This window comes from Podarcis erhardii (genome assembly GCF_964252035.2).
Source record: "Podarcis erhardii genome assembly, chromosome: 7".
NCBI classification, from domain to species: Eukaryota; Metazoa; Chordata; class Lepidosauria; order Squamata; family Lacertidae; genus Podarcis; species Podarcis erhardii.
In genome coordinates this window covers 18,838,700-18,950,551 of record NC_138511.1, presented here as the reverse complement: position 1 = coordinate 18,950,551, position 111,852 = coordinate 18,838,700, and the positions used below count along the sequence as shown (strand labels likewise).

The window sequence follows — 111,852 nt, the reverse complement described above, 5'->3', positions numbered from 1 at the left end:
TTATCTACTTGCACTGGCGTGCTTTCGAACTGCTAGGTTGGCAGGAGCTGGGACAGAGCAACACTCTGTTGCAGGGATTCAAACTGCCAACCTTCTGATCGGCAAGCCCACTGACAACCCACCGGAACCTTCCCCAGAATCCGGCTCTTGACCCTTTTGATTCCTGATCACTTCCGCAAGCTCCCAACATTCCCTGACGCCTCAGTTCCGCCTCCCTCACCTCACACAGGCCTTCTTCTGGGCCATCTAGCTCCACCTCCATCTTTGCTGCCCCCACCCCCATCTCTTTGGAATCCACCTGTCGCCTCCATGGCATCTCCTCCACAGGCCTCATGACTGAATTTAAGAAACCTTTGGGACACTTTTACCTCAGGCTTTTGAGGCAAAGGCATCAATTGTGGCTTCTCGCAGCAAAGAGTATCCGGGAGCTCATTGGGATGGCCTTGGGACCATCTCCCAGCCTAACCTACTTCACAGGGTTGTCGTGAGGGCAAAATGGAGGAGAAAACCATGGATGCTGCTTTCAGCTCCTTGGAGAAACAGGCAGGATTGTAATTTTGTGGTTGTTAGAGCCTGGATAGCTCACTTGATTAGAGTGTGGTGCTGATAACACCAAGGTTGCGAGTTTGATCCCTGTCTGTGACAGCTGCATATTCCTGCATTTCAGGGGGTTGGACTAGATGATCCTCAGGGTCCCTTCCAACTCTATGATTCTATGAAAATAAACACACAGACTTCCTGGAAACAGGGATATACATCACACATGGATTTATTATTATTATACTTCAGTTTATACAACGTGTTATTATCAACAAAAATGTAATAATGATAATGAAGGCTGAGCAATAAGCACCAATAGAAAAATAGCCTGAGGTTAGACAGTTTTTTCCTTTAAAAAAAAATATTGAGGAAGCCAAGTTCATTAGTTTCAATGAGCCTACTCTGAGTAAGATGGCCATTGGGCATAACTCTATATCTGTTAGAGGAGGGATGGGGAACTCGTGATGTTGTGGGAGGGATGGGGGACTCCTGATGTGGGAGTCCAACTCCCATCAACCCCAGCCAGCATGGGGTGATGGGAGTCACAGTTCAGCAACATCTGGAGACATCTGGTCCCCCATACGTGGATTACAGGTGCTTGAGAGCTGGACGCATCATCCAGAAATGAAGTTCCCTGCTGTGTCTCTGCATGAGTGGCTGATCCAGCTTTTATTAAGACTGATTAAAACACGGATGAGTAGCCTATGACCCGTCAGGTAGGTGTATAAGCCAATAGTGAGAGGTGGTGGCAGTCGGAGTCCAGTGTAGGAAAAAGAAGGAATAAAGTCCAGGCTGTTCAGTCAGACCAGAAGGGAAACTGCTGCGATCACCAATGGGCCAACCGAACAGACTATCTCTAAATCGCTGCATGGACTGTCTCCCAAGTCCCTAGTCCTCTGAGATTTGCATGAGCAGGAGGGTCCTGGTCATTCGGATTGCCTCGGTCCTCCTGATATCCAGGAAGTTCTGGCCGCTGGTTTCCGGGATCTGCTTGAAGGCATAAATTAAGATGGCTACGCAGAGAGGCCAAAAGAGGAGAAAGCTGTAAGGCTCAATGTGTATCTGGAGAGAAAAAAAGAGAGAAAAAGATAGAGAGATATAGGACTTGGGCATGATATGGAATGTGTGTAAGAGAAAAAGATAGTAGCAGCCACACCAACTCAAGTAAAATGGCAGGCAGGCAAGCAAGCAGCATGGGTGGCAGGCAGCCCATGCAAGCTGTCTAACGGGGCAGAGATTGGAGGCACTTCTCAGAGCAGTTTGGCAAACTGCTCTCTGAAGCACCCTTTGTTATGTACTGAAGTTCTCACCCTGGGCCAGCAAGGGGATACTGTAGATAGTTTTCACTCAGGTCCACATATGCAAATAAGGGATTGAAAGTGACGTTCAGTGATTGGATAGTTACAGAAAATGGTTACTGTTGAATTCTAGTGGAGCTCTATATAAGCAGGCTGGCTGAACCCTTCAGTTCTGTTCTGTTCTGTTCTGGCCTGTGAATAAACAAGAGCTGTTTGAAGAATCGCTGTGTCGTCTGATATGTTCACAGACAACTTAACACCCTTGTTCAACACAGCTAAAGCAAGGTTTAATGGAGGGGGCAGGTGCTTCAGAAAACCAGTCTCTGAAGGAGGAATGGCTTCTGAAAGTAACAGACTATGCAGAAATGACAAAGCTGACAGCAAAACCAAGAGATCGAAATGATGAACTTTTTAATAGATGAGTGGAGGCCTTTTTGGGACTATTTGAAAAAGCATTATAGCCAAATGAAATCGCAGGCAGGATTTGAGATACGAGCAGTGGACAAAAAACGATAAAATAATTGTACTAGAGGGATTTTTATTTATTTTTTGTAATAGAGAAGAATTTATTATATAAAGCAGCAGAAAAGGGTTTGAATAAAAACACTGGGTGGGTGGGAAGCCCTTCTATGAAACATAGTCGTTATGTAATTATCTAATTTGAGAAATTTTGGAAATCTTTATCTTAACTGCAAAGGAGGCCAGCTACAGAATGCACATTTAAAGCAGCAAAGTCAACACACAAAAAAACATTATCTTAAACATTTCAAAAGAAAACATTGCTAAAGGAAGTCAAGTATCAAATACACATTCAAAACAGCACAATTATCCGGAGAATAAAATGTTATCATAAGCATAGAACATTGCCACTGCTACTCCCAATGGTCCCTTATGGCAGGTGGAGTCTGTGGAAGTTCAGGTTCAGTGACCTGGGACTCCTCTAAGAGAACCTTGGATGTATTAGCCAAAGCCGCTTACCTCCATCTGAAGGAACACGACTCCGATAACGAATTTGCAGAACCAGTGAACACAGCCCCCAGCCATGAAGGCAGTGGACCGGGATGACTGAAGGAACAGTTCTGCTACAATCACCACTGGAACTGGATCTGGGCCGGGAGAGAGAGAATGCCCCATTTTCATTTTCACTAATAATATTATAATATTTTTTTATTTATACCCTGCCCATCTGGCTGGGCCTCCCCAGCCACTCTGGTAGGCTTCTAACAAAATCTTAAAAGTACATTAAAACATCAGCCATTAAAAACTTCCCTAAACAGGGAAGTTTATCTATGCTACTCAACTCTTGTGCTTCCTCAAGGAGTCCTGAACATCCTGGCCATATATTTAAAACACTACGATGCCACTTTGAACGGTTGTGGTTTCCTCCAGAGAATTATGGGAGCTGCCATTTGTTAGAGGTGCAGAGAGTGGCTAGGAGGCCCCTATTCCGCCCCCCCGAACTGAAATTCTTAGACCGGTTTAACAACCAACTCTTCTTCTCAAAGAACTCTGTGAGGGGAGTAGAGCAGGCATAGGCAAACTGGGCCCTCCAGATGTTTTGGGACTACAATTCCCATCATCCCTGACCACTGGTCCTGTTAGCTAGGGATCATGGGAGTTGTAGTCCCAAAACATCTGGAGGGCCCAGTTTGCCTATGCCTGGAGTAGAGGATTCTCCCAATAACTCTCGGCACCCATAACAAACTACAGCTCCCAGAATTCCTTGGGGGAAGCCATGACTGCTTGATGTGCTATGATTCTGCTTTAAATGTATGGTTGGGAATGTGGCCCAGGTAAAGGCTTAGGGTTGTAGCCAGTGAAATTATACACAGAAAAGACCTACTGAAATTAGCGAACTGATGTTAGCCACGTTCTCTAGCTTCAATGGATCTACTCTGAGCAGCACGAATGTTGGATATTACCCTTAGCTTCCCCTTCAGACTTATGATGATGTTTGGCAGCACACTTACACAGCTGTTTGGGGTGTTTCTGTGTGGCATTGCATATATTTTTACGGACTGAGTGTGTCTTTGTCCAACTATGTCAGCACAGTGGTACCTTGGTTTAAGAACAGCTTAGTTTATGAACAACTTGGATTAAGAACGCCGCAAACCCGGAAGTAGGTGTTTTGGTTTGTGAACTTTGCCTTGGAAGCAGAACATGTTCCGCTTCCTGTTGAGTGTAAATTGAGTCCCCCGCTGCTATGGGAAAGAACGCCTTATTTTAAGAACGCTTTGATTTAAGAACGGACTTCCGCAACGGATTAAGTTCGTAAACCAAGGTACCACTGTAGTGGAGAGCTCAGTGTAACAAGAGATGGACAAGTCTCATAAATCATCTTCATCAGAGAGCTTACCTGGCCCAATGGACTGTCCAATGAGGAAGAGAGTAACGAAAGATGAGCTGACATATGACATCCACCAGATGGTCTTCTGTTGGAGAAAAGGACTCACAGTTCAGGCAGAGACAGTGCTGTGGTTGCAAATGACATAGATACTCCACTACTGCAATCATTATCATCAGAAACCCCTATTTAATAGGACCGTGACTGTGTTCCTATGCCTGGGCATAAGCTCCATTGAACTCAGTGGTGCTTTCTTCTCCCCAGTATCAACCATCTCAGATCCTACGATCAGCAGGTGGTGCCACTAGGGATTGCCCAGCTGGCATTGACACATAACAGGGCCTTTTCAGTGGTGGCTCCTTGCCTGTGGAATGTCCTCCCTGGTGTGGTGTGTGTCTCACCCTTTCCCTTCATTACTTACTTTCAGGAATTTAATAACACTCTTGTTTAACCTAGGCATTTGATAGCTGAAAGACACTGCTCCTGACAACCCTATGATCACCAGCTAAGAGTGTTTTTAACTGTTCTTTTAATACATAAAAAGGTTTTTAACTGGTTTTAGGGTGTTTTAAAACTGCTTTGAGTTGCGTTGGGTTTTTTTGTAAAAAAACCCCATTGTTGCATCTTTTATCCTGGGCTCCTTTGAGAGGAAGGGAGGAAGAAAAATCAAAACAACAACATGGTTTAATTAACAGCCTATCTGCTCTACCCTGCAAAATTCCTCAGTTTTATACTGGTTCAATTGTCATCACCTCCTGCAAGCAATTCTTGGAACTGCAGTTTGGTGCCAGAAATTCCTGAGCTACCCCCATAGAGCTACGATTTTGTCAATGTGTAAATGTTCATGTTCCATAACTGTAGAAATAAATGAACAAATAAATAAAATTATAGGGTTTTATCCAATGCCAGTCCAACTCAGAGCAGACTCACTGAAGTTAATGGACTTTAGCTCATCTTGGCTGGTATGAAGCTTTCTATCCCACCTTTTCCTATGAGGAAGTCCAGGTGGCACACACATGATTCTCCCTCTCCCACAATAACCCTGTGAGGTAGGTTAGGCGGAGAGGCAGGGGCTGGCCTCAAGGTCACACCCAGTGAGTTTTGTGACCCAAGTGGGGATTCGAACCCTGTTCTCCCCAACACCCCAATCCGACAATCTAATCCATGGGTAGGCAAACTAAGGCCCAGGGGCCAGATCCAGCCCAATCACCTTCTAAATCCAGCCCGCGGACGGTCCGGGAATCGGCGTGTTTTTACATGAGTAGAATGTGTGCTTTTATTTAAAATGCATCTCTGGGTTATTTGTGGGGTGTTTTTACATGAGTAGAATGTGTGCTTTTACAATGGTACCTCAGGTTAAGAACTTAATTTGTTCTGGAAGTCCGTTCTTAACCTGAAACTGTTCTTAACCTGAGGTACCACTTTAGCTAATGGGGCCTCCCGCTGCCTCCACGCCTCCACCGCCAAGCGATTTCTGTTCTGATCCTGAAGCAAAGTTCTTAACCTGAGGTACTATTTCTGGGTTAGCGGAGTCTGTAACCTGAAGCGTCTGTAAGCTGAGGTACCACTGTATTTAAAATGCATCTCTGGGTTATTTGTGGGGCATAGGAATTCATTCACCCCCCCCCCAAAAAAAAATAGTCCAGCCCCCCACAAGGTCTGAGGGGCAGTGGACCGGCTCCCTGCTGAAAAAGCTTGCTGACCCCTGATCTAATCACTGCACCACACCAGCTCCCCCACCACACCACATAATTATAATGGGTTCCCTCTGAGTAGGATTCAGTTGACTGCAACCCATAATTTCCATTAAAGCAGCATCCACTACACAAAATCGGCATCATTCATCATTTGATGCTCTCCTCCATGTGCTATCTCCATACAGTGGCAACAGGAGAATGGTCTTTTCAGTGGTGGCACCTGCTTATGAAATGCTCTCTTCCCAGAGAGGTTCACCATCACTAACTACTTGGGGGCACCAGGCAAAAATGTTTCTTTTCAGCCACGGTCAGGCAGTTTGGGATATTGTGGCCTCCTTTGTTTCATGCATAAGAATGCTTTTAGCTTTTATTTTATTTCAGTTTTGGTTTTCATTCTTGTCTTGCATTGCAAGTCCCATTGGGACTTTACTTTCTGCAAACAAAAAACACTAACAAATGCAACAGGTAAATTATTATTTATCATTATCCCAAGAACGGAGGGCGCTGCATTGGTGGGTGCTTAGCGTCAGACATCAAGAGTTGGTGGACTTGCAATACAGACCTGTAATTCAATCGCCATGGCTAAGAGGACGCAGGTGATGCTACAGATCCCCAAGCCACTGAGTAGCAGATTTCTGTGCCCCGAAGAGTCAGCAAAACGGATCTAACAGATACAAAAATAAAAAAGGAAGTTAGAAAGAGAGAGGAATGTCTATTGAGCATACATTCTGTTTGTTTTTTGGTTTTGATTTTTTTGAGTTTGGATTTGATATCCTGCTTTATCACTACCCTAAGGAGTCTCGAAGTGGCTAACAATCTCCTTTTCCCTTCCTCCCCCACAACAAACACTCTGTGAGGTGAGTGAGGATGAGAGACTTCAGAGAGAAGTGTGACTAGCCCAAGGTCACCCAGCAGCTGCATGTGGAGGAGCGGGGAAGCAAACCCGGTTCACCAGATTACAAGTCCACTGCTCATAATGGCATTGTAGAGATGTTGGGAATTGAACCTAGGACCTTTTGCCTGCAAAGCAAATGCTCTACCATTGAACTTTAGCCCTACAGACATAGGAATATAAGAAACTATCTTATATTGAGTGAAGCCCATTAGCCAATTGAACTCACTACAGTGGTGCCCCGCAAGACGAATGCCTCGCAAGACGAAAAACTCGCTAGACGAAAGAGTTTTCTGTCTTTTGAGGTGCTTCGCAAGACGAATTTCCCTATGGGCTTGCTTTGCAAGACGAAACGTCTTGCGAGTTCTTGCGTGTTTTTTCCCTCCCCCCCCCCTTTTTCTAAGCCGCTAAGCCGCTAATAGCCGCTAAGCCGCTAAGCCGCTAATAACCGCTAAGCCACTAAGCCGCTAATAGCGCTAAGCAGCTAAGCCGCTAATAGCCGTGCTTTGCAAGACGAAAAAACCGCAAGACGAAGAGACTCGCGGAACGGATTAATTTCGTCTTGCGCGGCACCACTGTATTGTCTACACTGGCTAGCAGCAGCTCTCCAGAGTTTCTGGCAGAGTACATTCCCATTATTTGCAGGGAGATGTCAGCTACTTAATGGGTGACCATATTCATTAGCTTACAGGGAGATTAGATAATTCCAGTGCATTTCCTTGTTGCTTCCAGCATTTTTGGGAAGAGGGTTTGTTGCGCTAAACCTCCCAATCAGCTCTCGCCGCTCGGTGTGAATTGGCTATATTGTGATTAGGAACCTAAGAAGCTCCCTTGTGCTAAGTCAGACCATTGCATCCCTCTAGCTCAGCAATGTCTGCACTGACTGGCAGTAGTTTTGCAGGGTTTCAGCCAGGGTGTCTTCCCCAGCCTTGAGATACTGGGGATTGAACCTAGGACCTTCTGCCTGCAAAGCAGATGCTCTAACATTGAACTATAGCCCCACAGACATAGGAATATAAGAAACTATCTTATATTGAGTGAAGCCTATTAGCCAATCGAACTCAGTATTGTCTACACTGGCTGGCAGCAGCTCTCCAGAGTTTCTGGCAGAGTACATTCCCATCCCAACCTGGAGATGCAACTGGGGATCGAGCCCATCTGAAACCCACCCGAAATTAGCAACAGCCTGGATGGGCCCAGAGATGGAAGCTCTGTTTTCACTTAACCCTAAGCCAAACCAGGCACTCAGCTATACAGCTGCAAATAAAACGTTTAAACTGTGTTGTAAAGTGCATTATACAAATGTGACACTAGATGGCGATGGTGAGCTATGGCAAATCCAATATATTTTTCAAAACTTTTTTACAAAAGCATTTCCACAGCGTTTTTTATATTCCACCCAGATCTCTGGAGAGGCGATGGCAGCCGTTTTGCCCCTTCTCTGATCCTCCTGCTGTGAGCTAAGCCATGGTTTGTCTTTGCATGCCATCCGAACCTGGACTTGTGGTTTGTCTGTAGGAAACTGGAACAACTCAGCCAGCTTAACACAGGCGCACACTATAAAAGTGCTGGCCTTTGGAGTAGGCCAAGGGTAGAAGCATTACAAGGAGGAGCTAAACATTCATATCAGGGGAGACCAACATGGTGCCTTCTAGACATTTTGGACTACAATTCCCATCAGCCCCAGCCTGTGTGACCAATGCTTAGGGATTATGGAGTTGTAGTCCACAAGATCTGGAGCTCACCATGTTGGCGTTGATGTAGAAATGGGAGAGAATCTTACCACCAGGAGAGTTATGAACATAAGCATAATGTATATCGTTATGCTGATATACCCGACAATTTTCTTTTCTAACCCCATAGACATGTAGAGTATCTCCATATAATAGCTGGCCTGAAAAGAGAAACAGACATTCTTAGCTGAATGATGACCCCCTATGAGGATACAGACAAATCTGTCCATTTCAGTTTCTGTCGTTTTTTCAGTCTTAATTTCGGTTCTCCACAGAGAGCCAGTGAGGAGGGGGATTTTTCACTGCTCAATATCCCACCCACCTCAAAGCAGCCAGCAATGGCGCCAGGCAGGCTTCCCTGGGGAAAGCATCCCACACGCAGGAGCCATCACCAAAAAGGCCCGTTCTCCTTGGGGAGATTGCCCTACCGCGTTAATGCCAGTGAGCTGCTGCCCGCCCATCAAGACGACAGCAGAGACGAGGTGGTTCCATATGTCATCGAAGTGATACATCGTAAAGATGCCCATATCCTTTTCCAATTCCTCGGAGAGGTCCTCCTCGTGGAGCTCTTCGATTTCATCCTCCACGTTGTCGCAGCCCCTTAGCTTCACCAAGGCTGTGTGGAAGGAGACGACTGGCTTACTAGTGCCACAGACCACCCATGTCAGCTCAGCAGCATTTGGAGGGTTCTTAGGGCCCCCCATCCCCAGTCTCTACACACCGCCTCTTCCAGCACTGGGGGCTGGTGCCTGCTGGAACTGATTTGGCAGAGGTCAGGGAGGCCAACAGTAGGGGGCGCCAGAGCGAACGGCTGGGGGCGCTAGAGCCAATGGTAGGTAAAGCCAATGATTTCTAGCTTTGTCCCCATCTTCTTCCTCCCCCCCCTGCTGAGTTCAACACTGAGCCTAAGGAGAACATAGCCAGTTTATGCAGAGATTAGACTACAGCATACAATCAGTCTATATTTAACATTCTTTCAGATATCTTTACGGGGTGGTTATATGATAAGGGGGACGCGGGTGGTGCTGTGGGTTAAACCACAGAGCCTAGGACTTGCCAATCAGAAGGCTGGCGGTTTGAATCCCCTCAACGGGGTGAGCTCCTGCCAACCTAGCAGTTCCAAAGCACGTCAAAGTGCAAGTAGATAAATAGGTACCGCTCTGGCGGGAAGGGAAACGGCGTTTCCGTGTGCTGCTCTGGTTCACCAGAAGCGGCTTAGTCATGCTGGCCACACGAGCCGGAAGCTGTACGCCGGCTCCCTCGGCCAATAAAGCGAGATGAGCGCTGCAACCCCAGAGTCGGTCACGACTGGACCTAAGGGTCAGAGGTCCCTTTACCTTTACTATATGACAAGGAGCATTCTCTGGTTTGCTTTTGGGTTGTTTTTACATTTTCCCTTTAACCGTTCATTCATTCCATACTTTCCTCCATCACTTTCCAAACGACCAAAAGTCAATTTAAAAAAAAGAAGAAGAAGAAGAAGAAGAAGTAGATTTGTTGTCCTCGGGCAAAATAGCATTTTAAAATCACTTTCAATGTGCAAAACTTTTCGAGGATGCACAGGAATCCCTCTTGCAAAGTAGCAGGAGTTTGGAAGGCACCCTGCAAATTTTCTTGTGCTACAACTACGTGTGGCATGGAGAAAGTGGATGGAGGGAAGCTTCTCCCCCCCCCCCTCTAGAATTCACCAACATCCTAGGAAGCTGAATGTTGAAAGATTCAGGACAGACAAAAGAAATGACTTCAGTGCACTACCAAACTCTCTCCTGCAGGAGGCAGCGACGGCCAGCGAACTTGAATGGCTTTAAAAGAGGATTGGGCAAAATCATGGAGAGGAAGGCTATAGTATCAACCACTGCTAGTTTTGATGGTTGTGTTCCTTTAAACACCTTCCAGTCCCTGTCTATCTTCTCTTTTGAGACCATATTGAAAAATCAGAACTCCTATTAGAATAAACAAGTTCTGTTTTAAATACTGAAATACTAAATAAGATGGATTAAAAAAGGTACCCCTGCTCGTACGGGCCAGTCGTGACCGACTCTAGGGTTGCGCGCTCATCTCGCTCAAGAGGCTGGGAGCCGGCGCCGTCTGAAGACACTTCCGGGTCACGTGGCCAGGGTGGCGAAGCTGCAGCTGGCGAGCCAGCACCAGTGCCGCACATGGAAACGCCGTTTACCTTCCCGCTATAAAGCGGTACCTATTTATCTACTTGCACTTAGGGGTGCTTTCGAACTGCTAGGTGGGCAGGAGCTGGGACCGAACGACGGGACCTCACCCCGCCGCGGGGATTCGAACCGCTGACCTTACGATCAGCAAGTCCTAGGCCCTGAGGTTTTACCCACAGTGCCACCTGCGTCCCCCAAAAAGATGGATAACAATGTACAATAGAAAAATTAAAAAATAATACAATACAATAAATACAATAAAAAATACAATAAAAAATAAGATGGATAACAATGTACAATAGAAAAAGGAGCATGAAATTAGGCTAAAGGTGTGTGAAAGAAAGTAATAGAAGTGGAAAGAAATTGCAATTGAGTAGATTGGAAGTCTAACACAAAGGTGGGATGAGGGGTGGTGGATGGTGATGGGAAAAGGAATTATCTATGGGATTGAGTGTAGGTACGTTTGAACATTTTTAACGATTGTATGAAATGTATGTTTGTATGCTTGTATATTCGCAATATGTGTGTATTAATGTTGAATTATTTTTATAAAAAAATAAATAAAATGAAATTGAAATACTTTATTGTCACTTGTACAACTTGTATACAGTGAGATTACATGAGCACCCCCCCACACACCCACACCCACACTCAGCTCTCTTGGTCTTAATACCCCTCGTTTACTGACACACACACACAAAACCCAAAAGTCAGTTGCCCTGTTGTTATCTTTTCATTGAGTGGCCTAACAGCCCACGGATAGAAGCTGTTCTTTACCCTGTTGGTGCGAATCATCATGCTTCTATATCTTCTGCTTGTTCCTTCTCACTGGCCACTGTGAGAACAGGATGGTGAACTAGATGGGTCATTGGCCTGATCCAGCAGGCTCTTATTCGGCTGCCTTGCACAGAAAGTGTAAACAGCAGCGCTTTTGGTGCTCACTCACTTTGGTGGGTCTACTCTAACTAGCGGCGTACAACCCTGGGCTTAAAGATTTGGGGAACAAAGACTGATGATAATAACCACATCCACATGTTTTTTCCATTCAGTTTCTACCTTCTCTGGCTGCTTCTTCGTCATGCCTCTGAATCAGGAGGTACCGAGGACTTTCGGGGAAGAAGGGCAGGAAGATGAGCTGAAATAATGCCGGAACCCCAGTGAGGCTCAGCAGGAACGGCCAACCTGCACACAGATGGTAAGAGACATGAAATGTGATAGCACAACTAGGTGGCTAATCCATAGACCAGAGACAGTATCTGGCCCCCGCCAAGGTATGTGTTGTCCCCCCGCCCTGCTCTGCCACCTCAGTGTGAATTTCTTTTTTAAAAAAATCATTTTTATGGTGTTTTCGTTATAAACAATAACAAAGAAAAAGCAAAGAATGACTGGATAGGAATAACCAGACAGTATAAACCAAGCATTATAGGAGCAAGGCATAAACCTGAAGACCATTGTTATAAGAATTTTAAGGTCTCAAATATAGAATAAATATTCATAAATGCACACATATCTAAATATATGAACCATGTGTCTGAAATAGTACAAGAGAGCAATCCTGAAGCCATTTTGACTCCCCCAATGACCTTAAATATTCCTCTGCAGTCAGGGAGGCAAATGGGGAAAGCCTTCCCATTGTCTTTTGCTTACAAATCCTGTCTTAAGGGCGTATTTGTGTATGAATAGGGTGAGCGTGTGACCTGGATTCAGGAACTTAAGTATTAACCACCACAAAAGAATGCCCAGGCTGCCCAGGTGTCAAGAGGTCAAAAGGGGCATCTCTCAGACTTACCTTCTTGGGTCCCTAGGAGTTTGTCAAGCCCAAATATGCGAGCCATCAGGCTACCAAATATGATAAAGAAATGGCCAGTGATGGCTATGGCTCCTCGCAGGTTTTCGGGGGCAATCTCTGTGAGGTACATGGGAACCACGCTAAAGGAGATCCCTGTTGACAAGGTAAAAAAAAAAAGACAATTGAATGTGCATAGGCTACGCGCAGAAGCATCTGAACATATTCCTGGGTTGGCAGGCAAAGCAAAGTCCTACTCAGAGCAGACTGTTACAAAAGCTGGGTGCCTGCCCCTCCCTCTGCCAAGCGGTGGCAAGAGTCCATCAGGTGCCAGGCACACATCCAGGGTCTGTGTCCCTTTGGAGAACAGAAGACGTGGCAAAGACGGTCGTACTTCAAGAAATATGGTTCATTCACCTATTTACACCTTCCGTCTGCATGGAGGAAGTCCGGATCTTACAACATGGCCCACAGGGAACTTTTCGCCTACCTCTCCAAGACAGGTAAAGGTAATGGGACCCCTGACCATTAGGTCCAGTCGTGGCTGACTCTGGGGTTGCGGCGCTCATCTCGCTTTATTGGCCGAGGAGCCGGCGTACAGCTTCCAGGTCATGTGGCCAGAATGACTAAGCCGCTTCTGGCGAACCAGAGCTGCGCACGGAAATGTCGTTTACCTTCCCGCTGGAGTGGTACCTATTTATCTACTTGCACTTTGACATGCTTTTGAACTGCTAGGTGGGCAGGAGCTGGGACCAAGCAACGGGAGCTCACCCCATTGCGGGGATTCAAACCGCCAACCTTCTGATCGGCAGGTCCTAGGCTCTGTAGATCTCAGCGTTTTTTTGTCCCTTCTTCCTCCCAGAAAACCCCTTGCCCTTCCCCAGAGCAGTTACCCTGGCAACCTTCCAAATCCCCAGTCTCTGTTCACACCTGGGGGCGACAGGGGAGTTCCATTGTCTTGTTAATGGTCTCTGTTGTACTCTTGATAGCTGTAGCTATCAAGATTGGTTTACATAAGCCAGCCCAGGATTTCCTTGTCTGGCCCAGCTCTGCAGTTGGTGTCTTAGTCCATATCCCAATTAATCAAAATCCGAACATTTCCTTCATTCCTAGGGCTTAGGAGGATTCCCTCCCCCACCCCTGTGCCCCCAGATCTATAACAAGACTCATTGGACTGTTGCCAAGCAGGTGTTGATTTCTTTTTTCCATTTCTGAAAATATTTAGGGCATTTATAACAAAAATACAGAGTGCTTTTTTTCTTTAAAAATATTTAGGGGTACTCTCATTTTCCTACTCATATTGAAATACTGCCCCTCAATGAGGCCAAACTTAGATTCACAAAATGTTTAGGAGTAAGCATAACCCTTCGTCCACCCAGAAGAAAAGCACTGAAAATACATAAAAACATACAATACAAACTGTGTACAAAAAAGTTAAAAGACACTTAGTGTAGCTCAAAGTAGACCTGTTGGAAATTATTCAATTATTTCACAAAAAGTATATAATACTTTAAAAAAAACAACCAACCTTAAAGCAGCCTTATAGCAGCAGTTTACAAAAAGAATAGAACAATGAAATTATTTATAACCTTCAAAAAAAGGAAAACGATTTAAATCATCGATAAGCTAAAAGTCACATTGAAACACACATGCCAAAAAGTGTCTGCTTGACATCAATAGGCAGTGAGTTCCAAAGTGTAGGTAAAAAAACAATTTCTTGGCAAACGCAGAATCAAACCTGCAACTGTGCCAGTTCTGCAGATCAAAGTGATCAAGTGGGCATATATGGGGTAATATGATCTGATAGGTACTAATAAACCTACAGTAAGTGAGCCATGCCCATTATCTTCAATGGGTCTACTCTGAGTAGGACTAGTCTTGGACCAACAACCCGTTGAAGTGAATGGACACGGCTCACTGAAATTTATTAATTTCAGTGGGTCTCCTATAAGTATAACTTAGCTGGGAAAACCTTGGGAAGTTGTGGGCTCTCCTTGGAGATTTTGAAAGCAGAGGTTGAATGCTCATCTGTTACGGATGCTTTAGCTGAGATTCCTGCCTTGCAGGGGTTGGGCTAGATGACCCCCTGGGGGCCCTTTCCAACTCTATGATTCTTTTCCCGCCCCTATGACCAAGGACCACTATACAGCTGTCTGTAGGAAGCAAAGCAGCCACCCCCAAAACATTTGCAGGCGCGAAACAGTAAACAAGCCAATACCACCCCAATACAATCACAATCACAATAATTGTGAATGCACAATATACAGGATGTCTGGAGGGGCCCAGGTCAAAGGACATGCATGCCCAGCATATATATTTAAACAACACCTCCTGTCTCCGACTCACCTGCACATATTCCAATAACCAAACGTGAAAAGATGATGAACTCAAAGGAGTGCACTGCTCTGGAGCAGCCCATGAGGACAGCAGAGATTATGGCCAAAATATTATTCACCTGCAAAGTACGTTTTCTGAAAAGGCAAAGGGGAAAAGGGCAGGGTGGATACTGATGGATGTATAAAAGCAGATGGAAAAGTATCAGGCAGAGGAAATTGCAACTGCTATGCTACTGTTACTGCTGCTACAATTTAATTACTGGTACGTTGTCCTGGTTTCGTTAATTGTTGGAAAGGCCAAGCAGCTTATCTCCCTAGCATCTCCACATAGGACTAAGAACACCCCTGTTCTGATTCCCTCGGAGAGCTGCTGCCAGTCAGTGTAGGTCAGTATTCTTTGACTTTAGGTGTTGCTGAACTGCTGCACCCACCATCGCTGACCATTGATTAAACTGGTTTGGGAATGATGGGAATTGTAGTGCAATGACTTTGGGGGACTGAAGGTCAAAGAACACTGGCGTAAACCACGCTGAGCTGGGGAGCTGCTGCCAGTCAGTGTAGACAATACTGAGCTAGGCGGACCATTTGTCTTAAAGGAGGGATAATAGCTCAGCAGTATGAGCGCCTGCTTTGCAAGCAGAAATCCCAGGTCCAGTCCCTGGCATCTCCAGGTAGGGCGAGGGATCTCCCCTGTTTGAAAGCCTGCAGAGCTGCTGCCAGTCAGTGTTGGCAATACTAGGTAGGCCAATGGCCTCATTGAGCATAAGACAGCTTCCTATGCTTTGATGTAGATTCTTTTCCTGTAAAAGAATGGATCAGGAGAAGCCACACAACCTTTCCCCTCCAATGCCCTCCCCATAGTGCTTCCATAGGTCCTGGGATAAGAAAGTCATTCACTAGGATTGCCAGATCTCCAGGTTCGTCCGTCCCCCTCCAGGCAGTAGAGGGAAAGTTTGAATCTCCAGGTGGCAAGAAAGCAAGCAAAATAGAGAGACTAAGAAGACTATGTGTGCTGCTTGTACACTTCAGTTTTTGCAAGACTGCACTGATTCTCATGGTGGGGTATCTGCCTTACTTCGTGCCTTCCTTTTCTCTCCCAATTTACCTCCATCTCCAGGGTTGAGTTATCACAGTACCTGCCACAATTATCTGCCAGAGGAGCCACCAGAAGAGACCCAACCATGCCTCCGACTGGGAAGAATGAAACCGTCAGACCCCACTGGAATAGAAGCAAGCTGTGGTCTATGCTGATGTGATTCCTCCATCGGTAGGTCTCGTTGTAAAAGCTTTTAATGAACTAGGAGAGAAGAGCGTGCAACAGTCAGCATCAGGGTCTTCTTCCTGCACATTAAGCCACAGTAAACCATGGTTTGGGGGCCATGCAGATCTGACCAGGAGGGGCAAGGCAGCCTTGACTACCGTGTTTGTGGTTCTCGTTCAACATCCTTGTTTGCAAACGCACACTCTCTCAACCCCCGTTTGAAGCACACGGCTTTCCCCAAAGCATCCTTGGAACTGTACAGTGGTACCCACCTAGCAGTTTGAAAGCACGTCAAAGTACAAGTAGATAAATAGGTACCACTCCGGTGGGAAGGTAAACGGCGTTTCCATGCGCTGCTCTGGTTCGCTAGAAGCGGCTTAGTCATGCTGGCCACATGACCTGGAAGCTGTATGCCGGCTCCCTTGGCCAATAAAGCAAGATGAGCGCCGCAACCCCAGAGTCGTCCGTGACTGGACCTAATAGTCAGAGGTCCCTTTACCTTTACCTTGGGTTACATACGCTTCAGGTTACAGACTCCGCTAACCCAGAAATAGTACCCCGGGTTAAGAAATTTGCTTCAGGATGAGAACAGAAATCGTGCTCCGTTGGCACGGCAGCAGCAGGAGGTCCCATTAGCTAAAGTGGTGCTTCAGGTTAAGAACAGTTTTAGGTTAAGAACGGACCTCTGGAACAAATTACCGGTAAGTACTTAACGGAGGTACCACTGTAGTTGGTTAAGAGTTCTGGAAACTGTAGCTCTGCAAAAGGGGAGAACAACAGTTCCCAGGATTCTTGGGGGGAATTCATGTCCTTTAAATGTGCAGTAAATATATAGTTTAGGACTTGCCGATCAGAAGGTCGGCGGTTCGAATCCCCACGACGGGGTGAGCTCCTGTTGCTCAGTCCCTGCTCCTGCCCACCTAGCAGTTCGAAAGCACGTCAAACTGCAAGTAGATAAATAGGTACCGCTCCAGCGGGAAGGTAAACAGTGTTTCCATGCGCTGCTCTGGTTCGCTAGAAGCGGCTTAGTCATGCTGGCCACATGACCTGGAAGGTGTACGCCGGCTCCCTCGGCCAATAAAGTGAGATGAGCGCCGCAACCCCAGAGTCGGTCACGACTGGACCTAATGGACAGGGGTCCCTTTACCTTTACCTTTAAATATATAGCGCAGATCTTTCCGCCATGAAGGGAGAAAACATGTCCAGGTGTGGATTAGCGTATCGATGGACCGTGTTACTCACCTGAACCTTCAGTCTCTTTGCTTCTTATTAAACTTATTGTGTGCAAGTGGTCCAAGGTCCCATTTCCCCCCTCCCCCATCTTCTGCAAATGACAGAACAAATACCAGAAATGTCTGTGCTAAATATAAAAAGGTAGAACATTTGCACTGACCCCCTGCAAGGAGTTGCCCACACTACAAGGCTGTTGTGCCTCCTCTCCCTCAGCCATTCCACCAGTGGGAGAGATGGGAAGCTGAGCTCGCTCCATCAGCTTTGCCCCAAAGCTCAGCTCCATCCTCCTGCCCCTGAACTGTGCCACAGCGTAGTGGGGCACAGGGGTGGTTGCCCTGGGTGCAAAATTGTTAGGGTCACAAAATTTTAACACCTGGTGCTGCCTCAATACAGCTGTGTGCTTCTGTCGCTTCTCCATGCGAACCAGGAAGTGACCTCCCCAGAGAAACGATTCTTCTTTTCTTATCTCAGTGACTGCAGTCTCCTGGTTGATGCAGACATTAGGCATAGTTGTCAACTTACAGATTTGAAAATAAGGGTCCGGCAGCCTCGAAAATAAGGGATCAGCAGCCCAAATAAGGGATTTTCCAAGCACAGGTATGTTCAACTTCTGAGCCCCTCCAAGCCAAAGGCAGAAAGCCCAGCCAGCAGCCAAACGAAGCCTCAAGCGGTGGTTCCCACAGCACAGCAACCCGCCAAAGGGGATGCAGCAAGGAAAACCACCGTCACCTCTCCGCTGGGAAGCGCTGAGCAAAAGCAAGTCCCCAGGCAACACGGCCGATTTGATTGGCACAAGGCATGCAAGCTCCACCCCCCCAGTCGTTCTTAGATTCCTTATTGGGTGAGCAACGCAGCCAAGCAACACAGTTGGAGCCTCCCTCCTCCCTGGCCGACAGGGAGGGAGAGAGAGGAGCTGCTTCCTTTGAAACCCGGGAAATTTAAGGGCATCATCAATAAGGGACAGCAGCGGGACACAGCACTGGGATAAGGGACTTTCCTGCCAAATAAGGGACGGTTGACAGCCATGCCGTTAGGCAGTTGAATGTGCATGCCATTTCCCTCCCTCCCTTTCCCATATGGCCCCGGACACTGGCAGTCCATGCTACACCACTGCTGTTCCCGCTGGTCATTAGATGAACTCCCATTGAAGAATTGGTGCCTGAATTTTATTTCCCTGTGCCCTTCCCTCCCTGTCCTTTTCCCTTGCATGTTGTGAATTTATATTGTAAGCCTGCAGGCAGGGATTGTTTTGTTCTAATCAACTGCACGTAAGCCTCTCTGGGAGTCCTGTTGGCTAAAGAATAGAAACATCATAACTAGACACTGGAGACCTGTCAGGAGTAAGCATGGACCAATGGTACCAAATACAGTGGTACCTCAGGTTAAGTACTTAATTCGTTCCAGAGGTCCGTTCTTAACCTGAAACTGTTCTTAACCTGAAGCACCACTTTAGCTAATGGGGCCTCCTGCTGTCGCCACGCTGCCAGAGCACGATTTCTGTTCTCATCCTGAAGCAAAGTTCTTAAGTCAAGGTACTATTTCTGGGTTAGCGGAGTCTGTAACCTGAAGCGTCTGTAACCTGAAGCGTATGTAACCTGAGGTACCACTGTAGTATGGGAAACAGCCTTATTAGAAAAACTAACCAATAAACTGAATCTGACACTGGCACAAATAGAAGAAGACGCCTTCACCCCAGTATGGCTCCCCTTTATCACACACACAGCCCAACAAGACAATGACAAAAATCCACCAACAGCATACAAATCAATATGGCTAACCTGATCCAAAACACCCATCCACCCCACTCACACATGAAAACAAAGACCACCACAGTCAACCACAAATGAACAACCGCACCCTAGGCAAACCCCAACCTCTCTCACCACCAAAGGAACACAAGTGAACAGCAAAGAACCTGCACAAGCAACGCTGACACCAAACCCTACATATATTAAGAATAGCGTGCGAATGCTCTGAATAAATAATAACAGACCATACCTCTGCTGCGTAGTTGATCACAAAGACGTTGTAGCCATATTGGAAAGACGATCCAAAACCAGCAGTCATTGCAGCTAGCACCAGGATGCTTGTCAGTTTCTATTGGAAAAGAGCGGAAGAAACCATGAATTTTAGCGTATGGGATCCAACTGCCATAAATATTTGTTAGCTCCTGATGCATGACACGTTTGCTTGAAAACACGCCTTGCAGGTCTTGATAATGAAAATTCGATCTTGCTAGAATTTAGGGTTGCCATACGTCCAGAATTTCCCAGACATAGCTGGGATATGGCCATCTGTAACAGTGGCCAGGCGGAAAAATGCAGAAAAGACTGGGGAAATCCGGACATATGGCAACCCATGTTGGAAGTGTAATTTTTGGTGAATTTCCTTAAAAATAGCTCAAAAACGTCGTTTTTTGTTTTGAGATTGTGTAAAGCAAGCTCCACAACTTTGCAAAAAAAAATTTTTTTCACTTTTTGAAATACACCCCACCCCCCGGCAGTAGGTAAGCAAAACAAAGGAAATGAGTCTTCTTACCAGTTAGAAACTTTAATGATGACAGCGAAAGAACAAAGAATCCTTGTCCTAGGCATGGTGGTGCTCCCAATTAAGGCTTCCACCCACTTCATCCCTAGTCACCCACATCACTACTGTGTCTTGTAACCTGATCTCATAACCACTGTGGTTTCTGCGCTGCCACCTTACCAGCTCTTCTTTACCTTGGGCTGAGCAGATGAATGTTTCCAGAGACAGTGAATCTGTTAACCCTCTCTCTTCCAGTGTTTCTTCTCCTAGCTGTTCCCCATTTCCCAGCTTCTGCCTTCTGAACTATGTCCATCTGCAAACCACTGTTCCAAATCTATACTGTCCTCCTGCTCCTGGGAATATTCAGGATCCGGATCAGGGGGAGGGGGAGACTCCCACCATTCCTCCTCCATGCAGCCCTACTCAGCACGGTCCCTGACATATGGCAACTCAAATTCTAAGCCTCACTAGATACATAGAATCACAGGCCTACAAGGGACCCCATGGAAATTATCCAGACTGAACCCCTCAAGCCTTATTATAGGCTTACATGTCATTGCCATCCTGGAAAACAGTTGTACCTCATATTCATCAGGGCTGGGTGCCGTGTGGCCTTTTAGATATTGCTGAACTCCAGCTCCCATAATCTCTTGCCACACCAATTGGGGCTGATGGAGTCCAACAACATCTAAAGGCAGCCTTGTATCAGGAGGTTTTTAACGTTTGATGTTGTGTTATGCTTTTTTATATGTGTTGGAAGCCACCCAGAGTGGCTGGGAGAACCAAATCATGTCAACAGGGTATAAATAATAAAATTATTATTATTATTATTATTATTATTATTATTATTATTATTATTATTATGAGTCTGGCAGATGTCCCCATTCTCTGCTTTAGATAGGGTTGCCATATTTCAAGAAATACAAATCCCGACACAAAAAGTTGTTGAGCTTTGGGAAAGTTTCAAAAACCCAGACATTTTGCTGATTACCCAACACACACACCCTGGACGCTGATGCCATCATTGGAATCCCGGATGTACGGCAACCCTACTTTAGATGGCCAATGATTTATAAATGCAACTGGATAGAGCACTCTCCCAACTCACCCTTTCAGTGGGTTTGTCTTCCTCTTCGCTTTTCATTCTCTCTGAAGCAGGGCTCAGTAACCAGGGCTCAGCTGTGGGAGAGGAATTAACAGTCGATGAGCAATATTCAGAAAAGAAACTGTGCAAATGTATAAAACAATGCCAAACCAAGCAGAAGGGCACAGCAACAAAATTACTAAAAACGGTTTCATGATTTAGAATGCCAGGCATAGAAAACAAAACTATAAGTTTGCTTTAAAAAAAAAAAAATCAGTCCCAGGCATGTTTTATATGCTGCAGTAAATACAATATTTAGCCACTCTGGAAGAACTGGATGCATTCTGATCTGAAATGAGTGAAGAAACATAAAACACATCTACCCTGGCAATTTCCATAACAAGAGTTTGATTTAAAAAAAAATATTGAATACATCACAATAAAAAGTGTAATACACAAAAGCAGGGGTAGGCAACCTAAGGCCCATGGGCCAAAAGTGGCCCACGAGGGCCGTTTAACCGGCCTGCGAGCCACCCCTGAACTGAGCCGCCTGCTTGGCGAGTCCCCACGTGCTGCACAAAACTGGCGCAGTGTGGCGCGGAGACTCGCTTCTGCGGTGCCGAAAATCACATCTGTTCAGACGCTGAAAATCGCGGCTGCACGTGTGTGATCCGGCCCACGGAGGGATCTCCACTGGAGCGAACCCAGTCGAGGTAAACCTTGCCGACCCATGCACAAGAGCATGCCATGCAGGGGACTGGGCTAGATGATCTTTGGGGATCCCTTCCTAGTCTATAGAATTGCTCTATGTGTTATTGATACTCACTCTCCCGATTCACAGGGTCATTTTGGTGGATCTGTTCCATATCTGCTATTGGGCCCCTGGAGCACAGATTCACACAAAGTGGCAATCAACCTTGCAGGATTCAAAAGGAATTATTTGAAATGCATATGCAGGACAAAGGTACAGAGCAATAAGCTCGCAATCTGCACACCCCAGTCAGGGTGCGCCCACTTTTTATAGACTATACAAAAAAACAGAGAGTGAGACTTTACATTCTTATCCAATCAGGCTCTAACATTCCATGTTTCTCCTTTTGAAGGTTAACACTTCTTAATTTACTCATTTTTCGTTTGCCTGCCTGCTTATGGCCTTGCCCGTCTTGTAACAGTGGCTTTGATAACAGCATGCTGGAATTTCTATTTCTGAGGCCCTTCAATTTGTGTCGACAATAAGGTTTGCTTGTTTAACCTCCCCTTCAGTGCTCCAGAGTGAAGGCTCTGCAATGCTTTTGAACAGAGAATGGTTTATAGCAGGGGAAGGCAACCTAAGGCCCGGGGGCCGGATGCAGCCCAATCGCCTTCTCAATCCGGCCCGTGGATGGTCCGGGAATCAGTGTGTTTTTCCATGAGTAGAATGTGTGCTTTTATTTAAAACGCATCTCTGGGTTATTTGTGAGGCATAGGAATTTGTTCATATATATTTTTCAAAATATAGTCTGGCCCACCACAAGGTCTGAGGGACAGTGGACCAGCCCATGGCTGAAAAAGGTTGCTGACCCCTGGTTTATAGGATGGAGAGGCAGGGGGATATTATTAGGAGGCTGTTGAGTAAAAGAATAAAAGTGTGAAAACAAAGGTCCATCTGGACCACTAGCAAGCCACCTCCAGGAAGCTCATAAGGAGGGTATGGATATTAACTTGGTCCTCTTCTTTGACCACCAGCATCTTAGTCCAGTGGTCATCACACATATGTGATGACAAATCTCAAATTCACACTTGGAATATTTAAGCAAAGCCAGAAGCTTTGCCAAGTAGTCAAAGAGGGGTTGCTGGAGCCCATTTGGACAGGTAGGGCTGAAGGCAGGGAGCCCAGTACATGAATTAATGGATTGTATGGATAGTTGCAAAACCTGCCTACAGGGCTGTAGCTCTGTAGTATAGCATCTGCCTCCTATCCAGAAGGTCCCAGGTTCAATCCCCAACATCTGCAGGCTTGGCTGGGAGGGACCCCTGCCTGAAGCTCTTGAGAGGTGCTGCCAGACAGTGTAGACAACACAGATCTAGATGGCCCAGTGGTGTGATTCAGTAGAAAGCAGCTTCCTATGTTCCTGTCCAGAGCACTTCCCAGCTAAGGAATGCACACGGCCGAGAGTTAACTCTTTATTGTCACTCAGAGTTGCTTCTACAGCTCTGCAAAACTATGCACACTAGTCTAGGCAGCCATTCCCAGGTCTATGATCTATGGAGCAGTTGCAGCAACTGGGGACCACTCCCCCTCCACCAGTTTATGTACCTTCCCCCAACGAGCTGCGTGCACGTAGTCAGAGACTATGCCTGCGTAGAAGCTGCCTCTGCTCTTCTCACTTCAGTCCGCTCCTGGTTCTGGGAGACAGTGATGCAGAAGAGGGTGGGGAAGCACCCAGCCCTTTGCTTACCTCTTCCTCCCACTCCGAAGCTTCCCCAGCCTTTGATTCTTGCTTCCTGGCTAGTACATTTCCCCACGAATTACTGCCCCGCTCTCCTGAGCCAGATTCCAGCCCCTCTTCCCCCAGTGCACCCTTGTCAGCATCCTGCCAGTCCCTGCCATTTCCTATATCTGGGGGGGGGGGGAATTCAACACAATAGTCACCTTCCCTTCTGGGTAACTGCTTGGGCTGCCCAGTGGTGGTGGGCAGGGCCAGAGGCAAAAGTGGGTAGAGCAATTAATGTGAACTTTACCTTTGCCAAGTAGGCTAGTTTCTACACCCCTCTCTCTCCTCTATCCAGGTGAGCAAGAGTTCAAGGATACATTCCAAGCAGGCAAAATTACTAAGGGTGTGAAGGAAGGCCAGGGTGGGTGGTAGCTTGAGGAGAATTCTGAGGGCCAGATACAGAGGCTTGGAGGGCCAGATTTGGCCCAGGGGGGTGAGCTATTTCATCCCTATTTTAAGGGATTATTTTACAGATGGTCCCAGATTGAATCGCAGGGAATATCCTTGTAGGGCTGGGAATGTCACCTGCCTGAAACCTGGAGCTAAATGGACCATTGGTCTGATTCTGTGTAAGGCATCTTCTTATGTTCCTATGAAACCGATGGAGAGTAAAGCAGTACCTCGGGTTAAGTACTTAATTCGTTCCGGAGGTCCGTTCTTAACCTAAAACTGTTCTTAACCTGAGGTACCACTTTAGCTAATCGGGCCTCCTGCTGCTGCTGCACCACCGGAGCACGATTTCTGTTCTCATCCTGAAGCAAAGTTCTTAACCCGAGGTACTATTTCTGGGTTAGCGGAGTCTGTAACCTGAAGCGTATGTAACCCGAGGTACCACTATAATTCCCACAGGGGCGTTCGGGGATAAATAGGCAGAGAGGACGCAGACTGACCACAGCTTTTCTGTACAGGTGAGTAGAGAATGACGTCAGCCAGTCCCTATTTTCCCTTGAAAACAGGCGCCAGGAAACCAAACACCATTGCGAGATCCAATCAGGAGAACGGCGCCAGGAAGTTCCATGGGAAGCTGTTGGCAGTTGGCAGTGGAGGTGAGAACCAATCACGGCAGGAAGGAGGCAGGGATAGAACAGTGCTGTTCCGAGTCATGGCCCCCAGTGGTACAAAAGGAAGGTTGAAGGCTTCAGTGGCACCCTGGACAGAGAGCTCTGTGCACAACAGATTCCAACCACATCTGACAGCCTTACCATGTGGTCAGACAGTGTTGGAAGGTGGAGTGGAAGGCAGGGAGCCCAAATGGTAACTGGAGTCAGAGCCAATGAAAGGTAATGTAAAGGTAAAGGGACCCCTAACTGTAAGGTCCAGTTGTGGCCGACTCTGGGGTTGCGGCGCTCATCTCGCTTTATTGGCCGAGGGAGCCGGCATACAGCTTCCGGGTCATGTGGCCAGCATGACTAAGCCGCTTCTGGCGAAGCAGAGCAGTGCACGGAAATGCCGTTTACCTTCCCGCAGGAGTGGTACCTATTTATCTACTTGCACTTTGACGTGCTTTCAAACTGCTAGGTTGGCAGGAGCAGGGACCGAGCAATGGAAGCTCACCCCGTCGCGGGGATTCGAACCGCCGACCTTCTGATTGGCAAGTCCTCGGCTCTGTGGTTTAACTCACAGCGCCACCTGCATCCCAAAGAAAGGTAGAGCCAACCAATTCTGGAGTTGTCCCCACTTTCCTCCTCCTCCTCCCTGCTGAACTCTACAAGGAGCTGACAGGCAGGGCCACCCACAAATGTAGTAGTCTGGGACTGTGGAGGGTCAAAGACCCTTTACTATTTCTGCAGCACGGGCCTTCCCTCCAGAGTCCTACAGCTGTCCAATCAGCATGACACAGAAGCCTGCTACCCATTGAAAAGAAGTCTTCTCTCCCTTTGCGATCTTTGGAGCCAATCTGAGTGAAGAGAGTTGAGCTGGCCACTGAGGATTGGCTCCTAGGGTCACTCTGGAGTTCTGCATGCACCAAAGCTGAGCATTTAGGAGCACTCAGAACACAAGGCGTTTGGTTCCAAGAGAACAATGCATTGCAAGTGCTGTTATGCACAACTGTTTTGGGACTACACTTCCCATCATCCCTGACCACTGGTCCTGCTAGCTAAGGATGATGGGAGTTGTAGTCCCCAAAACAGCTAGAGACCCAAGTTTGGGAAGCCCTGATCTAGTCCAACCAATACGCAGGTGTCCCATATGGGGATTGATCTTGAAACCTTGGCATTAACAGCACTATGCTCTAACCAACTGAGCTATCCAGGCTGATGTCCATGGAGAAGTGCAAAGGAATTTGTAGGCGCCGATAGAGGAACCTGCAGCCTTCTTCTTCCTCAAGTGCCTGCCTGTGATGTCACTCTTGCTCTCCTGATAAGGCCCTTGCCTGGTTATCTAACTGCAATCTCTGCTTGTGAATGTGACTTGATTTCTCTCTGTGTGTGCAAATGCCTCTGTGTGATTTATAGGCCTGGGGACTCCACTTTTTTGGGTTCCCCAGACCATAGCTGTCAACTTACAGATTTGAAAATAAGGGACCAGCAGCCTCGAAAATAAGGGAACAGCAGCCCAAATAAGGGATTTTCCAAACACAGGTATGTTCACCTTCTGAGCCCACAGCGCAGCAACCCGGCAAAGGGGATGCAGCAAGGAAAACCACCATCACCTCTCCGCTGGGAAGCGCTGAGCAAAGGCGAGTCCCCAGACAACGCGGCCGATTTGATCGGCACAAGGCATGCAAGCTCCACCCCCCCAGTCGTTCTTAGACTCCTTATTGGGTGAGCAATGCAGCCAAGCAACACAGTTGGAGCCTCCCTCCTCCCTGGCCGGCAGGGAGGGAGGGAGAGGAGCTGCTTCCTTTGAAACCTGGGAAATTTAAGGGACATCATCAATAAGGGACAGCAGCGGGACACGGCGCTGGGATAAGGGAGTTTCCCGCCAAATAAGGGACGGTTGACAGCTATGCCCCAGAGGCCGCGGCTGTTCTGACCAAGCAAAGCTGTCTCAAACAGCACAACGGGTGCGGTGAATTGAAGAAAACCGACCACAATACAGGCCCCATTGCCAGCGGCCATGATTTTGTGGGCTCGAGAGTCATTTCACACATTTGGCTCTGGACTGATTGTGCTTGCCCTTCGTAATTTAATAAAGAAACAACATTTGTGGTAGAACAATAGAAAAGTGCACACAGGGAAGGGGAAAACAGCTTGGGTTGCTCTTCCGGACTGAAAGGAAAAAGGCCGTACGTGTTAACCGAGCTGAGGCGACTGAAGGACAGCATGAAGGGGATCTCTTTGGACCGTTGTATCTTTAAAAATAACAATTAAGCACAGCATCGACGCCTTCTGAGTTTCTAACTATCTGCGTTTTTATCTATCCTTTCCTTATCCTCCTTGGCTTGGAGATCCATGGACTTGCGGATTTCAAGAAAGGTCATGCCTCTGGTTTCTGGAACCATCGCAGAAATATAAATAAAGGTCACCATGCAGAGAGGCCAAAGTATCAGGAGGCTGTAAGGCCCAGTGAGCGGCTGGAGTTGGAAAGACAAAAGGGGGAGGGAACAGGGGGAGGTAAGCAGGGATTGACCAATGTGTCCCGGCGGGCTCCTCGTTTTCCCAGTCTCCATTTCAGCTCTGGGCATTTCCGCCACAGTTTGGGAGTTGTAACCAAGCGTGCAGAGAAGAAATCTGCATGTGTTGCTGTGATGGCCTGGGATTCGGACTCGGAGGCTGAACCTGAGGAATCCCAGCCTGCACAGGAGTCCCTGCCTCCAGAACCAGCTGAGCTGGGGCTGGGGCTTGAGCCTCAAGGGTCCTCACTTGTGCTGGATCCTCAGGTGCAGGCACCAGCTGAGTCTGCTCTGGAGGTGATGGAGGACCCATTGCCTGCAGGTGCTCCACTCTTAGCCCCGTCAGGGGAAGCTGAGGTTGCCTCTGGGTCCGGTAATCCTCCAGCCTCCTGAGCTGCAGAGGCTCAGGGCAGAGAGGTGGAGGGAATTAAGTTCTCGCAGGAGGAGTTCTCGCAGGAGGAGTGCTCGCCTCCACGCCAGGAGAGGCGAGTCACCTGTGGACCGGGGCCGCCCTATGCCTCGGGGCAGATAAAAGCCAGCCAGTCCAGTCCCAGGTTGCGGGAGCAACATTGTTGGTAGCCTGTTCCTGCCTGAACCCTGTCCTGCTCTTCTGCCAGAGTTCCTGACCTCACCCGACTCCCTGCCTTGGACCCCGCTTCAGCTTTGACGGACAGCCTCCATACTGCACCCTCGACCTCGGACTGGACTCGGACCTCGCCGCACGGTTAGCCCTCGGGACCAGCACAGTTGCTCAACACACCCTCCTTGTGCCGCTGGCCCTGCCCATCTCATGTGGCCCCCAGAAGGAAATGCAGCCCTAGGGATGGGAAAGGCTGCTGACCTCCGCTTTCACGGGGGTGCCACCCCACCCAGAACAGACACGTGGACCTGACACCCGGACCATGGAAGAGCCCACCCATAGGGCTCCTGTCCTTCCAGGGTTCGGTTTCCATTTAATGACGCCTGCATGGTGTCCGGATGCCGATCCAGGACCTCCAGGGAAGGTCGTTTTGTCGAGCACACAAAAGCGGAACAGCCAGAGTCCTCAGTTCAGGAACTTCACCTGGCCTACCAATTGCAGGGGCTTGTTGTCCTGTCCTGCAGGGTGTAGGGAAAGGTGAGGTTCAAGCCAGGCAGAAGGCAAGGTGGGACCAGGTTCCAGCCGCCTGCAAACATGAAGGCTGTGCTCTGGGGAGCAACTGAGCTCAGAAGCCGCTCCAGCAAGGAGCAAGCTGGAGCTGAGCTCTTTTAAACAGCAGCAGATGCAAACTGGTTCCCTGCATTCTCCCAGCATTCCCACGTCATTTCCTACTGTTGGGGCGGAGCTGTTGTGTTTGCTAGATACCGTTTGTGGCTCGAAGAAATGTGATTTTTATTGCTGTTTTATTTATTTATTTCCCGCTAAAAGGGACCTGGCAGAACCACTCACCTCTAGCTTAAGGAAGATCCCCACAGCAAAGCAGCGGGTGACCCAGTTCACTATTCCACCCAACGTGAAAGCTGTGGCCCGCGATGACTGAAGGAAGATCTCGAGAGTGACCACGTAGGTGATTATAGCTGGGAAGACAGAACAAAGCTGGGTGTTGAATTTGGCTCCCTCCTCCCAGAGTGATTTAACAGTCATACCCTCTTCCCAGGGAACTCTGGGAATTGTGGCTCTGCGAAGGGAACAGGAGGGGTCTCCTAACCACTCTACAGTTCCCAGAATTCTTTGGGGGGGAAAGCCATGACTGTTTAAAGTGATACGAAACATCTTCCAACGTACAGTACCGACAGGGCCCTGCAGATATTTGGAGCTATAACTCCCTTCCAGTGCTGGATCTATGTCTTTTCCATCTTAATTAATTAAATTTGCACATCGCCCTTCATCCAGAAGTCACAACACAAAAATACAACATGAGAAAGCAAAACACATAATAAAACAAAAACAAACCGATAACCCCCCCCCCCAAAAAAAACCACACATTTAAAAGGCCATAGGTTGTTTAATGAGCCAAAGTCCTGGTTGAAGAGAGACTTTTTGCTTGGCACCTAAAGATATGTAACGAAGGCGCCAGCAAGTCTCCCCGGGGAGAGCATTCCACAAATGGAGAGCCACCACAGAAAAGGCCCGTGTTCTTCACCCACCTCAAATAATTTTTGTGTGTCGCCCCAGCCCTTACCTGGCCCAAACATGTATCCAGTGAGCATGGCAATGACTAAAACGGAGCTCAAGTAAATCATCCATGGCTGCATGGGCTGTTGGAGAAAGAGAGTTGTGCATGAGCGAGGTTGACTCTCGTTTTGAGGCAGGGGTGGGGAATCACCACACCCTTTGACTTGGACGATATAGGCATCTTTGTACACACACATAACTCCCCCATATACATGTCTCTGAGTAGTACATTCCTTGAACTGCTTTGCATCCAGAGCAGGGTGAATTTTGCCTCCATTTGTGAATTGCTATGGAAAGCACAGATTGGTTAGATTTCCCTTTGAAAGCAAACTGAATGGAGTCTTCTCCCCCATCCATAGCTGCCCTGGGAGCTTATTATTTATTGAATTTATATCCTGCCCTTCCTCTCGGAGGATCCCAGGGCAGCCAACACAGCCACGGTTTTATTAAAATGCCAAATCAGAGCGCCAGTGTGGTTTAGTGGTTAGAGTGTCATCCTGGGGACCTGGGAGACCAGGGTTCAAATCCCCCAATCGACCATGAAGCTTGCTGGGTGAAATTGGACAAAGTTACTGCCTCTCAAGCCTAGTCTATGAGGAGGGGGGGAGAAGCAGGTACCCCACCTGGAGAAAAAAGGTGGCATATAAAGGCAAAAATGAAAATAAAATCAAGCTTAGTACAAAATCATCATGGAAAACAGGCATGGAATCTCAAAGGAGAGATGAAGAGAGGGGCCAGAGACATCAGTAACACAGTCCACACTTATGGTATAAAAGGAATTATATAACAAGTTTATAAAGGTAAAAATGTGATCAACATTGATATCCCTTATTTTCTAGGGGGACCAGCTGTATTTCCAGCAAACCTTACTGCCCACCCGGAAACCTATGTCCCCACTTGTGGAAGGATGTGCGGACCCAGAACTGGCCTCCACAGTCACTTACAGATGCTCTGTTAAAACCGTGTTCATGGAGGACAATCTTATTCGGCTGTGAGTGATCACAGAAGAAGAAGAAGAAGAAGAAGAAGAAGAGGAAGAGGAAGAGGAAGAGGAAGAAGAAGAAGAAGAAGAAGAAGAAGAAGAAGAAGAAGAAGAAGAAGAAGAAGAAGCATGTGTTCCCATTTTACTGTATTATCCACAGCATTTCTAGCTGGGAGAGTGGATATGTTCTACATTTTTGACATGGAAAATAAAATCATGCCAAATGGAAAGAAATCTGCCCTTACTTTTTTGACCTCAGTCTGTGTGCCGGTTTTTCTAGTAGGACAAAGCATTCTAAAAACAGCTGGAACAGTCATAAAAGTTGTTAAGAGATCATTATTTTTTTAAAAAATAAAAATCTAAAAACAGTTTCGGTTAGAAACGTCTCTTTCAAGAATCGTGGGGTTGTTGTCCTTGATTGATTTATTACCCTAAGGTCCCAGGGCAGGTTAAAACACAATATTAAAAACAGTTTAAAACAGCTTGCAATCTCAAAAAATTAGCTGCGTCCTAAAAATACACACAAGGGTCAAAAGCGAAGGCAAAGAGGTATGTCTTCAGCAGTTGCCAGAAGCTTTCTAAGGAAGGTAACAGACACACTTCTGTGGGGAGTTCCATAACTTAGGGGCCACTGTAGAGAAAGCTGTCTCCTCGGCCGCCGCAACCCCCACCCTGCGGCTCTGCCGGTGGAGGAACTACCAAGAGCGCCCACTTCTGAAATCTCAGAATCCAAGATGATTCTGGGAAGGAGGAGGTTCCTCAGGTATTGAGGACTTGAGTTGTTTATGGTGAAGGCCATGTTAGAATGCCTATTATTATTATTATTATTATTATTAAGAATTATTATATATAATTATAATAATGGCCTAAACAAAGCAGAATAGCTAATTTTAATGAGCGACGTTCAGCTCTGCATTCTGCCAGTCGCGATTTACTCACCTGAAGTTCGAGGGACAAGGTTAGCAAGACGCAGGCAACACTACAGATCAGAAATCCCAGAAGTAGGAGAAACCTCCGCCCCACAGAGTCAATGACAGACATCTAGGGAATATAAAGGCAGGGGGGTGAGAGAGAAAGGAAGCCTTTGATCACAGCCAACAGCTTCAGGTTGCAGTTACAGCTGATTTATTGATTTTACAGGCAGGTCCCGCTAACTGGACATAAGGCATTCCCAGGAAATCTTGTGTTAGGCTAGTGTTCACATAACGAGCTGACAATTTCCATTATTTCCTATGGGAACATTTTAAATCAAAGATCTCCCCACTCCCTCTCTCCATGGTTTCTGCCCGAAAATAGCTGCTGCCAACCAGCAAACCAAGTAAGGAACTGGCCAGTCTTCCTCAAGACAAACTTCCTAAATGCATGCAATTACCTGCGTGTATTTATTTAACAACAATTATATCCTACTTGATTGTCATGAAGCCTCTTAGTTTGCAGGAAATATGAAAAATTATCAATAAAAAATGTATTTTTAAAAAATATCCAAAATTTTATTAAAACCAACAGGAGAAGAAGAAATAAAACAAAACTAACTGTGGCCTAAACCAATTTTGTTTTAAGCGGGTGCTGAAAAGAAGACAGCAAAGGTATCTATCTGCCTGATGTCAATAGCATAGGTGCTGCCATGCTAAGAGATCAATTTCTTACAAGTGTTTATACAGTGGTACCTCAGGTTAGGTCCTTAATTCGTTCCGGAGGTCCGTTCTTAACCTGAAACTGTTCTTAACCTGAAGCACCACTTTAGCTAATGGGGCCTCCTGCTGCTGCCGTGCCAACGGAGCACGATTTCTGTTCTCATCCTGAAGCAAAGTTCTTAACCTGAAGCACTATTTCTGGGTTAGCGGAGTGTGTAACCTGAAGCGTATGTAACCTGAAGCGTATGTAACCCGGGGTACCACTGTAGTTTATTTAAGAAAATTTACATACTGCTTGACTGCAGGAAAGCTAAGCAGCTTACAATATATATAAAATATAAAGAGTTAAAAGTTTTTTAAACAATTGATTGGATGTCTTGCGCAACAAAACTGCTCCTCCTCCCCCCCCCAAAAAAAAAAAATCCCCAAAAGATCAAGCTTTTTGCAATAAGGAAAGTTCTGGAGGAATGTAAAGAAAAGTTGCCTTGATGTGGCCTTATCTAAACCCTCCTTGCCAACAAGCCAGACTGAATAGGTAAATAGCCAACATCATGTAACCTCCCTCTCTTTAATTGGTAGAGTGGGAAAACTATAGGCCAAATGCAGATCTCTCTGGGATTGAGTTTGGAGATTTGAAAGGGAAGGAGAGAGGGGATGGCTCACCATTATGGAGGCTATAAACAAGAGCCAACACGTCACACACAAATTCATATAAAAGATATGGCTCTCTTTGCTTAGAAGCGACCTGTAGATTTTCTCTGCATAGAAGAAGCCCTGCAAGCAGATCACAGCAAACAAAGACATAAGCTGCGGAAGAAGATGCCGGCTACCAGGAATTTTCAGGAAAGAGGAAAAAGCAAAATGAAATAAAATAGAAACCATGCCAAACAACCCTTCACTGATGAGAGCTGCCTTTAATGTATTTTAGAATCATAAAGCCAAAGAACTGGAATGGAGCCCAAGAGTCATCTCCTGCAATGAAGGAATCGCGGATAACAAACCCATGGCAAGTGTCCATTCAAGCTATGTTTCAACGCCTTCAATGAAGGAGGATATTTATTTATGCATTCTATTCTAGGCAATACACCCACATTTGATTTCATCCTTCCCTCAGAGGTGTACACGGTAACAAAATAATAATAATAATAATAAAAAAACGGAATTCAGTTAAAATGCCTGGCTGAAAACAGCAAAATAAAAAAATTCCTTCCAGTAGCAAATTTTTTTTATTTTTTTATTTTTTATTTTTTTATTTTGTTTTGACCATGGCAGACCAACACGGCTACCTATCTGTAACTGAAAACAGCAACACAGGGTTGCCTCATGTGACATGAGGCAATCGCCCCCACCCTGTCAAACTTGGCCTGTGAGAGCTGGGGGTGTCAAAATGGCTCCTCCAGCTGGATTCAGCTGGAAGAATGTTCTGGAATTCCTTGTCTGGGTGGGTGTGCGGGTGCATGCACACACACACACACAAATCAGCAACCTAGTGTTACAGCCTCTGAATGCTGATTGTAGAGCAAAACTTCTCAGAGGATGTTTTTTTCTGACAAACATAAGTGAAATTCTTCAATGGTTCGAGAGGAGCTTGAAGAAATAGATTCCTGAACCAGTGAAGAATATCAGTTCTTCCCTGGAGGTTATCTGGCTTCCCTGAAATTTGCCAATTTTGGCCACAACTGTGGGTCCAGCTTTACTACATATCATTTCACTGCTGAAGGACGTAAAAGCCTCAGTCCTCTTTCCTTCTGGTTTTCCTTTCCTTAGCCCTTTCTTTCCTTCATTCACCAGTTGAAAAAAATAGCCAGCCCCCCCCCCATTATTACAGGAGCCAATATCACGTGACCCTCAGGCACTTTCTGGGACAGGAACATGCCCCCTCCCGGCAGAGAAAGGTTCTTCATCCCTTCTCCCACAGCTCCTGAGCCACTTGGAACATTGGCTTCCTCACCCCAATTATGCCCGAAAATTGCTGTCCCCCCAACAAGATGACGACGGTGATGACTTGGCGACGGAGACTATGGCTTTTCAGAAGCGAAAGTATCGTCATGTCCTTTTCTTGTATCTCATACTTCTCCTCCTTTCGGAGCTCCTCAATCTCTTCTTCCATGTCAACCTTGTTCCTGAGCATTCTCAAGGCTGGGTGGGGAGAGAGAGAGGGAGAGAGAAAGAGAGAGAATCTGAGGAAGAAAGAGCATTCAAGCACTACGCACTGTCCAGACTAGAGTGTAAACATCACATACCCTCCAACATTTCTCCGATGAAAATAGAGACATCCTTTTCCATAATACTTTTATTATGTATACCCCACCCATCTTACTGGGTTGAACCCAGCCACTCTGGGAGACTTCCAACATGTTGTTGTTGTTTAGTCGTTTAGTTGTGTCCGACTCTTCGTGACCCTATGGACCAGAGCACGCCAGGCACTCTTGTCTTCCACTGCCTCCCACAGTTTGGTCAAACTCATGTTTGACCTATGCAATATTTTTCTTTACAGCATTGGACTTTTCTTTCGCTTCCAGGCATATCCGCAACTGAGCGTCCTTTCGGCTTTGGCCCAGCCGCTTCATCAGCTCTGAATCTACTTGTACTTGTCCTCCACTTTTCATCAGTAGCATGTTGGACGCCTTCTGATCTGAGGGGCTCATCTTCCAGCGTTCTAACTTTTATATGCCTGTTGTCTTTGTCCATGGAGTTTTCTTGGCAGGGATACTGGAGTGGCTTGCCAGTTCCTGCTCCAGGTGGAACACGTTTGGTCAAAACTCTCCACTATGACCTGTTCATCTTGTGTGGCCCTGCACGGCATAGCTCATAGCTTCTCTGAGGTGTTCAAGCCCCTTCACCACGGCAAGGCAGTGATCCATGAAGGGGACTTCCAACATAGATAAAGGTAAAGGGACCCCTGACCATTAGGTCCAGTCATGACCGACTCTGGGGTTGCAGTGCTCATCTCGCTTTATTGGCCGAGGGAGCCGGTGTACAGCTTCCAGGTCATGTGGCCAGCATGACTAAGCCGCTTCTGGCGAACCAGAGCAATGCACGGAAACGCCGTTTACCTTCTCACCGGAGCGGTACCTATTTATCTACTTGCACTTTGACGTGCTTTCGAACTGCTAGGTTGGCAGGAGCAGGGACCGAGCAATGGGAGCTCACCCCGTTGTGGGGATTCGAACCGCCAACCTTCTCATCGGCAAGTCCTAGGCTCTGTGGTTTAACCCACAGCGCCACCTGCGTCCCTAATTCCAACATAGATAAAAACATAACAAAACTGCCTTCAGATGTCTTCTAAAGGTTGTATAGTTACTTATCTCCTTCACCCGAGGGTTGCGTGACTCCATAACCCTCCAACTTTTCTCTGATGAAAATAGGGGCCACCCTACCATACCCTCCAATATTTATCTGATGATAGATAGGGACGTCCTATGGGAAAGTGGGATATTCCAGGATCAAATAAGAAACTGGGACGGCTTCTGTAATCCCGGGACTGGAAAATAGGGACACTTGGAGGGTCTGACATCAGTCACAGCCCAAGCAAACTTTGACGGGCAGGAGGAGCAAACACCTCCCTGTCAATCCCAATATCACTTCCCACCTCCTCGCAGTCTTACCTGGAGACACCAGGGATTGGGCCCGGGGGCCTTCTGCATAACAAAGAGTTAAATTGTGGGTGAACATATCAGATGACACAACAATTCTTCAAACAGCTCTTGTTTATTCACAGGCCAAAACAGAACAGAACTGAAGGGTTCAGCCAGCCTGCTTATATAGAGCTCCACTAGAACGCAACAGTAACCATTTTCTGTAACTATCCAATCACTGAACGTCACTTTCAATCCCTTATTTGCATATGTGGACCTGAGTGAAAACTATCTACAGTATCCCCCTGCTGGCCCAGGGTGAGAACTTCAGTACATAACACAAAGCTACAAAGCCAGCCTACCTTTCCTTGCTTTTGCTTCGTTCTTCATTTGAATAAACAGGTAGCGAGGACTTTCAGGGCACAGGAGCAGGAGCGGGATGTTGAAGAAAGCAATTATCCCAGTCAAGCCGAGCATCACTGGCAGACCTAAGAAAACGAGACAAGTGAATAAGTTGCAACAAGGTACGTTTACAAAGTGAAGCATGGAGTGGAGACAGTGGAGGGGGGAGCACTTTTCTCCCCCTCTCCTAACGCTAGGACCACGACACATCCTGCAAAACTGAATGCAGGGCAGAGAAAAGAAGGGGCCGACCACAGGAAGAGCTGAACTGTGGAACTCACTTCCATAAGAGGCTAGGGTGGCCACCACCAACTTAGATGGCTTTAAAAGAGGATGGGACAAACTCATGGAGGAAAAGGCGATTGATGGCAACTGGCCTGCTCTGGAAGGCTCTTGTTATGTTTTTTCTCTTCTTTTCAATTATGTTTTATTAAGTTTCAACATTTTAAACATATACAATCAAAACACAATTTCATCTTTTCTCTTATTTTTTTCACCTCCCAACCCGTTTTCCATGGAGTTGTGGTTTCTCCACTTCTGCTGCCCCCTATCTTCTATATTATAAACTAATTACTTCTGTTGCTCGTTGCTCACATCCTGCTCGTGAGTTCATCATACTATAATATTTCTCTAAGCAGTCTGAAAAAGACATCCATTCTTCCATAAAACGATCATCGTGAGATTCTCCTAATTTTGCCAGGTCTGCATAGTCCATTATCTCACTTATTCATTCTTCTTTGGTAGGAACTTCTTCCTTCCTTCCATTTCTGCACATAAAGCTGTTGTTGTTACATACAAAAACAACTTTAACATTTCCTTTGGAATTTATGCCTATAACCCCTCACAGAAAAATGCTTCTGGCTTCTTTTTTGGTACATTCGTTTAAACAAATTATCTAAAATGTATAAGAAGGTTCCTTACAATTGCGGAAAGTGTAAAGAAGGTAGATGGATTGTATATACAGTGGTACCTCGGTTTACGGATGCTTGAGGTTACGCATGCTGGAACGGGTTACTTCCTGGTTTCGGTGCTTTGTGCATGCGCAGAAGCACTGAATCGTGACTCACGTGTGCGCAGATGCGGTGCAGCAGGCTGCGAATGCTGTGGGCTGCGAACGTGTCTCCCGTACGGATCACATTCGCAACCCGAGGTTCCACTGTATCTACTGTATATGTGGTGGGCTTGCAAGAAAGCAAGGGTATTTGGGGAAATGATACGTGACGAAATTAAAAAGATGTTTAAAATTGGCTCTTCTTAATTATGAAGTAGGATGCCATGCCTAGTCTGCCTACATATCATAGGATGTAAAAGGCAAAGGACCCCTGGACGGTTAAGCCCAGTCAAAGGCGACTATGGGCTTGCGGCACTCATCTCGCTTTCAGGCCGAGGGAGCCGCCGTTTGTCCACAGCTTTCTGGGTCCTGTGGCCAGCATGACTAAAGCGCTTCTGGCGCAGCAAAACACCGTGACGAAAACCAGAGCGCATGGAAATGCCGTTTACCTTCCCTTCACAGTGGTACCTATTTATCTACTTGCACTGGCATACTTTCGAACTTCCAGGTTGGCAGGAGCTGGGACAGAGCAACGGGAGCTCATCCCACTGCACGGATTCAAACAGCCGACCTTCTGATTGGCAAGTCCAAGAGGCTCAGTGGTTTAGACCACAGCGCCACCCCCACATCCCTGACCCCACCGTCTTTTCTCCAACTTACGTTTCTTGTTCCCAAGGATGTTGGGACTGCTGATGGTCTGAGCCAAGAGGAGACCCGCGGTGAAGAACAGTATGGACATCATCGTGAAGGCACCCCTCATGCTTACGGGGGCGAGCTCTCCAACATATAACGGGATCATAGTGGAAAACAAGCCTGGTTAAATGAGGATCAAAGGGTCACAGGGCACAACTGGCAGAGGGACCTCATCCATGGCGTTACTTCATTATTTGTGGCATAGGGCTGCAACCACTATTAATCCTGCTCTGAACAGACTAGTGCACAGAGATAACTCTGTTAATTTCAGTGGGTTTGCTGTGAGTAGAACTTTGCTGGTCCCAGCCGTTCTGCCTCCCACCACTTGAACTCAGGGCCCAGCCACACTTTCTCTTAAGTCCATACCTCTTTGCCGCATTTTCTATTTGGTCTGAGACTGGATGTTCCCACCTGGGATTTTTGCCTCTAATTTTACTTGGGAAAAGACTCCAGAAACCCTATGTTATCCCATTTATTCTTCCTATAATCAATATAACTGGGATAGCCTGGTCAGTAGAGCACAAGACTCTTAATCTCGGGGTCGTTGGTTTGAGCCCCACGTTGGGCAAAAGATTCCTGCATTGCAGGGGGTTGGACTAGATGACCCTGGGGTCCTTTCCAACTCTACAATTCTATGACTCCATGATTGCATAGCCTGCTTCTCATGTTGTCTCCACCTTCAGCTTCACCCACCCATGGCAGGGAATCAGAAGAGAATCAGAAAACCAGGAAACCAGATGAATCAGACAATCATTTGACATATGTAAAAGGAAACGGGATCTTTCCAATATGTATTATTGAATACTTATCATTATAGACAGAAAATAAAGTTGTGATTGGAGCCATCACAAATGAGCGGGAACACACACAAATTTTGCACCTATATGACTTGATCGCCTTTTTTTTTTTTTTTTTTTTGTAAGAGTGCTAAACAGGGGGGAAAGTAAAATAAATAAATAAAAATGATGCACGGCAAGAAAACGAGAAATGCGCTGGTCAAAGCTGGAGAGACAAATGGAAAAAAATTACCCTGCAGGGAACCAGGCAGAGGGCCTTCTCGGTAGTGGCACCTGCCCTGTGGAACACCCTCCCATCAGATGTCAAAGAAATAAACAACTATCTGACTTTTATAGGGCATCTGAAGGCAACCCTGTTTAAGGAAGTTTTTAATGTTTGATGTTTTATCATGTTTTTAACATTCTGTTGGAAGCTGCCCAGAGGGGTTTAAATGTTGAAACAGAATCCTCTATTGGAGAAGTATTTAAAGTGGTATGATACTGCTTTAAAGGTACATTGCAAATGGGACCCAAGTCAGCCCTAAGTCACGCCTATTATTTTCAACGGGTCTACTCTGAGTAGGATTAACATTGTGCATGGCACCCTAACTTTTTAATGCTGATAAGCAGCCTAGGCATCTGGGTTCAGGAGCCAAAGCTTCAAACCACAGACACGGGTTCAAGGCAGCTTTCTGCTTTTGTTTGGCTTGGTTTTGTTAAAAGGCAATTCAAAGACTGCATGCGGGGTGCTTTTTTTTTTCACCTGAAGATATCCCGACGAGGAAGCGAGCAAAAATGCCAAAGTCGTAGAATTTCCCTGCATTGGAAGCACCCATGAATCCACAGGCAACAGCGGCTGCAGCATTATTGAGCATCAAGGAACGTCTCCTGAAAAGACAGCAAAAAGGGGGTGAGGAGGAGATGAGCAGGCCCCAAGCAGCGAAAAGAGTAGAGGAGGGAGGGCAGCTGCGGAGTTGCCACAAGGCCCTGAAGTGCTGCTGCCAGTCAGTGTAGACAATACTGATTGGCTACTGCATGGATAGGCAAACTAAGGCCCGGGGGCTGGATCTGGCCCAATCGCCTTCTAAATCCGGCCCGTGGATGGTCCGGGAATCAGTGTGTTTTTACATGAGTAGAATGTGTCCTTTTATTTAAAATGCATCTTTGGGTTATTTGTGGGGCATAGGAATTCGTTCATTTTTTATTTTTTATTAATATAGTCCACCCCGCCCCCCGCCCCCAAGGTCTGAGGGACAGTGGACTGGCCCCCTGCTGAAAAAGTTTGCTGACCCCTGGTCTACTGATTCAGATGGACCAACAGTCTGAAACAGCCCGAGGCTGCTTCCTATGTTCAGCAAGCCCTAGGCTTTGTGGTTTAACCCACAGCGCCACCTGTGTATCATGTAAAGGCTATATTTAAAGAAATGGATGCTTGTTGGAATATAAATGTCTTATTTTTACATGTTGTCTTTTATATAAGTTCTATATAATTACATACAGAGTCATGTGAGCCGCGTTGCTTTATTTATCTGTATTCCTTTGTGTTGTGTTTTCCTATGTTTCTAAGGCAATGACCCAACACATAGCTTAAATAGAGATCAGTGGGGGATGTGGGTCAGTGATAGTCATATTCCCCACCCCCCAACACCTCTTGCTGTGCCTACTGTTCTCCATCACCCTATTATCTCTGTACCTGCCGCAGCCATCCACCAAGGTGCCGAGCATCAGCGACCCAATGATGCCTCCAATTGGGAAGACCATAGCGTTAAAGGCCACCCGGCCACTCAGATTCTCTTCGATTCTGATGTCCATCCTTTCGGTCTCTTCCGTTACGTTGGAATTTATATGTGAGACCTAAGGTGGAAGAGAGACATCAGATGAAAGAGAGTGGGACAAGCACACAGGATCGGAGACACAGGAAACTAATTTATACCATCCAGCGCAGTATCACCTACAGCGGTACCCTGGTTCTCCAACGCCTTGGTACTCAAACGACTTGGAACCCAAACACTGCAAACCCGGAAGTAAGCGTTCCAGTTTGCGAACTTTTTTCAGAAGCCAAACATGCTCTGTTTTGAGTGTTACGCTTCCGATTTGAGTGCCACGCTTCCATTTTGAACGTTACGCTGAGGTCTGTCTGTTTTTGCTATTTATTTTGCGTTTTCGTTTTTGCGGCTCTTTTTGTTTTGTTTTTGTGACTGTGTGGAACCCGGTTCAGCTACTGATTGATTGATTGATTGATTGTGTGACTGCAGTACATTGTTTATTGCTTTCATTTTATGGGTCAATGGTCTCATGAGATAGTAAAATTCATGTTAAATTGCTGTTTTAGGGGTTGTTTTTAAAAGTCTGGAACCGATTAATCCATTTTGCATTACTTTCTATGGGAAAGCGTGCTTTGGTTTTGGAACGGACTTACTTCCAGAACGGATTAAGTTTGAGAACCAAGGTACCACTGTACTCTGAATGGCAGGAGTTTCCTAGAGTCTCAAGCAGAGCTCTTTGTCGCCCCACCACTTTCTTCCATTGGGGGCTCCCCAGCTGGTGCCCTCCACCAATCCCCTGTGTCCAAACAGCCCATGGCACCACATAAGTCCCTGGTAGGACCAGTAGAAGCGTTCCCCCCATCCAGCCTAGTAGTGTCTGCACTGACTGGCAGCTGCTCTTTGAGGTTTCAGATTCTGATCTTTCCCAGGCCTGCTCGGGGATGTTATGGGTTTTGAACCAGGAGACTCCTGCATGCAAAGCAGATGCTCCGCTGCTGAGCTACGGCTTTTCCAAGTGAATGCATTGACCCACCCCTGCCCTATGTAGATTCCTGCATTGCAGGGGGTTGGACTAGATGACTCTTGGGGTTCCCTTCCAAGTTCTATGATTCTAAGTAGTCCCACAGATGATAGGCCTGGCTTACCGTCCCTGGGTTGAGGACAACCCAGTAGATGTATCCCAGTTGCAAGGATCCAATGGAGGGAATCACTGTAGCAATTAGAAGTCCGGATGTCAGTTCCTATAGGAAAGAGCAGTAGACAGGGTTGCTGGTTGTACACTGCCCAGGTGTGGTAGAGACACCTACTAGTGAAAACCCAGGCCTACCCATAAAACGAAGCATGGCCAGACACTCCAGAGAGAGTGCGGTGTAGTGGTTAGCGTATCGGTCTAGGTCTTGGGATACCAGGGTTTGAATCCCCTGCTCAGCCATGATGTTTACTGGGGTGAACTTGGGTCAATCACTGCCTCTCTCAGCCAGTGGCCAAATGTGGCCTGCCACAATCCCCAGGCCACATTAGGAGGCAAAAATTGCAGGCACGGTTGTCCTGATTCAGTGAGCAGGACCTACAGTCCGGGCAGGCTGAGAGGCAGCAATTTGCATGCAATAGTAGGACCTGGGGGGGGGTGTTTCAGGTGAGTGGTACATCCCACGGCACCAGAAACCCTGAGCACGACTTCACAAGACATTGGGGTGACTCCAGCACCTCCCCTATCGGTGAAAAGCCCTCCTCTTCTCGGAAAACATTTCTGAGCACAATTCAAAGGGTTGGTGCCGACCTTTAAAACCCTGAATGGCTTTGGCCCTGCATACCTGAAGGAGAGTCTCCACCCCTATCATTCAGCCCGGACGCTGAGGTCCAAGGGCTTTCTGGCAATTCCCTCACTGAGAAAAGTGAGGTTACAGGGAACCAGACAGAGTGCCTTCTCGGTAGTCATGCCTCCCATCAGATGTCAAGGAAACAAACAACTATCTGACTTTTAGAAGGCATCTGAAGGCTGTCCTTTATAGGGAAGTTTTGAATGTTTGATGTCTCACTTTTTAATTTGTTTGAAGCCACCTAGAGTGGCCATCCAGTTAGATGGGCACTAACTAATTAATTACAGTGGTACCTTGGGTTACAAACACTTCAGATTATAGACTCCGCTAACCCAGAAATAGTACCTCAGGTTAAGAACTTTACTTCAGGATGAGAACAGAAATCGTGTGCTGGCGGTGCGGTGGCAGTGGGAGGCCACATTAGCTAAAGTAGTACCTCAGGTTAAGAACGGTTTCAGGTTAAGAACAGACCTCCGGAATGAATTAAGCTCGTAACCAGAGGTACCACTGTACCACTCTACTACTACTACTACTACTACTACTACTATTACTATTAGGGGTAAATCCAACTGCAAAGAAGCAGAGGCGACAGCAAAGGCAGAAACAAACCTTGCCTCCAGCTCTCCAGATTTGGTTGGATTTTAACTTCCATCTGCCCAAAAACAGCCCGGCCAACGGTCAGGGAGGATGGGAGTTGTAGTCCAACAACATATGGAAATCTACAGGCTGCCCATCCCTGGATTAAATGTGCCTGGGAGCTGGGACACCATCAAGGTAGGAGGCTGCCTGCTGCATCTCTGCATGAGTGGTGGCTTCTTCTTCTTCTTCTTCTTCTTCTTCTTCTTTGTTTCATGGCCAAGTGGAGATTTGAACCTTAGTCTCCAGGTCTTCATTGGACACCCTCACCACCATACCACACTGGCTAAGATGGCGGCCTTCAATTGTTGCTGGACTTGACCTCGCATCAGTCCCAGCCAGCATGGCCAATGAGGAGGGACAGTGGGGAGTTGTAGTACCCATTTGAATTGGTCAGCTTTAGAACTTTGAACCATTGTGGCTAATTTTGATTTGAATCTCACCAGGGGCAGCCAGGATGCATCTGAACTCACCTTTTTCTTGCGTTTGGGAATGGAGGTATTCAAAGTTTCCATAGTTCCCTGGATATGGGTGAAAAATAGGCAGGGAGCTGTAGGGAGAAAGAAGAATTTGGGCGTTCTGAGATGGTATCAACTAGAGGAGTCGGAGGAGGAGGAGAGCACAGAGGATGAAGAAAGAGCTGTGAGTGGAAGGGGGCCCTTTCCCCACCCGCTGGACCCCCTGGGGAAACCAACAAACCTGTTGTACCTGGAACTGAGTGTGGAGAGGGCAGCTGAATGGGACACAGCTGTAGCAGCCTAGGGAGATAACATCCACCTTGGGCCTGCTCATAAAAAGCAAGCCTACAATGAGAGACTAAGGTGACATTTGCTGTTTCCGGGACCTCTTGGTTGTAAGACTTTTGTGGGTGAGGTGAGAGTTTGTTGGGACCCTGGGGTGAAAACCCAGAGTCTGAGACGGAGGGTGTGTCGGAAGGAAAATGAACCGATATTGATTTCTAAATATTGGTAACTTTGTATTAATGTAACATTTTTACATGCAACCGTGTATTTTTGCAATGCTTTATTATCGCTGTTTGTTTTTATTGACATTGCAAGAGCTCCAGAGCTTGGCTGGTTTGCGTTCATAATTGCAGTGCAACTTCTTTGTAACAAAGGACCTACCTGTGTGATGCTGACACAAATCCCTACACTAACACTATGCAACAAAACAAAAGGACCTCGGCCCAGTATACCTGAAAGAGCATCTTCATCCCCATCATTCAGCTTGGACACTGAGGTCCAGCTCCAAGGGCCTTCTGGCAGTTCCCTCACCTCGAGGTTACAGGGAACCAGGCACAGGGCCTTCTCGCTAGTGGTGCCCTGTGAAACACCCTCCCATCAGATGTCAAGGAAACAAACAACTATCTGACTTTTAGGCAGCCCTGTTTAGGGAAGTTTTTAATGTTTGATGTTTTATCGCTTTTTTATTATTATATTCTGTTGGGAGCCGCCCAGAGTGGCTGAAGTATAAATAATATTATTATTATAACAAAACCCCCATCTCTCTCCCTCCCTTCTCTTTCTCCCCCAACTGCAAGATGTCTACGAGAAAAGTGTCTCCCACTACATATAAAAGAACTGTGAAAAGGACTCTATGAATTGTTAGTGGGGGCACAGATATGCTTTTCCCTGTTTATTTGTTTTGTAACGCAAGAAAGTCTTTAATAAAAACCTTTAAAAAAAAGTTTTCTGAAATCAACAATTCCAAAAAATAATTTGTTGTTGTCCTGGGTGCTGTAGTGTGATAAGCGTGCTGAGAGTTATTAGGAGACCTCCCAGATCTACAATCCCCCAAACACTTTTATTAAGACTGATTAGGGATCAGGGATGGTGGGATTTGTAGTCCAGCAATATCTGAAAAGCCCGCAGGAGCACCATCCAGAAAGAAGACTCCCTGCCACGTCTCTGCATGAGTGGCTGCTCTGGCCGTTAGTAAGACAGATTAAAATGGGGACGAGGGAACCTCCAAACATTGTTGGACTCCCAATTCCCATCCATCCCAGCCGTTGGCCGAGACAGTAGTTATTGTAGTCCCACAACATCTGGAGGGGGGCTGGTTCCCCCACTCCCAGATTGAAGCAAAGTCGAAAGCTGGAACTTCAGCCGTTCTCTCTCAGGGCGGTCAATTGGATCAAGAGTCCCAGAAGTGGGTAGAAGAAGAGTTTGGATTTGATATCCCACTTTATCACTACCCGAAGAAGTCTCAAAGCAGCTAACATTCTCCTTTCCCTTCCTGCCCCACAACAAACACTCTGTGAGGTGAGTGGGGCTGAGAGACTTCAAAGAAGTGCGACTAGCCCAAGGTCACCCAGCAGCTGTATGTGGAGGAGCGGAGATGTGAACCCGGTTCCCCAGATTACGTGTCTATCGCTCTTAACCAGAGGTGAAGCCCCTCCATAGGGAGCCACCCCACACAGCCGGTGCATTCCTGCAGAGGCACAGAAACTTACCACAGCTTTTTGCCCTGGCAAGGAGAGCAGGGGGAATCAGCCAAGCTCTGTTTTCCCTTGAAAGGAGGACATCAAAAGGCAGACGGTATAGCAAGAGCCAATCAGAGGAAGGGATCTGGAAGATTCCGGGAGAAGCAGCTGTTGACAGTTGGAAGGCCCAATAAAGGCAGCCAATGTAGAAGCATATCAGAATTGTTGCCAGCACAACAGAACTGGTATAACCTGCAGCATGAAGCCAATGGCCCACCTAGACCAGCACTCGGTCTTCACAGTGGCCAACCAGATGATTATTATGGGATGCCCACAAGCAGGTTATGAGTGCAAGAGTACTCTCCCTGCAAGAGCGATTCCCAACATTCGGACTCATGCCAGCTCTAGCTAAATATGTTCCTGCTAGACATTGACTTCCACCAATCCATCAATGTCTTGTTGTTGTTGTTTTAGTGTTTATAATATTAACTTGTAAGATATGGATTTGTTTTTGTTGTTTTGTTTTTGTTGTGTGTTTTTTTAGTTTTTGAATGTTGATTTTTGTGTGTTGTGTAGTATTATTTTTGATATCTTTCGTGTTGTTGTGTGGAAAATACTAATAAAATTCATTTTAAAAAATCATATATGTTCCTGCTAAATATTCCCTCTTTCAAGGAGCCTTCTAAATCTTTATCCCAGTGGATAAAGATCCTATCTCGGATTTGAAATTTGATTTTATATATGGGCTTTTGTTGCTTTAAACTTGTTTTTTTTAAAAAAAAAAATATTATAATTTGTAAAACTATCTATATAAATGTTTTTAAATATGTTCTCCTATCGCAAATCACTCCGGGATGCCTCGTGGGAAGGGACGCATGGATCGAAATTAAAACAACAACAACGATAAATAGATAGATAAATAAATAAATAAATAAATGATTCGTAGTTCTTACAAAGGTTGTTCACCTTTATTTATTCATTTCTTTAAAAAAGAAAGAAAAACCAGAAAACTTAAGGTAGCAGCTCAAAGTTAGTCTCTGTCTACTTGTTTTATAAAAAAAATTATAATTAAAAAAACCACACACAAAACTCCAGTGCATAATTATGACAATTCCAACAGGAAACATGATCTTTTTAAACAGTGTTCAGTCCACAGTCCTCTGAAAAGTTACAAGTCCAGGGAGTCTCACAGGTTATATCTATTTGCACAGGAAAGCTCCGCAGTGAATCCCAGACTCTTCCTCTCTTCTTTCGTCCTGTAGGAAATTTCTGAAGCGAGGACACTTTGAAAGAAAAACCCACCTCTCCGCGTGGAGACCCAATGTTCTGGCAAGCTGGTTTGGGCTGATGGGAGTTGTAGTCAGTCGAAAACACCTGGAGGGTGCTTGGAACGCATCAGCCGCTCTAAGTCAACCAACCATGCAAAACCTAAAATCTGGAGCACTTCTTCTCTTTGGAGTGAGTTTGCAACAGTCAAATCCCTTACAGGGTTTTCTCCCTCGCCTTCCTCCCCGCCTGATCCTGAAAAGAAGCCCTTGCTAAAGCTTTGAGAATTCCCCAAGTCTCTTAAAAGAAAACTAAAGCACTAAAACAAGCCTTAGAGAAGAAGAATTAAAAGTGGAAGCTGGGAAGTACCTTTGCAACATCCCCACGATAAAAAAAAGAGAGAGAGAGAGAAGTGAGAAGTCAGCCAAGGAACTGGATTCCAGAAAGGGGCACGTTCATCATTAAGAGCCCCCTCACCGCAGTCCCTTGAAAACTTTGGCTACTTTTTTCTCAGGCAAGTAGCTCCCTCTGTAGGCACTTGGAGGCATTTCTGTTACCTGCCCAGACAGCAAAACAAACAAATGAAAGAGTCAGTGAGAGGAGAGCTAGTTGTGCTCTGAACATAGCTGTCAACTTACAGATTTGAAAATAAGGGACCAGCAGCCTCGAAAATAAGGGACCAGCAGCCAAAATAAGGGATTTTCCGGGCACAGGTATGTTCAACTTCTGAGCCCCTCCGAGCCAAAGGGAGAAAGCCCAGCCAGCAGCCAAACGAATCCTCAAGCGGTGGTTCCCACGGCGCAGCAACCCGGCAAAGGGGATGCAGCAAGGAAAACCACCGTCCCTCTCCGCTGGGAAGGCGAGTCCCCAGGCAATGCGGCCGATTTGATCGGCACAAGGCATGCAAGCTCCACCCCCCAGTCGTTCTTAGACTCCTTATTGGGTGAGCAACGCAGCCAAGCAACACAGTTGGGGCCTCCCTCCTCCCTGGCCTGCAGGGAGGGAGGGAGAGGAGCTGCTTCCTTTGAAACCCGGGAAATTTAAGGGACATCATCAATAAGGGACAGCAGCGGGACATGGCGCTGGGATAAGGGACTTTCCCGCCAAATAAGGGACGGTTGACAGCTATGGCTCAGAAACATCCCTTCCATTTCCACCTCCCCCGAGGGGCATAGGAAGGAAGACACCTTCTACAGAGACTTCAGGCAGGGGACATTCTCACCCACCCTGGAGATGCCAGGGATCGATTCCTAGAGAGGAGCGGCAGACCATAGAGAAGGAAGTGGCTAGAGGGCACAACCTCGAAAACGGCTACAGCAATCATGGGGCCAGAATAGCAGCCCCATCTGCATTCTGCATCAGAGGGAATTCCGCTGCATTTTTAAAAAGTCGGGTTTCTGTTGCAGGTTGGGGGGGGGGGGAGAAGCCGAACAAGGGAAACAGGATACGTTTTGTTCACGACACTGTGCAGACACCGCACAAAATGTGAGTGAACGAAGTGCAGCTAGTCCACAGTAAATTCCCAGTGTGGAGGCAGCCTCAATTCCTCATTTTGGCTTTGAAATACCTGGCCGAGGGTTGTAGGTTTGACTCAAGAGTAGACTCACTGCCACAAATGAGCACGGCTAACTGAGGTACATTCATTTCAGTGGGTCCGCTTTGAGTTGGGGGTAACCCCAAATCTTTGCCAGAAGCCCTCAAAAGCTGAAAACACTCACAAGATAAAATCATGACCGGGCAAGGCCCCGTCTTCTATTGAAAGAGGGGCGTTCATTGGAGGCTCAGGTGCTGGAGAATTCCGCTCTCGCTCGGTCGCCTTCTCGCGCATCCCCCCAGTCCTTGGTGGCCGAATCAGGGCCCTGGGAGCGGCTATCTGGGCTCGCCAGGGAATGCTCTGGGCTACTGGATCTCCAGCAGCACAGGGAGGAAAGAAGCTTGTTCCGGACGACCCGCGTGCAAAGGACGAACATAATGCAGTTGGCGCCACCTTGGAATGTGTTACCGATGCCCTGGGGAGGGAGATAGACAGGTGGTTCATGGAAAAGCTCAGCCTTCAATTCATAAATTGTATACACCGATTGACTGTAAAAATACAACCTCAAAATGTTGAATGGTCTCTTTAAATGTGAAGGTTCATTATTGTTCCACAAGATGTGTATGTCTTTAAGGGCCAGAGCAAATCTCGAGACCCAGTTTTACAGCTGTGAAACGGTATAGCAGGTGCTGCTAAGTTGTCTTAATTAAGCTGTGTCAGCAATTGGGTATAGTATATAAAGAGCAGCACCTAGCTCTCTCAGTAACCCTGGGGGATGGACTGGTGTTTGGGTCATGCTTGTTGATATATTTAGTGTAAAAGGAGTTTTTCTTTTTGTTATTAAAACCTTGTTAACGTTATTTTTGAGTTCCTTGTAATGTGTGGTCTCCCCAGCAAGCTTTCTGCAGCGCAACTAAACCGCAAATAGCCAACAGTATACACCGCATGACTGTAAAAATACAACCTCAAAATGGTTTACACCAGCCCAGCCAACAGGTAGATCGTGATCTACCGGTAGATCACTGGACGTCTGTGGTAGATCACTAGTAGATCACTGGCTCCCCGCTAAGAAGCCCAAGAACTTTGGCTCCCCTAAAAAAAGCTAAACATTTTAGCCCTGTAGCCCATAAAACGCTCAACAACTTTGACCTGAACCCCTAAGGAACGGGCCTTCCTCTTCCCTAAAAAAGCCAGTTTTTAACTCTGCGAGTAGATCACAGTGTCTTAAGAATTGGCCACCCCTGGTTTACACAAACACAAAAACGATAAAACGATAAAATTATCACCAAGCAATAATTTAAGGCATTTGGAAGCTTAGTAAAGGTAAAGGGACCCCTGACCATTAGGTCCAGTTGTGGCCGACTCTAGGGTTGCAGCGCTCATCTCGCTTTATTGGCTGAGGGAGCCGGCATACAGCTTCCGGGTCATGTGGCCAGCACGACTGGACCTAATGGTCAGGGGTCCCTTTACCTTTACCTATGTTTTAATATATGCTGGAAGCTACCTAGAGTGGCTGGGGCAACCCATCAGATGGGTGGGGTACAAATAAATTATTATTATTATTATTATTATTATTATTATTATTATTATCCATTACACAATGCTTTTCAAAATACTGAAAGGTGTGTGCTGCAGGGGATAAAAAGACAGAGGTCCAAGAGAACAGGGTTCAAATCTTTACAACTAATGTAGAATGTGGCAGCTAGACTGGTGACTGGGAGTGGCCGCCGAGACCATATAACACCAGTCCTGAAAGACCTACATTGGTTCCCAGTACGTTTCCAAGCACAATCAAAGTGTTGGTGCTGACCTGTAAAGTCCTAAACGGCCTCGGTCCTGTATGCCTGAAGGAGTGTCTCCACCCCCATCGTTCAGCCAGGACACTGAGGTCCAGCTCTGAGGGCCTTCTGGCAGTTCCCTCACTGCGAGAAATGAAGCTACAGAGAACCAGGCAGAGGGCCTTCTTGGTGGTGGCACCCGCCCTATGGAATGCCCTCCCTTCAGATGTGAAGGAAATAAGCAGCTATCTTCTCTTTAAAAGACATCTGAAGACAGCCCTGTTTGATGTTTTATCACATTTTTAATATTCTGTGGGGAGCTACCCAGAGTGGCTGAGGAAACCCAGCCAAATGGGTGGGGTATAAATATGATGATGATTCTCACTCAGCCCTGAAGCTGAATGGGTGCCCTTTGGCTACTAAATAACCTCTCAGCCTGACCCACCTCACAGGGTTGTTGTGAGGATAAAATTAGGCACTGCAGGGGAAGAACTGCAAACATTGCCTTGAGGTCCTTGGAAGAAAAGTTTTAATGTCACAATAAAAATAAATATGTGAAAGTCTGCCTCATAGACCTTTTGGGAACCTCTAGGATGAAGTGGCCACATTCCAGGACCTCCCACCTGCCTTATAGCTAAGTTACTCACGTGAAGTACCACCAGCAGCGGGTTTTGAACTGCAGGGGAGCTGCATAGTGTCAAGATGAACCGGATGGTGCTCCAGATTCGGAGGAAAATGAATATCACTGGGATCAGAATCAGCTTCTTATCCGCTACTGAAGTCCTCAGGTGTAAAGCTGGAGTCCTCGACAGGATAGGGCGGTACTCTGACAGCGCAGCATGCTTTGGGAAAGGGAAGAGCACGGTTAGGAGCACGGGAAAAGCGTGGGTGGGAGCAGGATCAATCTAGCATCTGTCTCAAGGGTGGAGGAGGAATTAAGTGAGGAGGAATTAAAGAACCTTTTAATGAGGGTGAAAGAGGAGAGCGCAAAATATGGTCTGAAGCTCAACATAAAAAAACCCCAAAGATTATGGCCACTGGTCCCATCACCTCCTAGCAAATACAAGGGGAAGAAATGGAGGCAGTGAGAGATTTTACTTTCTTGGGCTCCATGATCACTGCAGATGGTGACAGCAGCCACGAAATTAGAAGACGCCTGCTTCTTGGACGAAAAGTAATGACAAACCTAGACAGCATCTTAAAAAGCAGAGACATCACCTTGCCAACAAAGGTCCGTATAGTTAAAGCTATGGTTTTCCCAGTAGTGATGTATGGAAGTAAGAGCTGAACCATAAAGAAGGCTGATTGCCAAAGAATGGATGCTTTTGAATTATGGTGCTGGAGGAGACTCTTGAGAGTCCCATGGACTGCAAGAAGATCAAACATCTCCATTCTGAAGGAAATCAGCCCTGAGTGCTCACTGGAAGGACAGATCCTGAAGCTGAGGCTCCAATACTTTGGCCACCTCATGTGAAGAGAAGACTCCCTGGAAAAGACCCTGATGTTGGGAAAGATGGAGGACACAAGGAGAAGGGGATGACAGAGGACGAGATGGTTGGACAGTGTTCTCGAAGCTACCAGCATGAGTTTGACCAAACTGTGGGAGGCAGTGGAAGACAGGAGTGCCTGGCATGCTCTGGTCCATGGGTCAAGAAGAGTCCGACACGACTAAACAACTGAACAACAACAAGGGTGGGGAACCTCAAAGTCCAGAGCCTGACTGCGGCCCCCCGAGTCTCCCTGCCAGGCCCTTGCCACACACCTCACCAACCCCGATTCAGGGATGTGCTATTGAACTCTGATCGTGCCTCTTGTTCGCTTGGACAGAGAGAGGGGAGTGCAAGAAGAGCACATAGAAAGTAGCAAAAGGTAACATCCGCTTTCATTGCTCCACCCACCTTTCACACTAGTAGGCTTTCCATATGTCCGGAATTTCCCAGACGTAGCCGGAATGCTGCAGTCAGAATCAGTGTCTGCACGGAAATAGGCAAAATGTCTGGGAAAATCTGGATTTATAGCAACCCATGTTGGCAATGTCGTATTTGGCGATTTCCCTTAAAAATAGCTCAACAACTTCTTTTTGTGTGATTTTGCCAAAATATAGCAACCCTAGACACTAGCCCTGCCCATGCCTGGCACACGGCCCCTGGAAGTTTGCCCAGAATGGAATGCAGCCCTCAGCCTGGGAATATTCCCTGCCCCATGGGACACATGAATTGCTTTGAACGTTATCTCAGTAATTGTTACAACAGCCTTGTGAAGTTGGTCAGTATCAGGCTTCACTGCAGATGGGCACTGTGGGCTGAGAAACTGTGGCCTGCTTAAGGGTTGCTATAACTGATTGATTGATTGATTGATTGATTGATTGATTGATTGAGTGAGTGGAGTTAGTGGCAGAGGTAAAACTCTGAACGAGGGACACTCTTTGCACCTATGTATAGCGCCAGCCTGCTTACTGACCCACCAAACGTCACCCACCTACCTTCCTTCCTCCCTCCCTCCCTCCCTCCCTCCCTCCCTTCCTTGTGTTGTCTCCCCAACACGCAGCAAGGTAGGTTAGGCTGAGAGGCAGTGACTGGCCCAGGGTCACCCAGTGAGCTTTGTGGCCGAATGGGGATTCAAACCCTGCTCTCCCAGGTCCTAGCCAAACGCTCTAACCGCTACACCCCCCTGGCTCTCTTAGGTCCCTTAATATCATTGGGTCAGATCCGAGCAGGACTTAGCGGGGAAACCCGCCCCCCAGCAGCTTTGGAGGTGGCTCAGGGATACCTAAGGTGGAGTCATTTGTGCTCAAATAGAGATAAGCAAAGGGAAAGACGCTGGCTTGGAATGTCCGGCGTGGAATGCGGCAGCCTGGGTCAGATCCGGTTACAGGACCGTCCCGCTGCCAACACCTGTTCCAACACACAAATCGTGACTTGTTTTTAACCAGACGACTAGGGCAGCTGTCTGGCTCCCTGCAGAGGAGAATGGAATGGCATAAGAATCTGGAATTATTTCTATTGCCAGAAAATTACTCTCCACCACCAGGAAAAGCCAGAAACAAACAAACAAAACGCACCCACCAATGGGGGACAGACACTTATTGCAAAATGAGCATAACAAAATGGGCATTCTAACTGCAAAACTATTTTCGTAGGTTTGGGGACTGTGATGGCAACATGCAGCGGAAAAGACTGCATCTACAGGTGATGTCATGTGCTTCAGTTCTGCTCCCCTATAAGCCTAATAAATGAAATGAAATGAATGTTGGGAGGCACCTGGTTTTTCAGGAGAATGTGAGGGGTCCAGGTTCTGGACCTATAGGCCCTGTTGGTCTGGGATGTTCCTCTGGGAGTTCTAGTCCAGTCTCAGGTGCAAAGCTCCTCCTGCAATCAGTTCCAAGCTTGACCCATCCCTGACTCCCCACATGGCCTCCAATTGTGTGTCAACATCCCTGCTGGATGCGGCAATGATGACGACAAGAAAGCATAGCCCTTAGGCCCCAAATGGCCACTTGCATCCCTGAATCCTGGAAGAAATTCATGCTCACCCTAGACAATTAGTCTTCCCCTACCTGGAAAAAAAGAAATACCTACCGCTCGGTTGATGTGCTTCTTTATGAGGATGTAGAAGACCGGAAGAGTCACGTAGGCCAGGATCTCCCACAGCTTCCCTGCGAGGAGCATCCACAGGATCCGATCCTCCGCCTCAATGTCGATCCAGCACCAGCCCACAGAGACATCGGAGGCGTCGTAACCGATCTTCTTCAGAATCACGGCCAACACGGTGATGACGAGGGGCACTCCCCAGCTGCAGGCAGAGAGGGGGAATAGTTAGGCATGTTTTGGTTCCAGTTCAGGAACTGTGTCAAAAAATTCATGGATCGTGACTTGATTTTGAAGGATAGCCACGTGTCGGTTTGCACAGCAATCCACGGAGCCCGAATTAGGAAGGTTCACATTCAAATCAATTTCTCCTCATTGCAAGGAAACCAAGTGGGAAGACTCCCCTGTCCAACACACACCCTTGTCCTCTGCCCTACCACTCTCAAGGAGCACCAGGTGCCACGGTCTTCACCCTCCAAATCTTTAGAGATGACAAGCCACAACCTGAGCTGCCTGCAGAAGATCTCAAGGAACCAGTCTGGGCAGTGGAGATACCCATTCCAGGTGGTGCTCTAAGCAGACACAATTGCATCTCAATCCTTGGCGCCTGCAGCTCCAGAAATCACTCTCAAGGGTTAAGGAAATCGCCTCTTGATTTCCTGCCTCCCCTTTCCTTATCATCCGGATATTCTGCCCTCCCATCCCAGAACTAGAACAGAGTTTATGAGAGGACAAGCCTGTTTGCTTAATTGTGCAAAGGCGTTATGCTGCAACCTTAGCGAGACGCAAACATTGACTTCAGCAAGACGGACTTCAGCCAGTTGACCCGAGACGTGACTGACCAACTGATGAGAAGGCATTTGATCCCAAAGCATGGGAAAGAAGTGTGTGTGTGTGTTTGTGTGTGTGTGTGTGTGTGTGTGTGTGTGTGTGTGGTCTATGCTAAATCTGTTGGCTAATGCTGCATGTTTAGGTTCCATCTAGCTCAGTAGTGTCTACACTGACTAGCAGCAGCACATCAGGGTTTCAAACAGGGGTATCTCCCAGCCCTGCCGGGAACGGAACCCAGAACCTTCTGCATGCAAGGCAGCTGCTCTTCCACTGAGCTAAAGCCCTTCCCTTAAGACAGAGGAAGCTGCCTTATACTAAGTTGTACCACTGGTCCATCTGGCTCAGCATTGTCTGCACTGACCTGCAGCAACACTCCAGGGCTTCATTGGAGATACTGGCAGTGGAACCTGGGACCTTCTGCATGCAAAGCAGATGCTCTAACACTAAGCTGCAGCCTTTTTCTTAAGACATAGAAACTGCCGTATACTAGAATAACCATAGCCGTAATAATTCTGCCCATCTGACTGGGTTGCCCCAGCCACTAAGTTAGCTCACTATTGTTGATACTGACTGGCAACAGCTCTCTGGGATTTCAGCTTCCTATGTTCGTAATCCCTCATCAACCTGCAATTCCCACCAGGCCTTGGTCTGGCATCAAAACTGTTAAACAGATTGCAAGACAGGTTTACATCTATAATGCATGCTAGGTAAAGGTAAAGGGACCCCTGACCATTAGGTCCAGTCGTGACCAACTCTGGGGTTGCAGCACTCATCTCGCTTTATTGGCCGAGGGAGCCGGCGTACAGCTTCCAGGTCATGTGGCCAGCAGGACTAAGCCGCTTCTGGCAAACCAGAGCAGCGTACAGAAACGCCGTTTACCTTCCCGCTGGAGCGGTACCTATTTATCTACTTGCACTTTGATGTGCTTTCGAACTGCTAGGTTGGCAGGAGCAGGGACCAAACAACAGGAGCTCACCCCATTGTGGGGATTCAAACCACTGACCTTCTGATTGGCAAGTCCTAGGCTCTGCGCCACTCACGACCCAGAAGCCAAATCAAGTGACTGTGAGGTGGCCAATTCCCAGACAAACAAGCTAGGTGGATAATACTATCACTTTCCACTCAATGTTCCAAAGATGCTCAAACACTCCCGATTTGCTATCAAGATCAAGGCTGTTGCGTCAATTCAGAAAGCCTTAAATGCCTTGCCTCCAAAGTAACCTAAGGACCCCCTGATCAGTTATACACCACCTTGATCATTGGTATATCTTCTGATGGGGCATTTCTGGTGGTTCCTCACATACCTGTGAGATTAGGTTGGCCTTCGCCAGGAACCGAGTCTTTCATGTGGCAGGCCCTGTCTGTGGAACTCCCTGCTGCTTGAGGTTTGGCAGCAACCACCCCTGCCTTCTCTTGGGATGACTTTGACAAACTCTACTTTTTAGACAAGTGTTTACAGTATGAATTTCTCTCTTTGACCTATTGTTTTTAAATTTACATTTTACAGATACTGATTGATTTTATTATATTATTGATATCAGGCAGGCGCCATCAATGTACTGTTTTCAACATCTGCTAAACACATTTTTGTTTAGAAAAGCCTACCTAGATGTTTAGAAAGCTGATGCGAGTTAACTTTTCAAAAGCCTTAAACTATTGTTCTAAATTTTTCTTGGTGATGATTCTATTTTTTTGTATTTTTACAAGCAAGCAGTGTATAAACTCCATGAAACAAATTTATTTATTTATTATATCCCGCCTCCCCCCCCCCGACTGGGGACTCAAAGTTGCTTACATGAATTAAAACACAGATAAAAGCATTTCAGTCACATAAGCGACCTTTGGCATAGGTTATGAAAGTGTAGGTTATGAATATGCAAATAAATAATGAATATAAGTTGTGCCCGGCTGCCTAAGAATCAGCTGGCTTTCTGAAAGGCCTCCCCTTCCTGCAGTGAGCTATAAATATGCCCTAGTCACAAGCTAAGAGGCTGACTGCTTGTTGATGTCCCTTTGCAGGTGACCAGCCCGTCTAGTCTTTCATTCTCACTGCCAGTCCTAAAGAGTTTCAAAACAAAAAAGCCTCTTACGCACTTGAGAAACACCATCGATGGGCAAGGCGCTCCAATGCTGGCACCCAAGTGCTTTGAGAGTTTCCAACAGACAAAGGCAACCCCCCCCCAAGTACAAGAATGGGGCAGCAGCACTACATTGCATTGGCTCATATATCCCCCCCCCCTTTTTTTCTCTCCAAAGAGCTCATCGTGCCAAGAACCCTGTTTTCACCTTTAGCCTCCTCCCCAAATGTTTCATATTAAGGAAACCTCATCTCCAAGAAGTCTACCTGTCGTGTTTCTGCATGAGTCACTGTTCTGCGACGGTTGTTCTGCTCAGCACCCAGCGGCCACAACAGGAGCGATACACCTCCCAGAGACAAACCAGACTTTATAGCCCACCTTTTCTTTCAAGGCGCTCAAAGTGGCATCCATTGTTTTCCCCTCCTCATTTAATTCCCACATGGTTCTCCACCCCCTCCTTTAATCCCAACAACAACCCGGCGAGGTAGGCAAGGCTGAGAGGCAGTGACTGGCCCAAGATCACCCAGTGAGCTTCATGTCTGTGGGGATTCGAACCCGTGTCTCCCAGGTACTTGTCTGACACTAACCACTACACCATGCCAGCTCTCATTGTAATGGTTCTCATGACAGATTCCTGAGTTTAATTAATGGCAGAGTAGGGATTCGAACCCTCATCTCCCGGGCTCTAATCCGACACTCTAACCACCACACCACACAGGCTATCATATTCCCAGAATTCTTTGGGTGAGGAATCGTGCTTCAAATGATTGGTATGTATGGCGTCTGGCGGGGCCAAAAGCCAGTGTAACCACCTGTTAAGCTTGTTATCGGTTCCTACCGATGGATCTCAACCGTAGAGCACAAAAAGCATGTGCAGAGGGCAACATTGAGTGTGGAGCTTGCTATTTTGCACTGCAGTCCCAAAAACAAAATCTGAGCCACCCAGAATGCTATCGAACTTTGCAAAAACTTACTGCCAGTGTACTGTTACCTCCAGATATAGGTCAGGTAAAAGCGTGTGGTTTGGACGGGAAAGAGAAGCTCCTTACTCCAATCGACAGGCCTCACCTACCTAGGAGAACAGAAGCTATCCTGGGAGACAAGCAAAGGTAATCTCAAGCCACACCCAAGCTCTGTTCTGATGATGGCCAAGAGAGAGGAGACAAACATGCCAAACGGCATGTCAGCACTAGGATGGGCAGAGTTCAAATCCTTGCCAGGACAAGCGCAGAACAGGTTTTCCTCCTGAGGTCTGGGAGAACGACTAAGCACACAATGCTTCCATAGCCAGACCTTTGATCCATCCAGCCTAAGAATCATGAAAATCCATCTTGCTTGCTAGGATGAGTAGAGAGAGGGATATGTGAAGAAACCTGTACAGTGGTACCTCAGGTTAAGTACTTAATTCATTCTGGAGGTCCGTTCTTAACCTGAAACTGTTCTTAACCTGAAGCACCACTTTAGCTAATGGGGCCTCCTGCTGCTGCCGCGCCGCAGGAGCCCGATTTCTGTTCTTATCCTGAAGCAAAGTTCTTAACCTGAAGCACTATTTCTGGGTTAGTGGAGTGTGTAACCTGAAGCATATGTAACCCGAGGTACCACTGTATTGTGCAACGGGAGGAGCCGCAGCTGTTACTCCGCCCACTTTTGCCTCTGACCCCGCCTACCACTTGCATGGGCCCCGAAGATCACCCATAAGGGAGCATAACCCTTGGGCTGAAAAAAAGGTCCCCTTTTTGACTCCTTACTTGGAGATGCCAGGGATTGAACCTGGAACCTTCTGCATGCAAAGCAGGTACTCCACCAGAGCTACATCCTCTCTCCAAGTAAATGGGCAGGAGACTGCAGCTCTAGGAACCAGGCTAAGTCCACCTTGCTTCCGTGATTCTTCATCTAACAGAAATGGTTTGTGCATCTCTCCTCAGACAATATCCTGTGCTGAGGTTTTATGCTCAATTTTAGTGCAGCACTGTTTATTCGATTAATTGCTTATTATTTCATTTTAAGCTGCCTTGAAAAGTCCCACCCCCACCCGCCCCAATAAAGGGGAAGCTGGATCTATACAAAAGCAGCCTTGTAAATAAGCCCACAAAAATTACTAGCCCGCAAAATGTTTTACTAGCTCGCTGGGGGCTCAGAGAGCAGGAAAGTCCTCTCTGCTGTATTTTTGTGCCTCCGTGGAATCCCGTCTCAGCTGCTGAAATGGATGAAACCAGCCTTCACCAATCTGCTGCCCTCCAGATGTTTAAGACTGCAGCTCCCATCAGGGCCGTCATAATCCAAAACATCTGGAGGGTACCAGGTTAACAAAGTTGGCATTAAATTAATTGAAAAGGTACTGGGGGGGCGAATAAAAAGAAGATAAGTAACCTATTAAACAAATCCCCCCTTGCTGAACTAGATGACTTCAGGCTGAACAGCGGGCAGGCCAGAGCGTCAAAGGGTCACTGTGGTCACAGCTTGGAGGCTGGCATGTGACCACTGCCCATCTCACATGGCATAATAAAGGCTTTTCTTCGACTTGGCAAATCGGCTCACAGAGGGAGGCAGGGGAAGACCCAGCAAGTGAATTAAAGCTGCTGTTTCTTTCGCTGATCCCTCCCCAAGCTCTCTTGCTAGGTCACCTATTGATCGCATTCTCACCCCACCCTGTTTCAAGGAACTGACAATCTAAGTTCCAGCAGTAGGCAAGATAAGAGAGTAGGGGGAAGGGATGGATCCTAGCTCAGCGTGCAGCATCTCCAGGTAAGGCTGAGAATCTCTGCCTGGAACCCTGGAGAGCTGCTGCCGGTCAGTGTAAGCAACACTGAGCTGGATGAACCATTGGTCCATCTCAGTATGTGAAGGGAGATGGAGAGTGCTAGAGGGAAGCAGACTACAGGCTTGTGGTTGTGGAAACTGCTTTTTTCTTATTTTAGCAAGAACCTTGAGGTCTACCAGCTGAAGCCAAGCAGCCTGAGAGCGAGGGACTGGCCCAGTGAGCTTCATGGCTGAGCAAGGATTTGAACCCTGGTTTCAGCTGGTTAGAGCGTGGTGCTGACAATGCTAAGTTTGTAGGTTTGATCCCCTTACAGGCATTGTAAGGGGGTTGGACGAGATGATCCTAGGGGTCCCTTCCAACTCTACAATTCTATGATTCCCCCAAAGTCCAGGTCTGTCACTCTAACCACTACACCACACTGTGGAGGGACACCCCATGAGCTACATAAGAAGGTGAGTCTCTGCGCAGAGAAGCTTGCATATTTCACCTTTGGACACCAGGACTGGGCAGCGATGTGTTGGGGTGGGAAAGTCCCCTGTGCTGTATTTTTCTGCAAAAATGTTGTTTGTATCAATGAATTGGTTTGCCGATCGCAGTTACAATTATTAGGCAAGGGGAGGTGTTTACAAAATACACGGAAGATAAACTATGTCAGATTAGATCATGCATTTGGCTCCCAAATTGATTTGCTTCACCCCGGGGGAAGGTCCCCTGAAACAAGCTTCCTTAATTCGCACCAGAAAGTTTCCTGGGAAACTTCCCCGGAAAGCTTCCTCAGTTCAAAACTTCCAGGAAAACCCTTGTTTTCCTTGCTTGTTTTTGTTTGCAGTGGCCCGTAAGGGGAGTCCCCGAGGACAGGGAAGATGGAGAGACGGGGAAGACCACGAACCTCACCACGTGGAAGAAGCAGAGGAGGCTGGTCCCCGTCGGCGATCCCTGCACGATGCTGATGTAGAGGTACAAGGCGATGGCCATCGTCCAGAAGAAGGAGCTGGTGTTGGAGAAGGTGGACACGGCGCCCTGGGCCACGCATTCCCACGTGGACGAGCCGAAGTCCTTCAGGGCCCCGTAGAAGTAGGAGGCGGCCGAGAGGAGGTCGGCCAAGGAGAGGTAGAGCAGGAGCTGCCGGGGCCGCGTCCGCAGCTCGGGCCACAGCGCGTGGGTGCCCACCAAGAGGCTAGACCCCAGGAAGGAGAGGGCGCACGAGACCAGCACCGTCACCCTCTCGAAGGGGTACAGCTCCGTCTGCAGAGCGCCGTGGGGCATGGCGGAAGGAGAGGCTGGCCTGGCCGCAGAGGCAAGAAGGGGTCGGAGTGGGGCGGTGGGTGGGTGTTGGGGGGGGGGAATCTCAGCAGGGCAAATCAGGGCAGGAAAGGGAAGGAGTTAAGAGAAAGGAAGAGCGCGCAGCGGGAGGCGAGGAAGGAAGGGAGAAAGTTAAGGAAAGTGAGGAGGCGAGGGGTGTCTTTGCAGGGAAGGCGGAAAGAGAGCGAGAGCGAGCGAGGGAGACCCGGGAAAGTGAAAGGAGAAGAACGCGGGGGAGAGCCCGGGAGCTCAAAGGAAAGGGAAACAAAGCGCGGAGGGAGGAGCCGGCTGCGGACTCGGGCTGAGGCGCCCAGAGGCAGGAGGCAGAGCAGGCTCCGGCTCCGGCTCTCGGCTACGTCCCGCCCTGCCGCTCCTCAAGCCCCGGGCGGAGGCCTCGACGCCGCGTCCCCTCCCACCCAGGCCGGGGGCTGCTGGCTGGCTCCTCCTTTCGCGTCCCTGCCTCCTTCTCCGGAGCGCGGTAGACAGCGGACTGGATGGAGGAGGCTGTGCCGGCAGATGCCTTCCTCTTGAAGTGGCCCAGCCCCTTACCTCCCAGAAGCTGAGTTTCTGAGCATGCACAGAGCGCCCTACTCTAAGACAGCAGCACCAGCACCGTCCTATCTTTACCATGTGGACTATATGTTTTCTTAATTTGTTTGTATTAATACAGTCATCGTTTACTTAATTTCACAGGCTTTTTTATTATTCGTTGGATTAATTATTTGTTATTTCGTTATTTTAATAATATCTACGGGTTATCCCAGGCTGCAATCCTATTACACCTGCTTCCGCGGGAGTAAGCCTCAGTGGAAATCAGTGGTACTGACTCGCGCATTGTCTCGGCTGTATTTCAGAGCATGCATTCTCCATTTGGACCTCTAGATGTCAGCATTGTCCCAGATCAAGCTCTCAGGATGCAAACATGTGCCGGAGCAATCGTCATTATATTATGCTGAACCTTACAACAAACCTGTAAGGAAGGCCAGTGTTACTGTTGTGCTAAGGTTCCTGCCTGCATGCTTCTTACAGGCATTTGATTCTCCAGTGTGAGAAGAGAATTCTGGACAAGATGGGCCATTGCCCTGTGCCAGCAGGGCTTTTTTGTGTATTGAATTTCTCTCCAGATTGTAGTTTGGAGTAGCGGGGAGCAGATAGAGAGTAGTCTATTTAAGGCAATTTAGTGAGTTCCTGGGATAATTGAGATCCCAACCAGGACAGATACTTACAGTGGAATCCTAATAATTTCCCTGGACATTGCAAGAACTTAACTCTTCCCTCCCCAGCTGCGACTCCCTCCCCTGAAAAACTGCCACCTCTGTGTCACAATTAGGGTCGAAAGTAGCCTTTTAGCAGATGAATTATTTTCATCGGGAGGAGATGTTTTTGGCAAGATGCATCCGGACTGCAGGCTGGTTGTTCCCCACCCCTCATTTAGAGATAAGTCACAGATTACCCGAACTAAAATCTAATCAGTATTGATTTGTTTTAGTTTCTTCAAACAAAAGGGGGAGTGAGATGTGTGGATAGTTTTTATGCTGCAGTCCCATTGTGGGGAACCTTTCCCTCCCTAGGGCCGCATTCTATTGTGTGTGAGCTTCTGGGGGCCACAAGGCAATGATGAAGGGGGGGCAGATTCTTTGGCCAGAGGCCAAAATACCAATGAATGCTAATTTTACCTTTGCAAGATAGTCTGTCTCCACACACATTTACACACCACTCTCTGTCCTCCCCTCAGGCCAGGAAGAGGCATAGTGAGAGAGCTTCATTAACTATGAACCCTCAAATTTTGGTTTTTTGGGGGGAGACACCTAGGACCCCAATTTGAGTTTCAGTTACTCAGTTTGGGGGGACATACAAAACACGGGGGTTTTGCTACCAAATCCTACAAAACTTTGGCACAGGTTTCAGATTTTGGGGTTTGTAATAATAATAATTTTTATTTATACCCCGCCCTCCCCAGCCAAGGCCGGGCTCAGGGCGGCTAACAAGCAATAATGAAAACAAGTTGAATGAATACAACTTAAAAACAAGATTAAAAGACAACATTAAAATGCAGCCTCATCACAGGAGAAAGGAAAAAAGAAAAAAGAAAGGGGGTGGGAATCAAATTGTCTCCAAGCCAAAGGCCAGGCGGAACAACTCTGTCTCACAAGCCCTGCGGAAAGAAATCAGATCCTGTAGGGCCCTGGTCTCATGAGGCAGAGCGTTCCACCAGACCGGAGCGAGAGTTGAAAAGGTCAGAAAGGTCTGGAGAGCTGCATTTTGAGTCTGACGTTCCCCACGGCTGATCTAGTTGCTTGGTGGCACTGAATTTAGTCGTAATTGGGTGGAATCAGGAGTTTCTACCCTTGTCTAAGAGATAACAAAGTTCTCATCTAGCTTCCTGACTGGTGCGTCCTCTGACACCCTTCCACAATGAGAAATGTTTGCCTTGCCTGCTATCCTGTCCCTGACATTTAATCTGATCAGTCCTATTGGCTCCAAGAGACATTTCTTTCCAGACAGTCAGAACACTTAGGTAAGTCAGATATCAAGCAGTAGGAGAATTATTTTCCTTGATTCCCCCCCCCCCCCAGTGAGATAGTTATCTTTGGGAGTACGGTTGCCAGCTTTTCAATCAGCCTCTGTTGCTCTGCCTTTAACACAGCAGTTTGATCTGCAAATATATGCTTAATTTTATACCTTGAGACAGCTTACCTGCTGGGTTTTTACAGAACAGGTTACTATAAATTACGAATGGGGAGTAATAGCTTCAGTCCACTTTTTGTAGGAAATATGTTTTGGAAGGGGGCCGGAATCAGTGTCTCCATTGATCAGGATGCAATTCCTATGCAGATTACTCACCCCTCTTGTATTTGCAAGTCAGTTTTGGTGCATTACAAAAATATGCATCTCACGTAAAAAATGTGTGCAATGCATTTTTTACCGATGAATGAACTGAAAATGCATATTTTCTATTTTCAAAGGGTTTGTACAAGAGGAATGCAATTTAAATACTTTTCAGGTTTATTTTCCTTTTAAAACAGCACAAAAGACAAAAGAGCCAGGGAAGATCAAGAATAATACTTAGACCAGTGGTTTTTAACCAGTGTGCCATGGCACCCTGGGGTGCCTTGGCTGGTGGTCAGGGGTGCCATGGGCAACACTGGCCTCTGTCCCTCTTTCCTTCCCTCCCTCCTCTGATGCCCTCTCACATTTCTGCCTCCCCAAGGCTTGCACAGCTGTTTGTTGCTGCAGCCCTGGCTATAAGCTCAGCAGGTGAATGATACCTCTGAGAGGCACCTCTCTTTGGGGCAGGGAAGGGACTTTACTCAGAAACCAGGGGTGGCAGCAGCAGCTGTCCAAAGGACTCCCAATGAGAGGGGAGAGGAGAGGAGGCTGAGGGAACCCTCCACAAGGGAGGGTGCCCGAAAAAGGGTGAGATGCTGCCAGCTCAGCAGGCAAGGGGTGACATAACTGGGCTCCTGAGCCCCACAGGGGTGCCCCAGAAAGAATGTAGTTGGTCAAGGGAGCTGTGGACTCAAAAAGGTTGAAAACCTCTGCCTTAGACCATAAGGCTGCCATATGAACTGGGGCTTATTGGGTCTGGTGGGATGGAAGTCAGGGAGCCCAACAGTAGGTGGCGCTAGAGCCCATGAGAGGCAGAGCTGTTTCTAGCATTGTGTCCATCCTCCTCCCTAAGAGTGAGGAGGGAGGCAGCAGGCATTGCCACCCCCTGGGCTGGTTGTAAGTAAGAAGGCAGGGCTTGCTGTGGCCTTACTGCCTTGGTAGGGCACTGCTACATTTGTCCTTAATTTATGCCTTGCCTCAGACATCCCAGGTTGATCACTGTGATCATCTGAGGGAGCACTACTAATGGTCCACTAGTTGAGAAGCACACCTCATGTCGATGAGGAGACGTGTCTTCAATGTAGGGGGCCCATCTCTGTGGAACTCCCTCCCACTAGAACTCAGGCAGGCACTAACTTTGCCGAGTTTCAGCTGCCAGGTTACTTATTTCAGGAGGCTTCTTTGCACCGTGAATGCTGTTCCAGTATTTTATTCTTTGATATTTTAAGTTAGGCTATAAAATGTTGTTTGGTGCAATTATTTTAAGCTGCTTCAAGACCCAGATGCGTTGAAAAGGAATATATAATTTTGAATGATAATGTTTTTGATTGATACAGCAAATTTTGGTAAACTGCTTTGAGAACGTCTTTAGGCAATCAAGTGGAAGAGAAATCGTCTAGATAGATAGATAGATAAGTAGAAGTGAACCTCCATGCACAGGACCAGTATACCACCGAAAACCAGACATGGGGTGAGGGAAAACAATGGGTTAAAACGAGAACATTCATGTATTTAGCTCATGAGTTCAGCATCAGCACCTGACTGTCCTCTGTTGGAAACACAGCACTGGGATTGTAGAGTGGACAGGCGGAAACAGAGTTTACAGGTTTAGAATGAGCCCCTAAAAAAATAAAATAAAACCAGAGTCTCACCCTTAGGCTGGCGCCAGCATTACTTTCGGTCCGGTGGATTTACTCTCAGTGGAATGTAGAAGGACTCTCTTGTCATGGAGATATGTGAAGCATTCTTGCTTTTTAATCTTGGCTAGTCAAGATCTCTCAGGCTTGGAGCCCAAGTGTTGGGAGGTGCAGGAGTGAAATGACTTCGAGAAAGAGCACACAAGGGTGACATACAAGTGTCACCTGTGTGTCTAGAGACTGGCAGATCTGTCTGTTCTGGTTCCTCTAGGCGTCTCCTTTCCTCAGTCTTCAATTCTCCACATTTCTATATCAGTCTGTGGTGTGTGTTTTTTTTAGTCCTTATGGAAACCCTTCAAAGCAAATTTATCCCAAGATACGCATTCTTAAGATGCAAATTTGCCCAGTATGCACATTTCCCCCAATATCTGCAACCAGAAGTTGTTTTAAACCATTGTTAATATTGTGTTTTAATGTTATAACCTGCCCTGGAATCTTAATGAAATAATAACGCATCTTTGTACGTTTCTCAAACATATGCATTTTTATGCACCCCGAGTTTTTGTAGACACAAAAACGTGTGAATCTTGAAGGAGGGCTGTTTCTCAGGTCGCAGGTTGTTTTGGAAACGGCACATTAGGTGGGTTCACCTTTTAACTGTGGACCGGATCATATTTTTCACCCACCTGTCCCTAGGTCTTTCAACTTAAGCATCCAAGGTAGCAGAAGCAAGAAGAGAAGCATGTACTTTGTTTTTATTGTATTTTATTAAATAAAATTTCACTTTGGGATCATACATAACCAACTTCTAAAGCCCAATTTTTAGTGCAGGGGTAGGGGGCCTTTTTCAATGGGCCACATTCTTTCATGGGTAAGCTTCAAGGGGCCACATTTCAGGAGTGGGTGTGGTCCAAGTCAAGCTGTGCGTAGGGCAATACATGAGACTTCGCTTTGTACAGGAGCCATATGGCCCATCTGTGCAACAGAGGTTTATAACATCCAGGGCAAAGGAGATCAGGTGCAGAACAGGTGTGGCCTGTGGAGGGGTGTGGAGGTAGAGCCATGATTTAGGACAGGGGCCGGCAAAGTTTTTGTGGCTTGGACCAGTTTGTGGTCCTGCACACGCTGCAGTGGGCTGGAGTGCATGTGCACATGCGCAAACACTATTTCTGGTGCAGAGGAGTCATGCGCAGCTTCCTATTGGCTGCAGGAGCTTCCTGCATCCAATGGGAAGTCGGCCAGCGTCACAGAAGATGGTCCCCACTCTACTCCATGCACGCAGGCAGCGGGGGTCCATGGGCCTTAGGCTGCCGACCCCTGATTTAGGATGAGTCCTGAAAGCCAGATAGAGAGAGCTGGAGGGCCATACATAATCCACAGGCTTGAGGTTCCCGACACTTCTTTGAGCCGCAGATGGGTTTCTGCAGCTGTTGACTCTGTTGACTCTGGTCGCAGCCACGCATTTAATGCACATGGCCTCCCGCAAAGAATCGTGGGAATGGTAGTTTGTGATGGGTGCTGGGAATTGTAGCTCGGTGAGGGTTAAATGACCATTCCCAGGATTCTTTGGGGGAAGCCCATGTGCTTTCAATGTATGGTGCAGATGTGTCCTCTGCTGTCTGCCTCCACCTGTGTTAGGCACGGCTTGCTCCTATTTTGTAGGTATATCAGAAAACCTGCAAAATGTGGTACAGTATTTGGCCCAGGGTACAGCTCCCTGCAGGGACGTGGGTGACGCTGTGGGTTAAACCACAGAGCCTAGGCCTTGCTGATCAGAAGGTCAGTGGTTTGAATCCCTGTGATGGGGTGAGCTCCCGTTGCTCGGTCCCTGCTCCTGCCAACCTAGCAGTTCAAAAGCATGAAGTGCAAGTAGATAAATAGGTACTGCTCCGGCGGGAAGGTAAACAGTGTTTCTGTGCACTGCTCTGGTTTGCAAAAAGCGGCTTAGTTATGTTGGCCACATGACCTGGAAGCTATACGCCAGCTCCCTCGGCCAATAAAGCGAGATGAGCGCCGCAACCCCAGAGTCGTCTGTGACTTGACCTAACGGTCAGGGGTCCCTTTACCTTTACCTTACAGCTCCCTGCAATTCTGTTTCCTTTTTTAAAACAACAACAACAACAAAGCAAGTTTCTAGACCTCATTATACTTGTTGAAAGTCTGTGGGGGGTGGCTGCTGAACTCTCAGGGATTTGGGTATTTCCCTCCCCCCTTTCCTTGCCCATTAGACACAGCCAATCCTTTGCTCCCTGAAAACATTTTTGTACCGAAGACACACTTGTCAACATATTCTTGTGCACCAACTCTGCTGCAACCACACATTGCAATTTTGGCCAGACACTTGAGATTCCTGGAAAAACCCTAGTCAAGCCCTGAGGGCAATTTTTGATGCATGGGCTCAGCTTTGCAGGATTATTGTACTGGACAAATTCCTGGAGGAGAGAGCTATCAATAGCCAGGATGGCTGTGCTCTGTCTCTGCAGTTAAGAGGCAGCAAGGCTTCTGAATACCGCTTGCTAGAAACCACTGGAGAGGAGAGCGAGCGCTCTTGTGCTTGAATCCTGCTTGCGTGTTTCCCACAGGCACCTGGTTGGCCATTGTGAGAACAGGATGCTGGGCTAGGTAGGCAATTGGCCTGATCCAAAACACTCTTCCTATGTTCTTATGGTTAGGGTTCCTTTATAATTCCTTGAATGCTGTGATTTCCCAGGAGGGCAATGAATTTCATAGAATTGTAGAGTTGGAAGGGACCTCAGGGGTAATCTAGTCCAACCCCCTGCAATGCAGGAATCTTTTGCCAAATGTGAGGCTTGAACCCACGACCCTGAGATTAAAAGTCTCATGCTGTACCAGGTGAGCTCTCCCACAAATTCTTGGCCTCAACAGAGAATATGTCACTGTTTGTCAGAAGCGGTGTAGCCTCCAGGGTGAAGTTGTCCAACCCTCTTTTAGTTGGATGGCCTTCACTGGCTCCTGTGGGAGTGAGTTCCACAGGTTAACTTTGCACTGCATGAAGAAGTCCTTTCTTTTATCTGTCCTGAATATTTCAACCTTCACTGGATGTCTGTGAGTTCTTGGTGTTGTGAGAGAGGGAGAGGAACTTTTCTCTATTCACTTTCTCCATGCCATGCATAATTTTTATAAACTTCTATCATGTCACCTTTTCTCCAGACCAAAAAGTCCCATAATGCTGCAACTTGGTATCAATGGAGAACACACCATTAACTGGCCTTTGTGGAGGGCGGGGGGAGACCTTTGATGGCCCCATTTTGAATTCTTACTGGTTATACTATTTCTCGTTGCAGCTCCCCATGATTCGCTTCCGAAGTTTAGTCGAGAGAGACTCTCTCTTATCTTCTGTAAATATGCTCGAGATATTGCTGGTACTGACCCACTGCTACTATGAGACTTTTAATTAGTTCAGTCAATCAGTTTCACAGCTTGATTAGGCTATTGCTGCCTTCTATTGAGTTACACCCCAAAGAGTAAATATATAACACACACACCCCAAAACCGCAAAAGCTTAACCTGTCAAAATTGTAGTGTTGTATTCAATTAAGTTCTAATCACCTACTGAAATTAATGGCCCTAAGTTAGTTATCTCCATAAATTTTAATGGGTTTGCTCTGAGTAGAACTAGTTTCCTCTCACTCAGAAGCATGGCTTTGGTTGCCAACTCCACCCCACCATCCTGCTCCTGTGCATTTAGCATCAGCTTGATTGATATGCTGGAACTTGGTAACTTTTTTTTTACTGACACAAACAGAAATGGTGGGCAAGGGTTTCCTTAGCTTAATTTCTTTGTGTTCAGGCTGCTGTTGAAAGGCACAGGAGCTGGGACAAAAGAAAAGGTGGCAACCCTATTGAGGAGGGGTCATAATTCAGTGGCAGGGCACCTGCCTTGCATGCAGATGATCCCAGGTTTTATCCAGGACACTTCTAGGGAGGGATGAGCAAAGTCCCACTGCTGGAAATTCTGGAGAGCTGCTGCCAGTCAGTGTTGGCAGTACTGAGCTAGATAGATCAATGGTCTGACTTGGTATATGGCAGCTTCCGAAGTCCTTATGTTGAATGTTAACCCCACCTACATGCCCACAGCCTCTCCTGTCCTTAGATCCTGTAGAAGGCTGCCAGCTTTTTTCCAAGCAGGGCTCCTGTGCTACTTCCGAATGAGCAGCTGAAGCATGGCAATAAAGTCTAATGGCAGAGAAATCAGCCAGTCTCAACACAGCTCAGTCGGCAGGCAGAGCATGGGACTCTAAATCTCAGGGTCGTGTGTCCAAGCACCACGTTGGGCAAAATTCTACGATTCTATTATCCCCCTCTGATAGGGTTGTCAGACCTCCAGATGTGAAGTCTCTAGCCTTGCCTGGCCCCCTCCAGGTGGCAGTCGGAGGGCTTGAATCTCCAGGTGGGCGAGAGTGCCTTTAATTATAAAATTAAAACGACAAAATTGTACTAACAAAATTATTCAGAAGAGTGCACATGCAGCTTGCAAGCTTCAGCTTGGCAGGAGTTGGCCTCAAATTATAGCACAGAAACTCGGAGTGGGGTCTGCCCTCCTCTGTTTCCCTCTCCCAATTAACCCCCACCTCCCATGACTGCCAGGAGGGAAGCCCCTAGCTCTCAGGTTTGGGTCCTAAAACCTCATTGTCTGGGGGTGCTTCTGACAACCCTACCCTACCCTCCTCTCCCTGAACCTGGGGCTTTCTGTAGCTCCTGAAGTCCTCCTGGTTTCCTAGAAGCTGTCCAGAGTAGGTGTGGAATAAACAGAGGCCCGTCCCATTTCCAGGAATAGGAGTCCTTTTGCTTTGGCTCTGCAGGAGGAAACGCTCAGCAGGGATGAAAGTGTGTAGCACTTCTGCAGCAGTATTCTTGCTGATTGCTTCCTCCATCATTGCACACAACAACCAGCTAAGACACTGCCAGAGAAGCACTCACAGAGAGCTGGCCGGTGAGGCAGACACAGGGAAGGACACCAGCCTCTCCACCTCACCTTCTTTCTTGAGGTTAAAAGCCCTGGGAAGAAAAGAAGAAGAGGGGGAAAAAAGGTTTACTCAAAGAGGACTAGAAGCTTGATGCCACAACCAGCACCTAGATTTTGGCAGGGCCTCGGCCAAGGACATCCTTTTGACTTAGCTATGTTACAGGCTTAATACGGCTTGATACAGGTTGCGTACACACCATATGTTTAAAGCACACACCCCACAAAGAATCCTGGGAACTGTAGTTTGTTCGGTTTGTGATAAACTACAGTTCCCAGGATTCTTTTTTTTTTTTATTTGGGGGGAGGGAGGGAAATATGCTTTAAAGGGATGGTGCATACATAGCCATCATAATAATACTGTTTCTGCCAGAGGCAATGTGCATCGTACTTACAGTTGCTGGGGATATCAAGCAGGGAGGGTTCCTACTGCACTCAGGTGCTGCTTGTGGGCTTCATACTGGGGCATCTGGTTGGCCACTGTGATAACAGGATGCTAGGCTAGGTGGTCCTTTTGACCCAATCCAGCAGGGCTCTTCTGCTGTCCTTAGGATATTCTGTTTCTCTCTAGCCAGGCCGGCTCTACCATTAGGGATGGGGAACCTGTGGCCCTCAAGATCTTGTGGGACTCCAACTCCCATCAGGCCCAACCCGCATGACTTTCCAGGAGGGAATCCCCTAATCTCCCCGCTACTTCCTCTCTTAAGGTAGCCAAACGCCTCCTACTTTGGTTTGATCCCCCCACCAAGATTGTTTAATGTTATTATGTATTGTATATATTCTTATGTTGCTTTCCAATCTTAGATTGATTTGACTGAAGGGCAGGCTCTAAGTCACCTAAGTAAATAAATAAAAAGTTAAGCTCAGGTACGCTCTCTCGATAAGCTGTTGTGATATTGTTTTTTCCCTCCTGTTTTGCTTTCAGTTTCGTGGTTTGTTTTATAATACAGATTATTGTCATTTTTATTATTTGGCTGGCTATTCTGTCTTCTGCATCTGCACTGATGAAGGGCAAGTTATAAATATTTTACAGAAACTAATCAATAGAATCCTATTAAAAGGGAAGTTGGTTGTCAATTCTTTAGTTTGGATGGTATTCCACATTAGTCATTCTCAGAGCTGACCCATGAGTCCATTGATCTTCATTGGGTCATGGCTGGTCCCACCTGAGCTATGTACATCCCAGAATCCCTTGCACCAACAAAAAGGATTCTGGGTCAAGCTTAGGTGTGGACCAGTCTGTCAATTTCCATTCATCTCAGTTTCTCATTTTTCCAATCTAGCATTCGTCACACTTCTGTTAACAAAATGTAAAGCTAAAGTATATCTCCCACTGTATGCAAATGGCTTGGAAAAGGCAGATCTATAGCAACAATGATTAAGTCAAGTTAACCTATTAGAAAAGAACACACATAAATCAACCTAGTAGGTTTTTGGAAAAATGGGTGGGATTTTTGGAATAAGTTTAATTATTTCGTTCAACTTTATGCTGCTTTCAACATGTTGTAATAGTGCAAGTATATGGAAATTTTGGTTTACTTCATTGAGTCTAAACAAAAGAAAATACAGTATTAAATAAATAGAAACGGCTAAAAATCTCTCCCCATTTTAAAGCACATTTCTCCAAATATACAAATTTCTGCCAGCAATTTCCTCTATTATAATGCATTTTTGTATATTATTTTCACTACTCTGCATGTTTCCATGCACCAATACATGCATTTTTGTACAGTTTGTTCAGAAAACTGCATCCCAAAATTTGGGAAGGCATGAGTTTCGAAGAACAGCTGCATTTCAGTTTGAAAATGTATTCAAGATGTGCGAATTAGGTAGGGCTCATGTTAAACTGCTTACTATACCTAGATTTCTCCCTAGCCAATATTTTGACCTTCAAAGCGAAGCAAAGAAAGATGCAAGACTTTACCAACCTGGTGTTCTTCAGTTGGGAGTTGTAGTCCAAAACATCTGGAGGGCGCCAGGTTAGCGCAGTCTGCCCTAATGCCAAGGAGCACAGGAAGCTGCCTTCTTCCAAGTCAGACCATTGGTCCACCTAGTAAGCATTGCCTACTCTTACTGGCAGCAGACCTCCAGGATTTTCAGGCAGGGTCATTTCCACTCCTACCTGGGCCTGCTGCCAACCTTAAAGGTAAAAGACCCCTGACCATTAGGTCCAGTCGTGGCCGACTCTGGGGTTGCAGCGCTCATCTCGCTTTATTGCCCGAGGGAGCCAGCGTACAGCTTCTGGGTCATGTGGCCAGCATGACTAAGCCGCTTTCTGGCGAACCAGAGCAGCACACGGAAACGCCGTTTAGCTTCCCGCCGGAGTGATACCTATTTATCTACTTGCACTTTGACGTGCTTTCAAACTTCTAGGTTGGCAGGAGCAGGAACCGAGCAACGGGAGCTCACCCCGTCACGGGGATTCGAACCGCCGACCTTCTGATCGGCAAGTCCTAGGCTCTGTGGTTTAACCCACAGCGCCACCCACGTCCCTATACCTTACCCGCGTGCCAACCTTAACTGGGGCCTTTTGCACGAAATGCGGATGCTCTGCCGCTGTAAAGGACAGCTATTGTGATATTAAGGCCTAGAAACTTGCATTTTGCATGGGAAAGCACAGATCTACAAGACAGTGGGAGACGTCCGCACTTAGGCGTGATTGCAGAGCAGCCCTTTGCCAACCTGGTGCCCTCCACCTCCTGTTGACTGTGCTGGCAGAGGCTCATGGGAGCTGTAGTCCAAAATGTCTGGAGGTCATGAGGCTGGCGAAGGCTGCTCTAGGAAGTGCCCTCTATTGCAGGGGGTTGGACTAGATGACCATTTGGGTTCGCTCCTAACTCTGAAGTTCTATGATTCCATGATGCCACTGAGCCAGGTTCCTGTCCTCACTCATTTAGACTGCTGTAGGGTTGCCTTTCCCAGCTCCACCCTGTTTCTCCCCAAACAGAGTGCTCTGGAAGAAAGCACAGTGGGGTTACAGAGGGTGCACCCATGAATCATCGGAGACTCACAGGATTCGTCTTGACGCAGGCGAGCAGCCACGCCAGCAGGAAAAGGGGGAACTCGGCTGGTGCAGAAGGCTGGCAGGAAAACGCCAATCTGGAGCTTTGAAAAGAAACACGCAAGGGCACTCTGGGGCAGGGTTTGGGGGCCAGGCTGCTGAGCACAGGAAAGGGGGAAAATGCCCCTACCAACATCTGATCCCACCTCGCCCTAGGGCAAAACCATCATTCCATCCCATAATGGAAACTCAGCTCTATATTTAGAAACAGAAGGACTAGAATATTTTTACAGAGCATCTGCTTTGCATGCAGAAGTTCCCAGGTTCAACCCCCAGTATCTCCCAGTAAGGCTGAGAATATAGGCCCTGCCTGAAACCCCAGGGAAGCTGTTGCCAGTCAGTGCAGACAGTACTGAGCTATCTGGACCAATGGTCTTGGCACAAGGCAGCTTCCTTTGTTCTTATTTAAATCAGCCTTTAATTTCGAATCATGAGGACTAGAATCTTACATTACGTTTACAGGAAATACCATAGCTCAGTGGCAGAGCATCTGCTTTGCATGCAGGAAGTCCCAAGTTCAATTCCTGGTATCTCCCGGTAGGGCTGGGAGAGACTCCTGCCTGAAACCCTGGAGAACTGCTTCCAGTCAGTGTAGACAATACTGAGCTTGATGGACCAATGTGTCTGGCTCAGTATAAGACAGATTCCAATGCATCTTAAGTGAAGGCAGAGCGGCAGAAACTCTTGGGTTCAATCCCTGGCATCTCCATGTAGGGCTGGAAGAGGCTCCTGGAGAGCTGCTGCCAGTCAGTGTAGGTAAAGCCAAGCTAGAAGGCGGCTTCCAGTGTTGGAATAGACTTGGAATAGGACACAGTTTTTCGCCCACCATAGAATTAAAGCTGCCCAGATGTGGTATAAGAGACGTAAGGTCGAAAGAAACAAAAAAGTAGTCAATTTACCTGTTCCACGAAGGTCTTCAGGACTAGCATCCTGTTCGGTCGTCAACAGGACGACTGCTGAGTATATCAGCCGGGCAGCAGGAGCAGCCAGTCTCCTCCCCACCGAAGGGTGGAGCCCCCCCGCCCCACAGTCAGCACTTTAACCTAGTGTTGAAATACACAGAGACACACTCACACATTGTTCCAAAAAGCCACCCTTCCTGGTGCGAGGACAGGGAACTCGGAAGTTTCATTGACCCACTGACCTCACCTGCCCATTGCCATCCCTGCACCTGGATGGATGAGGGAGAGTCAAAGGAGGAAACGTGAGATGTCTTGGCCAGGCTTTGGCGTTCTGAAAAGCAAAACCAGAGGGGGAAAAGGAAACGGAGAGAAAGAGAAAGAGTTTCTGGATGAGTCATCCATAAGGCTGAATGCAGAAAGTTTTGAAGGAAAACAGAGTGACGCTTCACCCCTTTGCCCTCCATGGTTGCCCTTCCAGCCGATTCTTATGATCTCTCTCTCTCTCTCTCTTTCTCTCTCTCTCCCTTGGACCTGCCTATCTTGGGACATTCCAAGAACTGAAACACCCAGTCCAGGGCTCAGAGCAAGAGCACGATAAGTGCAACCAAGTGTTGAATCTCACTTCCTGGGGAATCTCAATTTTAAAAAACAAACAAACCCAAGTTGCTAGTCCTTATGACTCTCTTCCAAGTGCTGTTTTTATGTCATTTTAGTTTCTGGTTTGTTTTTAAATGTTTACACCCCACCTTTCCCCCAAGGAGCTCAAGGTGGCGTATAGAGTTCTACCCCACTCCATTTTATCCTCACAACAGCTCTGTGAGGTAGGTTAGGCTGAGAGGCAGTGGCTGGCCCAACATCACCCACTGAGCTTCGTGGATCAATGGTAACCAGAACCCGATGGTTTCCCAGCTCTTAGACCTATACTGTAACCATTACACTACTCCCTAAAATTATTATTTTAAGATTATCCTTATTGGTTGGCATCTGTCTGTCGCAGGAGACAATGGAGGAGTGAACCTTTGGGGGTGAAATCAAACTGTTGGAAGGTTACAGCACCTGCTGTGTTATGTTTTGAAAAAGAAAGTGTGTGTCCAACTCTGTGTAGGGCCACTGAAGTCAATGTACATTACTAACTTGAGTTCATTAGTTGGTTGTATCCAAAGCTGGTCCAATTTAGAGTAGACCCACTGAAGTTATTGAACATGCCTACCTTAGAGGGTTGTATGCAACTAAGTTTTTCTCAGAGAAGACCCACTGAAATGAACAGGCCCAGTTTATTCATGATCATTGGGTTGTCTCCAGTGCTAGACCTACTCAGAGTAGACAATGTGAGGTTAATGACCATGACCAACTTAGGTCCATTAATTTCAATGGGTCTACTCTGAATGGGGCTCAGTTGGAAACAACCCACAGATTGCAAATAATAAATCACTCTAGGTGAGGCTGCCCACTGCATCTCTGCGCGAGTCCCCATTCTGGCTTTGGTGCAAGTTGGGTCTACCCTGAGCAGAACCTATTCAGACACAACCCTTTAATTCTGTAAATCACCTTAGAATGGCAGAATCACAGAATGGTAGCGTTGGAAGGGACCCCGAGGGTCATCTAGTCCAACCCCCTGCAATGCAGGAATCTCAACTAAAGCATCCAAGACCTCTGCTCACTTTTTGTGAGCCTTTTGTTGAAACAAGGCAAAAATACTAACCAGTGGGCAAATATACACTCCCTCAACAAAAGACAAGGAGGAAGGAAAGAAAGGCATCTGAAAGAGATCAAAACTTCTTGGCTGTAATAGCCACCCATCTGTCACTGAGGCCCTGCCCCTGTTTTTTTAAGAGCTGTAATCCTTGCACTGGCTTAACCATGTGGGTTGACTTGTATTCACAGCGAAGGGCAGGGTGTGGGGAAGGAGGACAGAGGCTAAGAGATGGGATCGAGCAAAGGGCAACTCACACACCCTTAAAACACACACAGCTTCAGTTCTGAGTCACAGGCCCCGGGAACAAACAGCAGGCTGAACGACCCAGTTTGACAAGGGCCTATAAAAGCCACAGTAATTATGCAACTCTCTCAAAAAGGTAAAGGCTACCTAACTAGCTTAGTCATTCTTAAACCTTGTGCTAGGGCAAGTTTGCATGAGTACCTTGTGAGACATGAACTAACAACATTTCAGGCTTCTGTGTGAGGCCACCCAACTAAAGGGGCTTCCTGTTGCCTCTCTGTGTGAGTGCCTGCTCTGGCTCTCCTAAAAGTCACCCAGAGAAAGCAGGTGATTTTGCCACATCTCATCATCAGCAGTATTCAGATGACTCGACCACTTCCAAGGTTATTTCAGAGTGCTGCAGCAAAGTGTTGTCGCCAGGACCATGTCAAAAGAGGCATTCTCATCTCCCTGTCGCCAATTCTCTTCCACACAGAAGGGAATACCTCTTCTAAAACGATGCTTGTCATCTGCAGTCTTTGTACGTACCTGTATTAAATTTCACATATGCATTTTTGAAAAAATGTGTCTGCTACCTAATTAATCAGGGGATGTTTTATTCAGCCAATCAAAGCTCTGGGAATTGTAGGTCTGTTAGAGGAATTGGGTCCTCCTAACAATTCTTAGCACTCTTAACAAACCACAACTCCCAGTATTCTTCGGGGGTTTAAAAAGTGGTATAATACTGCTTTAAATGCATAGTGCAGATGGGGCTTTGGGTTGCAATCCCATGGACACTTAACTAGGAGCAAGTCTCACTGAGCTCAGTGGGACTTTGTGTAGGAATACACTGTCTATACACACACACACACCCCAATACAGTGGTGCCCCGCAAGACGAAATTAATCCGTTCCGCGAGTCTCTTCGGCTTGCGGTTTTTCCGTCTTGCGAAGCACGGCTATTAGCGGCTTAGCAGCTTAGTGGCTATTAGCGCTTAGCGGCTATCAACGGCTTAGCGGCTTAGCAGCTTTAAGAAAAAGGAAACAAACTCGCAAGAGCTCGCAAGACGTTTCGTCTTGCGAAGCAAGCCCATAGGGAAATTCGTCTTGCGGAACGACTCAAAAAATGGAAAACTCTTTCGTCATGCGCGTTTTTCGTCTTGCGAGGCATTCATCTTGCGAGGTACCACTGTATTTATATCAAGACGTTGCTTCACTTTATGTAGTTCCTTTGAATTCAGGACAAACGTTGATCTCATTCTGTGTGGCTTAAAAAATAGTAATAGTCAGGTTTTGTTTATCAAATCTCCCTTCTATATATAGAGACACAGGAGCAATTCAGTGCATTTCACAATTTTAATGCAAAATGACCTAAACAATGTGTGAATTGCAATGAAGCCACCCTTCCCCATTCATGTTTTGTTGATTTTTGCAATGTGGTTCTCCAACAACAAATGCATATATTGGGGGAATCATTTGGGAGGAATGCATCTTTTAGGCAAAACTGCACACACAAAATATATATGTAAAGGGAACGGTGGCAAATTTTCACGAGGACTTAAGGGGGAGGAATAGCTGATGCAAAAATGCATCCTTTAACTTACATTTGGAATAATGAGAAACTGATACTGACAGGCTCGCCCATCCCAATCTATACAAAACCCATCCATAAATGCAAGACCATCAGTAAAGGGCACATAATTACCCACTTGCCAAAGATTATTTCAAAACTTCTGCCACCGCTGTGATAAGATGATTTCCTGAAACACCCCCCTCCCTCCTTTAATGATACTGTCTGAAAACCAGTGTTTTGGCTTTTTTATGCATTTCAAAAAATCCTCAGGACCAGCTAAATTGGGGGGTGGGGACTGCAGCTCAGAGGCAGCACATGTAGGGTTGTAGCCAATACCAGTCCTGCTCAGAGTAGTCCCACTGAAGTTGATGGGCATAACTAACTTAAGCCCCTTAATTTCAACTTGTTAACTTTGAGGAAAACTTAGGCCACATCCGCACCGTACATTTAGCAAGCCATTATACCACTTTAACAGTCATGGAGAATGCTGGGAACCGCCGTGCGTAAAGAGTGCTGCCATCACGGGAGCTACAGTTCCCAGCACCCTGAACAAACTACAGGTCCCAGGATTCTCCACTTAAAACAGTAACATTGAACGTTATTTGTAAACGAAATAAAATTAGAGCAAATGGCAAGAATATATTCTGCCATTCATAAACAGAAACAAAATACGGCTTATAACAATTAAAAAAACTATATTTTAAAAGTTGAAATCACCTGCTGTGGAAAGATGCATTCTTCCTTCCCTGCATAAGCCTGAAGGAACAGAAAAGTTTTCAGAGCTGGGACAGAAGGCAGAGCATTCCAGGGAGCTGAGAAGATGACATCAAAGACTCAGTTTGATGCTGCTGCCGCCAAATGAACCTCACCAACAAGCCCCCCCCCCCCCCGTAGATGATCTCAATGATTGAGCTGGGATATAAGGGTTCAGGTGACCCTCACAGTACCCTGGACCTAAGCTGCTTTGTCAATCAATGCAGAGACCTTGAAACTGGCTTGGTAGCAGATAGTGCCACACTGTTGGGAGGAGGGCTTCACGGCACTGCCCCCCCCCCCCCACGACAGCCACTTCTGTAGTTCAGTCAGCTCTTCTGTGCCCTGGCATTTTTGCAGCCTGCCTGACCTCTCACACCAGGTATAATATACACCAGGTATAATATACATAGGCTAATTTATAATATCCTATGTACATGTGCAGAGAGCTTCCTAGCCTTTTCTCTAACCGCTCCCACCCCCACCCCCCATTCCAGAAGCCAAGCAATATTTGATGAATGCATTGTACTTATTCCACTATATTCCTGTACTGAGTTAGTGTACACACATAAAAAAACAAACCACAAAACAAATGTGCATTGCAGATCATGATTTTTTCAAAATATATACATCCTACCTGCACAGACTTGGAAAGTTAGCGTACTTGGAAGTGAAAGGGAAACTCTGGAGAATTTTCAAAACGTCAGTGCACCAGGATGGGGCTTCTGAGGTTGGGATCTGCAACTGGGTGTCTTGAAGTGTGAAGTGGCTGAACAAGTCCAGGCAAGCCCAGGCAGATCACAAGGAAGCCAGCAGCCATCATAGCGGTGAATCTTTTGCTCAGCTTATCTTTCTACCAGCAGTGTGGGAGCATGCAAGCTTTGAGTTCACACAGCATTCTTCATCTGAGGGGAAAGGAGGCAGAGGATACAAGACTTGATCGCCAGGTTAGAGTGTCAGACGAGGACCTGGGGGACAGGGGCTCAAATCTTCCTATTAGCCATGAAGCTCATTTTGGCCAGTCACTGTCTCTCAGCCTAGCCTACCTCACAGGGTCGTTGTGGGGATTACATGAGGACATGGAGGACCAAGTGCGTGGAGGACCTGGAGCTCATTGGAGAAAAAAAGGTGGGGATATAAATGCAATGAATAAAAATATAAAACAACTGCTCAAAGCCCAACCCGGTCATAAACTCATGCAGAAACTTTTTAGAGAAGTTGCTGAATTACAACATATTACTAAACTGAAAACTATGGAGAGACCTGGGCTGAATAGAGATATCGGAGTCTTGTCTCATTACATATGCTAAAACTATTTTTGGTCATATGCATACTATCCCTTGTTTTTTCCTGTAGGACTAATTGCAGTCGTCAACAGTCATCAACAGGTTTACCATACCCATTGAGTCAATCACCCATCTCCTCCTACCTTCCTGAGAAAAACCCTACCCCACTCTCCCACTATGTTTAAGGGTCTGGTGACTTCTGTTTCAGTATATCTGAAGAAGTGTGCATGCACATGAAAGCTTATACCCAGAACAAACGCGGGTGGCGCTGTGGTCTAAACCACAGAGCCTAGGGCTTGCTGATTGGAAGGTCAGCGGTTTGAATCCCCGCGACGGGGTGACCTCCTGTTGCTCAGTCCCTGCTCCTGCCAACCTAGCAGTTCGAAAGCACATCCAAGTGCAGGTAGATAAATAGGTACCACTCTGGCGGGAAGGCAAACGGCATTTCTGTGCACTGCTCTGGTTCGCCAGAAGTGGCTTAGTCATGCTGGCCACATGACCCAGAAGCTGTACGCCAGCTCCCTTGGCCAATAAAGTGAGATGAGCGCCACAACCCCAGAGTCGTCCACAACTGGACCTAATGGTCAGGAGTCTCTTTACCTTTAAGGTGCCACTGGACAATTTATTAATTTTTTAAATTTATTTTGACTACATCAGATGTAACTTTACATTCTGACCTGTTAACAATCCATTTTTACTTAATCCTTTATAACATTACTGCTAAAACCACATAGCTTCATTCCAGCATCCTTCTAACATTCCTTAATTTTACAAAGTTTCTGTAGATAGACTTTAAATTTCTTCCAGTCTTTTTCTACCGACTCTTCTCCCTGGTCTCGGATTCTGCCAGTCATTTCCGCCAGTTCCATGTAATCCATCACCTACATCTGCCATTCTTCCCGGGTGGGTAAATCTTGTGTCTTCCAATACTTTGCAATAAGTATCCTTGCTGCTGTTGTAGCATACATAAAAAAATTTCTATCCTTCTTTGGCACCAATTGGCCGACCATGCCCAGGAGAAAGGCCTCTGGTTTCTTCAGGAAGGTATATTTAAATACCTTTTTCATTTCATTATACATCATCTCCCAGAAAGCCTTAATCTTTGGGCACGTCCACCAAAGGTGAAAGAATGTTCCTTCAGTCTCTTTACATTTCCAATATTTATTATCAGACAAATGATATATTTTTGCAAGCTTGACTGGTGTCATGTACCATACCTACCTGAATCTAGAAACTTTTCAGGACAGCAACCTTCTCTCATTCTCAGTGACCTTCTGAAATACACACACCTTTTGAAGATTGAAGATAAGCAAAAAATACTACCTTGCAGGGTTGTTGTAAGGATTGCTGATAAAATGGTCCAATGGCTGATCCAGCCCTGGGCAAATTAGTAGCACACAGCTACTGGTGGCTCTGGAGGGAGGGAGGGATAAGTACATGGCAATGCCCATTAGAAAACTCTTCAATCGGTTCATCAGGGGTTGGCCAAGTATTTCGGTGCATGTGGAAATGAGCTTTCAATGCACATTGACGTCTGTATTGGCGGCACACGTAGCAGACTGACTGTGTGCATGGATGTCTGTTGATGGATTGGGGTGAATGTATGGAAGATGCTTTGAAAGCACAATATAGTCTAACCATAGACATGTTGCATCCAGTGCTGGCCCTACTCAAAAGTAGACTCGTTGCCATTAATGGATATGGCTTTAATGAGTAAGCTCATTGATTTCAGTGAGCTTACTCTGAGTTTATAACTGAAATGGATGCAAGCCATAAATAATGATGCTGACAATGGCTTTCAAAAACTAGTAGCGGTTTTAAGGGTAGCAAAAATCCTAACGCATATAGACAGTTAACTTGGAATAGGGTGGGCATTTCAAGCACTGTCGATTCCCAAAGGGGAAGCACTTTCTTTGGAAGCATTTGGTCATTCTTTAAAAAATACGTTCATGCAGCGCAGCTTCTTGAGAATACAGTAAAATAGTTGTTAGCCACCTAACTGTGCAAGTTTGGAGTTACACAGGCCCTCGAGCAGCGCTGCACTCATCTGTGGGATCCTTTGAGCATGAAGACATGAGATTCAGAAAACGGGGTGATTACACTTATCCTGGGCAAATGCGCACTTTTGACTGTGGCTGAAGTGCATGAATAGAGAAGTGCGCTGAGATTGCACCTAAATAATATACTTTTTTTGGCTGGGTGGCGTCCTAAACAGAGAACATGATAGAAGTTAATACAATTCTGAATAGAGAGAATTTTTTCAATAATACTACTAGGTGCTCATCCAGTTAAGCTGATTGGTCAACAATTCACAGCAGACGGTCTTTTTGCATACAGTCTGTGGAATTCTCTGCTGCAGGATGCTTTTGTGGGCAACAGCTCCATGGCTTTTAGATAGAACCTCCATCTCCCATGGCAGTGTACCTCTGAAGAAGAAATCCGTTCTCTTCATGGCCTACTTCTTAGAGGCTGTTCCACAGTTGGAAAAACTTTGACCTGATCCAGCCATGCTCCCCGTCCATTCTGTCTGCCTCGCCACACGTGGCTTGAAGAGTGTTTGACGATGAGTAGAAGATGCCTTCCTCACAGCCACGGAAGGTGAGCATTTTCGCAGTCACCCATGGCAGACACTTGAGTGATTTGGAAAAGCCAAATCGGCAGGCGAGGACAGAATACTGCAGCGATGACATCACAAACCACGAGCCTAGACGGCCACGTTCAACTCATGTAAGCTAGCTAGTCCATTTGCTTCTGTTACTGATACCCCCCAACTTTACCACAAACACTGCCATCTCCCTCCTGCCTCTTCTCCTCTCCCTAAAACTTGCTCCAAACGGCAATACAAAAATCATTCTTTCAAGCTGGTGCCCATCACTCTTGCTAAACCTAAAGAAGAAGGCGGGGGGGGGGGGGACCCACTGCAATGCACATGAATAAAAGATTCAAGATATGCCTGCCTGCCTTCTTTCTGCTACCTATTTCCTTCAGTTTCGGTCTCTGGGTGATGCTCAGATTCAGAAGCATTGTTAATGAAAACCCATTATTCCAGATTTATACACACACACACACACACAAAGTCCCTGACCAAGGTCTGCTTAAGTAATTGGGATCCCCCACCGTCCCTATCTGAGGATGGTATCCAACTAAGTCCTACTTAGAGCAAGCCCACTAAAATTAATGGACCCAAGTTACTAGTGTGGAGTCATTTCAATGGGTCTACTCCAAGTAGGACCAGCGCTGGAGACAACTCAATACTTTTTAGAACTGCGGCAAAATTGCAATCGGTGCATGCACGTTAAGTGCGCTGATAACCCATCAATATTAACTAGGTTTCTGCACGGAAAAATGTTGAACCCAGAAATAAGGGGCCATTGAGTTCAGTGGGTTTTGCTTCCTAGTAGTATGGCCTGAAAGCACAGCTTTGAGCAGACCTCTCCCACGGAGCCAAACTCTCGAAACCGGAGCACCTGCCAATTCTCTTAACTCACTCATATTTTTTTTCCTCTGCATGGAAAGCCATGAGGCTCCCAAGAAAGAAAGAAAGAAAGAAAGAAAGAAAGAAAGAAAGAAAGAAAGAAAGAAAGAAAGAAAGAAAAGCCTGTTCAAGTTTCTAGCCCTCTTGGTCACAGGGACCTCCAGCTGTAGACTTGTGTCCTAAAAAGGCCTCTACTGCGGGCAACCATAAATTTGTACCTTCCTGGCTATGGAAGGGGGGGGGGCTATGTGCACGGCAACAGAGAATTTGAGACTAAAACATGGAGTGCTGCAATAAAGAGACTGGTCCTGTCTGAGGTATTTTTTGAGAGCTGTAGGAACGAGCCTCCCATCTGGCTCTGTGGAGAGAGGATGGAAAATTATTTTCCTGGAAGTCTTGAAAACAAAACGAAAAGCAGTGTCACCCAATGAGCTTTTAACCAGCCATAAATCTCAAAAGCTAATGGAGTCCTGAGTGTCATCGTAACTTATTCTGACACTAATTTTTCCCTGCAGTAATCAAACTCCAGAAGATGAGCTGACATCGCTTGCCAGAGGGGTGTGTGTGTGTGTGTGTGTGTGTGTGTGTGTGTAAAACCCACAAAATTTAAATGCAGAATCCAGGTAGCACTTTGAAACAACAAGATAGCCCCTTCTAAACCGTAACTCAAAAATAATTTAGAAAATGGAAATTCCATTTACACCTAGTGGGTCATCTCCCACATTAATTCTACTCAAGAGCAAGCTCAGTGAAATGACTGGACGAATGATGAACTTACAGACATTAAGTTTCAATTGGGCTACTCTGAGTAGGACTTAGTCGGATACTTCCAGTGACCATTTTCCAGAAGTAGCGAGGATGACAATATCGACACTCTTCTAGATCATAAATTTTACCCAGGAGTAAGTCCCACACACTTTGATGCAAGTTACTCCCAGGTAAGCATGCAATAGGGCTTTGCAGCCTTCAGCTAATTCCAGTCCATCCCAAGCTCACTAAATACACACACACACACATACTGAATCTCTAAATATATATTCATTAGCCTGCCTAATGAAATTTAAATTCAAAACTCAAATGGGGCAGGACAGAGATGGGGAAGAGAAGTAAAATATAATTAGTTCAATCCACAAGCCACTTAAGCTACAGCACTTGCAGAAATCCAGGCGCTGAGCTGTAAGGACCGACTTTAAAATCCCAAAGGATTTCGGCTTTTCAAAGTGGGTCCAAAAGAGTTCCATGCAGAGGCACAAGATGAGACTTGCCCAGCTTTCAGAGACTGAGGATGGAACCCGAAGTCAAACCGGACACAAGGATTTGCATTTCCTCCTCTTTTAGAGAAAGAGAGGGTGATACAGATCACCTTTGCTACCTCATTTTTATTTCTTAACACCTGGAGAAAGGTAGAATTTAAAAGAGAGAAAGGGAGAGAAAGGTCACTTACCTTGCTGTCCAAGCGTCCAAAGGAGAGGCGAGCCTTGGCTGGATAGATGGATAGATGGAGAGAAGTCAGCTAGCCAGCTTAGCTGGCTTGAAAGTTGACTGCAGTGTCTTCTTCTTCTCCCTCTCACACACAATGACATTGTTCGGGATCTCTGGCAGAGCAAACTGCTCAGCTCAGCAGACTTCCCCCCACAGTGCCGCAACACAGAGCTGCAGGAGTTCTGCATATCAGCATGTTCAGGAGACTCTTAAAGGGGAAGGCACCCTCTCCGAGAAGCCCCAAAGGCAGGCATGGGAATAAAGGCGGTGGGGGAGGTGAGGGGGGGAATTAATTAATTAAAAGGAGTGCGATTGGCGGTCGCAGGCTCAAGGGCGCATGAGAGCATCAGCAAGGTCATCTGGACAACCCCCCCTCCTTTCCCTGTTCTTCTTCTCTCTCGTTCTAGCAGAGGAGAGATATTTGTTAAGTGTGCGGGGATGCTCCCTGGGACCACAGTTTGAACGGCTGTCTTGGTTGCACGCGCATCACCTGCGCATGGCATGGCCTCGCGCCGGGACGGAGGAGGACGTGCAAAGGAAAGAACACTGCAGTGCTCCAGTGCAATCACACACACACACACACACACACCCCGTGAGCATACCCCAAGCAGGCCGCGCAAAGGAGACATTCCCAGCTGATTGCACACCATTTTAGTGGCATCAAACTGCGCATGAAAGCTGCTTTGTGCAACTCTGTCCTGTAAAGAACTACTGTGGTTGCTTAAGGAAGGCTTCTGTTAGTCCCACGCAGTCGCACAACGGCCCTGCAAAACTGGGCAGTGTTAGCCCCATTTTTTACAGATTTCGACAGAGGCATTGGCTACAGACACACCATACATTTAAAGCACATCTCTTCCTCCTCTCAAAGAACCCTGGGAGCTGTCATTTGTTAAGGGTGCTGGGAAGTGTAGATTTGTGAGGGGTAAATGTCTATTCCTGGGATTCTTTGGGAAGTCAAGGGAAATGTGCTTTAAATGAATGGTGTGTCCACAGCCTGAGAAGTATCACCACAGTTAAAAAAAGGAAGCGTCTACAACAGAGTCCCATTGAGAGGTGGGATCTTGAATTCCAGAATACCTGGCTATCTGCAGACTGCGCTTGCTAGTTAAATGTGCATCCTGGTGTTTTTTTTTAAGGGTCCCCATTCAGAAAGAGCAAGCAAAGGAAAACTGGGGCCTATAAATGCAAAGCTATTTTCACCCAGTCTTACAAAAAGAGGACTGGGCCACCAGCACTGATTCTGTTAGACTTTGGTCCTTGTGCTTTTGCACACCTGGTGCCCAGAAAGCTCCTGTGTAGCTTCTGGACCGAGATCTGGAAAAAAGACCACCACAGAGAGCAGCCTGAATGTAAGTGAGTTGCGATGTAATGTGTCAGACTGAGACAGGGAAGGCCTGGGTTCAATTCCTGACTGCCACAAAAGCTGGAGATGGTGAAACCTTTTTCAGCCGGGAGGCCATGTTTCTTTCTGGGCAACCTCCCAGGGGCCACATGCCAGTGGGGGTAAAGCCAAAAGTGGGTGGAGCAATGGATATAAATTTTACCTTTGTACTGCAGGCTAGTTTCTGCATACACTCACACACTCCTCTCTATCCTCCACCCAAGGAAGCAAACGGCAGAATTCAAGGACACATTTCCAGTGAGGCAAAAGCACTCAAGGAAGATGCAAAGCAAAATCAGTTAGGGCTGTTGCCTGGGGGGGGCTTCCAAGGGCCAAACAGAGGAGCCCAGAGAGTCACACCTGGACCCTGGGCCAGAGATCCACCACCCACTGGAATAAGTAGAACACAGGATTCATGAGACCCATCCTCTTTATTGGGGGATATTTACTAACAGGCAGCTGTGTGCAAATAACTATCAATTGAACAAATTCCTTTTGAAACAATTAGAGGTGCAAAGTCATTCGTCTTAATGGTGTGTAAATGCAAAACAATCTGTTTGAGATCGTGTATTTGTCAATCAGTTACACGCTACTATTTAGGAATGTTTTAATGCATTGAATCAACAGCAAAAGTGATTGCAAAAAATGATGCTAAACCAGCCAATTTCATCATCACCATTATTATTCATTATCATCATTGTTATTTATTATCATTAAAATCTCACCCTTTCTCCCAAAAGAGCCTTTAGGACTTTAAAGACACACACACAGACAATGCTGGAGGTTTTGCTAAGACTCAGGACCCAAGACATTTCATATGCTAATTTCTTTGTGTAGATGCCTCGGGAAATTAAGATGTGGGTGACCGGGGTTTCACCACTACTGCAGTTTGCATTGTGCATATAATAAACTATATGCAAAGGTGTCCCCCCCCCCCGCCTTAATATATAAAATTAAGTTTCGAAAAGGAAGGAAGGGGCCAGTGACTCCAGGGTCTCAGCCACCTCATGACAATAACGCCCATGCTTAATACTACTAAGTTTGGGCCAATGGATTGAATTTTTTCCCAGCCTGCTTCTCTATTTCTTCAAGGAGGAGGAGGAAAAAGAGGCGTTGGAGCTTGATCTAGGGAATGGAAGAATCTGTCAGTTTTGGTCCTCTAAGCATCTCATTCTTCCAGTCTTAAATTCAGGTCCCCACATTTCCACAGCAAACTGTGAATTATTGGGGTTTTTTAAAATAAAAAAATCCACATGAAAATTCTTCAGCATTTTAGGGCTGATGCATTTCTTTGTATGCGGTTTTGATAATACACACATTTTTGCAAGCCACTTACCCTAATATAATGCATTTTTGTACACATTACTTGCCTCAAGAACCGCATTGCAAAATTCAGAGAAGTGTGAATTTCAAAGGATGTCTGTGTCATTTTCAGTAATGTAGACATTTATGTGCCCAACAACCACCCACAGATGCATTTTTGTACATACGGCTAGGTTGGAGAATGGGATCATCACAAAATTCAGAGAAGGACAAATTTCAACAGATAGGTGTTTAGGTTCAAGACATGTGAACTGGGGGATTTCTCCTTCAAATGCCAACAAATCTAATTCTCCCTCCATTCCTAGTTGCAACCAACTACCTTAAGTAGGTTTTGCTCATAATAGACCTACTGAAATTCACAGACCTAAGTTTCACCCTGTGCATTAATTTCAACGGGTCAACTCTAACGTTGGAGACAATCCGTGCTGTTTAGCAGTTGAGTGGTCTGCCTGGAACATCTATCTCCAGATCACCTATTTCCAGAGCCAAGCAATCCTAACCCCCAAAATGCAGCAATCAGATTACTGCCCGGGGTTCAGTTTAAAAATAATAGAACCCCTGTTTTAAAACAGATGCAGGGGATGCCAGTTTGACTGAAGGTTCTCATGTTGGTGTTTAAAGCCCTAAATGACTTAGGTCCTCAATACAGTGGTGCCTCGCAAGACGAAATTAATCTGTTCCGCGAGTCTCTTCGTCTAGCGGTTTTTTCGTCTTGCGAAGCAAGCCCATTAACGGCTTAGCGGATAAGCGCTATTAGCGCTATTAGCGGCTTTTAGCGGCTTTTAGCGGCTTATCGGCTTAGAAAAGGGGGGGGGGAGGGAAAAAAACGCAGGAACTCGCAAGACATTTTCGTCTTGCGAAGCAAGCCCATAGGAAATTCATTTTGCGAAGCACCTCCAAAATGGAAAACCCTTTCGTCTAGCGGGTTTTCCGTCTTGCGAGGCATTTGTCTTGCGGGGCACCACTGTATCTGAAAGACCGCCTCATTCCTTACAGACCCTCTCGGGTTTTACTATTGGCAGAAGGGGCTCTCGTGGTAGTTCCACCACCCCAGAAGTTTGGAGGAGGGAGTCCAGGAGTGGGCACTGTCACTGGCAAACCAGAAGCTGTGAAATTCCCTCCCCACAGGAGTGCATCCAGCACCTTCATGGGATCATTTCCATCACATGCTAAAGACACCACCTCAGGCCCTTGACACCTGAGATAGCATTTTCAGTACACACCCTATGCCTAGAAATGTAACTTGTTTTAAACTGTTTTAATATTGAACTTTAAGTTGCTGTTATCCGCCCTGGGGCCTTATGATGAAGGGTGGGCAACAAATTGAAATAATAATAATAATAATAATAATGGACTTTAAGACTAAACCCATTTCATTCTGGTTACTGAAATCAGTAAGAGCAGAAGTGACTGGCCATAGCAAACTGCTTTGCATGCAAGCGGTCCCAGCTTCGACCCCCACAATGGCATTTCCAAGTAAGGCTGGGAGAGAACACTGCCTGAAACCCTGGAGAGCCTCTGCCAGTCAGTGTTAACTATACTGAGCTAGATGGAGTCAGTATAAGGCAGCTTCCTATGTTCCTATGCGTGCTGCATTCAACCCGATGCCTTCAGCTGCCCCAGCTGAAACAAAAAGTCTCTCCACTATCAGTCTCTACTGCCATAGCAAGCGCTGCAAACTTCCAGCACTTTGACTTCACACCCAAAGGCAAACTCCTCTTTTGTCTCCAGAGACAGAGAGATGCCACAAAAGTAAGATAACAGAGGGATTAATGAAACCCACACAAATAGCTCTGATAAGCAATCTGAGTAATCTCTGATGGGGGCGAGGGTGTCACAAGCAAAATGCATCTGCGCTACATTGCAAAGCTACATGCATTCCTTCCCATATAAACAGAAAGCTTACCCAAAATTAGGACTATTACTCTTAGAGGGCACACTCTCTCGGAAAGAGGGGTCAGTCAGTGTTAAGTGCAGAGAAGGGAAAAGCTTTGAATAAAGACTAAGGACTAGAAACTTGAAGTTTATACAGGATGTTTATAATGGTTTGAGGAGTGAGCCTGGAACCAAACTGCATTTTCTGAAAACACATTGAAGCAATTTAAAACAACACTGATGTCATCTGCATTCTAAAGAGGCAGATCATGATTTACATGTAAGAACCACATTTTAAATTTATTAAAACAGAAGGTGTTCCCAAAACCAACACAATATTGGAATCAGGGCTGCAACCCAACTGAAGAAATCTTAATTGGGTGGGCTTTAATTTGGTTAATTAATTGAACGCAACTGCATATCTCAGCCGATGAACAAAACAATCATTCTGAAGAGCACAAAAACATCATGTCTTTCTTCTCAGAGGTGGTTACCCACATTGCAATAGGCATCAGCTTTGATGAGGCATTACCATCTGAGTAGGGAAAAGCCTCTTCTAAGATGTGTTGAAAAAGGCATTCTGTCTTTGTTGGGGGGGACAGTGGAAATGCATCTTCTAAGATGGTCTCCACTATCCATAAGTTTGCAGAGCAACAACCAACCTGCTATATGTTTAATCAAGGGCATCATTTTAAATCAGAAGCTATTTAATGGGTTAATCAAACCTAGGATTTCCCAAACCTGGGTCTCCAGCTGCTTTTGAACTACAATTCCCATCATCCCTAGCTAGCATAGCCATCATGACTAGTAGCCACTGATAGCCTTATCCTCCATGAATTTGGAGGATTAACTAAGCATTGCCGCCCTAAATAGATCGTGCAATTGTCAGTCAATACTTATGGCATATTCTTGACCTGGATAGCTCAGTTGGTTAGAGCATGGTGCTGATAATGCTGAGGCTGCAGGTTTGATACCCGTCTGTGACAGCTGCATACTTCTCCTCAGAGTCCCTTCCAACTCTACAATTCTATTATTCTATGAATCCAACTAAGCTACAGTAGTTGTGCTCATCTTTCGTTCAAATGAAAACCAGTCATGACTAAGTGAAGTCCTGTTGATTGTGCACAAGTCACAAAGTAGTTCTAAAAGCCAATGAGCAGTGTGCCATGACTAGAAGTGCCAGGGGCCAGGTGGAAAGGTCCTGAGGGCCACATTCAGCCTGCATGCCTGAGGTTCTGCATACAGCCGACACAGATCAACAGCCAAATGCACAAAACAAGAAGCTGAAAAGGCCTAGAAAGACTTTTAAGACAGACACACATAGAGACACGCTCCAGGTAACTGCAGTCATAAGACCTGGGAAACACAGCCAGGGACACTGAGATGCATTCTGGCAATGCAAAGACTGTGGGAGCGAGTGAGAGAGCAGACAGAGATGATCAGAAGTTCTATAAATAACACAGAGGTAAAAGGCTAAATGAAGGAAGGGATTTATCCACAGCCTCAGAAGGAGGCAGGACGATAAACAGCCAAGAGCCTCAGTGGCAAAAGGGAAGGAATAGTTTAGGCTAGACATTAAGGACAGAGTCTCCATAGGGCAACTTTTAAAGTAATAATAATAATAATAATAATAATAATAATAACCATTAGAAAAAGGGTTCCTGACAGCAGAATTCTCCAGGGAAAGATTGCATCACAATGGGGTGGGAAAAAGGCCAGTCATACCATTGAACAAACAGCATTTGGTTCATTGCATGGGTTTCAATTGGCTCTTTGCAGTAGCAATCCTATATGTCCTTACTTGGGAGTAGGGATGGGCAAATTCCTGCATTGCAGGTGATTGGACTATATGACCCTCGGGGTCCCTTTACAACTCTACAATTCTGTGACTATGAAATCTGTCCATTTCAGTTTCTCATTTTTCCACTCTTAAATTGTTTGCCATATTTCAGCATTCAGCCATAAATTTCTTCCTAATGCGTACATTTCCAATATGCAATTTTGCCTAATATACTCTCTCCCCCCCCCAGCAGATTTCCTTAATTTCTGCATGCTATTTTTCACATATTCACATTATATCCCTTATGCACACTTATACCTCAGTATCTGCATTTTTGTACACATTGCTTGGCTGCAGAACTGCATTGTGAAGTTTGGAGAAGGGCAAATTTCAAAGGGCGGCTGGCTTTCAGTTTGTGTATTGCAGTGAAAAGTCCGAATTAGGTAGGGTTCAAACTTACGGTAATTCAATTGCCCGCCATCCCTACTCCTATTGAACTCAGTGGGTCTTGCATATGAACAGACAAATGCATAGATTTGCTCAGAAAACTGAGTAAAATCTGCATAAAACTCTGTATGAATCAAAACAATAAATATGAAGTAGATTGTTAAGGCTGCACTCCAACTAATGTTAGGCGGGATTCATGTGCCCCTAAAGCAACTCAAGCTACTTATTCTTTCGATGGGACTTGGACATGACTAATTTTAGCTGGTCCAAGGCCTCAATTTTATGGGATGCATATGCTAGTCACATAGCAGGAATCCTTACAAAAGAGATATACAGTGCAGAAACATTGGGATATCTGTCCCACAATGGTGCCAGTCCCTGAAACAGGAACATAGGAAATCAGACTATTGGTCCATCCAGCTCAGCACTGCTTACACTGACTGGCAGGTGCCAGGACTGAAACTGGGACCTTCTGCAGGCAAAGCAGATGCTCTACCACTGAGCTACGGCCCTTGCCCTAAATGGGTCTTGTCGGCTAGCAAATGCTTGTGTCAGCATGACCAGCATTTACAGTCTGGTGGCTACTAGCCAGCAAAAACACCTACCAGCCAGGAGAGGCATTAGGGCTTGTGTTCTAAGAACATAGGAATCTATTTTATACTGAGCCAAACAGCTGCTCTGTCAAGCTGGGTGCTGTCTACACTGACTGGCAGCAGCTCTCTGTGGGCTCAGTCAGGGAGGTTTTTTGGGGGGAGGGAATGTCTCTTCCAGCCCTACCTGGAGATGCTAGGGGTTGAACGGGGGACATTTTGCTTGCAAAGAAGGTGTGGATATGCAATGACACCCTTTCAAATTCTTTGCCATTTCTATCAAGTAATTAAGCACCGCATCACGCTCTGATATGCTGCCATTTTGAGCAGTGTTGTGGCAACGCCTCCGAGAGAAGGAGAAGGGGAGGGGGGTGAAGAGAGGCATCTGGGACTTGCCATCTGTAGATGGATGTTGACTTTGGGCAGAAGAGGTCCGTGTAACAAAGGGGTTTCCGAAGCCCCGTTTCCCATCCTCTGTGAGTCACCGGAACCATACGGCCTTGATCAGCGTTCAAGAGTGTGCTCACTGGTTACTCAGAGGCTACTCAGGCCACGGGAGAGCGAGGAAGGAAGGTGGTTGTGGTTAGGAAGGGGAAGCCGCGACGAGATGAGCTGTCCATGACTGAGCCTTGTTTTTCACTCGGCTGCTAAGCCCACCCCACCTAACCCCTTGCAAACCAAAACAATATGAACTAGGGTCCAAATTTCCTCTGGGAGAACCTGATTGTCGTAACTCGGTTGTATCCGCTGCTAGTCCTACTCAGAGCAGACCCGCTGAAGTTAATGGTCGTGACCTGATTAAGAGCGTAAGAAGAGTCCTGCTGGATCCGGCCAATGGCCCATCTAGTCCAACATCCTGTTCTCACAGTGGCTGACCAGATGCCCCAAAGGGAAGCACGCAAGCAGGATTTGAGCCTCGGCGCATTCTCCCCTCCTGTGGTTTCCAGCAACCAGTATTCAGAAGCAGTGCCTCCTCCAACGATGTAGGCAGAGTATAGCCATTATGACCAGTAGCCCTTGACAGTCCTCTCCCCCATTCATTTGTTTAGTCCTCCTTTAAAGTCATCTAGGTTGGTGGCCATAACTGCCTCCTGTGGAAGTGAGTTCCATAGTTTAACTATGCACTGAATGAAGAAGTCCTTTCTTTTGTCTATCCTGTGCAACAGAACTCTGTCTGCCCGCCCACCCACTCGCCCACCCCACAATCCTCCCCAAATCTGCTCTAGAGAGATGGGAGAACCCCCCCCCCAGAACACACTTACTGCTTGTGTGGTGCGGGAAGAGGGGGGGATGTTCCGTTGCTTAAGTGTAAATCCTCGTACAAACAGAAGAAGAGCCCTGCTGGATCAGGCCAACAGCTCACTTTGTCATAGAATTGTAGAGTTGGAAGGGAATCTCAGGATCATCTAGTCCAACCCCCTGCAATGCAGAACTATGCAGCTGTCCCATACGGGGATCGAACGTGCAACCTTGGCATTATCAGCACCACACTCCAACCAGCACCCTATTCTCAGAGTGGTCACCCAGATGCCTATAGGAAGCCTGCAAGCTGGAAAGGAGCCCAATAACATTCTGCCCACTTGAAATACCCACCTACTGGCTTTTATTATTTTACTGGTTATTTTTTGCATTGTTCTTCCACCTTTCTCACCCCTAGGATCTCAGGGGTGGAGTACCCGCTCTCCCTCATTCTCATTTAATCTCCACAACAACCCTGTGAGGGCATTTAGGCTGAGAGGCAGTGACTGACCCATGTTCACACCCAGTGAGTTTCATGGCTAAATGGGGATTCAAACCCTGGTCTCCCAGGTCCTAGTCCAACACTCTAACCACTGCACCACACTGGCCCTAGTCGGAAGGATAATGCTTCTAACAGCAGAAGTGCAAAATAGTCACTGTGGCTGGTAGCCCATCGCAGAATCACAGAATTCTAGAGTTGGAAGGGAACACAAGAAATGCAGGAATCTGTTGCCCAAAGTGGGGCTCACAAACACAACCCTGATTAAGAATCTCATGCTCCACCAACTGAGCTCTCCCACTTGGGTTGATAGCCTTCTTCTCCATGAATTCGTCTAATTGCCTTTTAAAACAAGTTAATTAGCACTACATTAAATGCAAGCCAATGGATGTACTTGTTGTGGGCATCAAATGAGGAAGGGAAGAAGCACCTTCAGCTCCTTGGGTGGTGGAGGGTGGGGAAAGAAGGTAGGATCAATCAATCAATCAATGGTCAGCACTTTAAATTGAACCCACAAACTTACCGATGCAGTTGGAACGAGGCTGGAGCAATTATGTGCTCCAGTTCTTCAGCACCTCATAAAAGTCTGGCTGCCTGGTTTTGAAAGAGTTGGTGATTTTTTTTGCAGGCTGTTTTCAAAGGCGGCAGCAACCCCACATAGAGGTCAGTGCAGATATCCAGCCCGGAAGTAACTAAAGGAGGCCAGGTCTAACTTCCAGCTGAGGTGGGGGCTTGATATTGTCTTTGGTAGCAGTTTTTTTTTAACTTACAGAATATTCTCCAGAAAGAGTAAACCTGCATTAAATAGAGAGGTCAGAATACATCTGAGGATAAGAACATAAAAAGAGCTGGCTGGATCAGACCAATGGCCCATCTAGTCCAGCATCTGGTTCTCAAAGGACCAACCTGATACCCCAATGGCAAGTCCGTGAGTAAGCAGAACCCAAGGATTCCCACCCACTGTGGTTTCCAGTCACTGGTATTCAGAAGCATGACTGTCTATGACAGTCATGTTGAAGGGAGAGCAGTCATCGTAGCTAGTAGCCATTGCTAGCCCTCTATGAATTTGTCCAGTCCCCTTTTAAAGCCATCCAAGTTGGTGTCCATCACTGCCACCTGTGGCAGTGAGTTCCATATGCATTGCATGAAGAAGTCCCTTAACATAATGCTTATTTCTGTATTAATCTGCATGATCATATGCATTTTAAGGCACGCTTTCCTCTAATATATGCATTTTTACACATATTTTTGGAGTTGGAGAACTGCAACGAGAAGTGCATAGCTGTGTTTTGGTTTGCTTAGCGTTTCGGTACACATTAAAAACAGTTTTATCCAACTAAGTTGCATTCAGAGTAGACCCCCTTGAAATAAATGGATCTAAGTTTGTTGTGTCCTTGAATTTCAAGGTGGTCTCCTCTGAGCAGAACAAACATGGGCTCCTGCATTTCTCCACCCTGCTTAGGGGGAATGAATGCTTCCCTGTAGATGATGAAGTGCTTAAGGATAGAGGACCCTCTCCAATCTGTGCAGAAAGGTGTTTTCCACACCTGGTGAGCAGACAGCTCCCCCTCCTGGACAATGTCCAAAGCACATCCTTGAAAAAGCACACAGTTTGGTTGAAATAACCATACACATCCCATCTATTAAGGGAGTGGCTTAAAGTCACACACCATACCTGGGGAAGCATGCACCCCAAGCCACTGTGAAGTCTGAAAGCAGTATAAACCTTGCATTACAGAGTCCTTGCCAAGACACCTTCAATGAGTTGAATTGCAGGTCTAGGCATACATCCAAAAACCTGATACCATTGCTTGTAGGTTTTTCATTGGGGCATCTGGGTGGCCACTGTGAGAACGGGATGCTAGACTAGATGGGCCACTGGACTGACCCTGCTTCAGGGCTCTTCTGACTTACTAAAGATGAACAAATCTGTCATTTTCTCTCTTCCAATCTCAAATCCAGTTTGCCTCATTTCTGCATCCCTTTGAAAAAAGTTTAAAAGCCTGAATGCATTTGTCCTAATGTGTGCATTTCTGCACACAAATATACACGTTCTTTTGCAAGCAAGTACTCTAATGCAATGCATATTGTATGCCACCCCCCTACTAATATACACACTTTGTGTACGTTTTCCTCTGGATCCACACTTATTTTATTTTGGCCAGAGAACTTCATTGCAAACCTCAGAGAAGCATGTATTTCAAAGAAGAGTGGCACCTCAGTTTGGGAAATTGGCTCAGGAAAGGTACACATTCAAATGTGAGCGGAATGGAAGTCTCCGCCATGATGCCATCCCTACAAGCTTTCCCCCCATTTTATCAGGCCAAAGGCCCATCTAACCCAGCTTCCTGTTCTCATAGTGGCCACCCAGATGCTTCAATACGAGGCCCGCTAGCAGAATCTGAGCCCAAGAGCCCTCTCCCCTCCTGCAGCTTCCAGCAACTGGTATTCAGAAGCATTGCTGTCTATGGCAAATGGAAGCAGAATGCAATGATTGCAGCTAGCAAGCATTGCCTTCCACAAATTTGCCCAATCTTCTTTTGAAGCCAACTAAATTGGTGGTCATCACCACATCTTGTGGCCATGAATTCCATAGTTTAACTATTTGGTATCAAGAGCCCTGCTGGATCAGGCCAGCCACCTATCTAAGTCCAGCATCCTTAAAGTGGACAATCTCTTATGGGAAGTTTGAAAGCTGGATATGAATGCAACAGAAATTTTTCCTACCTGTGATTCCAAACAACTGGTATTCAGAGGCATACTGCCTCCAACAGTGGAGGGAAAGCATCAGAGAAGTACCTACAATTTTGGCATTTATGCACCAGCTTAGACCTCACCTAACCACCCAGGCTTTCCCCCCCAAAAGAGCAATCCAGCTATGCAGATGTATAAAACTGATCTGCTGATGGATTTCCTGACTTGTTTTATGAAAGCAATTTTATTCTTGATTTCATGCTGTTCACTGCCACGATGTCCTTTTTCTTAACTTTGGCAGTTCAGAATTTCCCCCCAAACGCATCAATAAATAAATGCACTAAATAAATGAGCCCATCAAGGAGTTTATTATTATCCATATTGCAGATTGGGGGAGGAGGGGGTAAAGAGAGGGAGAATGGCTTGACTAGGCAGAGGCAAGATTCAGACTCTGCAAAGCTTAGGCCCGAGCTATCTGAAGGACCGTATTCTCCAAGAACCACCTGGCCAGGCTCTGATATCTCTGGGAGAGGCTCTTCTCTCGATCCTGCCACCTTCACAGGCACGCTTAGTGGGGATGCAGAATAGGGCCTTCTCGGTGGCTGCTCCCAGACAACTTTGGAACTCCCTTCCTAGAGAAGATAGACTGACTCCTTCCTTCCTTGCTGTCCTTCCACTGGCAGGTTATATTCCTGCGGGCTTTTGGGAACTGACTGGTTTTTTAAAATAGTGTTGTGCTGTTTTTACAATCTATATTTTAAAATAGATGTGTTTTTATATTGTTTTAATTGTTTCAGAGCTCAATTACTTTTTAACTTATTGTCTTTTTTCTGTTTTTAGCTTTCTTATTTTACTTGAGTTTTAATTTGTGTAAGCTGCCTTGAATCCCAGTGTGGGGAAAAGGCGGGATATAATTATAATAATTCATGATTTCATGCTGTAATCATTTTTAATTAGCTTTGGTGGCAGAGAATTTTTTTGAAATACAGTGAGTCCAGAACTTACGCTCAATTTATGTACACGATGGCAATCTTATGTGGGAGGGAGGAATGAATAAGTAAGTAAATGGAGAGCCCATTGTCCCCTGCTCTCCATTTATTGATTTTTTCCTTACCTGGGCACCCAGCTCTGGGAAAGTTGCAAGAGGGTCCTGGGAACTTACAAAGTCCTTGTGTATTCTTCTTGGAGGCCAGTATGCAAACCTCCACCTCTCAGGACAGCGGTTCCTGACTTTGCAAAATTTTGCCTTTGCGTACGGAGCCCCAGAACAGAACCCTCAAGTACATGGCAGGCCAATCATAAACAGACTACTGAAATTAGCCCATCAGGGAATTCAATATTGTTATTCTCCATACTACAGATTGTGTTGGGGAGCAAGTAGTGAGAGCCAATGGTGGTGCAGAGAATGGCTTGGCTAAAGTGACAGAAAACAATCAAACCTGGAACTTCCCAGTTCATAGATCAGTGTTTTAACCATTGTGCTGCAACAGTGACCAGTGGCGTAGCGTGGGTTGTCAGCACCCGGGACAAGGCAAGTAATTTGCGCCCCCTAACCCGTGGATTTGCGCCCCCTAACCCGTGGATTTTAGCACTCGCGTCTCTTCCACTAGATTAGTTAAAGAAACCCTTACCCCCTAAGCACATGTATTGTTTGCAGTGAGAGAGAGTGAGTGAGCCAGGTAGGGGCAGAGAGCTGCGAGTGCAAGCGCCCCCCCCAGATGTTGCGCCCGGTGCGGCCGGCTCCCCCTGCACCCCCCACGCTACGCCATTGAGAGTGACTCCAACGAAAGGCCAGGTAAACAGGCAGTGATAGCAAGGTTAAGCAGTGGCCGAGCCAGGATGTTCTGAGGTTCAGCCAAGGCCGCCCCCTCCAAGGGCGTGGGCACTGGCGGATGCCCAATGATTCTGACCCCTGCCGCCAGCCCTATTCGGAGGAACCATGGGAGTCCCCGGAACTCAGTCCGTAAACCAGTGGACAAATTATTTGCTTAGAGAACTTCCTGGTCTCCCACATCCTGTGCTGCACGAGGATGTGTGTTTTGCAAACCAAAGCCAGCTCGCTGCCCATGGAAACCTCCACAGTTGCATCATTTTATTCCGGCCCTTGATTTCCGCAAAAACTCTGATCACACTGGGCTCCCAGCCAAGCCCTCGAAATAGAAAAAAAGGGAGAAGCAAGGGGAGATTAGCTTGCCAGTAATTGTAAAACTGTACAAACACCACAGGAGTCTTTCGGATATTCATACACCATCAGCCGACCTTCAATACAGTTACCCCTTTCCCTTTCGCACAGAGTTGAGAAGCCAGCAGGCCCCCAGGCATGAAAAACGGTTGCAGTTAACACATATTGGATTTTGCTCTTTTTAAAAAAATAAATAGAAAGCATCCACTCAAAATAGTTATGTTTCAGGAATGCAGATGAAAGGTGCTGTCAACATAGCAGCGACTGGCAACTGCAGCATTTTCTCCTCTTTACAAATAGCCTGTGAAGCAGCTCTCTCTTTATGCCCATTTTACAAAGCGGGGCAACTGAGGCTGGGGAATGACATTGGCTGTGCACCCACAACATGCATTTACACAGTATGCACCCACTCACCCAAGGAATTCTGGGAACTGTAGTTTAAGAGTGCTAGGCGTTGTTGATCTGCAGGGGGTTAACTACAACCCCCAGAATTCATTGGAGGAAGCTCATGTGCTTTAATTGTATGATGTGTACATTGTCCGTAGCAAAGGGCTGTCCCATGGGAGATGGTGCAAGTTGGTGGCCACTGCTGCCTCCTGCACAAGGGAGTTCCACAGTTTAACAATGCACTTTCTTTTGCTTGCCCCTTGCAAAACAGAGAAAGTTGAGGCTTGTGGACTTGCCTAGAGCTGCCCAGTGGCCTCCTTGTGATAGAGCTGAGGTTTTGGCTCAGGAGACAGAGTTCCAGCTCACACTTGAATCACAACATCCACACATACACAGTTAGTGCTGGTAGAATATCCAAGAAGAAGCCTCCTCTCACTGCTCTGGACCAATTTTAGCCTATAGTCCAGGAGCAGGCAACCTAAGGCCTGGGGGCTAGATGCAGCCCAATCACCTTCTCAATCTGGCCCGCGGACAGTCTGGGAATCAGAGTGTTTTTACATGAGTAGAATGTGTCCTTTTATTTAAAATGCATCTCTGGGTTATTTGTGGGGCATAGGAATTCGTTCATTTCCCCCAAAAAAATATAGTCTGGCCCATCACCACACGGATAGTGGACCAGCCCATGGCTGAAAAAGGCTGCTGACCCCTGCTATAGTCATTTGGGCTGCAGAGGCTGCCTGGGTGAATGGAGACACTGCCCCACTAATCTATGTCTGCCTTCTTATTTACAAGCAGTCTAGGGGATGGCCCAGGCCCTGGCTGTCCACTTCCTCCTCCTCCTCAGTTTCAATGTTGCCACTTATAGAACTCCTCATGGAGGCAAAACTAGATTCAGCTGGCTCAGCTCTGGTGCCTCTGGTGCCACCTACTGTTAGGCTCCCTGCCTTGCACCCTACCAACCCACTGCTGCTTTCAAGCCTCGAATGATCTCACCATGTTTTCTATCCTCTATCACCTTTATCAACACACACACACACATGCGCACCAGGTGGTTTCCTCTACTTCCAGCAGGCTGTACTGCCAAACGTTACAGCGCAGACTTGGCACATCAGAACAGTCTCAGGAGAGGACGCTTGAGCATCCTCCTTGGCAAACCCAAGGTGCGTTTAGACGCCAACAGGAGACTCTCATGCCCAAAGCCCACATCAGAGGCTGGTAAGTCGGGGTTATCACTAGGTGGGGCAGGGGGAAGGAGAAAGAGGTTGGCTCCCCATTAAGGGCATTCCAGAACCTTCTCTCCTCCACATTACTGGTGCAGTAGGTAGAGTGCCAGAACCAGACCAAGGAGGACCAGGGTTCAAATCCCCACTTGGCCACAAAGCTCAGGCCAGTCAAGGCCTCTCAGCCTAACGTACCTCACAGGGTTGTTGTGAGGATACAGTAAGGAAGGGGGAAAGAACTCCCACCAGCCCTAGCCATCACAGCCAATGGTGAGGGATAACAATCACTTTGCTGTGATGTGGTACAACCAAGACGAGGAAACATTTTTGGCCCAGCAGGCCAGATATTTATTTTCCCACCCTCCCCTCAACATGGTTAGTTTGAACTAGGGTTTGCAAACCTGGCTCTAATGCAGCCCAATCTCCTAATTATGGTTAGGAGATCAGGAATTCCTCAAAAGCTCAAGCAGACCTCCCTTTCCCGCTGCCATTTTCATGTTGCTGGGGCTCCAAACCTAACTAATGTTAACCATGGTTACTTTGAACGAGGGTTTGCAAACCTAGTTCTAATACCAACTCTGGTGTGCAGTTCAGAGCAGGAAACCATGGTTAGCTCTGAAAAAAGGGGAGCAGGAAATTGTATTGCAAGAGGGAAAGAGAGAGTAGAAGGGAGGACCTAAAGATGCAAAACCCCTCTGGTCTCTTTACTGTGTGGTTCTTTAGCAGGGATGGGGGATGAAGCCCCCCAGGCATCTCTGTCTGGCCCTTGGGACTCACCTAAGGCCATGTCCCCTCTCTCAAGGTCACACCCTTTACTAAGCCTGCTCCACTCCCTCCTCACATGTTTTTGCCTAGTTGGAAAAAATCCTTGAATTGTGTGAGTGGCTTTTGTGTGTCAGGATGGAGGCAAAAGAGTGTGTGAGTGAGCATAGAAACTAGCCTATGGTACAAAGGTAATAAAGTCTACACCCGTCGATTGGTCAGTTTGCCTCCAGCTCCACCCCCCACAAGCATGCAACCCTTGGGGTGAAAAAGTCTCCGCACTCCTGCCTTACTAGAGAACAACAAAGACCCATCTACTCCACCTTCCAATTTTCCTATAAGAGCAGGGCAGGAAGCCAAGAGCCCCGGAATTCTGAGATACACTGCCTCTGTAACTGGAGGGTCTACTTAGCTTTTGTAACTCAAAGCTACTATATTTATGGGAAAGTTGTTTGCTCGCTTTGCATTTGGACACCACATTTTGCATGGCGGTTGCTGAGACAACAATCAATCGAAGGGATGGAGCAACTACCCTAAGAAGAAAAGGCTGCAGCATTTGGGATTTTTAAGTTTAGAGAAAAGGTGGCATGATGGAAGTTTATAAAATTAAGCATGGCATGGAGAAAGTGGATAGACAAAAGTTTTTCTACCTCTCTCAGAACACTAGACCTTTCAGACATCCAGGGAAATTGAAATCTGGAAGATTCAGGACGGGTAAAGGACTTCTTCATGCAGAGCAGAGTTAAACTATGGAACTCACTGCCACAGGAGGCAGTGATGGCTACCAACTTGGATTGCTTTAGAAGATATCAATAACTACTAGCCACAATAGCTATGCTCTGACTCCATAATCGGAGGCAACAATGCTTCTGAATACCAGTTCCTAAAAACCATAGGAGGGGAAAGCGATTTTGTGTTTGGGTCCTGCTTGTGGGCTTCCCATTTGGGGCATATGGATGGCCACTGTGAAAACAGGATGCTGGACTAGATGGGCCACTGGCCTCACCCAGCAGGCTTTGCTTCTGTCCCTATGTTTCTGTGGGAGCAAGGAACAGGTTTTTGTCTCTGTTTAGATGCAATTGGATGCTCTTTTGAATCAAGATGCTGGGGGTTGTATCCGATCAAGTTCTACTCAGAGAAGAATGGACCTTGATTATTTATTTCTATTAATTTCTATATGCCTGTTCTGAGCAGGACTAGTATTGGATGGAACCCTGAACCTTTCAAAATTGCCTTGATTTTAACCACTGAAATCTAAACTACTGTACATTGGGGTGTGGGTGTGTTGTTTTTTTGTTTCTTAGAATTCCCAAACAACACTGGGTACAAGTTGTTAGTACCTCATACATTTATTTCAGCCTCTTTTCACCTTCAAAGTTGCTCAAGCAAGCTGCTGCAATCTCGTAGCAGGGAGTTCCACAAGTGAGAGGAAGAGCCACCTGAACCTGCCACCCACTGAATGAAGCCGATCGTCTTGCATGACAAGAGAGGGGACAAGGGCACATGGAAATTCCATTCAGTTATTGCAGAACATCCTGCTTGCTTTTCCCACTCCATACGACATGCCAAATCATCAGCCCTCGCAACTGTGCAGCTGTTGGCTGCAGGGCACCGGAATGCTATCGCTCCATCACGCAGCCTCATGCAGTTTCGCAAAGTGGGTGGGTGGAAGCAGAATTGGCCAGGGCACCTGGGAATAGAGCTAAAAACCATTAAGCTCTTCGCAGAGGTAGGTTGGCTGGTGAAACGCCACAGGCAGGGCCAGCTAAATAGTCAGCCTTTTTTAGCTAGTCTTTTTTGTTTTTTAATTGTTAGTCTTTTTAAGGTGTCACAAGACTCTTTGGCAGGCTTTCTCCCCTTCCAAACAATCAGCACAGACGTCGTTCTAGAAATGAAATAGCCAAAGTCTGCAACTGTACTTGATAATCAGATGATGCTAATATTCTTTACTTGGAATTTGCTGTTTTAACCCGCGTGCAACTGTACTTATTCTACGTGCCTGTTTCAGTGTTTTGCTTCTCATATTTTATTTTTTATCTTTCATTGTGACCGTTCTCTCTGCATTATAAAATGAAATAAAAAAATATTTACCAAAATATTTTGGTAAAAGAAAGTGAAATAACTGTGAAAATGAACACCATCTATGCACAGACTGTGGGCCGTATTCCTACCTCCAAAAAAATTCACATGGCGGCCCCCCAATCCCAAAATCTTAAATAGTCAGCATCTCCCCCTTGTATACATCATCTCCCAATCACACCACTCCTATAGTTACCCGGTGCTCTGGATTCTGCAGAGATGCAGTCAGCTAGAAGAAACTAGGGGGAAAGAAACAGGATTTAAAAGCACTTTAAAGCACCGCACCAACGGCTGCAGCACGAACAGGAGAAAGCTTTGGAGCAGCGGTAATGGGCAACCTCCAACAGAAAGAGGTTTGGGGTTGCTGTTATCTGGGGGTGTTGACAGCAGCGTGTGTGGGGGGGTGGAATTCCAGGTGTTTAAACACCTGGACTGCAACACCAGCACTTAAATAATTTGATTTTCTCCCCACCTCAGCCCGACGTATTCTGTTTCGTAAAAAGATGGCTTACTCATGAAAATGCTTATGCCTCTGAATTCCTTTAAATTAGCTGTTTGCTGCAACAGACTTGGCATGGACCAGTTTACTTGCAAGATCACCTTACCATAATACCCATTCTGCATTTGTAAGAAATTGGTCTTTTAGTGTGGCAGCACTCACAGCACTCCCTGCCTATGAAATCAGGTAAACAGACACCTTCACTGTATTCTTTTCTGTGCCATCTGAATCTTATTTTTTAAATGTTTTAAACAGTTCTTTTTAACTCTTTTATTACTGACAATGTTATTATTATTATTTTTGTAAACTGCTTTGAGATTGCTCAGTAATCCACTTCTTGTCCCTTTCTTTTCTGATATAGTTTGGAAACACTTCCTCCAATTGCAAGAGCAATGCTTGGAGCAACTTATTTTTTAAAAATAATAATAATCAAATCAAATATCCTTTATTAGGCATAGCAAACCACACATTATCAAACAGACACAGTATACAAATTATGCAAAATACAAGCTCAACATAACAAGGTTTGTCCCAGTCAGATCTTTAACTCCAGAGAAAATCAATTTGCATAAATAATACAATACAATCACTAAATCTCTTTAGAACGGCCCAGCCTTTCTACATGGACAGCACTCAAAAATGCGGCCACTATTAAAGGAATTTGATCATTACTGTCCGAAAGCAGGTTCTGAACCGTTGGTAGCGTAGAAGGCAGCCTATTTAGTTGTAAGGCCTCTAATAATTGTCTTCTGGCATAAATGCCAAAATCACAAGAAAAGAAAATATGCTCCAAAGTATCAGGTTCCTGTTTACTACATTTGCAGAGACGCTCTGATTCTGGGAGAGCTAAATATCTTCCTCTCACTATAATCAAGGGAAACATATTAAATCTGGCTAACATAAACATCCTGCACAATTCATGATTCTTCAGATTTGTCATGTGACAAGCCTTTTTGAAATAATAATAATGAAGTTGCACAACAGAGGTGGGGAACTGGATCCAGAGCCCTATTATGTCCCCTTCTACCTGCAGCTCAGATTTGACAGGTGCCTGATTAAGACCACAGGCTAGAGATTATCAGCCTCTGATCTACAACAACAACAACAACATTACAGGGGGTGGACTAGATGACCCTCCAGTTACCTTCCAACTCTATATTAGGGCTGGGCGATAACTGGTTTTCAATATCATGATATAGGTAAAGGTAAAGGTAAAGGTACCCCTGCCCGTATGGGCCAGTCGTGTCCGACTCTGGGGTTGTGCGCCCATCTCACTTAAGAGGCCGGGGGCCAGCGCTGTCCGAAGACACTTCTGGGTCACGTGGCCAGCGTGACAAGCTGCATCTGGCGAGCCAGCGCAGCACACGGAAACGCCGTTTACCTTCCCGCTAGTAAGCGGTCCCTATTTATCTACTTGCACCCGGGGGTGCTTTCAAACTGCTAGGTTGGCAGGCGCTGGGACCCAACGACGGGAGCGCACCCCACCACAGGGATTCGAACCGCCGACCTGACGATCAGCAAGTCCTAGGCGCTGAGGTTTTACCCACAGCGCCACCCGCGTCCTGATATCATGATATATCACCAGCTAAAAATCACAATACATCAATATATGACATATCTGAAATAAGGAAGGAACTACACAGAGGCAAACAGGACAATGTCCTGGCAACTGCTACTACTTAAGGGTCTAAAACTGATAAATGAATTTTCTTCACATAGGCCGACTTTCCGGGCTGCTGAGGAGGCCTGCCAAGGCCGCTGCCTGTCCTGTGCACCCCCTTCGGGACCCAATCCCCCTCTGAAAAGCCTCTGCTGCCCCCAAAAGTGGAGCAAGCGGGACAATGGCAGCGCTGCCACCCCGTTTTACCCGTGCATGGCGCCAGGAGGAGCAGCTCAGCGTCACCCTGGGTGCTTGGCAGGCTGGCCGGCCTCCCCTTTGCCCCAGTCTCCCCTGCATGAAGATGAAAAGACAGGGGGAAAATTTAAAGGAACAACAATTAAGACATCAAATATCTCCTTCAAGGTTCTCCCAACTGCCAAACATTTATGTAATGGGGAGCAGAATCGGGAGCAAGGCGGATCTAGAAAAAATGTCTCTCCACAGACCCAATCCCCCTTCAAAACCGGCCTGTTCTCCACAGGCTCCACCAGCACCTCCAAGACGAGAAAGAATATGTACCAATCGTTAAGTCAGAGGAAATATTAGAGATTGCCACCATGGTGAGGCCTCGCAAACCCCATTGCTTGTGTTGCCACGAGGCCTTGCAGGCTACCACTGCTATTGCTGCCATTTCCTGTCGTCGCCAAAAGGCCTCGCAGGATCCGGCTACTGCTGTCACCTCCTGTCATTGCTGCAAGTCGCTGCAGGCCTCTGCTGGGAGGCCTCGCAGGCTGCCGCCACTACTGTCACTACTTTCTGTCGTCGTTACAACTGCCACTGTTATGTAGTAAGATTAGTTGCAGTTCTCACTCAGGGCCACCAGTATAGAAATGAAGGATTGAAAACTATCGCTCACTGATTGGTTAGCTAGTTGTGAGTTGTTACTGTTACAAGTTACTTAGTATTATATAAAGCAGCCAGCTAGGCTGCAGTCAGTCTGATTCCAGGAGCAGTTCTAACTGCTGTAATAAAGAGCTGTGAATCCAACAGAGCTGTGTCCTTCGTCCATCATTTCCACTATTCAACACTGGCGACGAAGATGGAATCGGATGAAACAAGACACAGCCAGAGCTAAACTGCTGAGCTGAACACTCAAGAGCTGAGATATCGCCGAGGCTAGTGTCCATCCCTCACCATTCAACCGGCACCGGGAAAACATGGCATCGCTACTGCCTCTACCCCCATATTCGCCAGAAACCGAGTCCTGGCAGTCTTATATCGCTCGGTTCGAATGCTACCTTGAAGCAAATGCTTTCACTGATTTGACGGACAATATGAAGAGAGCTCTTTTCCTCACTGTCTGCGGCTCAGAAGTTTTCGAGACAGCTAGGGCTCTTGTGGCTCCGCTTGCGGTGCAGGCCACACCTTGGGACACACTGACTGAGAAACTCAAGGGACACTACGCACCCAAGGTGTCCAGAATTGCTGCTCGTCACACATTCCATCATCGAATCCAAACTGAGGGGGACACAATCAGCAAATTCTTATCGGCCCTCAGAAAGGCTGCATACCGCTGTGAATTCTGGGACTTGGATGATGCCCTGCTGAATCAAATCGTGTGCGGTGTGAGGGACGAGAAACTACAGTGCCATTTCCTTGCCAAGTCCAATCTCACTCTCAAACAGGCCATCAAGGAAGCTCAAGCCGCAGAGGCAGCGAAACAGTCAACAGCAGAGATCTTCAAGGCCAACAGCTCAACAATTTCGAAGAAGCCAATATCAGTCCACCATGGAGAGATCAGTGAATCTGAGGGCTGCTCAGATGAAGAGGATGATGTTTGCCGCATCAAGCAGGAACGTGGAGAGGTCAAATGGCGAACGATGGACCAATCAGACTGCGGGTTGCGGTGGCAACAACCCTCGGTCCAAATGCAGTTTCAAGGACGCCATCTGTCGGCGTTGTTCGCGTAAGGGTCATATTGCGAGGGTTTGACGCTCGTCTACTCCAGCAGATACGCTACCAGCACCAGGAAACAAGAAGGCGTTGGCAAGGTATGCTAACAAGGACTGCCACGCCCTCACCAACTGCCGTTGCTCAGCCGAGCTGACAGTTGGCCGGGCTAACGGGTCTGAACACCAGAAAATTTATGTCACTGTGACTATTGAGGGCAAACCATGCGACATGGAAATTGACACGGGCTCTGCCATGTCCATCGTCTTTTGGAGTACCATCAAAAGGTTGGTTCCCAAATTATCTAAGAAACAACTGGACTCCACCTACCTGCATTTGAGGGATTATCAGGGAAATAACATTCCGGTTGTAGGTGTGGGCAACTTCAAAGTGACGTTCAAGGACTTTTTGGGCCCGCTGAAGTTAGTCGTGGTCGATGGAAATCGGCCCAGCCTGCTGGGACTGGACTGGTTTGCGTCCCTGGGGTTGGAAGTTACAGGCATCCACAGCGTTTCGCAGTCAGAAATTGACACCATCATCACAGAGATTTTGGAAGTGTTCGATGGAACCTTGGGACAGTATGTGGGGTCGCCCATATCCTTTAACCTCGATCCGCTAATCACACACATCAGAGTCAAGCCTTGACACATAACATTTGCGCTCAAGCCTAAGGTGGATGAACAACTAGACAAGCTGATCGCACAGGGGGTCCTGGAACCCGTAGACAAAGCTAAGTGGGAGACTCCCATCGTGACGTCCATCAAGCCTGACAGATCAGTGTGCATCTGTGCTGACTATAAGTGCACGATAAACAAGGCGCTCCAACAGTATGCGACCTGTCCCTGTCGTCCAACACTTACTACACTCACTGGGAGAGGGCAAGGTTTTTGCGAAACTCAACCTTGCTCAGGCATACCAGCAGCTGCCGGTAGATGATGCCACTGCCAAGGCACAGATGATCGTCCCGCACCGTGGGGCTTTCTGTTGTTGTCGGCTGCAGTTTGGAGTCAGCGTGGCACTGGGAATTTTCCATAGCTTAATGGAGTGGCTCTTACAGGGTCTGCCTGGCGTCGTACCTTACTTCGATGACGTGCTTGTCTCAGCGGGAACAACACAACAGCTTTTTGATCGGCTGAGGGCTGTCCTGACAAAGTTCCAAGAAGCAGGTCTCAAAGTAAAGAGGGAAAAATGCCAGATCGCTGTACCACAAGTTGAGTTCCTGCGATACCTGGTTGACAGCTCCAGTATACACCCCACGGAAGCAAAGATCAAAGCTATACAACAGGCTCCCAAACCACAAAACAAGAAGGACTTGCAGGCCTTTTTAAGTCTATTGAACTTCTATAACATGTTCCTGCCACACAAAGCGACCGTCGCTGAGCCCCTCCATCAACTGCTGGACAAAAAAGCATCATGGTCATGGGGCCCCTGGGAAGTCGCCACCTTTGTGGCTGTAAAGACACTATTAACGTCAGACTCCGTCCTCGTCCAGTACAACGAGGAGCATCCTCTCGTCCTAGTTTGTGACACTTCACCTTTCGGTGTTGGGGCCATTCTCAGCCATGTTTTCCCTGATGGCAGAGAGGCTCCCATTGCAGACTTTTTGAGAACCTTGTCAGCAGAAAGGAACTATAGTCAGCTTGACAAGGAGGCACTGGCACTCGTGGCAGGAGTTAAGCGTTTTCACAAATACCTCTATGGCAGAGTTTTCAACCTCGTCACAGACCACAAACCTCTTCTGGGTATCCTGGCTGGTGACCGCCCGACCCCTCCGATTTTATCGCCACGAATGCTACGCTGGACTGTTTTCCTCGCAGCTTATAACTGTCGGCTCCTATACTGACCAGGCAAGTTCTCAGGGCACGCCGATGCACTTATCCGCTGGCCTTTGCTGACGCTGGTTGAAGATCCGGTGCCTTCATCAGCGGTACTCCTGACTGAGGAACTGCCTGCATTTCCTGTCAGCAGCTGACGTCGCTCTCCATTCTTCCAAGGATCACACCATCAGCCGCGCTCTCAGCTGGGTGTGGAGAGAGTGGCCAAAAGGGCCAACTGATCTGGTGTTCCAGCCTTTCACTCAACAGCAGCACGAGCCCTCAGCTCACCGGGGGTGTCTCCTATGGGGAGACCAGGTCATCATTCCAACCAAGCTTCGTCAGCGTGTCCTTCATGCGCTCCATGTCAGGCACCCGGGAATTGTGCGCATGAAAGCATTGGCACGCAATTTTGTTTGGTGGCCAGGCATGGACAAGGCCATTGCATCCTGGGTCGAACTGTGCCAGGCATGCCAGGAGTCAAGACCTAATCCACCTGTGCATCGTGGGAACTCATGGGAGACCCCCAAGGCACCATGGTCAAGGGTGCATATCGATTTAGTGGGGCCTTTCCACGGACAAACTTTTATGGTGGTAGTGGACGCGTATTCTAAATGGTTGGAGGTGGTTTTAATGTCCTCCACCCCCTCAGAAGCCGTTATCCGAGTGCTGCCGAGGCTTTTTGCCACACATGGGTTGCCAGACATTCTCGTATCCGACAATGGAGCCCAATTCACGTCAGGCACATTTGAGCGCTACCTCCTTGGCCGGGGCATCCACCACACACTGACAGCCCCATTTCATCCAGCCAGCAACGGTCAGGCAGAGTGAATGGTTTGCTTGGCTAAAGAAGCATTGGCACATATGGGACAGGGACTGGCACGAACGGGTAGCCGAGTACCTGTTCATACAACACATCACACAGTGCACAACAACTGGCCTGGCCGAACTTTTGATGGGCCGCCGCCTAAGATCTAGACCAACTGCACCCAGATTTTGCAGTGAAAGATTCCTCAGGCTGTGCTAGCGCACCACGTGTCTTCATTCCAGGAGAGAAGGTATTTGCCCAGAACTATGCGGGGGAGGTTCCCTGGATGCTGGCTGTGGTGGTTGGGGTTACAGGGCCAAAGTCATATCAGGTGGCTCTGGTCTGTGGACAGATATGGCACCGTATCATTGACCAACTGCACCGCCGGGCTGGGGATTGGGATGTGGGGACAGTGCCTCTGGCGGCCCGGGCAGAGGCAGACCAGCTGCCAAGTACCACTGAAGTTCAACCAAACGAGGCTGGGGAGGAAACTCCAGCGTACAGCCCATCTGTACATGAAACCTTACCAGAGCCTACGGTACAGCTGCAGTCTGGAGCCTCCGCTGCAGAAGCCGACATAGAAGCCTCCGAACAGAGCCATACACCTGCGTCCCGGGGGGAAGCGTGTCATCGGGCCCTAGCAGCTTGGCTTCCCCTCCAGTGATACCTCAGCGTTCTACCCGAACCCGTATACGTCCAGCCTACCTGAAAGATTACGCAGTATGAAGTATTTGTAATTCTAATCAAATCCGTGGCTAGCGTATATGGTATATGTTTGTAACAATTAAGGATTGGGGGAGCCTAATACCTCTTCTAGGTGGGGAGAGGTGTTATGTATTAAGATTAGTTGCAGTTCTCACTCAGGGCCACCAGTATGCCAATGAAGGATTGAAAACTGTCGCTCACTGATTGGTTAGCTAGTTGTGAGTTGTTACTGTTACAAGTTGATACTTTTGAATTATGGTGCTGGAGGAGACTCTTGAGAGTCCCATGGACTGCAAGAAGATCAAACGTATCCATTCTCAAGGAAATCAGCCCTGAGTGCTCACTGGAAGGACAGATCATGAAGCTGAGGCTCCAATACTTTGGCCACCTCATGAGAAGAGAAGACTCCCTGGAAAAGACCCTGATGCTGGGAAAGATGGAGGGCACAAGGAGAAGGGGACGACAGAGGACGAGATGGTTGGACAGTGTTCTCCAAGCTACAAACATGAGTCTGACCAAACTGCGGGAGGCAGTAGAAGACAGGAGTGCCTGGCGTGCTCTGGTCCATAGGGTCACGAAGAGTCGGACACGACTAAACGACTAAACAACAACAACTGTTACAAGTTACTTAGTATTTATATAAAGCAGCCAGCTAGGCTGCAGTCAATCTGATTCCAGGAGCAGTTCTAACTGCTGTAATAAAGAGCTGTGAATCCAATAGAGCTGTGTCCTTCGTCCATCATTTCCACTATTCAATAGCCACCATCTCCTGTGACTGCTGCAAGTACTCGCAGCCTGCCACCGTTACTGCCGCTGCCTCCTATCGCCACTGCTACTGCTATTCCCATCACTCTATCACCACCGCAAGGCCTCGCAGGCCGCCACTGCTTGTTCCGCCGCCACAAGGCCTTGCAGGCTGCTGCTGTTACTGCTGCCTCCTCCCATCACCATCACAATGACTCGCAGGCCACCACTGATTGTGCTGCCACCACAAGGCCTTGCAGGTTGTCACCGCTACTGCCGGCACATATGACAGTCATGGCAAGCTGTTTCTGCCACTGCTGCTTCTACCTCCTAGGAGGTCTGCTGGCAGTCTCAGATTATTTGAGTTGACTATCACTCATTGACGTACTTTAGATTGTCCTGAATACCACCATTTGGTAGCCAAACCCAAACCCAAAAGTTCTGTTGGGATGCATTTTGCCTTGCCTGGTGATGAAACTGAGTGTTTGATTATTGATAATATTGTCATTTATTTGTTTTAGACCCCTAAGTAGTAGCAGTTGCCAGGACATTGCCCTGTTCACCTCTGTATAGTTCCATCCTTATTTCAGACATTGTGGTAGATTGCAATGTTTAACTGGTGATATTGTGAGATTTAGCTGGCGATAACATTGCAGTGTTTAGCTGGTGAGTTATCATGATGTTGAAAACCAGATATCGTCTAGCCGTTACACACACTGTGATTCGCAATGTGAACTTCAAACTGGTTTTGGACGCTATATCGCCCAGCCCTACTGGCAGCAGCTCTCCACGGATACAGTCTTTCCTAACCTTGCCTGGAGACACTGGATTGAACCTGGGGCTTCTGCATGCAAGGAAGATGCTCTAAAGCTAAGCTGTGGTCCTTTCCGAGCCAAACGGCTCACAATTAGTCAAGAAGGCTCCCTCTTCGTTGCACCTACTGCCCTCCTTTGCCGACCACGTGCCCACGCCTTGCAGAGATGGGCTGGGAGGGGGAGAGCGAATGATTTACAAAAATGCACGTTTGCTGCAGTGCTGGGTAGCGGAGCCAGGGGAACGTGCCACACGTTGAGTTACGAAGGGGAGAGAATCAATAAACTCAGAAATAAATGAAGTGGCCAAGCAAGGCAATGGTGGCGTGACGGGCAATCCCTCTCTAAGTGGGCGGGGGGGGGCAGGGGCGGGATTGATTCACGAGCTGAGAAGTTTATTGCAGGGGATGCCGCGGAACCGCAGCAAAAAAATGAAGGGAGTTCTGCTCTCTCCAGGATTAAGGGAGCAGCGGATTCCTCAGGAGGTCTCCAGCGTCAGCCCTGCTCAGTGCAAAAACCCATTGAGATGAATGGGCATGGCCAGCAGAGGTCCATCCATTTCAAGGGGCCTGCTCTGAATGGGACT

General features: G+C 46.9%; 3 protein-coding genes and 3 long non-coding RNA genes across 11 annotated transcripts; 1 reads left to right on the top strand and 5 right to left on the bottom strand.

The window, feature by feature from the left end:
* Window positions 1-814: 814 nt before the first annotated feature.
* LOC309346839 (solute carrier family 2, facilitated glucose transporter member 5-like) lies at window positions 815-24,404 on the bottom strand. 3 transcript variants are annotated; one of them, XM_081871083.1, is made up of 14 exons: window positions 24,260-24,380; window positions 21,722-21,811; window positions 20,920-20,990; window positions 19,284-19,382; window positions 15,928-16,088; window positions 14,802-14,926; window positions 12,459-12,611; window positions 11,726-11,851; window positions 8,933-9,120; window positions 8,555-8,665; window positions 6,442-6,543; window positions 4,195-4,270; window positions 2,817-2,944; window positions 816-1,602 (listed from the first exon to the last, which is right to left on the bottom strand). In XM_081871083.1, the coding sequence occupies exons 2-14, from the start codon at window positions 21,759-21,761 to the stop codon at window positions 1,429-1,431; spliced, it is 1,554 nt and encodes a 517-aa protein (XP_081727209.1). In that variant the 5' UTR covers window positions 21,762-21,811; window positions 24,260-24,380; the 3' UTR covers window positions 816-1,428. The 3 variants fall into 3 exon arrangements, with proteins under 3 accessions (XP_081727211.1, XP_081727209.1, XP_081727210.1); XM_081871085.1 differs by lacking the exon at window positions 8,555-8,665 and having other exon boundaries at window positions 815-1,602; window positions 24,260-24,383; XM_081871084.1 differs by lacking the exon at window positions 21,722-21,811 and having other exon boundaries at window positions 817-1,602; window positions 24,260-24,404.
* A 139-nt stretch (window positions 24,405-24,543) lies between these two features.
* LOC309347065 lies at window positions 24,544-30,094 on the top strand. Its single transcript, XR_014158810.1, has 3 exons — window positions 24,544-24,649; window positions 28,334-28,468; window positions 29,920-30,094. It is a non-coding gene; the product is annotated as an uncharacterized lncRNA (long non-coding RNA).
* On the bottom strand, window positions 26,476-45,019 carry LOC309346844 (solute carrier family 2, facilitated glucose transporter member 5-like). Its single transcript, XM_081871092.1, has 13 exons — window positions 44,871-45,019; window positions 42,892-42,968; window positions 41,108-41,203; window positions 39,890-40,050; window positions 38,960-39,084; window positions 37,388-37,540; window positions 35,637-35,762; window positions 33,648-33,835; window positions 32,360-32,470; window positions 31,002-31,103; window positions 29,088-29,163; window positions 28,355-28,482; window positions 26,476-26,886 (listed from the first exon to the last, which is right to left on the bottom strand). The coding sequence occupies exons 2-13, from the start codon at window positions 42,931-42,933 to the stop codon at window positions 26,710-26,712; spliced, it is 1,485 nt and encodes a 494-aa protein (XP_081727218.1). The 5' UTR covers window positions 42,934-42,968; window positions 44,871-45,019; the 3' UTR covers window positions 26,476-26,709.
* Window positions 45,020-46,999: 1,980 nt separating this feature from the next.
* Window positions 47,000-60,589, bottom strand: GPR157 (G protein-coupled receptor 157). The gene is made up of 4 exons (XM_081871275.1): window positions 59,565-60,589; window positions 52,997-53,210; window positions 50,066-50,260; window positions 47,000-48,115 (listed from the first exon to the last, which is right to left on the bottom strand). Exons 1-4 carry the CDS (start codon window positions 59,939-59,941, stop codon window positions 47,888-47,890), a joined length of 1,014 nt encoding a protein of 337 aa, XP_081727401.1. The 5' UTR covers window positions 59,942-60,589; the 3' UTR covers window positions 47,000-47,887.
* A 6,227-nt stretch (window positions 60,590-66,816) lies between these two features.
* LOC309347043 lies at window positions 66,817-84,264 on the bottom strand. 4 transcript variants are annotated; one of them, XR_014158781.1, is made up of 4 exons: window positions 83,839-84,264; window positions 73,638-73,721; window positions 73,388-73,531; window positions 66,817-69,462 (listed from the first exon to the last, which is right to left on the bottom strand). It is a non-coding gene; the product is annotated as an uncharacterized lncRNA (long non-coding RNA). The 4 variants fall into 4 exon arrangements; XR_014158782.1 differs by lacking the exon at window positions 83,839-84,264 and adding an exon at window positions 78,271-79,477; XR_014158783.1 differs by lacking the exon at window positions 83,839-84,264 and adding an exon at window positions 77,598-77,882.
* An 18,998-nt stretch (window positions 84,265-103,262) lies between these two features.
* On the bottom strand, window positions 103,263-104,491 carry LOC309347072. Its single transcript, XR_014158818.1, has 2 exons — window positions 104,389-104,491; window positions 103,263-104,008 (listed from the first exon to the last, which is right to left on the bottom strand). It is a non-coding gene; the product is annotated as an uncharacterized lncRNA (long non-coding RNA).
* Between the last annotated feature and the right edge of the window lie 7,361 nt (window positions 104,492-111,852).

What these genes read in the sequence shown, in the direction of transcription:
- LOC309346844 (XM_081871092.1), bottom strand. Translation starts at nt 42,933, where the DNA reads ATGGAAACTTTGAATACCTCCATTCCCAAACGCAAGAAAAAG. An exon ending in TTGGTGGATGGCTGCGGCAG is followed by an intron (nt 39,085 to 39,889) that starts GTACAGAGATAA and finishes CTGTCTTTTCAG; the next exon opens with GAGACGTTCCTTGATGCTCA. An exon ending in AATTTTCGGGCATAATTGGG is followed by an intron (nt 32,471 to 33,647) that starts GTGAGGAAGCCA and finishes ATCTGCTTGCAG; the next exon opens with GGCTTCTTCTATGCAGAGAA.
- LOC309346839 (XM_081871083.1), bottom strand. Translation starts at nt 21,761, where the DNA reads ATGGAACAGATCCACCAAAATGACCCTGTGAATCGGGAGA. An exon ending in TGACCCTGTGAATCGGGAGA is followed by an intron (nt 20,991 to 21,721) that starts GTGAGTATCAAT and finishes CCTCTCCCACAG; the next exon opens with CTGAGCCCTGGTTACTGAGC. An exon ending in CCATGGCGATTGAATTACAG is followed by an intron (nt 4,271 to 6,441) that starts GTCTGTATTGCA and finishes TTTCTCCAACAG; the next exon opens with AAGACCATCTGGTGGATGTC.
- GPR157 (XM_081871275.1), bottom strand. Translation starts at nt 59,941, where the DNA reads ATGCCCCACGGCGCTCTGCAGACGGAGCTGTACCCCTTCGAGAGGGTG. An exon ending in TGCTTCTTCCACGTGGTGAG is followed by an intron (nt 53,211 to 59,564) that starts GTTCGTGGTCTT and finishes CTCTGCCTGCAG; the next exon opens with CTGGGGAGTGCCCCTCGTCA. An exon ending in AGAAGCACATCAACCGAGCG is followed by an intron (nt 50,261 to 52,996) that starts GTAGGTATTTCT and finishes CCTTTCCCAAAG; the next exon opens with CATGCTGCGCTGTCAGAGTA.